Genomic DNA, 144179 nt, shown 5'->3' on the forward strand with positions numbered 1-144179 from the left:
CCCAATGGAGATTTCCCCATTTTCTACTACAACTAAAGGGAATACAACATAGCAAAAGAAAGCGAGGTCGCTCTCAAAGAAAGGTGAGGCTGGTTTACAATAACCCTCAAGCCATGTTTACATCCATACGAGACATTATAAGTAAAGAGTTTGCCTCTTTGAATTCATGAACAAAGTCCTGCATACATGATGTCATCTCCTACAAGCTGACCTAATCCTCTTATCATCACCTCCAACAGCTCCGACAACAGCTGCTTCTTTCAGGCTAAAATAAGGGATATCTCATATTTCTCAGGATATGGAAGAAGCACATTAAGCCCTTTGAGCCTTTTTTTGCCACTGACTACACTTGGGTACCTTATTGTAGCCAATTAGCCTACCAACCAGCAAACCTTTGGCATGTGGAAAGAAACTGGAGCATGTGAGAGAAACTCACACATTCACAGGGAGAATATTCAAACTCACACAGATGGAGAGGATCAACTCTGGATCACCAGATCTGACACAGCAGCACTAAGTAACTGCTGAGCCACCATACCATCCCATGCGTGCTGACATGACGCCCCTATCTTCTCCTCAGAAACATTATTCAGAGTGCCCAGTAGTTCTAAATGCAGCATTAGTGTTCTGGGCCTCTTCAGCGTCAGTGTCAGTGTAGCCTTTTCTTCAGTGTTAAAATTGTCTGACACTAGTTCCATGAGACCTACATTTCAAGGCTATATTCTGAGGGAGGTATCATTGAAGGACATCACAGTGGCTGAAGGACACAGGAAGAAACCAACAAGTTGATTGAGAGAATGAAGATCTCTTATAGATTGAGTGTGTTATCACTGAAAAAGGAAAGGTTGAGAGTTAATTATATTTGCTGTACTTAGACTTTGAAGGGACTCATTCAGATAACCATTGGAAAGCTATTTCATCTTCTTCTGGAACAATGTAACCAGAGGATATAAATGTACTTGAAGCAGAATAAAAGTACAACATGAATCTGACAAAGTAATATTTCAATCGAAGGCACTGTATACTTGTTTAGTCGATGAAAATAATCAATGATGAATCACTTAAAGGATAATTGATGAATTTCTTTGAGAAATTCATCAATTTTGAATTACAGCATTACAGATTGGAAATGTGGTATGTAAAAGACCGTTCCAGTCCATTTGAGCTGACCGGAATTGCACTGAGAGCGGTAAGCGTAAAGGAGGGGGGCTTGCGGTTCTGGTAAACAATAGATGGTGCAATCCTGGGCATAATACGATCAAGAAACTTGTTTGTAGCCTGAATATTGAACTTTTTGCTGTTGGACTCCAGCCATATTATTTGCCAAGGGAAATCTCGCATGCAATTGTGGTTGTTGTGTACATCCCTCCCTCTGCCAACCCAACGTCGGCGTGTAACATCATTTACACCGTCATAGCCAAATTACAAACCCAGCACCCAAGTGCCTTCATTACCATCTCGGGTGACTTCAACCATGTTACCATGGCTAGAACACTGCCCAGCTTCACGCAGTATGTGAGCTGTACACCAGAGGGGAGAGAACTCTGGATTTGATGTACGCTAACGTTAAGGATGCATACAGCTCCTCTCCCCTCCCCCCAGTGGGAAGGTCAGATCACAACCTGGTGCATCTAAAACCCTGCCACGTGCCTCTGGTGAAGAGTAAACCTGCAACCTCGAGGACAGTGAGAAAATGGTCGGAGGAGGCTTATGAGGTGCTCCAGGGTTGTTTTGGGGTGACAGACTGGCAGGCACTCTCTGAGCCACATGGAGAGGATACTGATGAGCTCACAGAGTGCATCACTGATTACATCAACTTCTGTGTGGACTGCAATGTTCCGACAAGAACTGTCCTTTGTTATTCAAATAACAAGCCATGGGTGACAAAGGACATTAAGGACATTCTGAATGCTAAAAAGAGGGCGTTTAGAGATGGAAATAGGGAGGAGCTGAGGGCAGTACAGAGGGACCTGAAAGCCAGGATCAGGGAGGCTAAAGACAGGTACAGGAGGAAGCTTGAGTGGAAACTCCAGCAGAACAACATGAGAGAGGTCTGGAGGGGGATGAGGACCATCACTGGGTTCCGGCAAACTAGCAACAGAGGAGCTGAAGGCAGTGTGGACAGGGCCAATGAACTTAACCTGTTCTTTAACAGACTTGACATTTTGGCCCCTGCCCATCCCCCACATGAGCCATCTGTTGTCAGCCCCCAACCAACACATATTCCACTCTCCCCTCCTACCCCTCCTCACAGTCTCCCACCCTGCTCTCATGACCATACCACTCCCCCCACACGAAACCACCACAGTCTCTATGGAGCATATTCTAAGTGTCTTTAGTCACCCCAAGTCAATTACACGCTTCTAAAGGATGATGCTCAGAAATAGTTACAGTTTCAAAGCTCCATGAATGTTTAACGCTGATTTTCTATGACCCTGAACACCTTTGAAAAATGTTATGATTCAGTATGTTTGAAGATACAATATCAAGTCTTAGCTTTTAGTGGAACTATCAATAAACATTCCAAAGTATGTATTTGTTTTGGCCACCATTGTTTACGACTTAATCTTTTACCACACTGTGTATCAATTAACAGGAAGGTGGAAATTTTGTTGCCTTTGCTAGTTGTCTCAATAATGCTTATACCCTTAATGCAACAATATGAAACTGATTGGCCAGAAAATACAAACTACATTATTTAGACTACTTCAGACAACTGTGACAAAGGTGGTGAAGTCTTTAAGTTCACCAGAATATACCTGTCTGCTGTCAGTTATACAGTATATCCTTTCATGGAAAGGATAAAAGTAGCAGACCAAAGGACAATCAGGGAAAATTGTAGGAAATGCCAATCTGACCTTGATCAAAACTACTCCATTGGTCACAGCATCTGATAGATCAAAAGTCATGTGTTTTTCCCCATCAGGAGACAATCCTGTCCTCAACCAGAAAGATAATTTGTTTCAAGAGGCCACATTAAGTGCTTGATAATCTGAGTGAGGGATTCAACACGTAAGCAACACACATAAAAGTTGCTGGTGGAATGCAGCAGGCCAGGCAGCATCTATAGGAAGAGGTACAGTCTACGTTTCGGGACTGTACCTCTTCCTGTGGATGCTGCCTGGCCTGCTGCGTTCACCAGCAACTTTTATGTGTGTTGCTTGAAATTCCAGCATCTGCAGGTTTCCTTGTGTTTGCATTTTTATATTCAACACGTAAAGCTGTTTTGCAAACTACCAGTACAATGGAATTTTCTTTACTCATTTGGATGGCTGCGGATCCAAAAGGACACACAGAGCCTGAAGTCAACTAGAGCTGACAGTCCATTTACCATCATAATCACACCCTCCCTCCAGTACTGGCACAATCTAACTGCAAAATGTACTGTCCACAAAATGCACTGTTTCAACTCACCAAGGATTCTACAATAGAAAACAGAAAACTCTATGACCTAAAGGGACAAAGGCAGCTACTGCATGGATACACCCCAATTTGCAAGAATGCCTCAGAATCACACTCCATTCTGATTTGAATTCCAATTCTGTGTCTAACTGCACAGTTGGAGAATTGCACCATAAACAATGCAGCATGTTAAGAGGATCGATCCCCACCCTCTTGTTAACATCCGTCAGAAATCATCATTAAATAGTGACATACCTAGCAAATCAACATTCCATAGATGACTACAAAGTAATCATTCCACCATATTTTCCACATTAACTTCCTCTTTTGTTGAATATCCCCATTCACTTGACCACAATTCATGAACACAGCGAAAGCATCATTCCAATCCAGTTTTATAAAAACAATCAAGATAACTATTATCTATTATCTATTCATCACACACAAAGTTTCAGTGCCTATTCTTAGCATGGTTTTGTTGTTGTAATATCTGCACAGGTGCTGTCCCAGAGGTATAGTCAAGCTAGCAGAAGGAGCCTCATTGGTATATATAACAGGTTGTCCTAAGCTTTGCACTCACGTCAACTAGAGTTACATGGGCTACCTTTCAATTCCCTATTTTTTGACACCAACATCAGTTCATTCCATTTGAAAGCAATCTTGGTTCATTTTATTCTTTTTTTTTTACAGTTTGTGCTACAACTGTGGCAAATGTGAGTTGAATTTCAACTTTTAGGAGAAGTTTGGTTAAGTACATGGAAGGGAGGGTACAGAGGGTTGATAGGACCAGGCAGAATAATAGTTTGGCATAGACTAAGTGAGCGAAAGAGCCTGTTGCTGTGCTCTATGACTGTATGATCCTTTCTTTACACAGAGGTGGTAAATCTTTGGTATTCTCTAATCTGGAGGACTGTGGGGACTCATTCTTTGATTATATTTAAAACAAAAGGTGATTTTTTTTATGTTAAAGCAAACAAAGGAAATGGCTTTTAATAGGTAAATTGTGATGAGGTAGATCAGTTAAGATCTTGATGAGCACCAAAGCAGCCGTGCTGAGTGGTCCACCCCTGCTCCTAGTTCATAAATTCCTGAGATTTGAGGTGTCAGGCTATGAACAGTCCAAGCTTATAACACTAACTGTGTTTAGAGTCTGGTCACAATTTTTCAGTCTTCCAGATCTCCTTACAGGTTTTAGGTTGAGTCGACTTTTGGATTGATTTGTTCTAGATGTGAACTCATAGAAAACTTTAGCTCATCCTCAGAAATGCTTGAATTTGGCACTTCAACTCTAAAGTCTGTACTGGATCAAACTTCATGATCAACTGGTTCAAAATCCAGATTTGGTTCATCCCTGGATATACATGAGCATTTTTGATTTTGTCACCAAATTCAAACAACATACAACAGTAAACAGTAGAGGAACAGACTCTTCAGCTCGCATGTCATCACTGATCATGATGCCAATTTTAGCTGCACAACTGCTGAACATAGTCCATTCATTGCCTGTTCATGTGACTGTCTAAATGCCTCCTAAACATCAAATCCCCTAGCAGTGTGCTCCATGTACCTACCATTCTTAGTGTAAAATCTCCTTTAAATTTTCACCCTTTCAGGTTAACCTTTGCCCTCTCATATTTGACATTTCATCCCAGGCAAAAGATTCTGTTTAACTACCCTGTCTATGTTTCTCATAATTTATATACCTCAATTAGGTCACTCTTCAGCCTTGGCATTCCAGAGAAAGCAATCCAAGGGTGTGCAACCTGTGCTTATAGTTATTACTCTCTGATTTAGACAACATCCCTTTAAACCTCTTCTGAATTCTCTCCAAAGCCTCCATATCTCTCCTGTAATGCAGGAACTAGGGCTGTTCATAATACTCCAAATGTGACCTAACCAAAGTTTTATAAATCTATAACATGACTTCCCAACTTTTATACTCAACAGATGAAGCTGGGTATACCACCTGCCTTTCTTACCACCCTATCTACTTGTGTTGCCACTTTTATAGAGTGATAGACTTGCACTTCAAGATCCCTCTGTATGTCAATACTCCTGCATTTACTGCATATTTTCCTCTTAAATATGATCCCTCACCACAAAATGCAACACCGCTCATTCATGTACCATTTCTCTGCCATGTTCCTAACTTATTTTTTTCCTGCTGAATCCTTTGATAATCATTCTCACCATCCATCCATAAATTCACCAAACCTTGTGTGATTTGCAACCCTACTAATCAACCCACCTTTATTTTCATCCAAGTCATTTGTAAATGCCATTTCAAGAAGGCATGGCAACACCTCTACTTTCTTAGAAGTTTGCTGCAGTTCGGCATGACACCTAAAACTTTGACTGACTTCTACAGTTGCGCAGTGAAGAGTATCCTGACTGGTTGCATCATGATCTAGTATGGAAGCACCAATGTCCAAAAATGGAAAGGCCAACAAAAAGTGTTGGATACAGCCCAGTCCATTACAGGAAAAGCCCTCCCAACATTGAGCAGACCTACAAGGAGCACTGCCACGAGAAAGCAACATCCATCATGCCAACCAGGCCATGCTCTCTACTCACGCCTGCCATCAGGAAGAAGATACCTAGGTCCAACAGCACCAGGTTCAGGAAAGTTTTTTAAAAAAATGCCTTTAAGCAGAACATCCTACAAAAGGTAGTGGATTTGGCCCAATATATCATGGGTAAAGCCCTTCCAATCATTGAGCACATCTACATGAAATGTCATCATTAAAAAGCATGCATCAAACATTAAAGATCTCCACAACCTAGGCCAAGCTCTTTTTCTCACTGCTGCCATCGGGTAGAAGGTACAGGTGCCTCAGGACTCACACCACCAAGTTCAAGAACAATTACTACCCCTCAACCATTAGGCTCTTGATCAAAAGGGGATAACTACATTCATTCTATCTTTGGTTTTCCCACAACTGATGGTCTCACTTTAAGGACACTTAGCTTTTTATTTCATGCTATTATTGTTTATGGCTATTTATTTATATTTGCATTGCACAGTTTAATGTGGGGATGTTATAAGGGAGGCAGGGTTTGAGGGTCGGCATGACAATGTGGGCTGTGTTGCACTATTCTATGTTCTATGTTGTTCATTGATCCTCTTTACAGTTACTGTTCTATAGATTTGCTAAGTATGCCCACAGGAAAAAGAATCTCAGGGTTGTATGTGGTAACATGTATGTATTCTGCTAATAAATTTTGCTTTTGAACCTTTTTATTACTTTTTTTTAATTTTGCACATTGGCTGTATGTAGTTTTTCACTCATTCTATTGTATTTCTTAGTTTTACTGTGAATGGCTGTAAGAAAATGAATCTTATGGTAGTATATAGCGACAAATATGTACTTTGAGAATAAATTGACTTTGAACATTGAATAACACCTCCCCACCACTGCTCTCTTATCTTTTTATGGCTCAGCCAGTTTTGAGTCCTTTCTGCCAAGTTCCCATGCAACTCATGTGTCTACATTTTCTGGAAGCGCCCACCATGAGGAATCTTGTATACAGTATAGACATTCACCTCTGTCCTGTTGCCCCTGCTCTTTAGTACAGTTCCACTTGGCTAACCTTTACTTGCTCCTTGGGCTGAAAGCACAAATGTACACATTTAGCTTGAAGCTGCATTCCTTCTGATTAATGTCATAGGAACATGTTTTATTCAACTGTTCAATTCTAGAAAGAACTTTGTTTGAACAAGGCTCAAGCATGTTCTAAATATTCTTTCCATCAAAAATTCTTCAGGTGATGTGCAAAGTTATTCTGACTATTTTTGTGTGCTGAATTTTGAATATGCCTGTATCCTTCTTGAGAGCTCTGACCGATCCCTTGGCAGATGTATTTGAAGACAGATGATATGAAGGAGTGTGTTTAATAATGTTACATTTCATAACATTTGTGAACAGAGCAGATTAATGTTGTGGTCCATGTCAGAAATTAGCCCTTTAGGGAAGGAATGATATGCACATCTATAAGTAGTTCAGAGTACATGAACCCACATATTTCACTTCAATCAAATTTGAGTGATATTTATCTCATTCCAGAAAATTATCATTCTTTTTTATAATAGTCTGTATGAACTATGCTTTGCAATGCATGGCTATAGTGCAATTTTTGGTAGTTTGTTTTGGCAAACACTGCATTTGCCTACCAAGGATTTAAGGTCACAGTTAAAGCAACACTTCTAACAATTACACTTTCAATGGCTATTCAGTATGAAGTGTGAAAGACTCTTCTGTCCTAGAGTGTCAGGTATTGCGTCTGTTATCTCAGTGTTCAGAAATCCCAGTGGCTCACATTTGGCTCAAAGGAGGCCCATTCCCACTCTCCCTTTATAAAAGCCTTGTTCCCATACTCCTTTCAGACTCACCAAGGCCCAATCCTGCACTCCCTTTAAACATCATGGACCCAATTCCCACACTCTCTAAAATCCCATTCCTACCCTCCCTTTGAAATTCAATATCCTTAGGATATGCTACCAGGATGCAGTATCTGTCTGCCAAGTAAAAACTGAACAAATTTCTAGATTCCAAATATGATTCCAAAATTACACTCAGTCCTCTTCAATGTCAGTATCAAAAGCAATACATTTTCCTTGACTGTCATCGATTACAAGATGATCTTTTTAAAAGCTTTATTTACTTAAAATATCTTGCCTTTTAAGATCTAGCGTAAAAGGCTTAATTATAATGTGTTTGGCTGATAGATTAATGTACAGGAGAAATTAATGATTCATTAATGTTTCAACCATCATTCCAAATAAACTGAATCCTAAGCTCTGGAACCTGGGCCTTAGCACTCAGATCTGCAGCTGGATCTTCAACTTCCTCCCAGGCTGTAAAAATAGGGGACAAGCTCTCCTCTACAATCACTCTGAGCACCAGTGCCCCACAAGGCCGTACCCTCCAAATATCCAGACCTGCCTCTCGGTTTTTTTGCACTACCTTACTTTCCATTTTTCTATTTTCTATTTGTAATTTATAATTTAAGTTTTTAATATTTACTAATTTTTACTATTTTTAATATTTAATATTTGTAATCCAGGGAGCGGAAAGCGCAGAATCAAATATCACTGTGATGATTGTACGTTCTAGTATCAATTGTTTGGTGACAATAAAGTATAACGTATAAAGTATGTTGATTATGATTGCCTTTGCAAAAATCCTATATAATGTTTAGGCTGTGATTGAAGGGCACAAAGTATTAAATATGTGAACATCTCATGAAGGAATTCACATGCATAAATGATTCCCAGATAAAGCATAAAAATATGATAATTATATAGTATTGATGTAAATGGACATTTAGTTGTCAGCATGGACTCAGGTGGGCTGAAAGACCCACCTCTGTGTATCTCTCTACAATTCAATGACTCTAATAGGTTTACAATGGAAATTTCAGATAAAAAGCTGACATTGCATTTTACTATTTTACAAGATAGTAATCGCACATCATAGTGCTCCAAACCATATAAATTCAGATTTTCTTATCAGGGATAAATTGACCTGTGGGATTTTAAAGGACTAAATTGATACCAATTAGTTTTAAAATTTTGAGATATGAGAGGTAGCGGAATAAGATCAGAAGCTGCTGGGACTACAGCACCTGGAAAGGGAAAAGGCAATTCAAACCAAGATCCTTTTGGCATGGTCCGGTCCATGAACTCCGTATTCCGGTTCACCATCCGGTCCATCAATCCTTGCTCCAGGTTTTCCTATCTACCCTGTTCCTGTTCTTGTTGAGCTAATTGAGGCAGCTGATTCTGGATGGCTGCATAAATACCTTCAGAGACCAGGGCGTGGCTGCTGGATTGTTCTTGTCCTTAACTCCTTGTATCCCTTGCTCTGCCTTCTGTTTCCTCGCCTAAAGCCCTGCCTTGTCTTGCAGGTAACTCTCTCCTCGCCTCGCTTTGCCAGAAGCCTTGCCTTGTCTTGCCAGTACTCTTGCCTTGTCTCGCCTGCAGTCTTGTCCTGGTGCCACCCTGTACCTAGCTCCCCTCCTGTCCCTTGCCTCCACCCAGGTAAGCCAGGCTGAATTACCGTTACCTGGGGTTGATTCTGTCCCTTCCTGTCCCTTGCCTCTGCCCAGGTAAGCCAGGCTGTCTTGCCGTTACCTGGGGCTGGTTCTGTCCCTTGCTTCTGTCGGGTGGTGTACCACGCCCTGCCCAGGTGAACTGCGCCCTGCCCAGGAGGGGCTTGCCAAGCCAAGCCAAGTCTCTAGCCTCTAGCCTCTAGCCTCTTGCCTCTTGCCAAGCCAAGTCTCTAGCCTCTAGTGTCAAGCCTGAAGACTCCAGCCTCCTACCAAGCCTCGCCTCTAGCCTCAAGCCTGAGGATTCCAGCCTCATCCTGCCTGTCTGCCAAGCCTCGTCCTTGCCTAGTTCTGGGGTCTGAGCCAGAGGAAAGACCCAGGTACTGGGTCCTTGTCCAGTCTCTGGCTCGGAGTCCAAGCCTGGGCTCCTAGCTCTCTTGTCCAGTCCTTTTCCGGGTTCCTGGTTTTCCTGTCCATGTCCTTGCTGTCGCCTTGTATCCTAGTTCTGTCACTAGTCCTTCAGTGTCTATGTCTTGCACTTGGGTCTGTTCCCAGCCACCACTGCCTTATGACACCTTTGACAAATCTGACTAGTAGTGTGAAAGACAGCCAGAAAAATAGAAAACAAATATGCTAAAAATTAATGTCAAACTCAAAGTTGATGTAAATTTATAACCAAAATACTTGTACGATACCATATGCTACATTGAGATTTATTTTCTTGCAGGTTTTTACAGAAAAGTAAAGAAATACAATAGAATTTATGAAAACATACATTCAGATTTTCTGACCAGAATTACTTTGATATGACTTTGACTTTTCCCTTTTCAAGTGTTGTACGACAAATATTGTACATTTCAAAGCAAAAATCACCTTGGTTAACAAAGTAAAGAATCTTTAAAAATTACAGTGATGAGGACAAAAGTGCCATTTAACATATTGTTGTCAACTTAGCTGAGATATTTTGGAAAGCATAAAGTTAAACATAGACTCAACACACCCAAAATGCTGGAGGAACTCAGCAGGCCAGACAGCATCTATGGAAAAGAGTAAACAGTTGGCATTTTGGGCTAAAACCCTTCATCAAGACTGGAGAAAAAAGATGAGAAATCAGACTGACAGGAACAGTAACTCAGATATCCATGCATTACAACAGTGGTTTGCAGAACAGCAACTCTGAATGCACAATACGTTGAATCTTGAAGTGGGTGGGCTACAGCAGAAGACCATGAACATACACTCAGTGGCCAATTTATTAGATATAAAATGTATCTCATCTAAACCTATTGCTCCTGTAATCCCATTGCCCCAAAGCATCAAGAACAAGTCAAAATGTGAATAGAGATGTTGACAGTAATGAGAGAAGACACTTAAGGCCTGGGATCATTAATATTAAAGTTCAGACAAGACAGCTGAAACAAAGTGCAGACTTTAAAATACACATTTAGATGAATTAAGGGAGGATTATCATTTTCTGTTGAACATAATGTGATATATAACTTTGGATGAAAGTCAAGATTTAATATTAATAACTGCCAAACCTTGCAAATCACTTTTGGGAATTTGGTGCTTATAGTTTTATCGATGAGAATGTATCAGTTCAGTTTTTAAATTCTGACGCTGACTCCTATTTCTGACATTTTTTCACCCTAACCTAAGTGACATCCAAAAAAATAAATGCACTGTTCTGTAGCTGCTAGAAATCTGAAATGAAACAAGGAATTAGTTAGGTGGTTATTGAGTTAGGGATACAGCACGGTCACAGGCTCATCCAGCCCAATGAGACTGCACTACCCAAATACACACATGTGACCAATTAACCTGGTAACCCATATGGTTTTGGAGTGAGGGAGGAGACTGGAGCGCCCAGAGGAAACCCACACAATCGGGAGTAGAGCAGACAAACTCCTCACGAACTGCAGCAGGAATTGAACCACAATAGTGTTGCCCTAACCGCCATGTTACTGTACCGCCCAGCCAGAAACTAACTGCTAAGGCAGCAGCTGTGGTGGCCGAAGCTGTTGCCAGCTTAATTTAGATCAAGAACCAACTTCAGGAAGAAGAGCAATAGCAAGCTGAGAAGCTGCAGCAACCAACACCAGCAGCAGCAGAGCCTTTAGGAAGACAGCAGGTGAGGGAAAACCATATCCTTCACACAGGGGTACATGTCTAGTATCACGTTCGCGGATCGATTTCATAGAGTAATATAGCACGGAAACAGGGCCTTTGGCCTAATTCATCCATGTCAACTGCAGCATCCTCCCTGCTAGTCCTAGTTCCCCAACTTTCACCTGTAAGTATCTCCAAGTATCTACCCAAATATCTCCCTAAACTAAAATTGTACCCAACTTAACCACTTCCCCTGCAGCTCCTTTAAGACAGTCAGCATCCTCTGTGCAAAGTGGATGGCCAGAGACTTTTCTCCAAGGACGAAAACGGCAAATTTTCAAGACAGTATGTGCTGAATATTTTCTTTGCCTCTCAGAGTAAATGGTGCAGATACATAGTTTTGGAGACCACCTATCTGCATAGGTGTCAGTAGCAATAACTAGAATTAACAGATGACCATAAGACCATAAGACATGGGAGCAGAATTAGGCCATTTGGCCCATTGTGTTTGCTACACCATTCCATCATGGCTGATTTATTATCCTTCTCAACCCCATTCTCTTGTCTTCTTCTTGTTACCTTTGACACCCTTGCTAATCAAGAACTTATCAACCTCCACCTTAAGTATACACAATGACTTGGCCTCCACTGCCATCTGTGGCAATGAATTCCACAGACTCTGGTTAAATAAACATCTGCTCATTTCTGTTCTAATCGAACATTCTTCTATTCTGAGGCTATGCTGTCCAGTCCAAGACTCAACCACTTTAGGAAACATCCTCTCCACATCCACCCTATCAAGGACTTTCAATATTTGATAGATTTCAGTGAGATCTCCCCTCATTCTTCTAAGCTGCAGCGAGTACAGGCCCAGATTCATCAAACACTCCTTATACAATATCCCTTTAATTCCCGGGATCATTCTCATGAACCTCCTCTGGATCCTCCCAAATCCTAGTGTATCTTTTCCTAGATGAGGGGCCCAAAACTGCTCACAATATTCCATATATGGTCTGACCAGTGCCCTATATAGCCTCAGTATGACATCCTTGCTTTTGCATTGTAATCATCTCAAAATGAACACTAACAGTGCATTTGCCTTCCTTATCACAGACTCAAACTGCAAGTTAACCTTTGGAGAACCCTGAATGAAACATATGAAACAGCAACTTCTCCTGCAGTAGCGGTGGGGAAGAGTTAATGTGTGGCTTGTGCATGTTTGGGGGTATGGAAAAGGGGAGAGGGATGTTGAAAAGTATAAAGTTCAGAGATGGGAAGTGTGAAGTCCAGAAGTCCTGGGTAGGTTAGTCTTAGTTCTTGGAGGTGGGTAGTAAAAGATACTGTGTTTAGAAAAGGAAGTTATAACTGTACCAGCTGTGTTCCCAATGACATCAGGAGCTGCGACTTCGTGATCTGATTCGAAGATATGACGCTGAGGACATTGTTCAGAATGGTGTATATTGAGATGAAAGATGTCTTGTTGGGTGTTACTGAGCAAGGCAAACAGATGAAAGGCTATACTCATCCGATATACTGTTTTATGAAGTTATTTAACTTCCTCCTTCACTCACCTTGTGGATAGCCTCTGTGTGGGAATAGAACTCATCAAGAAGTTTCAGTTCAGCCCTGATTCATACTGATCTAATGATCTTACTTCCAGAAGTGTAACGATAAAATCAAGTATCAGGAATGCTATCTACAATAAAGGTATAATCTTACTTCTAAATTAGGAATTAAGCTCTTCAGCAGAGCGGGCCACCTTTGTTTTCAATGTGCGATTGTTTGTCAGCTCACTACTCTTATCAAAATGATACCCGGAAGTTAAAATCATAGAGGCAACATTGGAGGGCTTATTATTGTGCTAATGGCACCTCCCATTCTGAGTTTAGCCTTTTCTAATAAAATTACATGAATTATAAACTCTGACAATATTATCAGAATACAAAAACCTCCCTTCAGTGTAATTAAGTTCAGTAAAATAAGTCTTTACTGTAGTAGAGGAATGCAAAAACACCAAATGGACAATCACTCCCTTATGGCAATTAAATCTGCCAACCCCTGAACTCAGAGGACATTTAAGCTGTGAAGTCAGAGGTTCACATTAGCCTAGTATAAACAGCTTTATTTGAATCCCTCACTAGATTTAGCCTAGGAAAACTGTCAGCACATGTGTCAGACAAGTATTTTATTACCTTCTGGTGTATGAACTGACTAGGGAGCAGAGTTAATAAAAACCATCAGGTTTCCTGACCCAACTGAAAGCTGGTAATATAAACAGGGGGCAGGTAAAGATGTTGATACAGCACAGCAAATAACACAGTTTCTTTGAAACACTCAGCCTGCCTATTCTTTTAACCACCATTTAATATTTGCTTCATAAAGTATGCTTGTGCTTTTTATTAACTTTACTTTTCCTGAGTAATGAGATACATATATTATAAATAACCAAATATCCATAAAGCACTACAACACAGCCTGTGCTAGCTGATTTTTAGAGTAATTCAAAATTAATTCCATTGTGCTAGTTCCTCCCCATAGCCCTGTTACATTCTTCCATTTCAAAATGTTAATTCATCCTGAGATTAAAAAGATGCAAACATTCCTACTTTAACTTAATAAGTTATCAAAAACTTATAGAACCACATAATATAACAGGAGAGGTACAGACCCTTCAGCCCATCTAGTTTATGCCAACCTATTTATCTGCCAAGTCCCATTGACCTGCATACCCCCTTCCATCCATGTACCTATCAAAATTTCTCGGGAATACCGAACCTTTTCCTGCAACTCAGAACCTCAAGTCTTGTCAATACCTTGTAAATTTTCTCTGCACTCTTTCAATATTATTGACAACTTTCCAGTAGGTAGGTGATCAAAGCTGCATACAATACTCCAAATTAGGCCTCACCAATGTCCTATACAATTTCAACATATCATCCCAACTCCTGTTTTCAATACTTTGATTAATGAAGGACACTGTGGCAAAAGCTTTCTTTATGACCTTATCTACCTGTAATACAGCTTTCAAAGGATTATGGATCTATATTCCCAGATCCCTCTGTTCTACCACACTCCTCAGTGCCCCACCATTCTCCATGTAAGTCCTACCCCAGTTTGCCCTCTTAAAGTGCAATCACCCACACTTGTCTGTATTAAATTCCATCTGCCATTTCTCAGCCCATTTTTCCAACTGGCCCAGATCCCGCTACAAGCTTTATTTGTCTTCCTCGCTGTCCACTGCACCTCCAATCTTAATGTCATCCACTAACTTGCTGATCCACATTATCATCCAGATCATTGATACAGATTGCAAACAGCAACGGACCCAGCACCAGTACAAACCACTAGTCACAAGTCTCCAGTCAGAGAGGCAGCCATCTACTACCACTCTCCAGCTTCTCCCACAAATGCCAAGTGACTGATCCTTCTTGACCAATCTTCCATGCAGGACCTTGTCAAAGGCTTTGCTAAAGTCCATGTAGACTACATCACAGCCATGCCTTCATCAGCTTTCCCAGTTGTAAGTTTAGTCGGCTCCATCTTGGGTACTAGCCTACAAAGTACCCAGGACATCTTCAAGGAGCGGTGTCTCAGAAAGGCAGAGTCCACTATTAAGGACCTCCAGCACCCAGGGCATGCTCCTTTCTCACTGTTACCATCAGGTAGGAGGTACAGAAGGCCTGAAGGCACATACACAGCGATTCAGGAACAGCTTCTTCCCCTCTGCCATCCGATTCCTGAATGGACATTGAACCCTTGAACACTACCTCACTTTTTTAATATATAGTATTTCTGTTTTTTGCACGATTTTTAATCTATTCAATATATGTATACTGTATAAAGTATACTGAATAAGATATACTTATTTATTTTTTCCCCCTTCTATATTATGCATTGCATTGAACTGCTGCTACTAAGTTAACAAATTTTATGTCACATGCCGGTGATAATAAACTTGATTCTGATTCTGAAATTCCTCACAAAATTCTGTAAGATTGGTTAACACAGCTTACCATGCACAAAGCCATGTTGTCTATGTCTAATAAGACCCTGTCTATACAAATACTTATACATCTAATCCCTTAGAATATCTTCCAACAATTTACACACTAATAATATCAAGTCACTGGCCTATAATTTCCTAGATTTTTCTTAGAGCCTTTCTTAATCAACAAAACAACATTAGCTCTGTTCCAATGCTCCAGCATCTCACCTGTGGCTAAAAGTGTTTTAATTATCTCTGCTAGGGCCCTGCAGTTTCTGCACTGGCCTCCCACAGGGTCCGAAAGAACCCTGCAGGCTGTAGGGATTTATCCCGCCTAGTTTGGAGGAGGCAGCAATCACCTCCTCCACTGTAATCTGTATATGGTCCATGACATCACTGTTGCTTTGCCTCACTTCTATAAACTCTATCCTATCCAGCTTTTTTTACAGTACGGGAGTCCCAGTCAATGCATGGAAAGCTAAAATCACCTACTATCACAACTTTGTATTTCTTGCACCAACCTGCGACCTCTCTACTAATTTGCTCCTCTAAATCCCATGGACTAGTGGGTGGTCTATAACATGATACTTATTCCTCAGTTCCACCCATATAGCCTCAGTAGATGAGCTCTCCAGCCTATCCTGTCTGAGCACTGCCATAATATTTTCCCTGACTAGTAATGCCATCCTTCGCCTTTTAATCCCTCCCGCACTATCAAGTCTAATACAATGGAACCCATGCACATTCAGCTGCCAGTCCTGCCCCTCCTGCAACCAAGTCTCACTAATAGCTACAACGTCATAATTCTATGTGCTGATCCATGCCCTCAGCTCATCTGCCTTTCTTACAAATCTCCTTGCATTGAAATATACACAACTCAGAACGTTAGTCCCGCCTTGTTCAATCTTTCGATTCCTGACTTTTCATGTAGGCTTAACTCCATCTTTCCCCACAATCATTCCACTATCGGCTCTGGCATTTTGGTTTCCATTCCCCTGTATCTCTACGTTAACACTCCCCTCCCACCCCCTGTGCAGCCCTTGCAAATCTTCCCGCAAGGATATTAGTTCCCTCTCCAGTTCAGGGTCTAACCACCCCACCTCTACAGGTCCTACCTTCCCTGGAAGAGAACCCAGGGATCCAAAAATCTGAAGCCCTCCCTTAGCCGCTTGTTAAATTCTGTGATCTTCCTATTTCTGGGCTCTCTGGTACATGACACAGGTAGCAATCCTGGAATCACACACCCTGGAGGTCCTGTCCTTTACTTTAGCCCCTACTCCATGAACTCAACTTACAGGATCTCATTCCCCTTCCTACCGATGTCATTGGTACTAACCCAAGAGGGAGGAACATGGAACACCTAGGGGAGACCTACATGGTCACAGGAGCACAAGTTTAGATGGCATCAGAGGTCAGGAAAAAATCCCAGGTCACTGGAGCTGAGCAGAGAGCTCTTCTCACTGCATCGCTGTGAAGGGATCAGAGGTAGCACCAGCATCTCAGCTGTCAAAATGAATATGTAACGCTGTTATTTTAGATGCTACCTGTAGTGCTTTGGAAGGGTATACAATAACACTAACACCATCTGAAGACCTATGTTTACATCCTCTTCCTCATCCTCTTGCAAAAACTTGGAGGATTCCAATTTTCATGCTCAACAGCATCAAGAACGAAAGCTGAGGGCAAAGTGGAAAAGTAAACAGTTCATTAAACTTTAAGTTTCGGCAGAAGCAATAACAATCAAGTAACTAAATGAAAAGTTCTCAATCGGCTTTAAAGTATTTAGGTTTTAACTCCTCTGCCTTTGTAATAATTTCCAATTTCCAATTTCCATCGTAGCGTGGACTCCAGATAATAAATGAAGCAGTAAAGATAAAAAGATAAGAACAGAAGAAATAGGAGCAGGAGTAGGCCATCTAGCCCATCGAGCCTGCTCTGCCATTCAATAAGATCATGGCTGATCTGGCCATGGACTCATCTCCACCTACCTGCCTTTTCTCCATAACCCTTAATTCCCTTACTATGCAAAATCTATCCAACCTTGTCATAAATATATTTACTGAGGTAGCCTCCACTGCTTCATTGGGCAGAGAATTCCATAGATTCACCACTCTCTGGGAAAAACAGTTCCTCCTTATCTCTATCCTAAATCTACTCCCCCGAATCTTGAGGTTATGTCCCCTGGTTCTAGTCTCACCTATCAGTGTAAACAACTTACCTGCCTCTTTCATTATCCCTTTCATTATTTATGTTTCTATAAGATCTCTTCTCATCCTTCTGAATTCTAGCGAGTAAAGTCCCAGCTGACTCAATCTCTCCTCATAGTCTAACCCGCTTATCTCTGGAATCAACCTGGTGAACCTCCTCTGCACTGCTTCCAAAGCCAGTATATCCTTCCTTAAGTAAGGAGACCAGAACAGCGCGCACTACTCCAGGTGCAGCCTCACCAGTATCCTGTACATTTGTAGCATAACCTCCCTGCCCTTAAATTCAATCCCTCTAGCAATGAACGCCAACTTACCATTTGCCTTCTTGATAGCTTGCTGCACCTGCAAAGCAACCTTTTACAATTCAGTAGTATTAAACCTACCTCACTTGATGTGTAAAATGAGCTCCTTTCTACTGTAAAGAGAAAATTCACTCCAGGTTCAACCAAAGTATCCATTCAGACTAACGATCATACATTTAAAAATCAGAGACATTTTCTTATTTTACTGTTGTCACAAATGAATGGAACACTAACTCTAAAAATCATGAAGAGGATTTGAGAACCAACATGGGACGCGCATGCTTTGATGTTTAAGCTGGAAGAGGTAAGTATGCTGCTCTTTAATATGAGCCAATATAAAATTTCATTGAGCTGATCTGAGCTCTTAGTGAACCAGCCATGATGTTCAAACACAGTTCTGCACTGCAGCTTGCTCATTGTTGACAAAAAAATTGGACAGTACCCTAAGACTTCGAAACACTCTGAATTGTTTTCATGAACATATTGCTTCTTCAAACAAAGTCAGAGACACCTTGACAAAAGGTTTTTTTCTAAATTGGGCGCTTTTTTGATCAACTGAAGAATAAAGCAATTTTCATTTAGATTCCACCTTCCAAATGTGGTTTCAGCATTCCAGTATGTACCAAGCTACATTACAGATTTGAAATATTTTTGGCACGTGGTCAGTTTGGCACGTGGTCAGTTATGTAATTAAAGGACATTTGTCAGCTGATTTATGCGTAGTAAGCTCATAGAAACAGCGAAGTGATAACCTGTTTTAGTGATGTTGATTGACAACATTGACATGTACACTGAAATAATGTCATAGATTTTTTAAAAATATATATCCAAAGTAGAAGACTGTGCCCCATTTTAACTGTTTATTTAGGAGGGAGCTGCACTGTGATAACAGAATTCATAGCCCCTGGAGTCTGACTTGAAGACACGGCCTTCTGACTCAGGCTTTCATGGATGACAGCATAAAATTATACTCTAAATGGGTACTATTTATAACAAAAGCATTACTTTACTATTTAGGTTAGTAAAAATATTGAATACTATGTCTAGCCATTCCACATCATAATTACACAGTAATTTGATAATGAAATTGTGCATGCTTCATTATGTCACCTGATAACTTTAGCACATGCTGCAAATGATCTACCAGTAAAGACACAGCAAAAGGTTAAGCTCTGTTCTGAGGTGTGAATATACTCACAGAGATGAGGATTTGATTCTGTGAGTGTGTTAATGCAACTATTGTACTTTACAATCAAACACATATTTTGCAGAAATATCTCAGACAGAGATCCTTTAATTTCAATATTTCATTCAAACCCACCAAATATAGAGAGCTAAAAATATGTGCAGAAACCATAATATTTTACACTTATACTTACACATATATTTTGGTGAAATTGTACATCATGCATATAATGATGCATATTAATTTCTTACTGAGTCATCAGCTCTGAGTCATTTTATTAATTTACTGATTTATTTGTTCAAAATACAGACTGATTAATATAAACTATAATCTACAGTCACAAAACCCAGTAAAACTGTATTTGGAATTCTACAGTACAATAGAAAGCACTGTTTATTTTGAAAAACAAATTTATAAATATGTAATCTGGAATGACATTTAAAACAGTGGCATATCATTACTATTAAATTATATTGATAAGAATTTTTTTTCTATCAGAATACCTATCCTAATTTCCAAAATCCATGGAGGAACTGAGCAGACCAGGCAGCAGCTAAGGAAAAAAAGTACAGTCAAAATTTTGGGCCAAAACCTTTCGATTTCCAGCATCTGCAGATTTTCTTTTGTTTGTGACTTGATTCCACAATCCATTACAACCTCACAACACACCTCACCTAGAAGCCATTAGTTATGAAGCAAAGTGCATCCACCTAAGTATTTTTCAAAAGGTCATTCATGGAAAGGATGGAAGATCATGTAAGTAAAGTCAAATATTTAAACGTATTCACCTGTTCTGGGTAACGTTCATAATTTTTTCCTTCTCTGACGGCTCTAAGAAAATGATCATTGAACTTCAAGTGCTCCGCTATAAAATCTACATGGTGTTAGCATACCAGAGCTTTCAGCCTGCATTGATACTTGCCCAAGATACTGTGTAACAGGGAAGAGAACTGAAAGGTCAGTTAACCTTATTGCTCAAGTTTGTGGATGCTGAAGGTTGTAGGACCATGTGTCAAAGGAAGGTTTGAACAATAAACCTTATTCACTGAAAACATGTATTCCAGTGGCTCCTGGGCTTATTATCAAGTCTTGGCAATACTAAAACAGAAACTGATTTATTCTGGATATAATTTCTTAGCTGTTGTAATTGTTGTGCATTTAATAAATATTCTGCCAAACTCCTGTTCTGACGATTATAACAGTGGACAGGATTTGAGGGGGCAAAGAGCAAGCAACCTCTATTACTGAAGTGTGAGTTCCAACTACTCAATTCATCTCAACTCTCCATGAGGTTTTATTTCTTGTGCAATTTTTGGTTACAAATTTGAGCTATGCATCTCCAATATTTTGTGCCTCAGCTTCCAAATTTCATTGCTGTGCACTTTCCAGCATGACTCGCACACTGGATACCACAATAGGACGACATGCACTTTGTAACACATACCCTCAGAACGCAGGGTACGCAGTGGAGTTTGGAAATCTGACCACCTGACAAAATAGCTCTGTGACAGCGAAAGTTGCATTAATACAGAGCAATGAAGTCTTACTGCATGTTTTTGATTTTCCAGCACCAGACTCACCCAAATGACATCAACAGCAGGGCTATGCCCAACATTCATCACCATGGTGATCTAAATAATGACAGCTGCTGTCAGCTCAGCAAAGAAACAATGAAAACAAGTGAGGACAAGCATGACAAGTAAGGGAACCGTGGATGACCTGAGAGGTTCTAAATTTAGGCAGGAAGGAATAGGAAGCATACATAAGTTATAGGAAGCTAAAATTTGTCTGAATTCTTGTCCAGGCAACAGGAAAGTGCTCAGACAGGTGATTAGGAAGGCCAGGAGAGGTGGTGAAATGTCCTCATGAAGGGTCTTGGCCTGAAGCTTGGAATGTCCTCATGAAGGCTCTTTATAACTCTCCATTGATACTGCCTGACCTGTTGAGTTCCTCCAGCATTTTGAATGTGTGGGAAGGTAGACCCACTCAACAATAAAGGAGGGAATTTGTGCTTCAGGCCAGAACAAGTGGTTGAGGTTCTAAATGACTATTTTTACTTTATTCTATTTTATTGAGATAGGCTCTTCTGGTCCTTCGAGCCACGCCATCCAGCAATCCCTCGATTTAATCCTAGCCTAATCATGGGACAATGTTCAATGACAAATTAACCTACCAAAAGGTACCTCTTTGGACTGTGGGAGGAAACCAGAGCACCTGGAAGAAACCGAAACGGTTACGGAGAGAACGTACAAACTCCTTACAGGCAGCAGCAGGAACTGAACCCGGGTCACCTGTACTGTAACATGTTGCGCTAACCACTCTGCTACCGTATTTGTGTCAGTATTTACTGAGGTGAAGGATTTAGGAGTTAAAGAAAACAGAGTTACGCATGCTAATACACTGGGACATTTTGACATAAAGGACGGTATAGTCCTAAGAAACAATAAGGTAGATAAATCCCCAATGCCCAGAGCAGATTGATGAGGCTTTGACAAAGGTCCTCAAAACCTTACCAACAACAGGCAAAGTCCCAGAGGACTGGAGTGTAGCAAATGTTGTGCCTTTGTTCAAGAAGGGAAATATTGGAGATAATCTAGGTAATTATACAACTGTCAGCCTCACATCAGTGGTAGGGATGCTACTGGAGAGATTACTCAGGGATAGGATTTATGTGAGCTAGAAAAAGCATGGCCTGCTTAGAGCCAGTCAGTGTGGCTTTTGACAGGCAGGTCATGCTTCACATACTTGGGTGAGTCTTGTAAGAGGACAACAAAGATGCTGGATGAGGGTAAGGCAGTAGATGTATCTATATGGAATTTAATATGGTATTTGATAACGCCCATCATAGTAGATTGATTCAGAAAAGAAAGATGCATTGGATCTAGGGTGGATTACAAGATTCTGTGCAGAACTGACTTCCCCATAGAGGACAGGGAATAAGGATGGGAGGCTGCTATTCTGGTTGGAGGTCTGTGACTGGTGGTGTTCCACAAGGATCAGTGCTGGGACTCCTGTTGCTTGTGATTTAAAATTTGGCTGAAAATGTAGATTGGTGGATTATCAAGTTTGTGGATGACCCAAAGATTGGTGGAGTTGTGGAGAGTGCAAAGGGCTATCAAAGAATTCAACAGGATATACTGTAGATCCGTTGCATATATGGGCAGGGAAGTGACAGATAAAGTTTAACCCAGACAAATGTGAGGTGTTGCACTTTGGGAGGTAAATACAAAGAGGAAAATTTACAGTTAATGGTAGTCCATTTAATAGCATTGCTGTACAGAGGAGCCTTGAGGTCCAGGTGCATTTTTCCCTGAATCTGTCCACGTAAGTGTATAAGGTGGAGGAGAAGGCATGTGGCATGCTTGCCTTCATTGTTGAGTGTAAGTGTAAAGAAGTCATGCTGCAGTTATATAAACTTTAATCTAGTTGCACTTGGAGTATTGCATTCTGGTCATCTTGTTTTAAGTAGGACGTGGAGGCAATGGAAAGGGTGAAAAAGAGATTTACCAGAATGCTGCCTGGGTTAGAGAGAGTGAGCTATTGGATAGCTCTGGCAAAAGCATCAGAGGCTGATGGGAGACCTGATAGAGGTTTATAAAATTATGAAGGGTATAGATAGGGGGTACAGTCACAATCTTTCCCCAGGGTAGAAATATCAAACACCAGGGAACATGTTTTTAAGGTTAGAATGGGAAAGTTTAAAGCCACGTGAGGGACGATTTTTTTAAATATAGACAAGTAGATGCTCGGAAAGGGTTACTGAGGTAGTAGTGGAAGCAGCAGTTGGTGGAGTTTAAGAGGCTTTCAGACAGACCCATGAACATGAAGGTCATGGAGGGATATGGATCATACACAGGAGGAGGGCATTTAGTATAGGGGAGGGGGAGCGTCGACTCAGACCATGAGGCGCCTGCATCGGGCATTTTCATGCCTTACAAGGCGCAGATTGGAAGTCTGTGTGGGGCGCCACTCCTCGCACAGACTAGAGCAATGTGTAATTAAGTGCCTTGCTCAAGGGCACAAACACGCTGCCGCAGCTGAGGCTCGAACTAGTGACCTTGAGAGAACTAGACGAATGCCTTAACCACTTGGCCACGTGCCCGACACAAACATTTAGTATAAATTGGCATCAACATCAGCACAAACAGCCTTTGCAGTGTTGTTCTGTTCTATGCTCCATGTAATTGCGAATCATTACTAATTTTGGAGGTGCTAAAGTATTACTTGAGAAGGCAATCTCAAAAACCTGCATTCATGCACACCCTTCTCCACACTCACCAGCGACTCTACACACTGCTCACGGTGAAGACTGACTCGCCCTTGCAACTTCAGTCATTTTACTGCAACCGGACTAGCAACTCCCATTTGTTTTACTCAAACATTCATTGTCATGGTTGGCATGGGCATGAAAAACATCTCCCTGACTCCACACAAAGGACATTGAGCCAAAGAAACCTTCAAAGTACAGGAATGGTGAGAGGATTATGAGATGTGATTTATATTATTCAAGGCAGCATTGAATGTACAAATGCCATATATATTAAGCAGTGCTGGGGACTTGACTGGAATTGCTACTGAAGTCCGGACTGTGTTACACCATTCTTCATTCCATAGGTCTAGCAAATAATCCCAAAATTAAATGAAGTATCCTTAAGTTATATATAAGTGGATTCATGTCATAGAACATGAGTATTGTTGGTATTTTATTGACCATTTCCAGTTGTTGTTGAGTACAGTAACATGTCACTTCAGAATACATTTTGTCAATAACATTGCCATGAGTTTGGAAGCACATGTAGAGTAAATGGCAATGACAGGAGAATTCCTTCTCTCCAGGATATTAATGAACAACATCAGTTTTTATGACAACCCAGTCACTGTTGCATATATCTTAATTTCAAATTATTTAATTAATTATTATTTAAATGAGTTCATATGCCATCTTACTGGACCATTAGCTTACAGCTTCGGCCTATCTGTCTAGTAACAGAATTACAGTGTTACTAAACTGCTGTATGATTGCCTTGGCTGGATATGGTCTCCCGCTGAAAGCTCATCTCAACCTCCTGCTCTTGTTTCCTCCAGCAAATTTTTCTATTCTGCCTAACTTCACATCCTCCTCCAACCTGACGTGCAAGACCATAAGACATAATGCAGGAGCAGAATTAAACCATTCAGCCCATTGAGTCTCCTTCGCCATTCCATCATGGCAGATTGGTTGATTATTTTCCCTGACAACCCCATTCTCCTGCTTCCTCCCCATAACCTTTGATGCCCTTACAAATCAAGGACGTATCAATTTCCATTGTAAATAGACCCAATGATTTGGCCTGTACAGCTGTCTGTGTCAATGAATTGCACAGATTCATCACCCTCTGGCTAACTGAGGAGAGAATGGTAGAAAGGTGCAAATTTCCAATCATCCCCTTTCTCTTGACGACTCCTGTAAGATGTAGTAGCAAAATGCTCACATGTTTTATGTGAAGCAATGAGATAATTCCCAGGAAATTATTGATAAGAAATAATACCCAGAAAAATATTAATAAGATGTTGATGAAACTTTGATAAAGTACCAGGAAATCTCAAAAAGTCTTTTTCAGATGTAGTGTAACCTATTGATTATAATCATCAGTTGAACATTGGAACCTGCAAGTAACACTTACAATGCTCAAAAACAACATTGTTTACTGCTGCACTCACAAAATACTGGGGGATCGCAGCAGGCCAGGTAGCATCTATAGAAAAGAGTACAGTTGGCATTTCGGGCCGAGACCCTTCAGCAGGACTTGTCTCAAAACATTGACTGTTTCCTTTTTCCCATAGATGCTGCCTGGCCTGCTGAGTTCATCCAGCATTTTGTGTGTGTTGCTTGGATTTCCAGCATCTGCAGATTTTCTGATGTTTGTTGATTACTTTTGCTCAGCCAGTCTCCATTAGGAGAGATCATTACATGAACTGGTACCCAACACTGCTACACCATGCACAAGTGAAGAAAGCATTATTAAGACATAATCCAAAACCAACACAGAGATGGATACGATACAAGAACTGTAGATGGCAACAAAATAATCATAATATCTACCCAACTACCATTCTAGGTGTCAGGAATAAATTAGTCTCCATGCATTTTGCGGTTTTTCAATCTGGAGAAAATTAATGGGTCAGATAATAGAAGACAATGTAAGAAAGTGATGCCTCAAACACAGTTCTCCAATGAGACCGTTATTGCTCTTAGGTAACTAATAATACATAGACTTGACTTTAGTCACAAGGTTTACAAGTCTCCTTCTCCCAGCCCTCACTTGCCTCTGTTTCCCAGAGTAGTGGACATTTCTTTCCTCACACCTCACTTACAGGGATCACTAATAAAAACATGATATGAGGCTTAGGATGCCTCTGGAATTGGCCGCAGTTCAATAAATTAAAGATTTCCAATAACCCCTTAAAGGAAAATGTAACTCACACCCATTCTCTTCAGCTACTGTGCTGTGCTCAGTTTGAGGCAAGGTAATGCAATCTTCTCCTTTACAGAAAGCTCCTACCTGAAGATAGGCTTCCTCCCAAAACTGTACATGAAGACATTGTAACCCCAGATATGGGAAGCTAAGTCCTGATAGAATCAATAAAACCCAAGCCTTCTCCCTACCATTTCAGATCTCATAAGTTTAAGCTCATACCTTGAGTTCAATGTAATTTTGATGCAAAGTTGATTTAGGAGGAGTGCATTGTACCACACAGTTATTAGTACTGTTCATAAAAGGATCCCAATGACATGCGAACAAATGCTCTATCCTCCCAGAGCATACATTTAGCTGTTTGAAAATCACACATGACCCATAAAGTTATTTGACAATCAAAAATGGCAAATACTGGAAATCTGAAATGAAAATAAAAAGCAGGAGATACTCAGTATATCAGACCATTTCTATGCAGAGAGAAACAGAAATAATGTTTTGCTTTAAGGAATTGTTCAGCTGCTTATTTCTGATCTGTATGTCTAGCTTTGCGTGTCATGATAGTATGTGGAAAAACGTTCATATTGTTACTGAATTTTAACTGCATGCTCCTTTCTGCAGTTCGACAAGTGTCAGTAGATTCCACAATGACTGAGCAAAATGATTGTTTATTTTTCTCTCTCCTTCATCTCTGCTCTTTTCTCAGCAGCAAAAGAGCAACGCATGGTCTTTAATTTGCTCTGCCACTCACAGACCTTCCTATCTAATCCATCATATTTTCCACCAAAAGAAACACGTTGCCTGTTAGTTGTGAAACATGCTGTCATCCAGCCTTAACAGTATAACATTTCCTTTCTCCATTAATACGCAGACACACTTGCCTGATTTTGATATGATTTTTATGTCACAGAACTGGCTGAAAGTACCCTTGGAATTTCTGCCCATTATAACTATTTCCATAAGATATAGGACCAGAATTAGGCTACTCAGACCATCGAGTCTTCCCCTTCTAACATTAATTTGTAAAGAGTGAAAATGATACCATTTTCATTTCTCAAGTAAAATTAATAACAGTAATAACAAGAAGCTTAGAAAAATAGAGGGCTATGGGTAACCTTAGGTAATTTCTAAAGTAAGTACATGTTCGGCACAGCACTGTGGGCCGAAGGGTCTGTATTGTGCTGTACGTTTTCTGTTTATCGAACATAGAACATAGAATAGTACAGCACATTACAGGCCCTTCGGCCCACAATGTTGTGCCGACCCTCAAACCCTGCCTCCCATATAACCCCCCACCTTAAATTCCTCCATATACCTGTCTAGTGGTCTCTTAAACTTCACTAGTGTATCTGCCTCCACCACTGACTCAGGCAGTGCATACCACGCACCAACCACTCTCTGAGTAAAAAACCTTCCTCTAATATCCCCCTTGAACTTCCCACCCCTTACCTTAAAGCCACGTCCTCTTGTATTGAGCAGTGGTGCCCTGGTAAGAGGCGCTGGCTATCCACTCTATCTATTCCTCTTATTATCTTGTACACCTCTATCATGTCTCCTCTCATCCTCCTTCTCTCCAAAGAGTAAAGCCCTAGCTCCCTTAATCTCTGATCATAATCCATACTCTCTAAACCAGGCAGCATCCTGGTAAATCTCCCCTGTACCCTTTCCAATGCTTCCACATCCTTCCTATAGTGAGGTGACCAGAACTGGACACAGTACTCCAAGTGTGGCCTAATCAGGGTTTTATAGAGCTGCATCATTACATCGTGACTCTTAAACTCTACCACTTGACTTATGAAAGCTAACACCCCATAAGATTTCTTAACTACCCTATCTACCTGTGAGGCAACTTTCAGGGATCTGTGGACATGTACCCCCAGATCCCTCTGTTCCTCCACACTATCAAGTATCCTGCCATTTACTTTGTACTCTGCCTTGGAGTTTGTCCTTCCAAAGTGTATCACCTCACGCTTCTCAGGGTTGAAATCCATCTGCCACTTCTCAGCCCACTTCTGCATCCTATCAATGTCTCTCTGCAATCTTTGACAATCGTCTACACTATCTACAACACCACCAACCTTTGTGTTGTCTGCAAACTTGCCAACCCACCCTTCTACCTCCACATCCAGGTCGTTAGTAAAAATCACGAAAAGTAGAGGTCCCAGAACAGATCCTTGTGGGACACCACTAGTCACAATCCTCCAATCTGAATGTACTCCCTCCTCCACCACCCTCTGCCTTCTGCAGCCAAGCCAATTCTGAATCCACCTGGACAAACTTCTCAGGATCCCATGCCTTCTGACTTTCTGAATAAGCCTACCGTGTGGAACCTTGTCAAATTGTCAAATCCATATAGATCACATCCACTGCACTACCCTCATCTATATGCCTGGTCACCTCCTCAAAGAACTCTATCAGGCTTGTTAGACACGATCTGCTCTTCACAAAGCCATGCTGACTGTCCCTGATCAGACCATGATTCTCTAAATGCCCATTGATCCTATCTCTAAGAGTCTTTTCCAACAGCTTTCCCACCACAGACGTAAGGCTCACTGGTCTATAATTGCCCAGGCTATCCCTACTACCCTTTTTGAACAAGGGGACAACATTCACCTCCCTCCAATCCTCCGGTATCATTCCCGTGGACAACGAGGACATAAAGATCCTAGCCAGAGGCTCAGCAATCTCTTCCCTCGCCTCATGGAGCAGCCTGGGGAATATTCCGTCAGACCCTGGGGACTTATCCGTCCTAATGTATTTTAACAACTCCAACACCTCCTCTCCCCTAATATCAACATGCTCCAGAACATCAACCTCACTCATATTGTCCTCATCATCATCAAGTTCCCTCTCATTGGTGAGTACCGAGGAGAAGTATTCATTGAGGACCTCGCTCACTTCCACAGCCTCCAGGCACATCTTCCCACCCTTATCTCTAATCGGTCCTACCTTCACTTCTGTCATCCTTTTGTTCTTCACATAATTGAAGAATGCCTTGGGGTTTTCCTTTACCCTACTTGCCAAGACCTTCTCATGCCCCCTTCTTGCTCTTCTCAGCCCCTTCTTAAGCTCCTTTCTTGCTTCCCTATATTCCTCAATAGACCCATCTGATCCTTGCTTCCTAAACCTCATGTATGCTGTCTTCTTCCACTTGACTAGATTTTCCACCTCACTTGTCACCCATGGTTCCTTCACCCTACCATTCTTTATCTTCCTCACCGGAACAAATTTACCCCTAACATCCTGCAAGAGATCTCTAAACGTCGACCACATGCCCATAGTACATTTCCCTGCAAAACCATCATCCCAATTCGCACCCACAAGTTCTAGCCTTATATCCTCATAATTTGCCCTTCCCCAATTAAAAATTTTCCTATCTTCTCTGATTCTATCTCTGTTTCTATGTTTCTAATAAATAACAGTAAGCACTTTATTGTCCTCGAGTGAGGAATTCTTTCGTTACAGCAGCAACATTTAAAAACACACCTAGCAGTGTGCAGACTCAACTAATAAAGAATGGAATAATAATATACACAATAATAATTCCTTACATCTGTATCATATGAACTTTATTAGAGTAATAGAGAAGTATCTGAACTCATGATTACAGTAAGAAGTGTTTATAATACTTGATACACAGTTATATTCATGTTAGATCACCCTTTTATCTGTCTTCTAGAAAACATATTCATCTTTTTAAGTATCTGACATCAATATTAGCATAATGTATGTATTCTTCAAGCTCCACAAAAGACATCACACAAGTCAGGAAATGGCATATCTAATTGACAGATTCTTATTTTTAAAGATTCTACTATCAAGTTGGTAAAGTTATTTGCTGTATTTTTCCTAGCAATTCACAGACTTTTGTAAAATACAAACAGCAGATCTATAATTTCTCTCACCAGAATGCTGAGATATCTCCTAGGGTGCAGTGGGACACATTATCAGTGATGTAACCTGGGGTCATCAGGTGTTTTTGGTCTTTCAACATCAGACACTCTCGCCCAGGCAACCCAGCCAGGGTTGATCAGGCCCTGGCTTCCGTCTCAGCAGTATTGGTCTACAGGTCACCCCTCTTAATCCATAACTCTCTGGAGACTCACTCAGCAGCATCTGCAACGGTCCTGATGGGTCTTTTCTTTGCAGCTCCCATAGTGCCCAGGAGAGAGTAGGTTCTGCACAGCGAGCAGCCAGGAAAACCTCCACACCCCACCTCTGTAGGCTCACATCATGCTCACTCTCCGCCGTCTCTCGCACTGCTCTACCAGCTCCTGGTATTTGGCTTTCTTAAGCTCAAACATTTCCTCAATCCGATCCTCCCAAAGAATGGCCAGTGACCACCTGCTTCAATGTTTCAGACAGAATGACCATGTCAGGCCTTGGGGGTGATGATACAATGAAGTCAGGAAATTTTAGTTGCTTGCCAAGGTCAACTTTCAGTTGCCAGTCAAGCTAATCAGTACAGATAATATACCTTAATTATGGTTGTCAGTTAAACTAGATCTTTCACATTTCTAGATTTTACTGACCTTATATTATGGTGAATAAAAGGAATAAAAAGCTTTACATTTTTACAAAATCGTGAAGCAAATTTATTTATTTATGGATTGATTGGTTTATTTATTTATTGAGATACATCCCAGAATAGGCCTTTCTGGGCCTTCAAACCACACTGCCCAGCAGCCCCCGATTTAACCCTTACCTAATCACGGGACGATTTACAATGACCAATTAACCTACTAATCGGTACATCTTTGGACTGTGGGAGGAAACCAGAGCATCCGGAGAAAATCCACACATTTCACGGGGAGAGCGTACAGACTCATTACAGATGACATTAGAATTGAACTCCAAACTCCGACCCCCCTGAGCTATAATAGTGTCACGCTATCTGCTCTGCTGTTGTGGCACACAACTTCAGAAGGAAGTTGATTTCTGTTGCAATGTTACACGGGCCCCAACAATTGCTGCAATTATATAAGCCACAAGTGAGATCACACCTGACATGTCATATAGAGGTCTGATCTTCTAACCTGTGGGAGGATGTAGTTATGAAAGAGAAAATGCAAAGAAAATCCACCAAGTTGTTTCCTTGGTCTGGGCTTATACTTTCTACAAGAAAGAACGGGAGATGATTTCATCAAAGCATACTAAATTTACAGCGACTTCACAGGACAGACGGTTCTCCTTGCTGGAGTGCACAGAATTAGAGGTCATAATCTGTGTAAGTGTTCAGCCATTTAGAACTGAAACAAGAAGAAATTTCTTCACCTAAAGTGCCATGAATCTTTGGTACAACCTACCCAAGAGAGCTCTAAAAACAGCAAAATGGTGAATTTGTAAAAGATCATCTGTGAATTTAGTGAATGGCAGAGCAAGGCACAAAGGATCAAATTGCTTCATCCTTTCTTTTGTAAAATGAACATATAAAAAAAAAGACATAAGATTCAAAATGACAAGACATAAGATTCTAAAGACATACAACAGAGAACAAACATTATGTTCAGAATTAATGTACTGGGGAAGTGCTTATAGTGATTTTTATAGATATTTTCCAAGAAATTTTTGTACATTTCCTTTGTTTTAATTAGCTCTACGTACTCTTCAAGTTTCCATCATTTTAAAGCTTTGTGTCTAAACTCTTCAGAAATTTTGATTCTATTTTCTGATTGTGGACAGATCTATTAATAGTAAATTACAGGAACATGCATATTTATCTACCGCATTATAGGTTGCTTTAACGTTGCTGATCTGTAGCAGATTCTTCAGAAATTTGAAGGTGAGCTGTGATTTGAGCTGTAACTATTGTGAATTACTCTTGATGAACTTAATGCTTATCCTGGTGCGAAAGTTTGGTCTGGAGAAGCAGTCTTTGTTATGGTGCCAACGTTGTACACTCCCACATCAAGTATTGTCCTATACAGTAAAGTGAATTTTCCACAATGTGATCTAGCCCCAAACACCAAAGAGAATTTCAGTTTTTTTCATAATACCATCAATCTGGTTTCTTTGATTTTGTGCTAAATTGCTATATGCTGTTTGAGCATACAAAATTCACTCTCCAGGGGTCTTTATGAGACAAACGATAGATTCAAAACTCAACCTGGATTTTGACCATAAGCCTATGGCAAGTTCAAGGCAATCTTCATCAGATATCTTTGTGACAAAAGTGATGAGTTAATGCTGCCATTGAGGATTGTAAAGGCATAACAACATGAGATAGAGCAGCAGGAGCAAGTCATCATTTGATCACACTCATCAAAATCATGGATTACAAAATCCTTTTGTAATCCATTTACCTATGTTTAAATCATTCACTTAATTTCCAGAAATCTATGAATCACAGTTTGAATGAATTCAAAAACTACACCTCTTGGACTTCCAGAGTGAAGAATTCTTAAGATTTACCACCATTCAACTGAAGAAACCGTTCCCCATCCATGTCCGAAACAACCTATCCCTTATTCTGTGTCTGTGATCCCTGCTCCTACACTTCTCCTTAGACATCCTTTTTGCATCCAACCCGTCAAGCCTTGTAAGAATTTTGTAAATTCCATTGAGATCTCCTTTTAATTTTCTAAACTCTAGAGATTACAGGTTTAGTCACCCAGCAAAACTGTAATCTCTGATCTCTGGAAGTATTTTTACTACATTTCCTCTATCTTTTCATAACGGAGATGAAAACTGCACAAAACTGTACGGTCTCATCACGGCCCTCTAAAAATGCATTAAGACTTCCTTATACATTTGTACATCTCATAATAAATGCTAACATAATACATATATTCCTGTTGTTTCAGTAAAAATCTGGGGAGGATTTGGAAAATCATGTATCTGATTAAACCATTAGAACCAATTCCCTGCCCCTCAGTAACTGGTAGAGACACTGTTTAATGCTGAAAAGTAAAGGTCCCTTGTTCATTGTTTTAATCTACCTCAGATCACGTTACTCGAAATGGAATTTTCTGCCAACACTCTTTAAACTTATAAATTTTAACTACTGATTCAGAAACTCTGCAAGTAAACAATAAGGTACAAGAAACAGAGCAAGAGCCATTTCCTCATGCCTGCTTTGTTGTGCAATAAGGCCACTGCTGACCTCTTCTGCATTAATTCCATATTCTTAAATTTTAGATTATGAGAACACTCACTCCTCTTTTATTGTCATTTAGAAATGCATACATGCATTAAGAAATGATACAATGTTTCTCCGGAGTGATATCACAGAAAACAGGACAAACCAAAGACTAACACTGACAGAACCACATAATTATAACATATAGTTACAGCAGTGCAAAGCAATACCATAATTTGATGAAGAACAAACCATGGGCACGGTAAAAAAAGTCTCAAAAGTCCCTGAGTTGATCGACTCCCGAATCCCCGATAGCAGGCGGCAAAAGGGAGAAACTCCCTGCCGTAAATCTCCAGGTACCATCAACCTGCCGATGCCTTGGAAGCAGCCGACCACAGCCGACACTGAGTCCATCCATCCGAAAACTTCGAGCCTCCGACCATCCCCTCTGATACAGCCTCCCGAGCACCATCCTCTGCCGAGCGCCTTCGATCTCTCCCCAGCCGCTGAAACAAGCAAAGCCGAGGATTTTGGGGCCTTCTGCTCCGGAGATTCCGGTTACCACACAGTAGCAGTGACAACGAAGCGGACATTTCAGAAGTTTTCCAGATGTTCCTCTGTGCTCTCATGTCTGTCTCCATCAAATCAGGATTGTGCACGGTCCCCTACTTGACAGATAACAGATATTCCTTAATTCCGTAACAGAGATTTCCTTAAAATCCAAACTCCAACAATTACCGACCTGGATATATTGAACAACTGGGTATCTGTAGCCACTTGAGGAAACAGCATCCTTGCTGTCAAGCTCTGTGAAATTTCTGTATTTTGTACTAAGACCACCGATCTCTCTTAAGTCAAAAATGTTTTGGCCCCCAGTCTGCTTAATTCTCCCATGCAGCAAAGCTGCCGTTCCAACAATCAACCCACTCTTTAACTAAGTATATCCTCCCTTAAACAGGGGCTCCATGTCTATAAGCAATACTTCAGATCCATTTAATTACAATGTGATGATTTTACATATGCTCAAATCCTCGTTCGATAAACGTACCATTTAACTTCCTAATTCCTTGGTGTCACTTTGAGTGGTGCATGTACAAGCACGCTCAAGTCCCCCTGAGCACCAGCACCTCACCACTCCTGACATTAGAAAAATGCTCCACCTTTCTGGTTTTTCTACTCGTATTTTGCCATTTTATATTCCAACTGCCAGGTCTGGTCACTGAGCATGAAGTCACTCTGCGTTCTCCTTAATTACACTTCCAATGCACTAGAGTTCAACTACAATGGCATCTGTTTGCAATAATCTATGTTATGATAATACAAACTGAAATATTGCTGTAGCTTCAGCATATCTCTATTACAATGCTTGGATATTTTGTTTTGAAAAAAGTTAATCATCCAAGCTTAATTATGATTTTAATGTCTTTGAACTAAGAACCTGAGGATTACAAAATGGAAATACATATATTTTTCTGCTTGCCCACCTTGTATTCTTTAATTTTTGCTTTTTTTTCAGTCAACTGCTGAGATCAAGAAACCCAGAAACAGTGTCATCTGCACACTTCTCACAACATACTAGAATCTCTTGACATTGCTCCTTCATAAGAAACATTCAATAAAAAACAAACTTTGATATGGAAATTGTTCAGAAGATTCATTGGCTCCAAAAAAAAAAGCTAAATTGAGTTCTTCAGTTTTCTTTCCAAAATTTATACTGTAATAGAAGCACTCAGCGTGTTTGACTTCCTGATAATTGATGTTAGCATCACAAAACAGATCTAGATATAGAGAGAATAAAAGATACAGGCACAATTCTGGAAAGATAGACAAGTGTTCAAGTGATGTATCACGAGGAAAGAATTGACGGAAACATCTCTTTACAATAATACAAAGACATTGAGAAGGTGTTAAGTAAATGCATATTCTTTAAAATGTATGTCTACAATAATTCATGTTTAATCCAGGTGTGATAATTACGTAAGGTTTTGGATGATTTACAGATAAGCACTTGCTGATGGGAAATTATGCTCACTTTGGCATCAGGGCAATACTGTCAAGGCCAGCATTTGCTGTTAGTTCCTAACAGTCCTGAGAAATAATTTTACTGAATTGTTGTAGTCCTTCTGGTGAGGGGGTTCCCATAATATTGCTTGATTGGAAGTTTCAGCATATTACACCCAGAGACAATGAAAGAACTGACACTGATATATTCATAAATAAAGATGATATCTGACTTCATTTTTGGTCCTGGGAATTTGTAATTTCTGTCATAGGAGTTCCCCTCAGCTATCCTGATGGCAGTCTACATCCCTCCCAGGTGGACTTGAAGCCTGCTCTCGATTTTGTGATAACAGCCTTGACATGGGATACTCTGAGAACCTGTTCATTACTACCAGTGACTTCAACCAGACCAATTTCAAGAGTGTATTACCAAAATGTAGCATGTCTCTTGTCCTTTAAGGGAGCCAAACACAGTTCACCATTGCTACACCACCATCAAAGATGTTTACAGAGCCATCCCCTGCCTGTACTTCAGTAAATCCAAACACTAACCTGCATACAAATAGAAACTGAAACAGGAGAATCCAGTACTGAAACTTGTAAAGTACTGCTCTAAGGAAATAGATCAGCTTCTGCGTGTCTGCTTTGAGTAGGCAGACTGATCCATGTTCAAAGAGTCAGCAGCCAGTCTAGATACACATGTCACAACCGTCACAGACTTGATCAGCAGCTATGCTGGGGACTGTGCCAAATGAGGACAATATAAATGGTAAACAGACGTGAGAGCGCAGAGGAACATCTGGAGAAATTTCTGAAATGCCCACTTCGCTGCCACTGGTACTGTGTGGTCCGGAATCTCTGGAGGAGTAGGCCTCTGAGTGTCCAGCTTTGCTTGTTTTGGCGGCTGGGACGAGGTCAAAGGCGCTCCGCAGAGGATGGTGCTCAGGAGGCTGTATCGGAGGGGCTGGTCGAAGGCTCGAAGTTTTCAGATGGACTCAGTCCGCTGTGGTCGGGCGCTTCCAATGCATCGGCAGATTTCTGTTGTCAGTGCCTGGAGGTTTATGGCAGGGGAGTTTCTCCCTTTTTGCCACCTGCTGTCGGGGACTATAGGAGTCGATCGAGACTTGACTTTCTTTTACCGTGCCCATGGTCTGTTCGTTATCAAATTATGGTATTGTTTTGCACTGTTGTAACTATATGTTATAATTATGTGGTTTTGTCAGTGTTAGTCTTTGGTTTGTCCTGTTTTTGTGTGATATCACTCTGGAGGAACATTGTATCATTTCTTAATGCATGTATGCATTTCTAAATGACAATAAACGAGGACTGAGTGTCCTCATAATCTAATCTAATCTAATCTAAAAATAATGGATAAACTGGGAGATCCACTCCCTACTGAGGTCTAGGACTGCAACATTCAGATCAGGTCATGTCACCACCCACCCTGACAGACTCCAAAACACCTGAACCAACAGTCACTATTGTGGATGTAAAATCAGTCTTTAGGAGGGTGAACTAGCCCAGATGGTTTCCTGGGCCATGTCCATAGATCCTGCACAGTTCACCTGGTAGGTGTATTTGCAAACATTTTTAACTTCTCATTGCTTCAGTCTGAAGTTCTCATCTGCTTTAGGAAAACTACCTAAAAAAACAAGGTAATATGCCTCAATGACTACTGTCTGCTGATTCTGATATCAATCCCAGACTCCCAGACAAGCTTGACCCACTGCAATTTGCTTACCTGTGGCAGACACCCTCTCTCTAGTCCTACACTCATCTCTGGGGCATTTGGTCAGTAAAGACACCTATATTTGGTTATTGTTTATTGGTCAGAGCTCTGCCTCCAGTACTGTAATCGCAAACAAAGTCATCTCCAAACTCGTAGACCTGGGAGGAGGTGTTAGCCCCCATTGCAAATGGATCCTTGACTTCCTGACTACAGATCACAGTCAGCAAGGGTAAGCAGCCACACCTTAGCCATGATTGTTCTCACTAATCTTTTTTTAAGTATATAAAGTGTAAATGAGAGTCAAAGGTAGATATAGGACCAATAGGAAATGACGCTGGAAATACTGTAATGATAGATGCAGAGATGGCAGAGGAACTGAATGAATATTTTGCATCAGTCTTCACAGTGGAAGACATCTGCAGTATACCAGACATTCAGGGGTGTCAGGGAAGTGAAGTATGTGCTGTGAAAATTATGACTGAGAAGGTGCTCAGGAAGCTTAAAGGTCTGAGGGTGGATAAATCTCCTGGACCTGATGGAATGCACTCTTGGGTTCTGAAGGAAGTAGCTGGAGAGATTACGGAGGCATTAACAATGATCTTTCAAAAATCGATAGATTCTGGCATTGTACCGGATGACTGGAAAATTGCAAATATTACTCCACTATTTAAGAAGGGTGGGAGGCAGCAGAAAGGAAACTATAGATCTTTTAGCCTGACATCAGTGGTTGGGAAGTTGTTGGAATTGATTGTTAGGGATGAGATTACAAAGTACCTGGAGGCACATGACAAGATAGGCCAAAGCCAGCACAGTTTCCTGAAAGGAAAATCCTGTATGACAAATCTACTGCAATTTTTTGAGGAAATTGCAAGCAGGGTAGACAAAAAAGATGCAGTAGATGTGGTGTATTTGGATTTTCAGAAGACCTTTGACAAGGTGCCGCACATGAGGCTGCTTAGCAAGATAAGAGCCCATGGAATTACAGGGAAGTTATTAGCATGGGTGGAGCATTGGCTGATCAGCAGAAAACAGGGAATGGGAATAAAGGGATCCTATCCTGGCTGGCTGCTGGTTACCAGTGGAGTTCCAAGCAGTGTTGGAACCACTGCTTTTTACGATGTATGTCAATGATTTGGACTATGGGATTAATGGATTTGTGGCTAAGTTTGCCGATTATACAAAGATAGGTGGAGGAGCAGGTAGTGTTGAGGAAACAGAGAGCCTGCAGAGAGATTTAGATAGTTTAGGCAAATGGGCAAAGAAGTGGCAAATGAAATACAGTGTTGGAAAGTGTATGGTCATGCACTTTGGTGGAAGAAATAAATGGGCAGACTATGACTTAAATAGGGAAAGAATTCAAAATGCAGAGATGCAAAGGGACTTGGGAGTCCTTGTGCAGGATAAAGGTTAACCTCCAGGTTGGGTCAGTGGTGAAGAAGGCGAATGCAATGTTGGTATAGAATATAAGAGCAGGGATGTGATGTTGAGGCTCTATAAGGCACTCTTGAGACCACACATGCAGGATTGTGTGCAGTTTTGGGCTCTTTATTTTATTAAGGATATACTGACATTGGAGATGGTTCAGAGAAGATTCACAAGAATGATTCCAGGAATGAAAGGGTTACCGTATGAGGAACATCTAGCAGCTCGCGGATGTATTCCATGGAGTTCAGGAGAATGAGGGGGGGAAGTCATAGAAACATTTCAAATGTTAAAAAGGCTTGAACATATTCGATATGGCAAAGTTATTTCCCATGGTAAGGGAGACTAGGACAAGAGAGCATGACTTCAAGATTGAAGGATGTCCATTTAGAACAGAGATGCGGAGAAATTACTTTAGTCGGAGGGTGGTAAATCTGTGGAATTTGTTGCCACGAGCAGCTGTGGAGGCCACATCGTTGGGTGTATTTAAGGCAGAGATAGATGGGTTCTTCATTAGTCAGGGCATCAATGGGTATGGGGAGAAGGCAAGAGAGTGGTGATGACTGGAAGAATTGGATCAGCCCATGATTGAATGGCGGAGCAGACTTGATGGGCCAAATAGCCTACTTCTGCTCCTATATTTTATGGTCTTATGGTCTATGGTCTTATTTTTGATTCAAGATTGTTGCTGTGGCAAAAATCTGTCAGAAAATGGCATTGTGACCGGATTAATTTGTTTCAATGCTGTTGATTGGCAGATAAATAAAAGACAGCACCTCTAACCTAGCAGCATTCCTTTACTTTAAAAAAAACACCAGTGCCCCACTAGGCTGTGTCCTCAGCTGCTGCTCTCCTCCCTGTACACTCACAACTGTGTCACCAGACTCTGCCCTGACTCCACCTACAAGTGTGCAGATGTGGGCTGTTCCCCAAATAAGGAAAGGAGATAGTACGCATAGCAACATGGGGTGGTGACAGCGACCTTTCCCTCAATGTCAGCAAAACAAAAGAGCCGGTCACTGACTTCAGGAAACTGAGGGGTGGGGGTGCTGGTGATGCACACGTTCCTGTTTACATTAGTGGTGCTGAGGTCAAGGGGATTGAGAGCTTCAATTCCCAGGACTGAGCATGACGAGTAGCCTGTCCTTGTCCAACCATGTAGATACCACAGCCAAGAAAGATCACCAGATTCTCTACTTCCCCAAGGTGCTCAAAGAAAATTGGCATGTCCACTCTGCCCAGCACCAGTTTTTATCAATGCAGCATAAAGCCTATCCTATCAGGATGCACCGCTGCTTGGTAGGACAACCTCCCTTACTGTGACTGCAGGAAATGCAGTGTTGTGGCTAAAACTCAGCACATCACAAAAGTCAGCCTCCCTTCCATGGACCCCGTCTACATTTATCGCTGCTTCAGGAAGCAGCCAAAATTTCAAGGTGCCACCCACCATAGACGCTCTCTCTTCTCTCTCCTCCTATTGGGCAGACGATACAAAAGCCTGAGAGCACACATCACCGGCCTCAAAGACAGCATTTATCCCGCTGCCAAAAGACTATGAATGGTCCCCTAGGAAACTGAATAGACTCTTGACGTCACAATCTACCTTGTTATGGCCTTGAATCTTATTGTCTACCTGCACAGCAATTTCTCTGTAATCATAACACATTCTGTTATTGTTTTACCTGTTGTAATGATTTGATCTGTATGTACAGGATGCAAGGCAAGTTTTTCACTGTACCTCAGTCCATGAGACAATAATAAATCTATTTAACAATTTATGTGCACATAATGTACGTTCTAGACTCTCCATTAACCAAAAAGGCTCAGCAGCATCTACACTTTCTGAGCAGATTGGGGTGCACAAGGCTCCATGACCCCATTCTAATAACTTTCTATAGGAGCATCATTGAGAGTGTCCTGTCTGGCTTCATCATTGTGTGATATGGAAGTTACAAGGCATTGGACCACAAGACCCTGCAGAGGACAGTAAAAGTTACTGAAAGGATCACCGGGGTCTCCAGCGCCCTATGTGTAACATTTGCTGGGAGCGTTGTATACGAAGGGCCCGAAGTATTGTTAGAGATCTCTGCCACCCATCCCGCAATCTCACTGGCCCACTACCATCAGGAAGGAGGTACAGGAGCGTCAGGACTAAGACTGCCTGACTGGATAACAGCTTCTTCCCTCAGGCTGTGAAAACAGTGACTACCATGCCACCACTGAGGTCTTGTCTCCAGGACAGTGAGCTGTTTACTGTTGCTGCACTGTTTTTCGTTCACCTGTGCTACGCATTTCTCAAGCATTTTGAATTATATTTTATTAACTTCATTGTGGTAATATTTTTGTTTTATGTGCTGTGTGTGATATATGTATTGTTGGTGCATCGTGGTCCGGAGGAACGTTGTTTCATTTGGTTGCGTATACATACAGTCAAATGACAATAAACTTTAACTTGAAGTTAAGATGATACAGAGCAGCTACCGTGCCCCAGCAGTGGATGACGTGAATGTTTAGGGTAATGAATGGGTTGTTATCATTGCAAACTGTTTTGTCCCAAAGACAGTGTTGAGCTTACAAACTATAATTTAATAAATTTGTTTAAAGTAGGTTAATGTAGTTGCATCAGCAATAACACATACCGAAGAATTTGTATTGGTTGGGCAGCACAGCAGTCCACATATTGCTGGAATTATTGTCCATTGGAAATGCAACAGGAATCTGCTGACCTCCTTCAAAAAGAAAGCCCCACCTTCACGCACCACCATTCCCCTTGTGTTTTTCTGTTGCTCAGAAGAGAGCCTTGCTGCTCTCCATACCAAGATGGTGCCGTCAGTGCCCAGAACCTCCAGGCCACGAGCTGCTCAAGTCATCCTCAGAAACCACCTGCAATTTCCTCAACTGAGTCAGAAACCTCCCAGCGGTCTTGCTGATGCCACACGGAGAGCACTTGCTAGCTCACTAGCAACATACAAAGAAAAAAGCTCAAGGTTAATTAGTTGGCTCTTGCCAGGAATTTAGCACAAATCAGTTTATAAATTTATTTTGGAATGGTCACAGTAAGTTTGATTTTTGGATTGTAGGAAATCTAAACGTAAAACAACTGACAAGGAATCATCTTCCTTTGAATTCCTCCTCGACCTTCCCCACATCTGGGTATCACTGAAAACTGAAATAGAAGACTGAGGTCAAAGCGTTGTATATTCATTGATATCATAATCTCCCGACTCTGCTTTCTTCAGAGCCACATTCACATCAAAACAGTGTCTGTGTTGTCATGGATTTTGTTTTGCAGGTACACGTTCGCCAACCATTCAAAAAGGGCACTCCCTACAAATACTTCACATCAACAAAATCTTCAAATGTAATGAAAACCCACGTATCTGCAAAGCGTTCTCCAGTGTGACTAAGCTACCCTAAAGCATTCATCATTTCGAAGCTTCTATTGACTGGAGCAATACAGAGGTGATTCAACTTTGAGCAATATGGGAGTGCCCAGCTCAACCTCCGCAAAACTTAGCTTTGATTGAAATACCTTTCACCTGAATCTAACACATCTCCCTCCTTTCCCTTTCACAAAGATGAACTTGTGCATCTGACAATAAATAAACTTTTCAAAAGATAGTTTTTTTTCTTAAATTTCTGAGCACATTATTTGATTTGGAAGTTTAATACTTTTCTTCATCATGATTGGTTCAAAATCTGGGAAGTCACAACCAAACACCTTCACACTGAAACTGCGGTAACTCGTGAATGCAGCTTCTCAACTACAATGAGGATTGGGCAATATATGCTAGCAATTCTAAGAAAACCTATGACCTGTGAATCAGTAAAACAATCAAGAATGGTGATTGCACTTTCCAGCCTCATAACGTAAGAGTACATTTCAAATGATCCCTGAAATTCCTGGACTTCAAACCTAATTGATGTTGATTCCCATTTTGCATGCTTTTGCTTTTTCCCATGAGGTATTCCAATGTTGAAGACATAGTTTATACAAGTGAGGATACTTGCTTCTTACTCAGAAGTTTCCCCAGATAATGTGCACTTGTAAAGGAATGTATTTTCTGGATGATATGCTGTTTGGACGATTTAAACAATATACTGGAATGACAGGGTGTCGGGATGGGAGGCAAGAGCCGATTTCAAGTCAAGTCACTTTTTATTGTCATTTTGACCATAACTGCTGGTACAGGACACAGTAAAAACAAGACAATGTTTTTCAGGACCATGGTGCTACATGAAACAATACAAAAACTACACTGAACTACGTAAAACAACACAAAAACTACACTAGACTACAGACCTACCCAGGACTGCATAAAGTGCACAAAACAGTGCAGGCATTACAATAAATAATAAACAAGACAATAGGCACAGTAGAGGGCAGTAGGTTGGTGTCAGTCCAGGCTCTGGGTATTGAGGAGTCTGATGACTTGGGGGAAGAAACTGTTACATAGTCCGGTTGTGAGAGCCTGAATGCTCCGGTGCCTTTTGCCAGGTGGCAGGAGGGAGAAGAGTTTGTATGAGGGGTGCGTGAGGTCCTTGATAATGCTGTTTGCTTTATAGATGCAGCGTGTGGTGTAAATGTCTGTAATGGCGGGAAGAGAGACCCCGATGATCTTCTCAGCTGACCTCACTATCTGCTGCAGGGTCTTGCGATCCGCAATGGTGCAATTTCCGAACCAGGCAGTGATGCAACTGCTCAGGATGCTCTCAATACAACCTCTGTAGAATGTGGTGAGGATGGGGGGTGGGAGATGGACTTTTCTTGGCCTTAGCAGAAAGATGCTGCTGGGCTTTCTTTGCTATGGAGCTGGTGTTGAGGGACCAGGTGAGATTCTCCACCAGGTGAACACCAAGAAATTTGGTGCTGTTAACGATCTCTACGGAGGAGTCATCGATGTTCAGCGGAGAGTGGTCGCTCCGTGTCCTCCTGAAGTCAACAACCATCTCTCTTGTTTTGTTCACATTCAGAGACAGGTTGTTGGCTCTGCACCAGTCCGTTAGCCGCTGCACCTCCCCTCTGTATGCTGACTCATCATTCTTGCTGATGAGACCCACCACGGTCGCTCTCCCACGACGTTCACTCCTCTCTCCATGGGCTCAGGTTATGAAGCCTACCTCTGGTTCCTGTGCTCCGTACCTGCTAATATGATGGGCCTACTTCAGGCTGCTCCAGGATTCGGATCCAAGGACTCATTTTGGTTCAAAATGTTGTTGCTGGCTTCTACTGTTTGCATGATTTGTGTTTTTTTTCTCCCCCTTTCTCCGCACATCGGGTCTTGGTCTTTGTTTTCTTTTATTATTGGGTCCTTTTGGGTTTCTTGCTTGCTGGCTGCCTGTAAGCAAACAAATCTTAAGATTGTGTAATTTATACATTCTTCGATAATAAGTTACTTTGAAATCCTTTGAAGTAGTGGGTTGCATAAAAAGAAATGATTTTAAAGCCTGAACAATTCTGCTAAGGTCCCTCTATTTGTAATCAACTGGGGAGATCCAGTAAACTGGCTGAGGTAGATAAAGTTAGGGGAAGAATCACTGTAGTTGCCGCATTATCGCTAGACAGTCAAGAAGAGAATCAGCCTGGTTTCTCCCTTCCACAAAGGAGTAGTGATGAGGACTGCGCATTTGCAACTTGGATAACGTGGATGGAAATACATGGTCTGGACATGTACCAAAGGCAAGCAAGGTTATCGACGATCACGCTGAAATTGGGCACCTGATTAGCTTAGGCAGCTCACTATTCTGTATCATACTGTGCTAAGTAGCACATCACTGAGAAGTGAACATGGAAGAAAATAATCACAGGAAGTGAAATATCTACACAATCTACTTCCAGATTCGAGATTGTTTAGTGTCATCTCCTGTGCAAAAGTGCACCAGGGAACAAAGTAATTGTTACTCCGGGTGCAATGCAGCACAAAAAAAAACACAATAAGATAAAGAACTCAATAATAATAAAACACAATAAATATAAATACCTAGGATAGCTTATTTACGTAGATTGACTGTATGTCCATCAGTGACTCTAGGCACAGGAGGGTCTGTACATAAGGTGAATGACAGGAAAAAACAAAGTTGAAGTGGTTGGGGCGTGGAGGGGTGGGTTAGTAGGTGGAGGCTTACGCTGGGGGGTAGTAACTGTTTTTGAGTCCAGTTGTCCTAGCGTGGGTGCTACATCACCTCTTCCCTGATGGGAGTGGGACAAACAGACCATGAATAGGGTGGGTGAGATCCTTCAAGATTTTTTTGGCCAGAGAGTAGTTCATCTGTGGAATGTTCTGCCACAGACTGTGGTGGAGACCAAGTCTGTGGGTATATTTAAGACAGAAGTTAATAGTTCTCTAATCAGTCAGGGTTTCCAAGGATATGGCGAGAAGGCAGGCGTATGGGCTTGAGTAGAATCCAGAAACAGCCATAATGGAATGGCTGAGCGGACTCAATGGGCTGAATTGCCTAATTCTGCTATGCCTTATGGTCTTATGGAGAAGGAAACACCTCCTTCTTTCATTTCACATATAGACATTAGTAATATTTAGTAAATGACAAGCTGATAAGTACAATAGAAAATAAAAAATGTTGAACTGAAGGTGCTTGTTATGTCCTTGATATTTCAGGGTGACTATAATCAGTTTAAATCAGGGGTTCCCAACCTGTGATCCATGTACCCCTTGCTTAATGGTGTAAAAAAGATTGTGAACCCCTGGTCTAAATACTAATCAATATTTGAAGTATTGAGAGGCATTGATCGTGTGGATAGTCAAAGGCTTTTTCCCCGGGCTGAAATGGTTGCCACAACAGGGCACAGGTTTAAGGTGCTGGGGAGTGGGTACAGAGGAGATGTCAGGGGTAAGTTTTTTTATGCAGAGAGTGGTGAATGCGTGGAATGGGCTGCCGGCAATGGTGGTGGAGGTAGATACAACAGGGTCTTTTAAGAGACTTTTGGATAGGTACATGGGGTTAGAAAATTAAAGGGCTTATGGGTAACCCTAGTAATTTCGAAGGTAGGGACATGTTCAGCACAATGTTGTGGGCCGAAGGGCCTGTATTGTGCTGGAGGTTTTCTATGTTTCTACGTTTTGGATCCCTTATCTAAGAAAGGAAGTTCTGGCATTGGAGAGGTCTAGAGGAGGTTCATGAGAATGACCCCAAGAATGAAAGGGTTAACAAACGAGAAGCATTTGATAGCTCTGAGCCTCTAATCACTGGAGATTAAGAGAAATGGGGGAGGGGGCGGAATCTCATTGAAACCTATAAAATATTCAAAAGCTTAGAAAGAGTGGATGTTGAGTGGATGTTGAGAGGATGTTTCCAATAGTGGGGGAGTTTAGGACCAGAGCACACAACCTCAGAATACAAAAATGTCCTTTAGAGATGAGAAGGGATTTCTTTAGCCAGAAGGTGGTGAATCTGTCGAATTCATTGCCACAGGCAGCTGTGGAGGCCAAGTCATCGGATATAATTAAACCGGAGGTTGATAGGTTCTTGATTAGTAAGGGCCACAAAGGTTATGGGGAGAAGGCTGGAGAAGGAGGTTGAGAAGGTTAATAAATCAGCCATGATCAAGTGGTGGAGTAGACTTAATGGGCAAATGGCATAATTCTACTCCTATGTCTTATCGTCAATACATTTAGCAAAGTTTTCCAGAGAGAAAATGGGGGAATAGGTAGCCTTGCTCCATACAAAGTAATTAAGAACTCCAAAAAGAACTGGGATAATATCAAAAAACAGATGTATTTAATATTTCACTCAAAATTACCTTGGATATTTTGAGCTATTTAGACAGCCATGGGGAGCAATAAATAATTACAGATTGCATTGCGATGCATTACCTATATATCTGAGTCAAAGGAAATATGATCCATCAGGACTATTCTGTATTTATGAACAGATGATTGCAGTTTACTCAGTTAATATAAGCAGCTGTGAGCATTGCTGCAAATGCTACGTAAAGGCACCTAACAAAATAGTTCTAACGCAGAGAGCTGAGGGATCAGAGTATTAGTGAAGAGAAGAGTCACCCAATAACGGGGAGAAAAATTATACGAGGACACCAACAGAGCTATAGTGAGGCAGCAGGATTCCCCAGATACTGCTCAGAATCTGCGCAAGTGATCTCGGTAAGCTCGGCGGCAGAATTACAATGTTTGTCTTTGCCACAAGTATGCATGGGAGGGAGAAACATGTAGCAGAAGCAGATATTCGTCCAGCAGTATCTGGAGAGCCTCAACAGTTGTACTAATAAATGGCAACTGGCATTTAAAGAGGGAGCCTAACCATTCAGATTGCTTTTAAAAAATAGGGTTACAATGGACTAAAAGATCATATTAACATGCTTTATTTTGCTTCTATCTATTTCTGTCTGATCCTAAACAAATCTGTTTAATTTGTCTATGTGGCATTATTGTTGAGGGAACCAACTAGAAACAATTATTCAGTCCACCAGTGTATGAAATTGCATTAACACACATTAAATGGAACAGTAAGTGTAATACTTGGAGTTAATGATTGTATCCCTGCTGATATTAATTCTTTTCCCCCAAATGCTGATAATTCCTCCAAGCCATGTACAACAGGAATGTCAGAGCATAAACAGAAATATTTAACAGAGGCAGACAGAAAGGAGCAAAAAAAAAGGACATAAAATTAATTAGAATTCTCTGTAAATATTGCTAGTTAAAAGGAGTGCTGACGGTATGTATGCCTCTTTTAAAGGGGTGTCAACTTGATGGAAGAGTGTCTGGCAAGCATTCAATTGTTTAGATCTGTACAATGCACTAGTTTAAACCTTCGGTAAAAATGTCTCACCATGTAACTCATGTCGTGTCATTAAGATGGAGATGACAGAGAGTAGTTCACCCTTTGAAATAAAAGGTTAGCACAGTCAACCAGTCAACAGCACAACATATTTATTTAAATGTTCATCATCTTCTTAGGCTCTAAAAAAAAACTTTGTATGCAACAAAGTACTCCATAATTGTTCTTTAATAGACTGAGTATAATTTGTGAGAGTCACTGACCTCAGGCAAATAGAGCAAAGCATCCTTATTCTTAAACTAAAACATGGTACAATGTAGGAACCAATGAGGCAGATGAAGGAATTTAAGACATTTGATGCTTACAAACCAAACTTCATCAAAATGTTAACACCATTAATTGCAATGACAGCACAACACAAATTTGATGTTCCATAAGAAATTTTTACGTAACCAATATTTCCACTTAAATGATGAAAAGAGCATCTCAGCAAAATCATTCATGGAAAAGGAGAAAATCCTGATTTATTCATGACATACTGGCTTCCCTGAAATAGTCTGGCCAAGGCACAGAAAATCTCCATTGAAAATGAATAGCAGCAGAGATGATTTCCAAGAAACCTATTAATTGATTCATTTAAATGGTACAGTTCCCACATTAATATATTTGAAAAATAATTATGGATATCTTCAGAAGTATGCAAATCCATAGATGTATAATAGCTGTGTTAATTGTTCTAATTCTTAACTTTCATAAAATTAACCATGTCTGAAAATGCAAAAAACACAAAATTAATCAGTCATGCCAAACAAATGCAAATTTGTAACTTACACCAGTGCATGTATTTCCATGAATTTATTATCTGAAAATCAAATTATACAATTATTAATTATTTTGATGTAGGCAATATTGCAGTTTCACTTCCTACTTTGCAATTAGAAATTGTGCGTTGGCTAGAGGACGGAGATCACCTTCAAGTACTGTCACCTTCTCTACTGCAGCTCTCACAGGAAGACCACTGGCTGGTTAGCTTTGAAAGGATTTGCATTGCCCATATTTCTTCTTCATATCATTGTGAATAAATAGTCCACTTTTCCGTCACTATTAATGGTGTGCTACTGTCTTGTAAGAGATAATCCCTCAATGGATTTTCTAATCTATTAGCCAGTTACCTAACTAAAGCTGAAGGAACCACTCACATTTCAAGGTGCAATGCAGCCTGTCCCCTGAACTGTTACAGATGTACCTACACTGTGAAGCAAAAATTCAAGGCCAATTATGTATTCACTGTGCTGATACAGCTAAATGTGTCTTTACTTGCAAGCAGTAAACGGTACCTCTGTGAATGTTTTAAATATCTCTATTTGATGGATTTTGATGAATGTGAAATTTGAACTAGCCAACGTATGTACCACACACACACACACACACACACACACACACACACACACACACACACACACACACACACACACACACACACACACACACACACACACACACACTACAGATATTTTATCAAACTCTGCTATTAGTTTGAACATATGCCAGCCACAATATATCAACTATATAGCTAGGAAAGTGAAAGTTATTTTATTTACAAGTAATTTGTTGATGGATTTTCAGTACTAATATATTAATGATTATTAATATAATTATATTGCTGTAAGATTAGATCTCAAATTTTGTTCGTGTGAAATGAAAGAATTGCATTGTTCATGTGGTTAACTTGTCACACACGACTCTTGGTGCCATTCTTATCTCTTGGTCTGAAATTTGCATTTTCATGTCCTACTCCAATAGAGTTGGGCATCAAACTGCAAAATAGTAAGACAACCTATCAGTGCAATAGCAAGTGAGAATCACAAACTTGAGGCGATGCTTTTCAGATGAGATAGTAAATCGTTGTTTTATATGCTTTTTGTGTGGGCATGTGCCAAGTGGTTAAGGCATTGGACTAGCTAACTGAAGGTCGTGAGTTCGAGCCCCAGCCGAGGGAACATGTTGTGTCCTTGAGCAAGGCACTTAATCACACATTACTCTGCAACGACACCAGTGCCAAGCTGTATGGGTCCTAATGTCCTTCCCTTGGACAACATTGGTGTCGTGGAGAGGGGAGACTTGCAGCATGGGCAACTGCTGGTCTTCCATACAACCTTGCCCAGGCCTGCACCCTGGAGAGTGAAGACTTTCCGGGCACAGATCCATGGTCTCGCAAGACTAATGGATGCCTTTACTTACTTTATATGCTTTTTAGTGGAAGGAGGTGCTGTTACTGAACCCCATGGACCAAATTTCAAAGAAAATTAAGAGAGTTATTCCAAGACCAATGAATGTTATCTATCCCTCACTCAGCATTACTTAAAAATAGTTTATGTGGTCGTGGTCACAATGCTCTTTGTGCAGAGGTGGGGGTTTCTTTAAGTACAACAATAACTACAACTCAGAGAGTATGTCATTGGCTATAAGCTACCCTGAAGTATCCTGAAAGGGACTGGAGTATGAAAGGGATAAATACAAGTCTTTATGAAATATTGTAGGACAATAGATGAATCATGTCAATAAATTGACTTGTCATTTTGATTACTTTTGTTATATTGTGATCAGTTTAATTACATGCTGCATAGTTTAAGTTTATATATTTTTCAAGGTAAGCTGTTAGCATTAAAGTGTTTGATTCTCTTTCTCTTAAATTAATGTACCAAGCAGGAATATGTTTAGCATGTTATATTTATTTGTGGTTTTTTAAATTATTTATTTATTTAGAGATACAGCACAGTAACAGACCCAGTGAGCTCATGCTGCCCAATTATACCCATGTGACTAATTCACAGACTAATCTGTACGTCTTTTAGAATGTGGGAGGAAACCGGAGCACCTGGAGGAAACCTATGCCGTCACATGGAGAATGTACAGACTCCTTACAGACAGCAGTGGGAATTGAACCCAGGTCATTGGCACTGTACAGCAAAGTACTACCCACTAAGCTACATTGCTGTCCATTACAGGCTTTTGATTAACTTTATCTTTAATTATAATGCTATAGTGTATTTATCATGTATTCAACTCAGAATGTGTTTAATCAGGGAGCATCTTATAAAATGGTTTAGGGAAATGTTGCTCTTCGTCTAACTGAATCAAAACTGTATCACTCTTAATCTGAAGGACTTGATTGGCATCACTTGTCAAAACTGTAATGCTTTCTTTGAGCCTCTGTGGGGTGCCAGAGAGCACTGGACGCCTAAGTTTTTAGGGCACTTGAATTGGTTAATTGTTGTTTAACAATAGTTATTAATCGCTTAGATTTCCTTGTCTTTTTCTCAAGTGACTTGCTCTTTATAATGTGGTCACCTGGTTTCTTCTGTTTAAGTTTGTTAAGCTTATTTTGACTGGCTTAGGAATTCCACCTTACATGTATTATTTAAGCGGATGCCCAATTACTGCTAATCGCAGGGTCCTAGTTTTGAGAATATTACTTCTCACGGTGTTACTCACCTGAGCCACTGATGTTCTTTTGGAATAATTATGAATAAACTCTCATTGCTGTCTCAACATCAGAGTCTGTCGTTCCTCCGCACTTGGATTCCAATATTGCCAGTGCCGATTGTGACAAAAAACAAGGAAAGAAGTTTGAATTTTCCAGATTAAGCTAATTTCTTGCACATATAACTTTTGCAAATGTTGTAAGTTCCTAATATAGATTTCAGTTTGATTCAGTTTGAATCAGTTAAGTCACTTCCACCCTTAACAAAACATCCTATGTATATAATTGTGACAATGAAGCCCTCTTTAGCCATCTTAACCTGCTAGTATGTTTTGAATACTTTCCACCGATCCTACTCCCCTATTGTCCATCTGGGTGAGACTGCCAAAATCGTTCCATTCACATCAATCTAGATATAGCACCATCTGTGATTCTTCACCTTCCTGGTCTTGCACAAATGACCACTGGGGTCACCCAAGATTTGTGCGGACCACCAGTCCTACACCACCTTTTTATTTATTGTGATCTTTGCAAATCCATCCAAAGAATCTATGGGTTCCACATTTACAGATCTATCTCCACATCACACCTGGACCTTTCATGGTCTCTGATTTGTTGTGCTCTTTATATAACTTCTAACAGCAAAGTCAGCTAAGTACTGGAAAAATAACATCCTTTGTCTTTGGTTCCTGCAACAATTTCCCTTCACTTTCATTGAACCCATTCCTCTCAAAACCAGCTCCTCCAAATCCGTGCTGTCCAAATCTCAAAGCAAGTCTTATTCACTGGCTCTAAATGTAGTACGCTGCCACTGCAGTTAGCATGGCGCTAGTACAGCTCGGGGCTTCAGAGTTCAGAGTTCAATTCTGATGTCATCCTGGAAGGAGCTTGTACTTTCTCTCCATGATCGCATGAGTTTCCTCCAGGAGCTCTGGTTTCCTCCCACGTTCCAAAGATGTACCAGTTAGTGGGTTAATTGGCCATTGTAAATTGTCCTGTGATTAGTCTAGGGTTAAATAGGTGGGTTGCTGGGTGCTGCATTTGGGTGGGAAAGGCCTGTTCTGTGCTGTATTTATAAATAAAACTGCTTAAAAAAATAACCTGTCAGTTTTGCAATGCGCTCTGTGTTGACTATTTCAATTCCTTCTCAGAAGCATGCCAATACTGGCTTCTTGCACATTTTGAGAGGACTAGGAGTACAAGTAAATAGTTCCCTGAATGTAGCAACACAGGCAGGCAAGGTGATGAAAAAAAGACATAAGGCATACTTGTCTTCATGATGGTTAAGTACAGAGAACAAGAGCTGGATGTCATGTTACAGCTGTACAAGATAACCTGAAATACCTGCAGTTCTGGTCACTATATGATAGAAAAGATGTGATTAGAAGTACGGAAAAGAATTCACAGGGATGTCACCAGGACTGGTGAGCTTGAGTTATAAAGCGAGACTGGGATTTTTTTTACTTAGAGCAAAGGAGATTGCGAGGTGAAATAGAGATCTTAACAAAATCAGGGGGAACATAGATAAGGCGGATGGTCACAGACTTCTTTCAAGTGTATAAGTCTTAACAAATTCCTATAAACATCAGATGTAAGTTTTTTTGCAAGGTATTCTACTTCAGAGATTGTCTATACCAAGACATCTATCCCACTCTTCTTTGAACGCACAATTCAACCTTTTTCATTCTCTTATTAAAGCTGAATTATTTGAAAAGTAACACCTCTTCTCAATACAGCGCTCTCTGCGATCATGAGTTCTCACTTCCGGCTCAAAGAGCTATAATTGACGGCTATCTCTTTCCAAGCACCACATGTATTATCTATTTTTCATATATTAATTTCCGTTTGAGGATATTTGTGCGTATAAAGTTCAGTAGGCAGTGTAGGTTAGGAAGCGTGTAAAAAGTCACTCCCCGACCATCTGGAGATTGTGAAGAAGTTCTGTGTAATTGTTCTGATGGGTACAAAGCTCTGTTCTCTACTCGTGCGATTTTTAAGAACCCAAGCAAAAGCGTTAATGTCATAAAAAGGAAAGTTTAAGTTTGGTAAGAACACAGAAGGTCTAGGGAAATAATTGGAGAGATTTGAAACATACGAGACAGAGCTGCTGGAATTTTGCTTCATACAGCGTTGAGCCCTGAGCTTGCTGCTGGTATCTCAAACTACCTGGCTTCTCTATGTTTACAGTGGAATTAATATCTGAAGCTGAAGTTAAGCAGTCACTTTCGCAAGTTCAAACACCCTGTGTCCAGGAGTGGCAACTGAACACGTGCGAAATCTGTTCAATGGTCAATGAGATAAATTAATGAAATAGGGTTTATCATTAACCAAATGTATTCAGCAAACACAAGAGGACTTAAAGCAATAAGATAGTGATTGTGGCTTGTGTTTGTTATATAAATACAACTCCGTTCGGTCTTCATCATATATCAATCTCCACGATGTTCTTCAAGAGAACCGACGGTGAATCATTGCAGAATCCGAACATTGTCCCAGGATTTGAGGGATGAACGTTGCATTTATAATTTGTCTCCTTCGCCCGAATTTTCACTCCAGCGGTAATGCCCTGTCTCGGGTGGAAGGGAAAGGTCATCTCGCTCGCTGCCTTTTACCTCTCGACGACTCAATAGAATCCATTTAAAAATAAGTTTCCCATATCCAGCCGGTCACAACTTGTGTGCGCCATTTCTAGGAAAGGGACTCGCGATACCTGAAATGCGGGAAGGAAGCGTTTCCTTCCTGAAACGTTATAAAATAAAACGCTCTTCAGACTTACCATGCAGTGACTGAAGTACATCATCTGGATACATATGAACGCATGCAATAAAAATAGGTTTGACCTTTTCACGAAGGTGCCTTATTCGTTTGTGCAGCCCTAGTTTTCTAAGAGGTTATCAAGGTAACAGTTCAATATAGCTTTAAACAAGGCGATCAAAAACAGATAAAAGACGTTCGCGATTCCCACGGGATTAAAATAGTTAAGGATATAACTGCAATAACTCTCATTAACGATGTGGGAGGAGTGTGGAAGTTTTCATTAAACCTGGTTTGTATCCAGCCCACTGATGGTGGTCGGTTATGAAGAAGTGTTTACCAAACGCTTGGATTGTACTGATACTGTCGTTTATAACCGTGCAATCCTGCCCCTTACAAAAAAAAATGGCATCCAGCTTTCTTGCAAAACCTGTGCTAACTGGGAACCGAGCCATGTCCCATGGGTGGGGAGGGCTGACGTCATATGTCAGACAGAGAGACAGCTGCCGACCTAGAGCAGTCAGCCGTACGAACCTCCGATTGAATCCCGATTCAGCACTAAATCCAAAGTGGAGCAATAACAAAGGTTATGTTTTTTGATGTTGTTTTCACTAATGTGGAACAGTGCGCTTCAAGGATACCAACGCTTCAACAGACTCAGATGAATGGTGAGTCCAGAACTTACTCCCGAATATATAAAGGAGGAAATGAAACACGTGCGTTTGTACTGGTGTTGCAATTTCGTGGATTTAAAATGAATCAATGCGTAATCACTGAAGGGAAACAAAAATAACCACACTTCAAAATAATGTCATACAAGGATTTGCTTTTCCGATGTCGTGTTTAGTGGTGTAAAGAGAGCAAGAATATCAAGCTCAGATCTATTCAGCCTTTACTTCTCTTCCGTCCCTTTATGTGTTTTTTTAAGATGTTGTGCTTCGCAGATTGTACTTCGTCAATGAAAATGGTTATTTTGAAAGTATAAAATTTTAGGCTATAGCTCTGCCACTAGACTGGCGATTGCCCTGTGAGATTCCGACTCGTTCCGCACCGTGCGTGTATAAATCACACAGAAACTCGCTACTTTGCGCTGCCGCGGACAAAAAGTTCGAAAATACTATCCCAGAGGCTTAACATCATAGAGAAGCGAACAAGACTCTGATTAGCAAACAAGGGGAGTAAATAATTTCTTACATTGCTTTAACCTTTTTTTTAAAAGTTAAACTTTGTTACTTCCTGTTTTACATTATTTGTTACAGACTAAATCTGACCACGATAAAATCAGATTTGTAGGGCCGATATCATTATGTAAGAGGTAGACAGATTTCTCCAAAGATCCGCATCCACATGACAGACATTCAGTGCGCGGATGGAGTTGGAGTCAACCTGCGAAGCTTGGCAAGGCTCGCCATGCGTTTATATTGATAGAATACAAAACGCAAACACACAAGTTAACATCCTTAGAGTAAGAATATAGAAAGCCTATACAGATGACAGAGCAGATCGGAAGCAAAGAGAGATTCTTATACAAAAACGAAAAAAAAGGAATGTAGTTATAAACCGAGACAGATCCAACTAAACAGGGGTTATTTTTAGGCCAGTGGAATTATTCAATTCTAGAGCTCTACACTGCTCGGAGAGAGGAATGCTGGTTCTATCTACACAGGAGGCAGGTCCGGCGTATTTCTTAAAACAATCAAGACAACTCCTCGGTATTGAGATGCAGGGAACTTTATTTGGTTATAAATTGCTATATAGAGGTAGGCCGGGTAAATGTGGCTATCAGAGAAAAGCTCTCTATTTGATCTCACGTTGATGCAATTTATTTTGCAAATTTACTCTGAACTACGCGTTCAGTTATTTTCAGTTCCCCACGGCCAAAGCTTCTGAAATCGAGTGTTCTGGAACTGACACAGGAAAATTGGTTATTTCAATTTCAAAACACTTAATGGAAAGCATAATTTACCTGTGTAAGACGTGGTATACGCTGCGAATTGTAACTTGCCAAGTCCCAACTCTGAAGCAGGAAAGTTGATAATGGGCGACTTTGCTCATAAAGTTATTCAAAATTTGCCTTTTGAAAATACGTGACATACAATTAATGGGTTGATCTTATTAAAGTTTTGCCTGTAAGGCTCGTTTAATGATTTTGATTTAATTTATATTTTACAATATTAACCCATGTGTTTCAGGTACTTTAAATATTACTGCTTAAAAGAAGTAAGAGTCTTTATTTTCTGCCTCTAGTTAAAAGAAGGCTGGTCACAGCACTTTTTTTAAAAAAACTGTTTGTTTTGGAAGAGTAGATAAGACCCTGAGTATGTATAAATTTAAACCTACCACAAATTATAAGTGGCAACTTTCATAATTTTTTAAAATCTTTGCCGCATTTTAACATAACAAAATAATTTTATACATTGAAGGTATGAATCCTTAAAACCCAGCATTAAACGACGGGGCAATTTGATGAAAGTGCCTGCAAAATGTGCAGCACTGGTGAAGCACCAAAAGCAAGGCACACAAGTAATGATCAGATATTTTTGTGCTTAAACGACTGCAGTTTTACGCCACAAGACAAAATATACGACATAAAAATATCATTTAAGCTTATTTTAAGCGATAACACAACCGACTGGTACAATATATGAATTATTTAAATTTGGTTAGTAGCACGTGAATTTGAAATTTTAAAGCACTTGGAAAATTGAGCATATTTCGATTACGTACAGTTTCAAAAACTTCAGTGTTGTTTTAAATTGTATTTGAAAATATTGAATGTAGTCACAAAACCCGTAACTTCGTTTTTTTTAGATTTTATATTTTAAAAAAAGAGGTGTCCTTAGTACATTTTAAACGATCGAACTTGTTATGTAAGTTCTTTGGTATCAAATATTGAATACATGATTATGTAATGCAAATTTCCATGGAATTCTTTTCAAAAGTATTTGTGCACTGCATCGTAATATACAATGCCATGACAACTGAAAGTGATATGGTGGTGTTTGTCAGCATTTAAATATCGTTTCTGTCTTGACAACAATTCTGTAATAAAAAAGGGTGCAAGAAGATTGGTTATTAGAAAACTATTTAAATCAGGTAGCCAGTTTCTTTCTTGCAGGGTGTGTGGTTAGATCAATTTATATTTAAAGTTCATGACTGGGTGAGTGCGTTCTTAACTTCCTCGTGTGGTGTCACCAAAACAGATAAAATATGTCGGTGCTCTTTCTACCGTTTCTACTTAGTACATAGACGATTTGTGCAACATATTAATGTGTATAATCGGCTGAAGAAAATAATCTGGTATGGTAAAATTCGTTTAGATTATTACTGAGTCTTCGTTATCATTCATATGCTCCTCCTTACTTGGGAACACGGGGTAAACAGCTTTCCAATCTAACGATATGACTGCACGATTATTGAACCGTCATTCTTAAATTTAGGAGAGAACGGCTGTGACTTTGTGTTAGTTGCTCGGGAAGAAGAGTTTGTACCGTCTCAGCTGAGAGGCAACCAATGAACAAAAATATATTTAAGAAATAGTCATAGACATAGTCATAGTCATACTTTATTGATCCCGGGGGAAATTGGTTAAATCGCGACGGAATGAATAAAAATCAGGATCCATGGACAATATTCGGTGTTGGAGGCTTAAAATCCGACCAAATACCCCCAGGCCCTTTTCCCGATAAGGTTAAAAACTAATCTAGTCCTCCAGGTTGTCGGCCCTCAAAGTCGACTGTTTATTCCTCTCTATGGATGCTGCCTGATCTGCTTGAGTTCCTCCAGCATTGTGTGTGTGTTGCTCTGTTTAAAAAAAAATCATTACACTTCTCTAAACTAAAAGAGATTTACTTCCACCTAAAAATCGTTTGCTTGTAGATATTAGTCTTCTCCGTCCGGGCACCTCTGTCTCCACCCGTTTCACAGAAAAATGATTGTAGCAATTTACTGAATAAACACGGACATCGAAGCCTCGATCGAACAAGGAATTAGTTAATTTGCCGTTTCTATCTGTGAATTAACCAGACTGAAAACATGAATTGATGCTACAGAATATTTAATAGTATTTCACGTTTATGTTTGAACCAAATGATGATCATTTTTATTGTTTTAGCAGAGATCCAAATCCCAGGCGAGAGCGAGACATCACTGGAAACTTCAGGCCCGTGGCGCAGATTCAGGTAAGAAAAACGGTTTCAGAGGCGCTTAATATGTCGGGAGTAAGTTCATTATCGTGTGGCTTTGAGGGAAATTTTTAAAAACATCCCTGACTGGGCTTGATTTTAAAGGGAAAACGTAAAATATTATTCGGGAATTAAGTGAGGTGAATCGATTTCTTTGCAACTAGAATCCAAAAACGGATTTGTTTGCAGGTCACCTTTCCGATTCACGGCTTCAGGTTTAATTGCTTATTGTTAGTAATCAGTGGTATTTGTCGGTCTTATTTTGTTCAAGTCTGCACTTAGTATTCCTTTGGAATATTTTAAATCAGACCCACAAACAGGCAGATAAGTTATCCCGAATTCATTTGGCAAATCAGACATTAGTTTCCGCTGTGCTTGCACCATATCCAAAGTTAACTGGAAGTGAACATAATTTCCTTAAGCTTCTTTTACGTTTTCGATATGAAATGAAGATTTGGGATACACATAGGGGAGTCAATGATTAACTGGCATCTTCATGGAATAAAAAGTAACATCATATGTGTTGAGGCACTGCTGTATAATCTCTGTCGATCAAAGTATGAAAACCAAATCAGATAAGTCGCTTGTATAAATTGAATTGTAACTTCCGGATAATCACTCCTGAATAAATCCTGAAATTTGGTTCTGACAATATTATTTTACTGCTGCACAGATCGATCCATATTGTTAATTATTTTAAAAAAAATAAACGACTTCATTCTAATTTGAATAACAAACAGTTAATTCTATCTCTGGTTATGGTAACTACAGAATTACTGAGTTACACATATCTGCCTCTGTACAATGGAGGATGTAGCCAACGATTTTAAAAAAACAGCTTGAAAAGTGAAATATAGAGGAAAGTTTGCGACAGCAATTATATTTTAAAAAGAGAGAATCCAGTCTTTATGTTTTCAGTTATTGCAAGTAATGAAGTTCACTTCATATGTGTGGCCACTCATGTCTTATATGTTCTGAAGTTTTCAAATAATAAATTGTATTCTCGGGTTCAATATTAATCACTTTCACCATGCGCGTTGCCGTAATGGTCACAGCTGTAAAAGTGCTTGAGGATCAAAGAAGCCAAACCAAATCAAGTATCTGGACGAATATAGCTTCCAACTGAAAAACCAAGAATTTCAATAAACAAAATTAAATTTCTCACTACAGTTTACATTCTAACTAAAATGCCTGTCATAGTCAATTGGCTGGACTTTTTACCAGCGTTAAGCTAGAATGAATTAAAATTTACAAAAAGCTGGAATTGCGAAGTTCCACTGCACTTGCTGATACATGTGTTTTCCTCCTGTGTGTGTGTTTATCATACTTTAACCATAAATGACAGACATCTTTTTTACGCTGTACCAAAATTCTGCTTCTTGTTAAAGGACAAAATATTCAAGAAAATGTTCAGTTTGGAGCATAAAATGTTAGGTGTTGTAAATCGAAATGGTATTTGTGTAGATTCATATTTTAGTTTATCTTCATTTGCATTCAATGTTTCTAAGTTAATTAAATGAACAAAGATCGTATTAAAAGAGCTCAGAAGAAAAGATTATCCAATTCAACTGACAGTGCCTCTGAGTTTTGTGCTCCCCTTCTTCCTTTACAGGTAATGAAGTTTATGCATTGCAACTTTTGAAATGCAACTGACAACAGGTTGCATCCCATTATGTGCTGCAGATTTTTGTGAAACCTGTCTGTCATTTAAGCTTTTTGATGAAACTGGGAAAATAATACTTTTTCCAAATTCAACCTAGACATCCTGAAAGTGAGTTATGTCATCACTTCATCTTTCAAAAATACAACACCCATTTTGATTTTCAGGTCATAAACTTGTTTTCCTAACTTAAGATGGAAGGGAGACAAGGATGGGAGGAGTTACTGGGCTTAGCTGTGTAAGATAGTTGAATGATTATCAGGAGATACTCAAGAGTTCTTCAGTTATGACATCATTTGACATCTGTGCATTAATTTATCTCCTTCACACTGCCAGTTGCAGGATCTCTTCCAATGCAATGGACACATATAATCCTCCTTCTTAATTTTCAGTGAAAGTAAGATATCAGTGTGCTTATTGATATCTTTCAGTCACTCTTGCTAACCAGACTTGAATCTTTGAAACTGGTGGTTTTGAGCAGCCTAGAAACTGGCACCTGCAATAGAACACCAAAAATGTGATCTAACCCTGACAATAGGTGCAGGGACTTCTTATTTTCAAAACTGAAGAGTAAAAATTTCTAAACATGCCTAAGTAACACCTATACAAAATTACCACAGGTAATAATCAAAAGCATAAAATACAGAAAAAGGGATGCATTTTTACATCTTGATAGCTACTTTGACACAGTCTGATCTTGGGTGGGCATAGCAATATAAAAATAGTCTTACTCAGTGTTTAGAAGACTGCCAAGTCTCCTAAATCCCTAAGGTGTGAGAACCCCAACCAGCTATCTTAAACCTTTTGGAGCTCCCAGGGAACACAATATAAATTCAGTCTGAGAGGCACCATCCTGAGTGCATACATTTTATAGCATTTACAAGCATTTTAATGTTTTGGTTCTTCAGTTCAGTTTAGCTCAGTGTGACGTTTTATATAACTTTTCTTTCTTTGTTTTCTTTGGGTTTTTACCATAATACTATAGCATTGACAGAAATGAAATAAGGTACCTATTTAAAATTAAGCAGAGTTCGAGAAAGACTGCCATAGATGAAAGATATTGCATTTTCAATCCCCATTCCCACTGCATACTCTAAAATAATGAAAAAGAGCAAGTGAATGACTATGTAGGTCCATTGGCTACCTAACACCAAATATAGTTGTGGCACTTTAATTAATGTTATGATTGGCACAGTCTCAAGGTGCTCAGTTGGAAAATCTCCAGATGTAACAAGTTATAGTACTTTTGTGACTACTTGATAAAAGTAAGGGTCACGTTATCATTAATCAATGCAAAATGCAAACAAAATACAACCCAGAAGCTAGAACTAGAGGTGTGTAATTAGCATGTAGTCTGGATAACTGTTTTATTTCTATTTGAAACTGTCCGTACATTTTGAAACTCATAATAAAATGAGTTAGGGCATAATTCCGTCTAGTTCATAGTGAATATACACAACAATGACTACCCAAAATTTGGGCAAAATATCTGTTAAATTGGAAAGTTCAATCACAGAGCTGGTTAATGCAAGAAATAAGAATGTTATACAGGTTCTGCAAAGGACTACTCTCCTAAAAATTGGTATAAGGCTCACCAGAGTTATAATTGCTCTGGTTACTGTGTATGCTGATCTTGTAAAGGCTTTTCCCCTGCATTTGCACAGCCAGTACTTCTGGTAACCCCGCTCAGTGGCCACTTCAATAGGTACACCTGCACGTATGCTTGTTAATGCAATTATCTAATTAGACAATCATGAGGCAGCAACTCAATGCAAAAAAAAAATGTATATATGGCCAAAGGTTCAATTGTTGTTCAGAACAAACATCGGAAATGTGACCTAGGTGACTTTGACCATGGACTGATTGTTGGTGCCAGATGGGGTGGTTTGAGTATCTCAGAAACAACTGATCTGGGATTTTTACGCACAGCTATCACTGGAGTTTACAGAGAATGGTGCAAAAAAAATCCAGTGAACAACAATTCTGTGGGTGAAAACGTCTTGTTAATGAGTGAGGTCAGAGGAGAATGGACAGACTGGTTCAGGTTGACAGGAACAGGAAAATGATAGTGACTGGAATACCCACACATTACAAAAGTGGTGTGCAGAAGAGCATCTCTGAATGCACAACATATTGAACTTTGAAGTGGATGGACTACAGCAGCAGAAAATCACACTGAGTTCCACTTCTGTACCTAATAGAGTGACTACTGATTGTATTTCCGTGGTGATTATTGGAATTTTGTACATGACTGTAGAATACTTAATCTGAGCACACTTGGATCTCTATGTAAGTATATGTATTTTTAATTTGGTGGCCTACATGCCTTGTATAAGTATCTTTAGTGTTCTAACTTAAAGAACTTCAGTTTAGTTTCGTCTGTCACTCTATCAACAAAAACATTTTATTGTTCTCATTCCCTGCGGCATCTCCTGGCTAAAAGCATGGGTCAGCTGCTGAAGATCCAGTAATATCCACAGAATTCGTTCATTCTGCCGTGTGCTGACAATATCAGGGAAAAAGACATAGAAGGCATTCAGAGCAAATATTAGATTTTAAAACTGAAGCATTTGCAGGTCAGAAAATACAGAGGTGAAGGTGCATTAGCATCTGGTGCAGCAGAGGAATAAATATGATCAATTTAGGGAAAAGAAGATGGTTGGGCAGATATCAATATAGTACTGTATAATAATTACAAAGAAGCAGTGATATTCAAAGATTATAATTGATGAAGTTCTAAGCTGGCCCGGAAACTCCAAGTTGTTGAACTATTTCAGCATACAGTTGTTTGTTTGTTCCTATTCAGGAAAGAATATAAATACTTCTATGACCTATTCCAAAACTTCTGTAAATATTGTGATTAACAAAATTTATCCATGTTAATACAATTGATGCTTTACACGGAAATCTCCCATGGGGTGTCTTTCTTTTAACAAATAACATCCAAAAATATAAATATTTTTACATTCAAAATGTCAAAATATTTCATAATATTATAGCCAGCTTTGCTAATTTTTTGCAATATTCAATTAGAATGGAAATGCTTTAATATTATCTTTGAAATTGCTTTGTTGCAAATTAATTTCTAAAAATTAATCATTCTTACATAGAAACATAGAGAAATATAGAAAATAGGTGCAGGAGTAGGCCATTCGGCCTTCGAGCCTGCACCGCCATTTATTATGATCATGGCTGATCATCCAACTCAGAACCCCGCCCCAGCCTTCCCTCCATACCCCCTGATCCCCGTAGCCACAAGGGCCATATCTAACTCCCTCTTAAATATAGCCAATGAACTGGCTTCAACTGTTTCCTGTGGCAGAGAATTCCACAGATTCACCACTCTCTGTGTGAAGAAGTTTTTCCTAATCTCGGTCCTAAAAGGCTTCCCCTTTATCCTCAAACTGTGACCCCTTGTTTTGGACTTCCCCAACATCAGGAACAATCTTCCTGCATCTAGCCTGTCCAATCCCTTTAGGATTTTATACGTTTCAATCAGATCCCCCCTCAATCTTCTAAATTCCAACGAGTACAAGCCCAGTTCATCCAGTCTTTCTTCATATGAAAGTCCTGCCATCCCAGGAATCAATCTGGTGAACCTTCTTCGTACTCCCTCTATGGCAAGGATGTCTTTCCTCAGATTAGGAGACCAAAACTGCACACGATACTCCAGGTGTGGTCTCACCAAGGCCTTGTACAACTGCAGTAGTACCTCCCTGCTCCTGTACTCAAGTCCTCTCGCTATAAATGCCAGCATACCATTCGCCTTTTTCACCGCCTGCTGTACCTGCATGCTCACTTTCAATGACTGGTGTATAATGACACCCAGGTCTCGTTGCACCTCCCCTTTTCCTAATGGCCACCATTCAGATAATAATCTGTTTTCCTATTTTTGCCACCAAAGTGGATAACTTCACATTTATCCACATTAAATTGCATCTGCCATGAATTTGCCCACTCACCCAACCTATCCAAGTCACCCTGCATCCTCTTAGCATCCTCCTCACAGCTAACACTGCCACCCAGCTTCGTGTCATCCGCAAACTTGGAGATGCTGCATTTAATTCCCTCATCCAAGTCATTAATATATATTGTAAACAACTGGGGTCCCAGCACTGAGCCTTGCGGTACCCCACTAGTCACCGCCTGCCATTCTGAAAAGGTCCCGTTTATTCCCACTCTTTGCTTCCTGTCTGCTAACCAATTCTCCATCCACATCAATACCTTACCCCCAATACCGTGTGCTTTAAGTTTGCACACTAATCTCCTGTGTGGGACCTTGTCAAAAGCCTTTTGAAAATCCAAATATACCACATCCACTGGTTCTCCCCTATCCACTCTACTAGTTACATCCTCAAAAAATTCTATGAGATTCGTCAGACATGATTTTCCTTTCACAAATCCATGCTGACTTTGTCCGATCATTTCATCGCTTTCCAAATGTGCTGTTATCACATCTTTGATAACTGACTCCAGCAGCTTCCCCACCACCGACATTAGGCTAACCGGTCTATAATTCCCAGGTTTCTCTCTCCCTCCTTTTTTAAAAAGTGGGGTTACATTAGCCACCCTCCAATCCTCAGGAACTAGTCCAGAATCTAATGAGTTTTGAAAAATTATCACTAATGCATCCACTATTTCTTGGGCTACTTCCTTAAGCACTCTAGGATGCAGACCATCTGGCCCTGGGGATTTATCTGCCTTCAATCCCTTCAATTTACCTAACACCACTTCCCTACTAACATGTATTTCGCTCAGTTCCTCCATCTCACTGGACCCTCTGTCCCCTACTATTTCTGGAAGATTATTTATGTCCTCCTTAGTGAAGACAGAACCAAAGTAATTATTCAATTGGTCTGCCATGTCCTTGCTCCCCATAATCAATTCACCTGTTTCTGTCTGTAGGGGACCTACATTTGTCTTTACCAGTCTTTTCCTTTTTACATATCTATAAAAGCTTTTACAGTCAGTTTTTATGTTCCCTGCCAGTTTTCTCTCATAATCTTTTTTCCCCTTCCTAATTAAGCCCTTTGTCCTCCTCTGCTGAACTCTGAATTTCTCCCAGTCCTCAGGTGAGCCACTTTCTCTGGCTAATTTGTATGCTTCTTCTTTGGAATTGATACTATCCCTAATTTCTCTTGTCAGCCATGGGTGCACTACCTTCCTTGATTTATTCTTTTGCCAAACTGGGATGAGCAATTGTTGTAGTTCATCCATGCAACCTTTAAATGCTTGCCATTGCATATCCACCGTCAATCCTTTAAGTGTCATTTGCCAGTTCTTAAATTATGAAAATAATTTCATCCAGAGAGGATGATTACCTTGCTCCCATTTTATATGTGTAAAATCTAAGCAGGCTTTGTTATTCAAGTACTGTATTCATGGGCAACAATGCAGCCTGATTTTTGCATAATACATAATGATTCAACTGGATGAGCTCTTCTGCCTCATGTATTACTTAATAATGTTCAGTGTAGCTATGATTAAAGAAACTAGCACAGAATATCAAGCCAGCAGTAAGCCACTTGGCCTACTCAATAAGTGCATCTCCATTGTCAACTTGCTAGTAAGGGCCAGTCTGATTATTGGTTGTAGGATACTGTATATAAGCAGAGCCTTGTGCATAGCAAGCCCTGCTGATAAAACTTCGACAGTTGCCAGAGTTAGCTGACAAATCTTTATAAAATTATCTTTTCTCTTCTACTAGGTTCAAATTTCACTTCTCCCAGCTATACCTGTGTTATTCACCTGCCTCATCATTGCCTTTCAACCAGCCCCATGATCTCATGTCATTTGATTTTTCCTGGGCCTTCTATTTTCCTTTCTCTGCAACTTAAAGCTTCATGTATTTTTACCTCGTACAAAGTGTACAAGAACTGCCCCAAACTCCTGCTGCGTCTGTGGAAGATCCTGAGAATCTTCTGGAGAAGGGGGAAGATCCCAGAACAGTGGAGAGTAGCTGAAGGGGTGTGGATCCCAAAGGAGGAAAATGTCACCCAGATAGATCAGTTTTGCATCATTTCCCTGCTGTGTGTCAAGGCAAAGATCTTCTTCAGTGCCGTTTCTAACCGGGTGTGCACCTACCTAGCAAAGAACACCTATATTGATACATCAGTCCAGAAGGGTGGCTTTTCAGGGATGCCGGGCTGTCTGGAGCACATCAGTGTGGTGACACAGCTCATCAGGGAGGCCAGAGAGAACAAGGGCAACCTGTCAGTGTTGTGGCTCGACCTGGCAAATGCATATGGCTCCATTCCGCACAAACTGGTGCAGCTCACACTGACCAAATATCACGTCCCCAGCAGAATCAGATACCTTATCACTGATTATTACAGCAACTTCAGGATGAGGGTCTCTTCAGGAGCAATTACATCAACCTGGCACAAGGTGGAGATTGGCATCATCACAGGGTGCACTATCTCAGTGACACTGTTCTCCCTAGCCATGAACATGCTCACTAAGTCTGCTGAACCAGAGTGCAGAGGGCCCAGAATGAATTCCGCTCAATGGCAACCACCTATCAGGGCATTCATGGATGACCTCACAGTCACCACAGAATCAGTCCCAGGCTGCCGGAGGATTCTGCAAGGGCTTAAAAAGCTGGTGGAGTGGGCCCGGATGCGTTTCAAACCTGCCAAATCAAGATCGATGGTGCTGAGGAAAGGGAAGATGGAGAACAAGTTCCGGTTCAGCATCGCAGGCACAGCCATCCCAACCATCACAGAAAAGCCAGTCAAGAGCTTAGGCAAAGTTTTTGACAGCTCTTTAAGGAACACAACATCCATTCAGGCAACTTGCACCGAGTTGGATGGCTGGCTGAAATCTGTAGACAAGTCTGGCCTACCTGGGAAGTTTAAAGCCTGGGTGTATCAGCATGGCATTCTTCCCAGAATCTTGTGGCCCCTCCTCGTCTATGCAGTTCCGATCTCGATAGTCGAAACCTCAGAGAGGAGGGTTAGCAACCACCTCAGGAGATGGCTGGGGCTGCCAAAGAGCCTGAGCAGCATCGCACTCTATGGACACCACAACAAACTGCAACTGCCCTTCAAATCCTTGGAGGAAGAATTCAAAGTAACAAGAGCCAGAGAAGTGCTACAGTATAGGGACTCAAGTGACCCGAGGGTGGCTAGAGCAGGGATCCAAGTAAGTACTGGCAGGAAGTGGAGGGCAGAGGAAGCTGTTCAGGAGGCAGAGGCGAGGCTGCGTCACAGGAGGCTGGTGGGAGTGGTCACACAAGGCCGAGCTGGGCTAGGATCCTTTCCAACTCCCCAAATGGACACCAGAGGGAAGGAAAGGCGTTGTCTAGTTCGGGAGGGGGTGAGAGCAGTAGTGGAGGAGATGAGAGCCTGCAAGGTGGTGGGAATGAAGCAACAGGGAGCTTGGACAAGATGGGAGAATGCGGTTGAGAGGAAAGTGACCTGGGCTGATCTATGGAAAGCTGAACCACACCGCATCCAATTTCTCATCCAGTCAGTGTACGATGTGCTCCCAAGCCCATCAAACCTGCACACATGGGGCAAGGCAGAGTCATCTGCGTGCCCACTGTGCTCCAAACGAGGAACCCTGGAGCACATCCTCAGCGGTTGTGCAAGGGCACTTGGAGAAGGACGGTACAGGTGGAGGCATGATCAGGTCCTGAAGACCATCGCTGAAGCCGTCAGCGCAGGAGTTGAGTGGGCGAAGCGGTCCCGACCCTCCAAGCAGACCATTGCCTTTGTCAGAGCTGGGGAGCAGCCAATACCCGCCAGAAGAACATCTGCAGGCATTCTGACCTCTACAAGGGACTGGCAGCTGTTGGTGGACCTCGAAGGGCAGCTGAAGTTCCCCAACCATATCGCAGCCACCACCCTGCGACCAGACATTGTCCTAGTGTCTGAGTCTACTAGGCAAGTGGTGCTGCTGGAGCTGACAGTCCCATGAGAAGATAGCTTGGAAGAGGCCTTTGAAAGGAAGCTCTCCAAGTACGCAGGACTGGTCAGCAACTGGAGGTTGGTTGTAAGGGATTCATAGCCCATTCTTTAGTTAGAGCCTTCAGCATTTTGGGCATCGAGGGAGAGAGGAAGAGGAGAGCCATCCGCAGTACCACCGATGCAGCAGAGAGGGCCTCAAGATGGCTGTGGCTCAAAAGAGGGCAGCCATGGAGTCATAAGTAGTTAGCCATCTGGACACAAGCTGGGGTCTGATCAGCCCCGGCTGGGTCACCTGGAGGAGGTTGTATGATGTTGAAAGACCCGAAACACCCGATGATTCCAGGAACATCACTGAAGATGTGTCCAGAAGCATCAATAGATGTATGTACACAGTAACTTTTTCAAAGTCATCAATCGAAAACATTAACTTCATTTTTACCACCGCAGATGCTGCCTGGCCTATTGAACATTTTCTGTTCTTATTTGAGCTTGTCTTTTTCTGCAGTATTTTGCTTTTGGGAAAACCACCGATGTCATAGAGATACGGAGCACAGAAAACTTTTTTCAGCTGCCATATCTATGCTGACTATCGAGTGGCCACTGAATGTATGTTTCTAGTAGCCCATCCACTTAAAGGTTTGACATGTTCTGTGTTCAGAGATGCCCCTCTGCACATCACTGCTGTAATGCGTGATTATTTCAGGTACAGCTTGACCCAGTTTGGCCATTCTCCTCTGATCTCTCTCACTAGCAAAGCGTTTTTGCCCACAGAACTACTGCTCACTGGATGTTTCTTTTGTTTTTCATACCATTCTCTGTAAACTCTACAGACTGTTGTGCATGAAAATTCCAAGAGATGAGCAATTTCTGAGATGCTTAAATCACCCCATCTGGCACCAACAATCATTCCACAATCACTTAGTCACTTAATCACATTTCTTCCCCATTCTGATGTTTGGTCTGAACAACAACTGAACTTCTTGACCATGTCTGCAAGCTTTTATACATTGAGTTGCTACCACATGATTGGCTGATTAGATTAGATATTTACATTAATGAGCAGGTGTACAACAGGTACCTAATAAAGTGGCTACTAGGTGTATACAATCTCATTTACCTGAATGCTTCATAACCTTTGCCCTGTCAATTGACGTGCTTGCGTGAATATTTTTTGAATGTTGTGAAAATGTGTGCCTCTGCCATTTTCTCAGGCAACACCCACTGGGGTGCAAACAGTTTCCTTACATCTCTTTTGATCATCATATTCCTCACTTTAAAGCCTCTGGATTCGGGCTTCATCACTATGGTCACTTGCGTTCAAAAGCCATAGAAGTCACACCATCAAAAATGATGTATTATGTAAAATCAAATAAAAACTAACACATTTAGGAAAAGCTAATATCACTTGAAAGTATGGAATAAATTCAACAAATGTACATCAAGATAAATACATATAAATGACTTTGCACTTCTTCCATTTTATTGAAATGAATGATAATTTTGTTACATCAGATCCAACATGATACATAATCTTTTGGACAGATTTTCTGCTATACTTGCTTGTAGACGGTAGCAATTTTACTCTCCAGCCCTTGGCCTCCCCTCAGGAATTTGCTAACAAGAGTAGTGAGCAGGATTGGCTGTCAGTTGCAAACACAGAGGTCCAACTATAAAGCAGATAGTTAAGCAGGTGAGAGAGGATGAGTTGAGGGGGGGAAATAAGTGGGAGGATGGAGCTAGAGGACTGACATAGACTTGATGGGACAAATGATCTTGTTGTGAGAAATGCTAGAAATAAGTGAAAATCCAGAACATTGTGGCAACCGCATGGAGAAATGTTGACAATTCCATGCAGAATTGCAGCATTTCTCATCAAATTGTAGATTTTTAATCCAGAAATAGCATATTAAACTGTACCAAAAGATAATCTGGTTATATTTATAACAGTGAGAACTTATTAGTCTTGTTGACAATAATAAGGCATCGGAGAAATGAAAAAAAAACAGTATAAATTGCCCCAATTTCTTCTCTTGCATACTTTTGCACACAATGTAGAAGCCACTGCCAAATGGCTGGAAGCAACTAATCATCAGCCTAACTTCTCAAAGTATAACATTGTGAGGAATTCATAAACTAGGCTTCATAAATACACAATAGGTACTAATAAATCTGGCAGGCATGCAGGGAGAATTGTTCTTTGCGGAGAGTTGTTAGAACGTTAAACAGAGTACCTAAAGAATTGTTTCTGCTAAATAGCTAAGCTGTTTCTGAAAGGCAGCTAGAAAAGGCATGAGAGAAATAAAAGATGCACTATGAGGCAGAAGAAATGGGCAGAGAATCATTGAGTATAAGCATTAACATAAGAAATTTTTGAGTAGGATATTAAATGTATGTATATCTTGACAATATGTAACATGGGAAATAGGATTAAATATACTGAAAATGCTCAACATTATTTGACGTTTACGATTCCCCATTAGAGCATGAGATCATAAATCATAGAAGCAGAATTAGGCCATTTGGCCCATTGAGTCTGCATCAGCATTCTAGTTTGGCAGATTTAATATTCCTCTCAACTCCATTCTCCTGCCTTTTCTCCATAACCTTCCCCTCCCCCTTACTAATCAAGAATCTATCAGCTTCCACTTTAAATATACCCAATGATTTGACCTCAAAAGCCATCTGTGGCAATGAATTCCACCAATTCACCACCATCCGGCTAAAGAAATTCCACCTCACCTCTGTTCTAAAGGAACATCCTAAGAGTTTTTACAGGTATATTAAGAGCAAAAGGATTGTAAGGGATAAAAGTGGTCCTCTTGAAGATCAGAGTGGTCGGCTATGTGCGGAACCAAAGAATATGGGGGAGATCTTAAATAGGTTTTTTGCGTCTGTATTTACTAAGGAAACTGGCATGAAGTCTGTGGAATTAGGGGAAACAAGTAGTGAGATCATGGAAACTGTACAGATCGAAAAGGAAGAGGTCCTTGCTGTCTTGAGGAAAATTAAAGTGGATAAATCCCCAGGACCTGACAGGGTGTTCCCTCGGACCTTGAAGGAGACTAGTGTTTAAATTGCAGGGGCCCTGGCAGAATTATTTAAAATGTCGCTGTCTACAGGTGAGGTGCCGGAGGATTGGAGCGTGGCTCATGTTGTTCCATTGTTTAAAAAAGGATCGAAAAATAATCTGGGAAATTATAGGCCCGTAAGTTTAACGTTGGTAGTAGATAAGTTATTGGAGGGAGTACTAAGAGACAGAATCTACAAGCATTTGGATAGACAGGGACTTATTAGGGAGAGTCAACATGGCTTTGTGCGTGGTAGGTCATGTTTGACCAATCTATTGGAGTTCTTCGAGGAGGTTACCAGGAAAGTGGATGAAGGGAAGGCAGTGGATATTGTCTACATGGACTTCAGTAAAGCCTTTGACAAGGTCCCGCATGGGAGGTTAGTTAGGAAAATTCAGTCGCTATGTATACATGGAGAGGTGGTAAATTGGATCAGACATTGGCTCAATGGAAGAAGCCAAAGAGTGGTAGTAGAGAATTGCTTCTCCGAGTGGAGGCCTGTGACTAGTAGTGTGCCACAGGGATCAGTGCTGGGTCCATTGTTATTTGTCATCTATATCAATGATCTGGATGATAATGTGGTAAATTGGATCAGCAAATTTGCTGATAATACAAAGATTGGAGGTGTAGTAGACAGTGAGGAAGGTTTTCAGAGCCTGCAGAGGGACTTGGACCAGCTGGAAAAGTCGGCTGAAAAATGGCAGATGGAGTTTAATGCAGACAAGTGTGAGGTATTGCACGTTGGAAGGACAAACCAAGGTAGAACATACAGGGTTAATGGTACGGCACTGAGGAGTGCAGTGGAACAGAGGGATCTGGGAATACAGATACAAAATTCCCTAAAAGTGGCGTCACAGGTAGATAGGGTCGTAAGGAGAGCTTTTGGTACATTGGCCTGTATTAATCAAAGTATTGAGTATAAGAGCTGGAATGTTATGATGAGGTTGTATAAGGCATTGGTGAGGCCGAATCTGGAGAATTGTGTTCAGTTTTGGTCACCAAATTACAGGAAGGATATAAATAAGGTTGAAAGAGTGCAGAGAAGGTTTACAAGGATGTTGCCGGGACTTGAGAAACTCAGTTACAGAGAAAGGTTGAATAGGTTAGGACTTTATTCCCTGGAGCGTAGAAGAATGAGGGGAGATTTGATAGAGGTATATAAAATTATGATGGGTATAGACAAAGTGAATGCAAGCAGGCGTTTTCCACTGAGGCAAGGGGAGAAAAAAACTAGAGGACATGGGTTAAGGGTGGGGGGGGGGAGTTTAAAGGGAACATTAGGGGGGGCTTCTTCACACAGAGAGTGGTGGGAGTATGGAATGAGCAGCCAGACGAGGTGGTAAATGCGGGTTCTTTTTTAACACTTAAGAATAAATTGGACAGATACATGGATGGGAGGTGTATGGAGGGTTATGGTCCGTGTGCAGGTCAGTGGGACTAGGCAGAAAATGGTTCGGCACAGCCAAGAAGGGCCAAAAGGCCTGTTTCTGTGCTGTAGTTTTCTATGGTTTCTATGGTATTCTGAGGCTGTGCCTCTTGTCCTAGACTCTTCCACTATAGGAAACACCCTCTCCACGTCCACACTATCTAGCCCTTTCAATATTCAATAGGTTTCAATTATAATTACCCTCATTCTTCTAAACTCCAGTGTTACAGGCCCAGAGCCATCAAATGCTCCTCGTACGTTTACGAAGCGGGTAAGACACCATGCTTATTTAAACACCACACATTGCTAAGCAACAGTACAGCCAAGCCAAGGCACTAATAGTCAATGCATTCATTTTCAGTACATTCTCTTTGCTTTCAATCTGTTCCATATCACCAGTTACAACTGTTGGATCACCATCTAAGCCACTGGGGGGGACATTCACTCAACTGTTCAATCCAAACAGCACAGCAGGCAAAGTAAATGGTCACTGGCATTTACTGCAGCGACAGCTGACATCCAGCACTCAAGGGACAGCTACATGAAAGCAAGCTTTCAATTTCCTTACTGTATAATATTGCACAAGGACTCCACAGCTCGCATCCCAAGCCCTGCCAAACATTAGAAAGATCACCGAATAACAGTTGTGCTAAAATTAATTAATAATCAAAGGTTTTGCAATCTATTACATCTGAAAGACAGATAAGTTGATTTTCCTGATTGCAGCTTCAACAGATATGTTCTACTTTGCAATCAAGTGTTTTTGTATCTTAAAATCATGCACTAAAGTGAGCCTTGTGCATCTGCTGATCATTATACAGATTTTATTTAAGTATATCTTATAGAGTTGTGGCTTAAAATAAAATTTCCAAAATGTAAGTACTTTATAAAATTGAAAATCCATCAGGTGGAAACGTTCATTTGCCAGAGATACGTGCCTGTTAATAAAGTGTACAGATATATCCTGTAATTCTAAAGCTCAGCTTACTGAATGCACATTATTAAATGCATTTAAATTGGACATACTGAAATATACACTTTATGATCTTTAAATATTTCAAGGTAGCAGAGTGCACCAGCTGGTGAGATGTGTTATGAGCCAAGTTTTGTTTTCATATAGCAGCTAGCTTAAATTAGTCAGCATTTGTAAAATGTACCAAAGTCAGACAGGTGCAAACTGAGCAAAATTAAGGCCCCTGACAGAGTAATTGGCTGGAAGGTTCTTGGCTGAACACCCATTTGGGTGAAATCAATGGATTTGTGGCTTCAGTTCTGTTAGCATTTAGGAGGAAGTTCATCAAATTCTTGCAGTTCAATGGAATTGAGAAAGTTTCCACTTTGGCCACAACCAATTATCTGGGTGGAAATTGACCTATATTGCTCTAATTTTCAGAAGTTTTTTTTCTATATTTCTTCCACAATAATTTTAAAAAAGCAACTTTTGCCTTGAATAACTTCTATCTGCTACTGTTTCAGAACAGTGCTTAATACATTTAAGAATGGTATCCTGTTGCACTTTGATATAAGACTGAAAATAGAAGCATTTTAATTTGAGTGCATCTTGTGCTATCTATGATAAAATCAATTTTAAACAAAATTGAAATGGCTTTTAAGAATTCCAAACTTTTTCTGGAATGGATCCAATTATAGCAACCAGTTTACTAGCAGCATAATATTGTTCATTCATAAATTTAAAAGCATAGCTTTGTGTTTTCCATCAAAGAATCAGTTTAATTTTTAAGTTCTGTAAGTGAGTATAATTAGTTAAGGCTGCCAGTGATGACTAACTCTATCCAGCGACATGGTCAGAATTATCAAACATAACTACTTTTATCATAAAGGCTTTTGAAACAAATGTTGTTTATGCTGTTTCAATTGAACAGCTGCATAGATATCCCCCAAATGGCCTAGAAGACCACAGAAACCCAATTTTTGCTGGGTATTTTATTTCGTGCCAGCTTCATTGTTTCTAGATAAACTGCACAGAAAAAGAGATTCAAGACCATATTCTCACTCAGAAAAATCACACATCTTCACTTCAAATTTGCTTTTTCTCATTTGCCTTTGTCCCTGTTAAGATCTTCTTAAGGAAGTGTGGTTGAGGTGGAAATTCCCTAAGGACCTCTTTGCCAACAGTGCTTTGTTAACCCTTTAAGAAATCAATATAATCATCACCACTGTTTATCATAGGTGCAGACTTGTGGATGAGCTTGGTCTTTAAGAGTATTAGCAATTTTAGGTGGAAATATGGATGTTCGTTTTTTATGATTTAAAGATTTTTAGTATGATAATTCAAGCAGCATGAGAATATTAATCCCACTGTTGATGGGAAACTATATCAATGAACAAAGGAAATGGAAAAAAATAGAAAATGTTGCAAATATTTAACCAGGGTCCAAACTTCAAGAAAAGGCAAATTGTGTATCCCTCATGGTATTCACATTTGAAATACTGATCTACGTTTGAGTTTCTCCTTCATAATCAGATTGATGCGGTGGATTAGCTTTTCAGATTCTGGCTTTCAATGTATTAGTAACGATTTAGGGACCAAAATTATTGAAAGGAAGGGAACAAATTAATTTTTTTATTGAAGAGAAGCAAATTAGAGAAACACATTATCTGAGTTTCATGGTACTGAGAAACATCACTGCTTTAATTTCATTATATTACTGAACTTAATATGTTTGTGGTTTAGGAACCACAGATGTGAAATTAAATTTAAAGTGAAACAGGAAACTAAAGATTTTTCTCCTTATCTGTAGAATTATAACATAGAGAATTAAAATGTAGAACAGGCCTTTCAGCCCACGATGTTGTGACGCTATTTCAATCTATTGCAAGATCAATCTAACTCTCCCCACCCACATAACCCTCCATGTTTCATTCATCAATATGCCTGTCTAAGACTTTTTTAAGTGTCCTTAATTTATCTGCCTTCGATTACCATCCTTGGCAGCGCGTCCTTGCATCCACCACCCTTTGTGTTTTAAAAAGAAAACAACTTACCTCTGACATACCCTCTATACTTTCCTCCTATTATATTAAAATGATGCCTCCTCATATTAACTATTTCTGCCCTTGAGAAAAGTCTCTGCTGTTCACTCAGTCTATGCCTCTCATCTCATACACCTCTATCAAGTCACCTCTCATCCTTCTTTGCTCCAAGGAGAAATGCCCTAGTCCACTCAGCCCATCCTTATAAGGCTTCCTCTCCAATCCAGACAACATCCTGGTAAATCTCCTTTTCACCCTCTTTAAAGCTTCCACACCCTTCGTATAATGAGGTAACAAGAGCTGAGCACAATATTGCAAGTGTAGTCTAACTAGAGTTTTATAGAGCTGCAACAATACCTCACAGCTCTTGGTCTCAATCCCCCAACTAATGAAGGCCAACACACAATGCATCTTCTTGACCACCCTATTAAATTGTGTGACAACTTTGAGGGATCAATGGGCATGTACCTCAGGATCTCTCTGTTTCTCAACTCTTCTGAGAATCCTGGAATTAACTCTGTATGCTGCCCTCAACTTCAGCCTTCCAACATGTATCACTTCACATTTTTCCAGACTGAACTCCATTTGCCACTTTTCAGGCCAGCTCAGTACCTTATCAATGCCCTGTCATAAGCTATGACAACTTTCTACACTATCCACACCACCAAACTTCGTGACATCTGCACCCATACTAACCCACCTCTGCACTTCCTCATTCAAGTAATTTATAAACCTTTGTAGCATCTTCCCATATTAAATCTAACTATACCTAATGCTTTCTTTTAAAAAACATCTGGTTAAATATTTGATCAGAATAGCCTAGTAATAACAAATGCAATGAATAGTTGACAATTATTTATTGGAACACCATGATTATATATTGTTCTGAGAACAAAACTGCCACATGGGAAGTAAATTTGGTCCGGGTCACAAAATACAGACTCGAGGGTGGAAAAATTGTCCTGGAAGTTCCCTGAGAGTCTTCATAAATTCTTGCTCAGAGGTTTGTGGAATTTTGAAAATGGAACCCATTATTGATTCTCAATTACTTATTTTGATTAATTATATAGTTTTGTTTGATTTCTTTTAAGCATCAGAAATATATTACTGTAAGTAGGTCCTTCACATCCTAAGGATTAGTTGTGGCTGTTTGGGTATTTTTCTCATTCCATACTTTTTCAAATGTTATTGTAAGTTTGGGTCAATACTCCTTCCATGAACAGTTCCTTTTTGTGTTATTGAATTACATAATAATAGCAATAAGCAATAGAAATTAAACTTCAGACATTTTTGGTATCCCGGGGGGTGATGTATTGGTCATTGGTCGTGACCTTTTCATCCAATTCCTGTCATTAAATAATCAACACAAATTCACACATGTTGATGACCTCATCATATCTGGGTACGGGCAAATAAAACTTGTGTTAGAGTGGGTGTGCTTTGAATTGCCCTGTCCAATATCCAGATAAGTGGGCACAAACATATCAAAAGAACTGAATTTTACTTTAATGTGTCTTTAATCCACAAAAAGGAACACTTATGTCTAGGTTTTAGCCATATATTGAGACACAATGCTGATCAAGTTATTTTTGTGCATTAATTAAAGGGACAACAGCAAAGTTTCACAGTTAAGGGATTGGAATATGCTCACTTCCAGCAGAATTCCCATCCAGCAAGACACTGGACTGGGCATTTTGAAACACTTCCAACCCCTCTCTGGCATCATCAGAAAAATAGGCAACAATGAACTTAACCAATACTTTCCTGCTAATGTACAGATATACAATCAAAGCATATTTTCGCATACTGTATTTAGCATACTATGTTTTGTTCAGCTTGCCAGACAATAGTAATCTTGTGCCATGTTATCTGAAAATCTTCCAGATTAAGAAAGACTTGTTTAACATAATGGTTTATAATTTACTTAATCATTTTTAAAGTTCCTGCAATCACTGTCAAGGCCAGAGTCCACTACCTATTTCTCAATTTGCCCTATCACATTGGTGGGATTGAGTCACATACAGGACAGTGCTGATAAAAATGGCAGATTTCCGCCCAGGGAGGTATTAAAGCAACAAAAGGTTTTTACATCAATGGTAGTATTGTAGTCCTCTCCATGAATGACTAATATTTGCAGATTCTAGTTTATTAACTGTATTCGCATTCACAACTGCCATGATGAGATTTAAACTCTGATCTCTGGAGTACTAGGCCAGCAGATACCCACTGAATACCCCATATCTCTACACCTTAACTTACTGTCATGTATGCCTTATAAATGAAAATCCTTACTTTTTAAAATTAACATGTACATTTATAATTGCAGCAAAGGATATACATTATTTGATATAAAGTTATGATTTCAGAAATTGTTGTAGTATTCTTAGGATTTCAAGAACGTGGTATCATTATTACTGACCAGTTTTAACATTAATCTCTGATCTCTGCCATTATCTTCTTTCATATAATGGCTACATATTTAGAGAGAGGAATTCTGACCCCTGAAAATGCATTCATGTGCTATGCTGGGCATTCAATTTATCCAGACTTATTGCTTGGTTCGTGCAGAGCATTTTCTAAAATAAAGATTTTCCAATGCTCACAGACAAATGCAATCCTATTTATATGAAGTTAAAGCCTGATGTAACAATGCTAAATAACTTCCTATAAGGTACTGAAGCAGCATTGACCTGCTGTAGGTATTCTGCAAGCCTCCTCAAGTTATTCCTAAGCTGGCCAGATGGGTAGTTGAGTGTAGTTTCACTTTAGCATTTCTCCTTGCTCTACCTGTTATTGATTCATATTCCATATGTACACCTTCCACAATAGCTGCATAAAATTAACTTTCATCATCAAAGACCCCCACCATCCAGCCCATGTCCTCTTCTCACTATTACCATCAGGCAGAAGGTACAGAAGCCTTGGGTCACACCACCCAGTTCAGCAACAGTTATTACCCTACAACCGCCAGGATCCTGAATGGGCGTAGATAACTTCATACACCACGACTCAAAACCGGTTCTGCAACCTACAGAGTAATGCACTCAAAATGCTGGAGGAACTCAGCAGGTCACGGTGCATCTATGCAAAGGAATAAACAGTCAAAACTTTGAGCTGAGAACCTTCATCAGTCCTGCCTAGCCTGCTGAGTTCCTCCAGCATTTTGTGTATGTTACTCCGGATTTCCAGCATCTGCAGAACCTCTTATGTTTATCACTCATTTTCATGGACTCTTTGCAACTCATGTTCTCAGTGTTGTTTCTATTTCTATGGTTTCCCTTTTGCACATTGTCATTTGTCAGTCTGTGTTTAGGCATAGTTTTTCCATAAAATTCTATTCTATTTCTTATTTCCTGTAAATGCCTGCAAGAAAATGAACCTCAGGGTAATATGGTAATACCTGTATACACATTCTGTTAATAAATATACTTTGAACTTTCAGCTGTGTGTGCTGGAGAGAGCATCAATGGAATGTGTCTTCATCCAGTCAGGAATAGTTGTGAGCAAGAGAATAGTAAACAATGCTGTGTGATTTCAAAATTATAGAGAAATAATGCCATAAAAAGTAGTTATTTTGAAACAGCAATACAAAAAAAAATGTAATGCTGAAAGCCTCACTTTAAAAATAAAATTCTAGGCCCACTGTGCTGCCCAGACATTCTGCTTGTAATCCCTCCTTAACCACAATTGTATTTGTTGAATATGCGTGCCCAGTGAAATCAACGGGCTCGAGCAGCTAGTCGACCTCAGACATTGCATCCTCACTCTCTTCCAATGAAGGTCCTCAAAGGTTATAACAGGGTTTTGCCATTGTTTTCAAATGCATCAGTTAGTCAGAGACAGCAAAAAAAAACAAAGTAAATTTAAATAATTCAAACAATAAATGTCATTTTTAACAAAAAATCTAAAAATAACAATATGCGAATGTAATCAAAATACATTAGAATAATAAGTAATTAAATATATTGATGTATTTTAAATAAGATAAAATAAGTAAGCCACTTATCTTCCGTTAGCTATCTCTGTAGGGTCACCACCCCATTTAGATGAATGGGTAGCTGTTTCTACAAGAACCCTTCCTGGTACAAAACCATCGATCGTATCTGAATTACATCAGTGAGTCAGTGAGTCCACTGATGAAGCAGACAGCCAGCTATGCGAGCATTGGTCCTTCTCAGCAAGTCTCAGACCTCTACTTTCAGTCAGAGGTTCAAGGCTTCCTGAGACACGTGTGACTGATGCCTACAAGTGTCATTTGAAATAAAACTTGAATTGCTTCTTTTCCATTTGGCTGCCAGGAGGCCCACAGTAGAGCTCAGTGCTGACTCGTCCTGAGGCTTGGCTAGCCCTATGCTACACCTTGCAACAGACATGCAGCTAAAACAGTGACAACTAATCAGGAGCTGGATATTTACCCAGCTTCTTTCCAAGGCATAGTATATTAGTGCTTCCACATAATACACTACTTCCCACTATCTCATAAAAGTCTAGCATCTACAAAGAATCAAATAGCAATGTTTGTACTTCTTACAATCCAAAATTGTTACTTTTTTCATACATATTTTGTGTAAATATAATGCAGATAATATAATTAACATAATAAATTGAATGAACTGAACTCAAAAGCATGAGAGAAATAATTGGCCAGGTAGTGACATAGTGGTGCCTTAAGGTTGCTATAGCAGGGGTGGGGTAGGTGCGTAGTGGGGATAAGTTCCCACTGCCTATTGTAAATGTTCCCAGCGGTGTGCATCTCACAGAGGCTCTGACACTCAAGTCCAGCTCCTGGCATTCATATATGGCTTAGCTAGTTAGCCCTGCAGGACTGTTCCTATTGACAGGAGAAGGGGCCGTAAAACCAGTTGCTTCAAGCAGATGGGGTTCATCAGCCTTAGCTGGCAGCTCAGCTAGGAGAAGGAAAACTCTCATCTCAAACCTCCACCGCCTTATGACAATGCCCGCTCATGGGAAAGGCTTTGGGAGTAAACCCTAAGCTGCAGTCCCTAAGGCAACCCTATTCTACATTGAGTTCATTGCTGACTGGCAACTCTGGTGACAATCCGTGTCGGTCTCTGCCGTTCCTTTGGATTCATCAGCTGCCTGGAGAAGGGGAGCCTGCTGCACGGGTAACAGCTTGCTCGCCATATTGTACTGCCCTGGCAGCTCGATTGCAACATTCATGGTGGACTCCGACCAACGGAAGCCTTGGGGTGACATAGTTATAAAATCAGTACTGGCTTGTTAACTGGCCTTAATGTGAATTTAGTAACTTTTATGAGCCCATTCCCTTGAAAATATCATTGGTATGTTCTTTTAAACAAATGTATCTAACAACTTTTAAGCTTGTTTTTGTTCTCTCTGGTGCACTGTATTTAAGCTAATCTTCTAATGTTAATGACTGCTTTCATTATTACTGACATTCAATCCTTGGAAGCTTTTCTATAATCTAATCTAATAAAAATCATGCTGTGAAGTTGACTTGTAAATTTGTGTCGGTTATAAAATAAAAAGTCCAATTATCAAAAATGCATTGAATGTTTTCTGTTAATCACAGAATGCATCAAACTACAGGTAAGAGCTCAGATTGACTCATAAATCTATGCAGCAGGATGTTGGAGATTTTTTTACCAGTCTGTTGTAGCGAGTGCAGTCTTCTTTGCTGCTTTATATTGTTGGGAGGGGCGGGGGCAGCATCAGTGCTGGTGATGCAAAAGGACTAAATAAGCTCATCAAAAAGGCTGGATCTGTCCTTGGCTACAACCGGGACTCTTTTGAGTTAGTGGTGGAGAGGAGGTCACTAAACAAACTGTTATCCATTATGGACAATCTGACACATCCTCTCCATGACTTACTGGATAAGCAGCAGAGCACCCTTTCCAACAGACCCATTCAGCTCCGCTGTCGTAAGGATCGTTACAGAAAATCTTTCCTACGGAATGCAATAAGCAGATATAACAGTTCATCTCTGTGCGACAGGAGAACACACATCATAGTACAAAGGTCTCTGTTTTATTATTTCGTACGTTATTACTGCACATTGGTACATTATTGTGTATATTATTATTTTGTACGTTATTATTAGTTAAGTCCACACACTGCTAAGTGTGTTTTTAAATGTTGTCCCTGTAATGAAAGAACTTCCCACTCGGGATCAATAAAGTACTTATTATTATTACTGGCCACGTACCCACACGTGGTTAAGGCATTCGACTAGCGACCTGAAGATCGTGAGTTCGAGCCCCAGCCGAGGTAGCATGTTGTGTCCTTGAGCAAGGCACTTAACCACACAGTGCTCTGCGACGACACTGTTGCCAAGCTGTATCGGCTCTTGCCCTTCCCTTGGACAATATCGGTGTCGTGGAGAGGGGAGACTTGCAGCATGGGCAACTGCCAGTCTTCCATACAACCTTCCCCAGGCCTGCGCCCTGGAGAGTGAAGACTTTCCAGGCACAGATCCATGGTCTCGCAAGACTAACGGATGCCTTAAAACATAAAATATGGGAAAATAAACAGGCCTTGCCTTTTTAGAGTTGTGCCTGAACACTACCATTTCAACCACATTAGATTTCATGAAAAGTTTTGTCTTATTTCATTACAATTAGAGAAATAAATTCCTCAATATACTGTATTTAACCTCCATCTGCATGATTTTATGTAGAGATCCTGGTCACCTTCTGTATATCTCTATGCACTTCAATCAAAACCACTCACTTCAATCACATCATATCCACTTGCTACATGTTTATTTATGCATTTTGGGGAAGCAGATGGCTTAATCACAACTTGAGTACAATTATAAATATTGTGGTTTAATCCAGATGTCTTTTCAAAAAATATTGCAGCACTTCCATTGATTAACCAACATGAACAGAATTAATGACAACATGATTGTTAACGTCAGTAAAACTTTAGAAACAATGATTTGTGCATTAAAAGTATTCATAAACTTTTATTAGTTACTATTTACATTCTAAACTTCCCCAAAATGCCAGCTCTTTATTCCTTCCCATAGATGCTGACTGACCTGTTGAGTTCCTCCAAACATTTGTGTGTTGCTTTACTTCTGCTGTGTTATGCCAAACCTTGCCATCTTCTTTCATCCCCAAATTTCAATTAATATTAGGCCTTACAGCATTTTCCTTACCAAAATAGAAAATAGTTATCTCTTCCAACAATTGAAAACTCTGAAATTAAGATATTTTACATATTTCCAAGTTAACCACATTATTACCTGTATCAGCGACTGTGATGACAATGCTGCAAGACTATTTCTTCCTAAACTCTTGGACAGATCTAACTGATATTTGAACTTATTGTCATCAATTCTAAACTCAGCTGCTGACTATTAGCCATGCGCATCGCAAGCGGTCTCCAGTGTCTACCCACGAAGCATAATGTGAAGCTCAAGGTGTCTTAAAAGGTGAGATTCAGGTGCAACTGACTGACCTCTCCTTCACTGGTGTCAGAGTTAGCCCTGTAGTGGAAAAGTGACTCACAAAAAGAGAGAACTTGGATACACTTTGAATTTGGCTTCAAATCTGGGAGGACTGGCCAGTGAATGGTGATGCGTGAATGAGGTTAATGCCCTTGGGGGAAAGGTAAGGGTAAGTCAGCTCATTATTTGTCTCACTTTAGTTGACCTTTTAAAAATTAGTGTGCCATTTTAATTCTTTGTTTAAAAATGTTTAAATTTTAATACATATTTATTGCATTTGAATTACTAAAATTCTGTTTCAATTCTTTTATTTAAAGACCTTTAGAAATGTGTCAGAAAGACTTAGGCAGCCTGTGAACAGAGTGGGCAGTCCAGAGGCAGGGCCTTGAAGGGCACTGCCTGTGCATTCAAATTACAGTCAACCTATTATCCATTTCTTAGCGTTCTATGGTTTTATTTAAAATTCACCAGTGGCTTTCTTTCATGAATATAATGCTGCTGCAACTCATCTGAAGGAACATGGAATCTTAGACAGGAGAACAAGTTTACTTCATACATTGATATATTGTTGACACATGTATTGATGTACAGTGAAAAACTTTGATTTGCACGCTATCCATGCCGATTGTTTCATCACGTCAGTACAACGAGGGAAAAGCTATGACAGAATTGAGGGTCATAGTTACAGAGGAGGTGCAGTACAAGCTGGCAAAGTGCAAGGCCATGACAAGGTAGACTGTGAGGTCAAGAATACATCTTAACATATAAGAGATCTGTTCAGCAATTAGATAATTGCAGGATATAAGCTGTCCATGAGTCTGGTAGTATGTGCTTTCAGGATTTTGTATCTTCTGCCGATGTGAAGTGGAAGACAGAATGTCTGGGGTGGGTGGGATCTTTGATTATGCTGGCTGCTCTACGGAGACAGTGGGAAGTGTAGATGGAGTTCATTGAGCAAAGGCTGTTTTTTGTGATGGGCTGAGCTGAGTCCACAGCTCTCTGTAAATTCGGGGAGAGCAGTTGTCTTACCCAGCCATGGTGCATCTGGTTAGGACGCACTCTAAAAATTCTCTCAAACCCAGTTAAAAATCTAGGGTCTTAGAATAACTTTCCTGTAATGTTGTCAAGGCTTGGGACCTGAACAAGCAGGGCATTACAAATTTACTGAAGTTGGTCAATTTCTTCAATCACCCTAGTCTTTGTAGATGCCAACATTGTACCAAAACAATGAAGCAACATGAACTTGCAGACTTAGGGGAGAATCTCAATTATAGCTTTCGGGTGCCAGAATGATCAGTACCATTTGTTTTTTAATATAAATATTCTTAGCCAGAAGTGTGTCTGTGAGAATTAATCATTCAATTAACCTGTTCTTGCATATCTTGACCTAAAATGATGATATGGAAACATGGGAATCATGGCATCTCTTTTCGTTTAGAACTATGTTTTCTGTAAAGTTACTGAGTTCTAATAAAGAACACTTAGTGACTTATTTTCTTAGGTTGTTAATGTCCTATGTTGAGAATGTCTATTTAAGCAATTGTGTTGTTATTTATATTGACTCTTCCCCAAGTTTTAAAAATTAACAAGCTGGATTAGTTCCAAGAAGCAATAACATTATGTTCTTCAGGTCCCATAGCAACCCACTCTCTCACACTCTATCTCCCTGTCTGCCCCTCCCCCACTCTCTGTCCCTCCCCCCCCGCTCTCTGTCCCTCCCCCTAGTTCTCTGACCCTCCCCCCAGTTCTCTGTCCCTCCTCCTAGTTCTCTGACCCTCCCCCCAGTTCTCTGTCCCTCCCCCTTACTCTCTGACTTCATTCCATACATTATCAATTTCGTGTTAAGTTTATATTAACATAAATTTATAGTATAAGAACCCAATAACCAGTTGTTTATCAATTAAACATCCCTAAAAGTATTTTTCAAGAGCGACATCAAAAGTCAGAATTCTACTGAGGTGCTCCTGCCATCCTATACAAAGGTAGAAGGATTGAATAAATGTTGATAGCATGTTCATCGTAGATCAGGCTGTGCAAATAATCTTGGCCCTTTGAAAGCAGCCAACATCATCCCAGCCTGAACATGTGAAAAAAATACACAACATATGTTTTCAACACACTCAATTATATTAACTTTGGGGCAAGTGGAGACAAAATATTTCACCTACCCCTCTGCTCATGCCATACCAGTTTTGAGGAATACTTCCAAACATGTGAAAAAATGCACACCAGATATAAGATATGCTAATTTGCATGATTCTTTTACCAGCCTGTCTTTTAGCAAGTTATTCTGAGATACAGTACTTAGGAACAAGCTTTTACCTGGACAGTGAGAGCTTTGATAATATCACTGAACAATAGAACAATAGTTCTGTCACCAAGTATGAGCACTGGGTACACAACATCCAGTACAACATGTTCATCTTCAATTAAACACTCCAAATGTAGAATGTAAAGAATCTGTGGAAAGAACAAATCTACTCATGAATGAGGATGACAAGTAGAAACAGATTATGCATGGAAGAACGGCAACTTCCTTTCTCTCCTAGTTTGGATGTTAAACTGTCATCAGCTGACTTCAGTAGGATAATGGTCATTGTCAAAGTACAGTTGCAAAGTTTAAGATAAACTGTAATAATATGCAGGAATAAACACATGAGCAAAAATGTGAAAACAAAAAATATTTTAATCCCTAGATTGATACCGAAAGTTACATTACAAACTATTGTTATACTGAAAATATATAAATCTGTTTAACAGATCTCAAAAGGTTTGGTTCTTAGCTTGCTAAAACTAAAAAACATTAAGTAATTATTCCTAATTATAGGAATAATGACTTATTGCGTAAGATCATTTATTGTAGATAATGATTCTAAGAAATGAAAAATGACTAATACTGGCAAGGAACACATTTGAAACTGGCTGCATACTACTTTGTCAGTGCCACAAGCAGAAGATGTCAAGGGTATTTGTTTTTATAAAACCCATGTGTATTTCACTGAAAATAATTGAATATCCTTCCCCTACATCTCTTCAGTATCTATTACCTTGGAGTCTAAGAAATGCTGAACCATTTGGCAGTGTCTTTTTTCCAAATCTGATAGAAGAAACCATTGCAAAGTTTCTAACTACTGGGTCATGTTTCATTGAAAAACATTCACTAAGGGCTGGTCTGATTGTACACTGTGTTCCATGCATGGAATATGTGGTTGAGAGTCATGCATAGTATGTTATTACCCCAGGATATTACTTTTAAAAGTTAATTATCAGATCCTACTTTCTTATCTCTGCTGACAAGAGAAAGCAAGTGGTGTTATATTTAAATCATTGTGCAACTCTCACAGCACTGAGATCATTTGTACTCTCAAGAAAGTGAAAGATAGAATTAGACTCTAAAAGTAAACAGGAACTGGAAATATGTTTTCAAAGTCAATTTTCAAAGAAAGCATATTGCCACTTCATGAATTCATCATCCTTTATTGAGATACAGAATGGACCTGTTGTCTTGGTGATATTAAATAAAGTTATGCTACTTAATTTCTTATACCTGCCATTGACCTGCATCCCTCAATACCAATTATTAATAAGAATCCTTTAGTCTCAGAATTAAGGTTACACCAGATCCAATGCAGTCATCCTTCCAGACAAAAGTTTCCAAGTACAATGGCCACTTTAAAAAGATTCTGATTATATACTTTACAATATAATACCCAATCCCCGACACACAAATCAGCTGAAGTAGTTCCTGTCTGTTCTGCCAGTTTCTTTTAATTGCCTGCAAACTTCAATCAATTCTACTGTCCAACTCCCAGTGAATATGTCCCTCAATTGTGTAGTGTCTTCTTGTAACTAACATCTTGGACTTCAAGGGTCACTCTGATAAATCTAAACTCTGCAGCTCAATTCCATTTTATCCTTTCTAATGTGTTCACAGTTCTCTTAGTATGATCTAACCATTGCTTTATACCTGTAGTTACATCAGTTTATACTCTAGTCCTTTAGATAAAGAGTCTAGTATTCCATCAGCTTTTGTGATTTTTATACATATTTTTCATGATATTTCAATAGAACCCGAAATCGCTATGAAAATTCATTTTTACTAACTTTTCACTGTTGTTTGCTGTGTCTTTGATCACATTTGCCCACAGTGAGATCCACTTGCCACAATTTTGACCATTTTTTGCCATGTTATGCTTGCATTTTCACTAATAATGAAAGCTGTTTATGGGTGAATGGAAAACTTAAAATGCTACAATGAAATTCAGTGAACCATAGACTCCCCAAAAATATTCTTGCTGGAGACCTATCAGGTTCTACTAACAAGAGTACCTGCCCATTATCCCAATTCACTATATCTGAGCGCTCAATCTCTACACTTGCATTTAATTCCATCAGCTGAAAGAAATGGGCATTGGTTTAACTCCATGAAACCTGAAACTGTCACACATCTGAGGCAAATGTAACTTGCATACTATTTACCATGAAAACAGATTAAGTAGCCAAAATGGTTGCAACATAGGCAGTTACTAAATACCTCGGATTTGAATAGATTCCCCACTATGAGGGTAAAAATATCTGTTACAGATAACTATAGCATATGAATTTCCTATGAGGATCATAACAGTTTCCCTGGAATGTGCGGGGATAATATAATACAAGGTCTCCTTTTTCACTTGCACTTTCCCTGTTTCATAGATTTATTGATATGACTCCAAGCTAATCAATCATGTAAACGTTCAAACTGTGTAAGTGACACTCCAAAATGAATGTAAATGAAATTTTTACGCACTATACAACAGCAAGTTATATGTATTGTATATATTAGTTTCAAAACCTTGAAGACTAGGCGCACGACGGGAGGGCTGTCAATCAACATCTCAATGGGGCCGCAGAGGATTTTCCAGAGAAATAACCAAAATTTTCGATAAAGCGGCAGGTTTTAAGAAGTTTAAAGATGGAGAGAGAGAGAATGGGTGGGGGGGGAGTGGAGGTTGGGGGGCGGTAATTCAGAGTTTAGAGACTAACCAGCTGAATACACAAAGGTGTCAACGGGTTAAGTGGAGACCAGTCTCCAGGTTGCTAGTGAAGATGTCATTTGCAGTTGGTACCGAGTAACATCCAAACGGTGGTGCGTGGAGCGGAATTACTCTGAAGTACTGCCAAAGTCTTCCCGTCTATCAAATGCACGCCCCTTGAAAACTTATACAAAAATAACTGGTAAAGTTCTTTAAAAATGTTGATTCTAAGACAGCGATTGAAGCATCTCCGAAGGTTGGCTTCGTGCTTTCCGATATTGCACTGTCCCAGGTGAACCGACTCGAGAGCAGCGCAAAAATGCATATCGCGCGCCCGTGCAGATACCGCGCATAAAATGTAACTTTCACTTGATGGCTGGATTTAATCCTCATTGTAATAGTAATGCTGCGTCAATTTACTGAGCCGAAACTATTGTTACATAACGATTCAATGGGGAATAAGAAGCCCTTCATCGGGATTTCGTTCAGTAAAGTGAGCATCAAATTTCCCCAACAGTCAGGTAGGTGGCAATGCCTTCGCTCCCGCCGCCTAATACCCTTGTAACGATAGCTAACAGTTATAATTAAAGTGCAGTAAATGGGAGCCGCGAGCTTACAGCCCTGTTTATCGCGATCGCCGCAAGATTTGAAAATAACAGGAAAACAATCTCTCCGCAACTCTGACAAGAAAATTACGACATAATTTACTCATTTGCTTATTTCGCTGTTTGAGACCCAATTTAGGGATTTAGACTAATTTGACTCCCCACTTTTCCAAGCCGAAGGGTCAAATATCATCGTAAACCTATCGGATTGCAAAACGTCAATTGTGTTATTCTGGGTATAGCCTAACAAACATGCTAACTATTAATTAAACAGCTTTGATGTCTTATTAAAAAGAAGCAAACACATATCTATTCTCCTTTTCAACCCAGATTATCCGTAAAATTCGCCCTCGGTAGTATCTCTCCGCCCTTTTCTCCGGCAGACTACCGCCGCGCCCTGTAGGTTAGAAGTTGGCATTCACTATCAACCGGTCAGCAGTCAGAAAGGCATCAACTTTATTTTTGTAAGGCGTGTTAGTGAATTAGTGAATTCGAGATAATTAGATCCATCTTTCACAACGTAAATCAGAGGAAACGACAATGCAACAGAAAAATACCCGAGGAAGCTACATTTTCTAACTAGGTAGACAAATTAAATGATCACCACCGCCCCCCCCCCCAGACTCTTAAGGCTTTGTTAATATTTTCCAATATGATCTGAACGGCCGATTATAATGTGATGCAAGAATATTGCTACCTCAAATTCACACGTATCTTTATTCCAACGTAATCCCCATTTCTGTACAACTTTCACAGCTAAATAAATACTTCCAGCATTTAGAAACTTTAAATACAAAAACCTAGAAAAAGAAATATGTTTATTTCCTTGAAGTTCATTGCTAAGATTGCCCAGCATAGAAAACGAGCGCTACTATTGATGTCTTTTAAGAGGCAATTTCTTTGATATTATTTAAGTACTTACATTAGAAAACTACCAAGAGGTTACAGAACATTTTGTAAGTTCGGCACGGGCTAGAAGGGCCGAGATGGCCCGTTTCCGTGCTGTAAATGTTATATGGTTATATGGTTAAAACGCAATTTTAGTAGAGTTCACTGTTTTGCATTTAATATTTCTACAAATGTTTCAAACAAGCTTTCCACTTCAATAGAGAAAACCTGTCACCTTGTGCCTTGAAACTTGTATGATTTAGATGCTAAACTTTGTACGCGATTGTCCTTCCAAATTCAAACCCCATATATTTTTAATAATGCAATTGTGTTTTCTTGATCTACATTGCTTTATGTAACGAGTTTAAATTTTCATGCTTTTTAGCAACCCACTGCAGTTCTTCACCTCCAACCTAAAGCCCCGGTTTTCAAGAAATTTTATTTAATTTTTTTAAAAGTCCTGCCGCTTGCTTGCAGCGTGGGAGAGTGGGACGTGCACAGTAAGGTTTCGGAGCACAGTCACGTGACCACAGGCAGGCACCTGGAATCAACAGCTATAGATTAAAAACCATCTGGGTCTGAAGCTCTTTTATGACATACCAAAATATATCTAAAAGTCAGAACCCTAAATTGATAAAAAAAAGTGCAATAACGAGAAAGCAACTATTATTTTTCAACTCTATTTAGCTCAACATAACGATTCACTGTGCTTGTTTATAACTTTCATTAGCTGAGATACTTTTGCATAAAATTTAATTACTTTGAAACAACTTTACATGTCCAATCAGACTCCCTAGAGCATACATAAATAATAGTAATGAAACATACATGGTAGGACACGGAGACAAGAAGATCCAAGATTCTGATGATCTCAGCTAGGATGATGCTGTATCATGATCTTGGTGTCCTGGAACGGGGAAGCCGGCGTACCCAATGTCCTGTCTTCCAGTGTAAGTTAAGAGTAAGTTTGGTTTATGACTCGGTGGTATGTATCAATCATTTTCTTTTCATTTACGTGTTTGTTCCCAATATATAGGTAACAATATAGGTATTCAGAAATCACATTTATAAACCTGAGTAGATCATTGTGAGGAATCTCAGGCAGTTACTCAGAACTGTAAATGTAATTCCTTTACGCAGTTTGAACGAGGAATGTTTTGCTACCGAGGAGCTGGGACAAAATCATTGTATCTTTGAAGGGAAAGTTGCATCAGTGTCTGTTGCAAATCATAGCAAACTACGGGAAGAAATCAGTTTAGATTCAATCAGCTATGCAGACAAATAGCTTCGCCTATACACTAAACAGTATAGTTTTATAAGCATTATTTATTGATCTCTGACCGAGCGTTAATTAAATCATTAGTTAAATCTTTATTACTGTTTAAGCTCACTTTTGCTGAGATACTGGAACAACGTTTTTGGCTTTGAGGCTGGACCTTAGCATAAGCTGATACCATGTAGATACGAAGTGGAAAATTTGTGGGAAGGGAGTAAACCCATTTCAAATATGTTTCACTTCCTTGATGATATACTGAATGTAACGATCCTTTTAATGGCCAAGTGTTCAATACGTCCTGTTTCCTGAAAAACTAAACTCTCAGGCATTTAAAGATAAATGCAACAGTTGGATTATTGATAATCATACAGCACGTTATTTTGCATTTTCTTCATTATATGAAGTATTAAATACTGTAGTTTATGAAGAATAATGTAATTATACATTAAGGAGAAGGAACAAAGCTAAGTTAAGGAGACATTATCAAAATTGGATTCATTATAAGTTTTTGAACAATATTGATTTACTTCCCAAATCTAAGTTTCTCTCGAGTGGTGAAAGAATTTCTTGGTCATTTATAGGCTGTTGTACATAAAGAATGGCTCATTGTCTTTTAATGCTGCAAAGAATTTGATCTAATGAAATTTAAACAGCACAATTCATATCCTTGTGATAACTAATGGCACAAGATTATGTATAATTTTGTAATAACTGTAAGGAACTGTAAGGACAATATACATGGGAAAAATAATATTGCAGCTCAGAATAGTATGGGAAAAGATGATTAAAGGAGGTTCAGGGATTATGGTTATTTGCAAGACTATAAATAGAATTTGACAAGGAACCACATCAAGCAAAATTACTATAGTTCAACAAAACCTTGGTCAAAAATATGGGTTCAAGAGGAATCTTCAAGGAGGAAAGAAAAATAAGTAAAGTACTTCTGAGTTTAGAGTTTTGGGAACTGGACGTGTAGCCATTGATGGTGTGATGATTAAATTCGGATTGAACAAGATGTTACACATTGTTAATGCTATAACTTGTTTTAAATAATTGTCCTTATTGTATGTAAATACAAAAAATGTATGAAGAGCCTTTCATATTCATAATAGTAAGATCATTTTTAAACTCTCATACCATTGTAAACATGAAGACGTCAGTTCTGGTGCTTTATTATCTTTCTCATTGATGAATTAAGTTCTTTCTAAACAGTTTTAATCTTGTCTCTGCTTAATTTGCCATAGTTTTCATTTTGTTAAATACCGTCTGTGTATCAGTTTTATTCATATGATTTCCATGGGTTACTGATAGAATAAAATATCATCTGGCAGTATTGAGGTTATTAGTGATGATATTTCTATGCAAACCCTTAAATATTTCATGCTACAGAATATAAATTTGCAAAACATAAAATATATTCACTTTTCTCTACTATCAACTTTTTTGTTATTTTATGTACATTGGATAAATGAACTTAAAATGGTTATGAATATCTGCTTGTATTGTATCAAAAAAGATTATAGAAGGGAGAAAATTATGGTATAGTAATTTTGTTAAATTGTACAAGTGGACTGTTAAATGTATATCATGGTTAGTGAATGTAACTTTAAAAGTGATTGATTACAGTATCAAAATCCTACCCTTCTGTCTATTTTTTTTTCTAAAGAACTCTATCAGTTATTCATGGTGTTATGTTAATAGCCCTTTCTTACATCAATTTGTCTTAAGTACAATTTATGTAATCCCTATGGGTCAAGTGTTGTGACATTTGCAAAAATCCATTAACTAATACATTAACTGATGTTTGTCATGTCCTTCATGCCAATTTATTGAAGAAAGAATTGTTATAGATTTGTGAAAGATTTTGCAACTGGTATGATTTACTTGAAAAATTACAGCTCCAACTGATATGCAAATGAAAACCAATTTGAATATTTAGCAATAAATTTCTAAATCATTTACATTATAGTGTATTTTATTAAGCTCAATAACTCTTATCTATGACATAAAGTAAATGCTGGACTCTGTATAAAGTCAATTAATTTCACGTCAAATTTAATGCCTCATTAATATTATAATTGGTGTGATTTTAAAAATAACAATGTCCAATTTAGGTTTTGAAGTAATAGAGTCACTATATGCCGTGACTACAATTTGTTGACTGTCATGCAATCACTACCATAGGTTCAAGTGTTGTTCAGAATTAACTTTTGAAAATCATTATTTAATCTGAAAGCCCTGACCATTCTGATTCCATTTTACATTTGTGTCTTCACTGTCAATCAATTATTCTCATTCTGTGCCATGCCAGATAAGGGTACAAGACGATCCATCTAGCTAGACTAATTTTCCCTATGTGTTTTGATATTTGTTAGATTTGCTTGTACAATTTACAGCACTCTTGTGTAACCTTCTTCTTGAGTTATATTTCGACTGCCAATAAAAATTCATTTGAGGATTGTACACAGAACACTTTCATTGTTGATCCCAGCAGAAGGCTGATAGAATTCCAATTTCTTATGCAGATCTCTTCCTTTGCAGGGCACATTTCCATTTCCTCACGAAAGTTTCTATTTGATTCTGAACTTACCCAAAGCTAATTTTTTCTGTAGTTAATAATAAAATTATTTCCAGCTGCAAAAATCGACGTGCACTTTACCTGTAAATAGAACCTCAAGTGATAGTACTTCACAGATACGGTATCAAATAGAATTTAAGGCCAAAACACATTGAGAGTTTTAGTGCAGTTGAATTGTTCAAAGAGATCAGGTAATGCTGAAAGGATGATTTTTTTTAAAAATCAGTGTTTGTGTATTTGACCGCGGAAAAACACAGCAGCTCGTGTTACAGCAACTACATTCAAGATAAATCAAGATGGCAGAATTTGAAGAATGCAGATAGTTCAGAATAGGTGTTAATGAGAGGCAAGCCCATGAAGTGATTCTTAACTATGAGGATGGAGTATAAAAACAAGGACATGTTTAATTAGACGTCGCTGGAAGTCAGCAAATACTTGGGTGATGGATATTCAGGATGGTTCATGTTATGGTACAAGAAGCAAAATTTATAATTATCTGACAGCCACCTTCTTTACTCAACCTACATTAAAATATAACTGCTCAGGAACAAAGAACTTGTGTGTATCAACTTTCATTGTCTGCAGATTCTTCGAATTATTTTATAAATGATGGAGTACAAAAAAAAGTAAATTGTTGGCCAATTTTACCTCAGAAGTTGTTTGTGAAGAGATAAAATTTGCTCTAGAAATCATGAGAAATTCCCTAATATTTTTAAAAAGAAGTTTGGGACATTTTGTACTCAAATGGGAAGACATAAAATCTTTGGTTCAACATCTCATCTCAAAGGTATTATCTCTAGCAAACCATTGCCTATTTTGAATTACTTATTTGAATTCTAGAGTGAGGTTTAACACAGAGTTGAGAATGCCACAGTTGAAACATGATACAAGCATACCTGAGAAGCATTTGTTCCCAAACACATACTTGTTCAAATTTTAAATTTGTATTCAGCATTAATATATCAACAGAAATATTGTTATGTACACTGTGATGTACTTATGAAAGTACATCACAGCCTATGAACAACTTTAGAAGTTTCATCGTTCTTCTACTGAACTTTCATAAAGGCATTGGAAGTCTAGTGTGCACCCAGATTAAATCACAAAATATTCTCTGAACCAATTGTCCAGCAATTGAATCTGACTTATTAGTGTTACTAATTCTGCCACAAATCTGTTCCATCTGTATAATATAAACCTTAAAAATACAGTAATGCTGCAGAGCTCTGAAAGGGCAATGAACCCATCTACCCTGCCTCATCATTGTTTTTGTTCTTTTGTTTTGCTCTCTTTTTGCTCTGCATATATACATATAGTTGTAATTTATAGTTTTTTTATTATTATGTATTGCTGCTGTAAATAATCAAATTTCACAGCAAATGCCAGTGATATTAAACCTGATTCTGATTCTGATTCTCAATATTGTGTAATTTTAGAAGCCAGTTACGAAGGTTGCTCAGTGATTCATGCTCTTGGATTCAACTTAATGACATCCTAACTGTAATTATTCAGAAAAGAACCATGGTAATATAAAGTCTTGCAAAACTAAATTTAATACAGTGGTATTAATAATCAAAACTCCAGAATTAAATGTACTTCTGATGGGGTTATATTTATGAAACTTGAATTGGCCTGCTCTTTGAAGAAACACTCACTGAATCCAAACTATGATTCCAAAAATCCAACTCCATGACAGATCCTCATTAGTTTGTTCCTGAGTTACTCAGAAATTGGTATTCCAAGCATTGGCAGTGATATTGATCATGTACAGCCAGGTAGCTAAGTGAAATAAAGTGTCTACCCACTCAATCAAACTGTCAATTCAGAAAAATCTTTAGAAACGCTGAGCACATGAAAATTAAATATTCAATTTAAAATTGTGTTGGAAATGCCCAGTAAGTTATTTGCACTGGGATTAGTGATTAGTTGGTCAGTCAGATATTATTTATGGCAACCACGAATTGTTCTGACAGGTTCCCTTTAACATAGCACTGCAGCGATAGAATTTGTGAACGGAATGGAAACAAACATAGATTTCAGCGCTGTTGCAAAACAAAACACGAAACTTAAATAGTCCCAAGGCTACAAATGGCTCACCTCACTCAATAGATATAGAAAAACGCAATGTTTTTGATTGCAATGTAATACGAAGTTCAAATTACTTGACGGACCGTTCTCCTGCTTTGTTCGTGCGGTTCCAAGTGCCATTTGAACCATTTATAAGATACGTTCAGGTATCAGATATTAATTTCAGGATTCCAATTAGTTTCCCATACTTTGCTTGACTTCTCCTAAATCCCTGTTCACTGGGTTCTCTCTCAAAGGAATTAACTTGAACTACCCAAAATACTTTTAAGCAGTGAGAAACCATCCTTTCTCACTGGAATAAATTGTACCCGTATAGCTGCCTATTTAAATCGCGTTGATCCGGTACAGTGCACTGTAGCTAAACCACTTTTTGTCATACAAGATGCAATAATTTAGCTATTTCTAAGTAAAATAAAAGCCTACAATGGATGTACTTTGAATATATTTCTTTTACAGGTACGGGGGGGGGGGGATTGATAATAAATACAGTATGTCTTGCCTGGCTTTTCTATGTGCCTATATTACACATGAGGTCCCGCAGTCTGTGGGAATATAAATCATATTTTCACACGTATGAAGTCATAAGTATATTCAGCTGCAGAGCATGATTACTTTTTGGTTAATTCCTCTGTCTCGGTAACTAGAACTTAGTCCACACCGCCAACTCCCTTTCGCGGCAGATGCTACTGTGTGTCCCGTCCTTGTCCAGTCTCACCCTGCAAATACTCCTTGATTTACTCTGTGGCCGCGCACTGAGATTTGTCCTAGATGTCTGAGTTCATTAGCGGTCATAAAGGAGAAATCAATCGAATTTAACAATACAAAGATTGCAAGATTGAATAATTCTATTGAACTGTACATAGTTGTTTCGTTATATTAAGCCAGAAATCGGTTACTGAAAGAAAAGCAGAGTGAATTATTACATTTCAGCGATCTTGATGAATTGTTTCAGAAGGGCAGCATAGGAGATGCTGTATAATGACGGTGAGCGATGAAGTCTACTAAATGCTTAAAATAATCCCCGCCCAATTCCTATCAGGTCTATGTTGATTTTGGTTTTGCAAACAGATTAGGTGATCATTGACTGCCCAAATCCAGGATTATTCCTAATTGGATTTCTAGTGTGATTATTGTATTATTATTCACGGTACATTAATTTTGAGCAGAGAATATAATTGCAGAAATACAGAGATAATAGATGTCATGCTCTTGAGTATATATCACATCGTTTCTAAAATTGACTTGCAATTAATGGCAACCCAACGTCCTACTGAGTTTCAAAATCGAATTATTAATCACTGCTTTACAATCGGATTTTACTTAACGGGTCCTGTTGAGTTGAATCTTGTGCTTCGGCGAAGCCTAAAATTTTGTTTCTCCGGATTAGCTCAGTGCTGGTCTGATGTTTTGTGGGTGGTGACTCATCGGCAAAAGCAAGGAGGAATCTTCTGGCAGTGGGAGGAGTTCTATAACAGCTCCACCACTTTATCCAGGCGAGTCATTGCTGCTCTCGGCAGTTTACAAATCCAGCTGCTGCCTCTCCAACTATCCAGCAAGCTTGAAATGTTAGGCTGGAACACCCAGCCTGACTGTTAGAAAGAGCATCATGTTTCAGTGAAGGAACCATATATATTTCTTAGAACTGAACTTTCGGGCCTTATCCTGGCGGATTTAAATGATCAATGAATTGAATCAAGCTTAAAGAACGGTGAACTATTTTTAAAGGTGCGATGAATGTGGAGCGTCTCGCTGAAAGCGGAAGACCACAAGCGAATTGTGACATGGCTGCTTCCAGTTTCTCGTTGCTGAGGGCGGCGGAAAGCAGAGAACGACTGGAAAACACGGCGAGCGACTCCTCTGACACCGAGGCTGCAGGTAATGGATGAATCGAGTTGCTTCTGCTGATACAATAAGTGCTCCGAAGGGAGGAACTAACCTATGAGCTATTTCTGGTATCAACTTTTCCGAATAATGTCTGTTGATAACTAGTGCACGAGTAAATGTAAAAGTAAAACTCACATTGAACTGAAGCTGCTTTCCCCTGCCTCGTATTCTTCATTGCATAATGAAGCAAGATAAAGGCATCATCGAAGGATAAAGGCTGTCATTATTAAACCCCAAATTGTTCTCTTAAATGTTAATATTTAACTCAAGTTGTTGGTAGACTGAGGGAATAAAAAACGTTTACGTGATTCCCATCAGACTACCTTACCGGCCAGGCAGCGTCTATAGAAAGAGATTCAAATCTCTTACTATCTCTTCTTTCAGTTAGTCCTGACGAAGGGTCTCGGCCCGAAACGTCGACTCTACCTCTTCCTATAGATGCTGCCTGTCCTGCTGCGTTCCACCAGCATTTTGTGTGTGTGTGTGTGTGTGTGTGTGTGTGTGTGTGTGTGTGTGTGTGTGTGTGTGTGTGTGTGTGTGTTGCTTGAATTTCCAGCATCTGCAGATTTCCTCGAGACTGCCTTTCCGGCCTGTTTATGAATGGATTCTTGATCAAGGTATTGGCCAGTAGCAATTGTATGACAAATTGACACGGTTTTGTGCTATAAGCACTCAGCATACAAATTGATGTTAACTATTTATAAACTAGCGTTAACTTTACGTGACATGTTTTCCCCTCGACTATAATGCACGCCTGTCGCAAGCGTAAAATCAATATTAATAATATTGGCATTTAGTCAATGAAAAACAATACTGTTCACTCATTGCTATTACCCGCCTGGCGCATGTGTCATTCTTCTACTCCTGGTGCGATTTGTTTACCATAATAAATTGTTCTTAAAAATGCAATATTGAACGATTTTGTCCTTATTATGAGTAAAGACATGTTGCCTGTTGGTTTAGTGTGCTGTGAAAAAGTTACATACTCTGATCGTGTTTAACAGATAAAGATAAATTGATGCAAAACAAATCGGAAGATTGTAGTACCGATGACCCATCGAAGAAGAAAAGGCAGCGGCGTCAAAGAACGCATTTCACCAGTCAGCAACTGCAGGAGCTGGAAGCGACCTTCCAACGGAACCGCTATCCCGACATGTCAATGAGGGAGGAAATCGCCGTCTGGACGAACCTTACCGAGGCCAGGGTCAGAGTGAGTACTCTTAATTTCTTCATCAGTCCTATTTATGTCTATTTTTAAAACTACCGAATAAACTGCATGTACTACAGATTCACTTCCATGACTGACGCTACACTTCACTGTAAACATCTCACACGTTTACTTGTCATCCCGCATTTATAGTGCAGTTAAACGGTCATGATATGTGAAACTACGAACTTTAGAACTGGCGAAATTCGTGCTTGATGAAATTGATGTCACTAAGATATAAGGAAGACTAATTGAGTATTCAGACCTCTTGGGAATGAAGATCGATGAGCACCAACATTATAATCCACGTAGAATAATTACACCCTGCACCTCTCCTTTTAAATAACCCGTGTGTTTGCCGCTGGAACTCTGTTGACTGGTAACCAGACAAGTTGTAATATGTCGCAGAAGATTGCCAAGTCAGCTGTACAGATGGAAGAACTGGCTGTCAGAGAATGTGTGTGTATTCCTACCGAGCTCACGGCGGTTACAGCGATCGCCAGGGAAACAACCCCGTGTGTTGCAAGCGAGTAATGAGTACCTTTTGCATTTCACGGTGTTTTCACGTGCAAGACTGACAATAACCTTCATTGTCTGGCATTTTACAGACTGTGAAATTAGACACTAGTGCTTTGTAAATTTTGCCAACCTTGCAATTACGAAACTTTATAGAATTCCCTAAAACAAATATTTACCAGTGAATCTGAATGTCGAATTATATTAATTTTACAAGAACTGTATAACTGCCGTAGTTTTAAAATGCCATGCCTGATTATGCAGTAATTGAATTCTTTTGCATAAAAGCAACTTTCCAGAACGATGAGAAACGATAGTACTAAACAATATTACAAGAATAGTATAATTGCTGTAGTTTTAAAAATCGTTCCTAATTGCGCAATTGAACCATTTTCTTTATTTATACAGCTTATTAGAAGAACCATGGGAAACACTAGTACTGATCAATAGATATTCATGACAATGACTGCCTTGCCCACCTTTCATGCATACTGAGAAATTATGACCATAATTGAATATCGGGTGGGTGATCCTAACAACTACGTTTCCTCCTAGCAAGCAATCATTAATAAAATTCATGATTTTTTCTTTGGAGAATATTGATTCTCGACCAACTTTGCCATTTCTTCCCGGAAATAAAACGCGTCCAATCAACTTGCCGATGGATTTGAACAATTGTTGCTGGAAGGGAGTTATTAACGATAAACATTTTCAATGTCTTTTTCAGAGAAATCACGGTATTTTTGCAGTATATTCCAGGCAGATTTCACAGCAGGACATTGGGCTGTTCCTGAAACGGCCGAATTCATTGCCGCGTTACTTCTTTCCCTCACTCTCCCCACCCCCGTCATTCCCAGCGCGCCCACACTTCGGTGAAATTCTGAATTGATCATTTTGAATCTTCTCACATTGAATACTCACTATAAACTGATAAAGATAAAATATCTTTTAAAAGAAAGCCTTCAGGATTGACGGAAAAGTGACACGAGCTGATGGCTTCGATTTTTTTCGTCGCATGGACAGTTGAACTGCGTAAAATTAAACTGCAATTATTCGACCTACTTACACCTGAAATTTTGAGATTGATTAATTTCTCATGGATAATTATTTTACGTGCATATGTAGTATGTGTGACGGTCTGTTCTGAATCCTGAAGCATTGAACGTCAAAGGGGAGCAGTATGATGTTCAATTTTTTTTCTTAACGAGCCAACTCGTTGTTTCTGCCAACACACATCAAAGTTGCTGGTGAACGCAGCAGGCCAAGCAGCATCTGTAGGAAGAGGTGCAGTCGACGTTTCAGGCCGAGACCCTTCGTCCTTCGTGACTGCACCTCTTCCTACAGATGCTGCTTGGCCTGCTGCGTTCACCAGCAACTTTGATGTGTGTTACTTGAATTTCCAGCATCTGCAGAATTCCTGTTGTTTTCGTTGTTTCTGCCATTTAGATTGTTTAAATAGAAGAAGCAGTTTCCCGCTTCTTGTCTGCGTGAAGCATGTATGAATGCAAACATACTCGTACTATTTGTTTTTAATCTTACCACTGTCTTCCATTACAGGTTTGGTTCAAGAACCGCAGAGCAAAGTGGAGAAAAAGGGAACGGAACCAGCAGGTGGATTTGTGCAAAAATGGATTTATGCCACAGTTCAACGGCCTGATGCAGCCCTACGACGATATGTACACCAGTTATAGCTATAACAACTGGGCGGCGAAGAGCTTGGCTCCGGGCCCGTTGTCCTCCAAAAGCTTCCCCTTTCTCAGTTCCATGAACCCATTGTCTTCTCAGTCTATGTTCTCTGCTCCAAGCACGATCTCCTCCATGACAATGCAATCTACAATGGTGCATTCGGCTGTACCAGGGATGCCCGGCTCCAGCCTTAGTAACATTAATAATCTCAACAGTTCCTCTCTCAATTCGGCCATGTCCTCGGCTGCCTGCCCTTACGCGCCACCGACTCCTCCTTACGTTTACCGGGACACTTGTAACCCAGGCCTTGCTAGTCTCAGACTGAAACCGAAACAGCACAGCGGCTTCGGATACAGCAGCTTGCAAAATCCAGGGTCAAGTCTTAATGCATGCCAATATGCAGTTGATAGGCCCGTGTAACACGCAAAATAACTGGATATTTGATGTAGACTCACGGCAGATGAAACAAAAGGCTTCAGTAAAATGTTATTTCAATCTCTTGATGGCGCACGCCGGTTGCCAGTTGCCGCTCTCTTGGATTTCAATCATCATTCTGTTCAATTCCCAGCGAAAGAAAAATATTTAATTGCAAGATATTGAGGAGTTTCTAAATCAATTGGGTACTGCAACCTGGTATCCGTGAAAGATTTTTTAAGCTTGAGTTTACTATTAATATTGAACATTTGAAAGTGGATTTGTGTATATATAGAAATTGATTCTATTATTGTTACATGTTGCAATACGTTGATAAATATAATTTTTAAAAATGTTTAAACAAAAATTTGCATGTTTATTGCTGTAATGCAGATGAAGGAATGTTTTAAATTACGTCCATTCCTAACTCCACAGCAAAGTACACCTACCTCTAGTCTGGGATTATTTCACCCCAAAAGAAAGTAGCTCCATTTTTAAGCATGCCATAAAAATGACTGTGCTTTGCATAGATTTGCTTCATCTGAATAGATTTTTAAACAACAGAACCCAAACGGAGAGTATAAATATTATCTACATAAGTTTTTAAAACTGAACTATGTTTGCTAATTCTCCACTTTTGGTCAATATCAGAAACAGCGACCGATTTATCTTCCATCCGGCATGTCGGAAGCAGGGTTGTACAGTGTAGATTGCCATAATAAAATCTGAAAATATACAACAGGAAATTATCTGGATTAATTGATTTCTCTTCACCCCCATCCCTTAGAAACAATGTTGAAGGTGCAGTTAATCATAATCGTGGCTGCACTCCACTTGGCTCTGGTTCAGTACGGCCGCCTTTGATGGCATCACAGTATCACGCTGTTTCTACTCTAACTGTGGTGAACAGTTTGCTCTAGTATGATTAAATTCCATTTATGTATTTCACAGACAGATGTAACTTTCTACCGCATTTTACCAGCAGAAAGCTTTGAAATATTTATTTCACCTCACGCCTTGGAAAGTGATATTAATTTGCAAATGTGTAAAGATATAGCCGTGACTGAGTAATAGCGAGTCCAATCTCAAAAATATGCAATGCTTTGAAAAGTCCACTAGTCCTTTAACAACAGTCAAAACTCCTCCCTCCCCCAGCCCAAATCAAAAAATAGCCTGAGAAAAATAATGGGAATTACAACAACTTACTTTATTAGCATGTAAATTAGAATTGTAGTGAGGTGGATGAAATGTACCCAAGTTCCTTGGGGTTTTATGGTTGAAAATGGTGCTGAATTATTAAGTGAAGTTCCGACTACAATATGTAAAGCGCAGATCGTGCTTTGACCTTGTAAGTAATAAAGAGAGGCCGTGTACAATCTAGTTTTAACGGCGATATCTGACCAAAAGAAAATATGGTTTATGAGTAGTGCTGGTGCAGAGAAATGATATGTTCCACCTCATATATCCATGTCAAATTTTACCGTGTGTAAAGTCTACATTTAAACAATTCACACCAACCACTCCCTACCCCCTACCCCTCGGTACCCACCATCCTCCTCCCAGCCCCCGCCTACCACCATTTTCCCTATTGAATTCGGTTCATTAGTTTGGGGCCATGCAGACTAATATAATCACGTTCTTCTTATTGCCGTTATTATTAAACCACGCGGTTTGTTGGGTTGCTTGCTGTTTTCTAATCCATCTTATTACCACTATTCAATACAGAAAAAAGTACTGGCGAATCTGCTCCATTCCCTAATCACGGACAAAACTGGCCTGAATATTATTATTTACAAAATTGCATTTGTAATTATTTATGAAAGGAAATTTGCAGCAAGTGTGTGCTGAAAACCTTGAGCTTTAAGTATAATATATTGTGATGCGTTATTTATAAATTTGCCGTGGAGTCGTATGTATATTAGACGTTTTTTTTAACATCCAGGTCTGGACAAAGGTTCGTAGGTGCACAGTTCTTGACTCATAACCAGTCTGGAAAAGCAACCCAAGGTTTGTTAAGGTTGTTGCTTGGACTAGTTACAGGCTGCCACAGAACCCAGTAACAATTAACATGGCTAGGAGGTGAAGGGACATCGGGCTCATTGTTAAGAGGTTAAAGCTTTAAAATGGCCAAACCAAATGAAAAGTGTGGGGGTGGGGGGAGAGGAGAGGCGAGATGTGTGACATAAATCCCAGGCTCCCCAGAGAAAGACACCTGATTGTTTTTCCGAGATTGGATTTCAGTTTGCAGTATAGAGGGAAACGTTTAGGAAATTAAGTTTAAGGTTGTGGTGAAGTAGCGGCTGTGGGGAAAGGCTGGGGGTGGGGTAGGGGACAGCGGGTTAGTCGGGAAAGAGTTTACAAACCAGCTGTAAAGGATTACTGGCTGTCGGCGCCAGTTCGAAATGTTTCTGTTAAAATAGTGTCCGAGAGGCGTCGGCCTTCAGAAGAAGCGGGCGAAGGAGCGTTACCTCAACGTGCACACCGGGTGAGTGAACAACTTTACCGTGCACTCTATCTCTCCCCACTCCTCCAAAAAAAGTGTGGCATCAAGCTGAGTTTTAAATTCTTTATTTTCTTTTCCATTTACTTTACATTTTAATTATTTGCGTACAGCTTTACAAAAGTTATCCGAGTTTCCTCCTTGCTTCGTTTTCAATTCAGCGAGCAGCGACACCACCGCGTTTTCAATTTCAAATCGCTAACACAGGCTTCTTATTCAAATCCCGACTCCCTATAAAGTTAGATTGACACAGAGATGTGTTAAATCTTGATTACAGCGAAGGGGGGTGGGGTGGAGAATATTTTTCAAAGCGTTAAACTGGCTGCAATGAAAGTTGGAACTGAATCGTTCAGAACCAAACTGCTCAGATCGGTGTCTACGTTAGTTTCAAGGGGGAAAATGTTTCAAAAATAACGCCTGGCATTTTAGTGAAATTCTTCGAATTGCTCACAATGACAGATTGTCTGAAGGACAAAACAACCAGGCTTCCAATACGAGCCGAAACTTCCTTTAGCCTGACAAGGCCGTGTGGCTTTCCCAAGTACCCTATAAATTATGGATTTATAACAGCATCATAGTTTGATCCTTTCGATTGAGGTTATTGTTGTAAAACTTGGTGGCAATATTTGCTGGATGTAACTGTACCTTAACACGAATCAGAACCCGCTGTTTATGTATTATTTGTGCCTCATTTCGACTGGCTCTTGAAAGGAGAGGTTTACAGCACGACTATTTTAATTTGTTTTATAAGCGTTGACTGATACTGGCATGCAGACATTGGTAAGGAAACGGATTCGGAAGCCAATTTTTAAAAAATAAATTCGTAATTTGATTTATTTCTGATTGTTAAATACTTTGTACCATTTCGCTGTTGATTACATGCTGTACCTGAATGCTTCCTTCTGGAAAACGGTATCATGATTGCGTTGAACGTTTGGCAATACAAGATTCAAGTTTAGTATTGTCACTGCGCATGACTGCTTGTTTCCATATTTCTATATTTGCAATATTTTCTAACATAACAATCAAAATCAAACAATGCATAACGTTTTGGGGCCCGCTGGTGTTAGTTCCAAATAAAAATAACACGAATGGTGCTGTTTATAAATACAGGTAAACTTCAATAAATCTGAAATGAAACAGTGTTGACAATATGAGGCAATCTTTCACTTTCACCCGTTGATCGTAACCACGTTCCATCTACGCAGTACATTTAGACTGTGTTAAAAGTGAGGACCTCATTAAATCAATTATTGGTAAAAGCAAAATGCTATTGGTAGTTACAGGAAATAGAGACAATTGAAAAGTTGTAGTGCAAAGATGTGTCTTCCGCTGGGTTCACGGTTTTTAAAGTGGACCGGGGACATGAACGTCACATGTTTGATAAGTCATTAGTAATATTTTTCAAGGCGCTTCCAAATTTGGCCAGTGCCAAAGACAAAGCAAAATCCGGGCAAAATTAACGGCGTGGGTAAGTTAAAGGGTGCAAGTAAATTTAAAGCGACCCAAATCAAAGTGCTCCCCCGAGGAATATATACTTGTTTTCAAATTATGGTTATTTATTTTGCTTGCTTTAAAATCCTTTAAGCTGTATTCAGTTACGAACCCAAACGTACCAGATGTTGCAGATACTGGAAATATTTTTGAAATCGCCTTATTCATCAGCTGGTGCGTGAAAGTTGAGTCCACAAATGTTTCTTGATATTTCTGGACCGTTTATTCCCCCTGGTTTTTTCATAATCTGTTGTATCGCAACAGCACTTTTAAAATTATTTGAATTGGAAGAACCGAATCACAACCGGCTGGGTTTGAATTTTTAATCTAATTTATTCAAAATTTGCGCATTAAAGGCGGGCGGGAGAAATAGTAATGCCCAGGAACTTCCCGGCAGTTACACATTGCTGTCGAAATAAGAGAATTTCTCGTGATACTAAATGAGCATCCCAGCGAGATCCTGAGGATGGGTCATTTTCCAGACTCTCTTCAATCTTTAACATGCTGATTGGTTAGAAAATGACGCTCTGAATTTTTACTTGGAGCAATTTATCTTTGCGGTACTCCAATCCCACCGTGATATTTATCGTTGATATGGTTACCACTCAAAACAGAGTCATGTGTTTGCGCATATTTCTGAAGAAGCCGGTACTGAAATATTAGGTAATATATAAATATTTAACTTTTCCTCCCCAATGCGCCGGAAATAATCACAATAACAAATTAGACTGCTATGATTATACTTGCTTTTTATCGAGATAATTTCATTCATAATATTAAGGGCTCAATAATTTTAAAAGTCTAAAAGAATCACGATTGTTGAAATTACAAGATATGTTGTATGCACTCCGTAACGTCTTTTGCATTGAATGCAAGAGCTGCATCCGCACCTGTCAACACCATTTTAGTTCTTGGCAACGCACACAAAATGCTGGAGGAACCCAGCAGGCCAGGCAGCGTCTATGGGAGAAAAAAAATGTACAGTCGACGTTTCGGGCCTGCTGGATTCCTCCAGCATTTTGTGTGTTGCTTGGATTTCCAGCATCTGCAGATTTTCTCTTGTTTGTCATTTTATTTCTTAGCGCGATTTAATTTATTAAATCCGCTACCAGATATTCAAAAATTATAATACATTCCCGACAACAAGCAACCCACAATCGATTTGATAGTGCAATTAAAGTTGGATCTATTAAATATCTCTTGTAATCCCCTAAAATTCTGTGGCGGGGGGGGGGGTGAACTAAAGGATCTATTGTAATTGTTTTAAGATTGCGGTGTCGTTCCTCAAACACAAACATTTTCTTGCTTACCTTTGACAAAGCATCTTGAATGCACTGACCACGCGGCCATATGCAGCTGTTAATACTTTTCTCATTGGCGCGTAATAAGGAAACGTGGTCAGAGTGGAAACTGGTGGCGCTTATGATCGATCCTGATGCTGGGTTTCGACACGAAACGTCGCTAACTCCCTTCTCGCCCTCCACCTTGGCCCAGTGAGTTCCGCCAGCAGATGTGTTATCAGCAGCACCGTTCGTTGCGTCCTCAGCTCTAAATTGTAAGGATATGACTTGGTATTTCAAGTGTACAGGATGCTATCTAGTTTCAACATTGTAATACACGAATCCAAGTAATATAGTTAGAATTGGTGAAATCTAACATTTTCTGTCCCCTGCCTTTGTTATATAATGTAGCGACTCTGCTTCCTTCCAAACCGAACATTAACGACAACTTGGATTTGTCTATTATTATTAACGAAGTCAAACGCCCCAAGCCATTTCACAGAAATGAAATCTGGCAAAATTAACTGTAAGTAACCGGTCGAGCACGATTACTGCTTAAAAACTATTTTCTCTTCTAAAACAATACCGCGTTTGAATTCCCGAAGTTTGCAGGTGTGCATTTCTACTGCCGGTGGGTTTTCACTTTTTCCCCAAGCAGCTCCTCTTGAAGTAATTGACTATAACTAATCCTAATGTTTCGTTCCCTTCACGCGGACGATGGCAGCTAATCTGTGTACATATTTATCTTTATTAAAGAATCCATGATGTAATCATTTGGTACCTCACGCATGGAACGGCATTTCCAAAATATACCAAAGGAACCAATCACTGCGTTCTACTTAATATTCAGCCTTCAAGTAGTTAATTGTGGCTGCAAAGAAAATAAATAACTAATAATTAAGCATTGTGTGGGAATATAATAACAAGATCCTACTGCTCAAATACAATTATGTTTAATTATGGAACTTTTAAATTAATTAATTAATATGCTTTAATACGGCTGACATTGCCTTTCAAAAGAATGGAATAATAACTTTCGGAACATAAAAGGGAAATAATTATGGCTGATAAACTTGCACAATTAACTGAGGCCAGGAAGAAAGATGGCGTAGCAATAAAGATGAAAGCGTACGATGTTGCAACTGATTGAAGTAGATCAATTACCGGTGTATCTGGAGCTCAAGCAGTAAAGACATCAGAGCGCTGCATTATTCAGTCCTGCAATACTCGCACACATCTTCTTTGATAGGTGCATTTGAACCTCGGAAAGCTTGGTAAATAGGTTTTTACTGATGTATAAAATATACGCATAATTAGAGATGCAACGTAACACAAAACCAACACGCACGGCGCAAAATGCATCAGCAATGCGCCTCATAATCAGTAAATTTCGTGTTTTGTGTACACCCATTTCATCCCAAAATGATACATTTACATTCTGATTAATTTCTGGTCTAAAATAATGCATTTCCGAACTTCAGCGTAGTTTTCGTGTATAAAACCTTTCCAGATTTGTAAAGCAGCTTTGATTGTGGAATCCAGCGAATAACTTGGTTAAGTTTACTCGAGGCTTCCCGTTATACGCGCAATTTTGCGATGCAAACCAATTCGTCTTATGCAAGGACACGCGAGCGTCTGTGTAACTTGGGAGTCTGCGCCCAGTGCGATTCCCAAGTGCTGTAAAGCCAGATGGCGTGAGATCATGTTCAGTAGGTAGTCTAAAGAGCTTGGGCTTTGTTCAAGAAATGGATCAACTTCAGCCATCTTTTAAATCAGTTTCTTTGCTGTCGGTTGAATCTTCTGGGAACTTTAAAAAAATAGCACGAACTATTACTACTAACTTTTATTGCACATGGACGTAAGGAGTATGAGCGGGAGTAGGCTGTCAGTTCCCTTCAATATAATCATGGTAAAATATACTAAACGAACCAATCACTGCTTTTACGGCTTCTCTTCTGCGACAGTTCTTCGTGATTCCTCCGCCTTTCATATACTTACTCATCACCACCTGAAGTATTCCTAATGATCTTGCGTCCACCGCCCCAGAGGGCAGAGATTCACTACCCCGGGGAACGAAGTTCCTACGTACCTCGGCTGAATGATGGGTTCCTTTTTTTAATTTTGTTCCCTTGACCGGGAGTCTCCTGCAAATGGAAACACCTCAACATTTACTCTGACGAGCTCCTTTAGCATCATACGTTTGAATCAGGTCACCCTACATTTTCGTAAAATCCCAGGAATTGTAGAATCAAAATGTCTTGGCTTTCTTGATCAGATACCCTTTCATGGAATTAGCCCGATTAATCTCCTTTGGACTGGCTCCAAACTTACTTTATCCCGTATTAGTAAGGAAATCAACCATGCAAAGTAATTCAGGTGTGAATTAACACCTTGCACAACTGCAACAAGAACAAGACCTCTCCATCTTAACATCTAACCCAGTCACAATAAATGCTTGGGGAAAATTTCTCCACCCGGAGAGCTTAGTTTGCTCGGAGGAGTCGAGACTATGGTTACTGGATATGTAAACGTAACATAGTGTGCGTCTCCCTGTGGCGTTAAAAGCCAATCATACAGGGAAAAATATGTATGCATCCAAAAATGAAAGTCCTGATCTCAATGGCAGTATAATTGGCAGTCGCCAATTAAGAAATGTTGGTGGCAAAAATATCTGTAGTATATTAATATAGAAAGTTCCATTAATAATGCTATTCCATCTCTGTATCCAATACTACACTGCACTTAATGGCCTGTGCCTAGCAACGGGATACTGTACTTATAGTGCAGAGTTTATGCTCCGCCATTATTGTTTGATTATATACTTAGCACCATCCTCATCACCGTCTTTTTAAAAAGCTATACATCTTCTGTGCCGCTCAGAAAAGGAACTCCGAGGCTGCAGCGACGGTAACCGATTACCAGATTCCATGAGGATGTGTTAACTCAAGAGCCACGGTTGCCGAGTCTCACGATGTCGGAGCAAGTATGGGAACCCCACAGTACTCGTTCCGAAGATATCGAACAATAGTTTTGGGAACCCAAAGGTGCCCCCATTCTTAACGTTTCAACCACGGCAAAGGTAGACCGCTGTATGCCGCGTGTTAAGGGTGAAAGATGCAACGATGTCGGATTTTGCGACGAATGAACTTAGTTTCTTATCTTCTGGAAATTTCAGTTCTGGTGATCCGACAGCTGCTAACATGGAAAGGAAGTAGTGAAGTAGATCCGATCAAAAGGCTATTCAGTTGTGTAGTGAGAATATAGAGTATCTACATATTAAAGAGTGAACAAGTGATAAACAAATTCACCTTTCAATCTGTATGATATGTAATATAATGTGTTTTAGTAAGAGTAAGGCGGTGCAGGTCACAAATAATTATATGTGTGCGCCACAATCTTGTGTGTCGACAGTATTAGGATTCGCGACGGACGCCGTTTCTTCTTGTTCCATTTGTTTCCAAAATAAACATCCTCTAAATGTTTTTCATTCATGTTGTGACAAATTTTGTTTTTGGCGATTACTTCTAATTCACATAAACATACTCAAGGTACCGCAAATTGACTTTATTGTATTCGTTCGCGCGCGATGTGATTGTATTGCTTCATCCCTATCTACCCTTTAAAGGGCCGAGGAACTGCAGGGTAGGAAGCGCACTTCTATCACGCCTTAAACAGTGAGTTTAAAAACGCAAACACGAGGAAACCTGCAGATGCCAGAATTCAAGCAACACACACAAAACGCTGGTGAACGCAGCAGACCAAGCAGCATCTAGAGGAAGAGGTACAGTCGATGTTTCGGGCCGAGACCCTTTGTCAGAACTATCTCTTCCTTCAGTTAGTCCTGACGAAGGGTCTCGGCCCGAAACGTCGAATCTACCTCTTCCTATAGGTGCTGCCTGGCCTGCTGCGTTCACCAGCGTTTTGTGTGTGTTGTTTAAACAGTGAGTTGCAGGATTTTGCCACAGCTATCAGGAAAGAAAGACAATTTGCACGATCTGTGTTGAGGAGAACTGGCTGCTGATTATGTTCTAGCAACTCCAGTCCTTGTCTTTTTAGTAGCAGCACTGAATGTTATGGAAGAACCCTCGCTGATTTGCGTCAATGAATCTCTTGAGCAACCGGCACTGCACAGTTGTGCCGCTGGTTGCCTGATAGAGGTGGTGCAGATCAAGTGGATTGCTTTGTTTGGGTTTGAGCTTTTTCGGGTTGTTGGATCTGCACTAATCCAGACAACCTCGAAAAGCTTGTGCAATGAACTTCTCTCCACCTGCCAAGAGAGTCGGGATGCAGAAGTGAGTGTGGTCACCAACACTAAGGAGAAGATGCTTGGGAAGCTGAAAGGTCTGACGGTGGACAAGTCAGCTGAGGACTACACGCCACGGTTCTGAAAGAGGTAGCTGAAGAGATTGTGCAGGCATTTCAAGAATCACTAGAGCCAGCAGTAATTCCACAGGACCGGAAAATCGCAAAGGTCACTCCATCTTTTAAGAGGGTGGGGCCAGTGTGGCCAATGGCAAGAAATTATAGACTGATTATCCCGACTTCAGTGGTTAGCAAGATTTTAGAGTCCATTATTAAAGATGTGGCTGGGAAGCACATGGAAAAAAGACCGGCTGAAGTCAGCACGTTTGCTTTAATGGGAAGAGCTTGGCTCAAAAAATCTGTTGCAATTCTTTGAGGAAGTAACAGGCGGGATAGACAAAAGAGAGTCAGTTGATATTACTTACTTGGATTTTCAGATGGTCTTTGACAAGATGCCAAACATGAGTTTGCTAAACAAGATAAGAGTTTAAAGTAATAAAGGCAAGGAACTGACATGGATAGAAGATAGGTTGATTAGCAGATAGCAGAGCAGGAATAAAGGGGGCAGTTTTTGGTGGGATGCCAGGGATTGTGGAGAGGACGTTTCTAGTAGTGGAAGAGTATAGGACTAGAGTGCACAGCTCAGAATAAAAGGTTGTCTCTTTAGAACAGGGACGAGGAGTGTTTCTTTAGCCAGAGGGTGATGAAGTGCTTTGAGAGATTGGTCATGGTTAGAATCAACTCCAGTGATAGTGTGTGGCCAAGTGGTTAAGACATTCATCTAGTGATTTGAAGGTCGCTAGTTTGAGCCTTGGCTGAGGCAGCATATTGTGTCCTTGAGCAAGGCACTTAACCACACATTGCTCTGCGACCACACTGGTGCCAAGCTGTATGGGTCCTAATGCCCTTCCCTAGGACAATATCGGTGGCATGGAGAGGGGAGACTTGCAGCATGGGCAACTGCCGGTCTTCCATACGACCTTGCCCAGGCCTGTGCCCTGGAAACCTTCCAAGGCACAATCCATGGTCTCATGAGACTAACAGATATACATGTATATACTTACTGTAATTCACAGATTTCTTTCTATATTATCATGTATTGCATTGTACCTCTGCCGCAAAGTTAACAAACCCAATTGCCCACCATGGAGAACATCTACCATAAACACTGCCTGGGCAGGGCGAAAAGCATTATCAGGGATGCATCTCACCCTAACCATGGACTTTTTACCCTCCTCGCATCCGGTAGGTGCTACAGGAGCCTCCGCTCCCGCACCAGCAGGCACAGGAAGAGCTTCTTCCCTGAGGCTGTATCACTGCTGAACCTCTCATCACAGCGCTAAGCTGTATTGCATCCATATTGTACTGTCTCAGTACTTTTATATTTGTGTGGTGTAGCACTTTTTTATTCACAGTTATTTTGTAAGTAACACTATTCTTTGCATTTCTGATCAGATGCTAAATGCATTTCATTGACTTTTTATCTGTACTCGGCACAATGACAATAAAGTTGAATCTAATCTAAATTTCACGACATATGCAGGCGATAATAAACCTGATTCTGATTCTGAGTTCATTGCCATATTCAGCTGTGGAGGCCAACTCATTAGTATATTTAAAGCAGAGGTTGATAGGTTCTTGATGACTAAGAGTGCCAAAGATTATGTGGAGAAGGCAGTAGAATGGGAATGAGATGGAACAATAAATCTATGATTAATGGTGGTGTAGTCCTGATGGACAGAATGGCCTAATTCTGCTCTTGTATCTTATGGTCTTATGTGAAGACTTCAAGAATGAGGAAGTGAGACGCTCTCCATGGAATGCTCAGCTTCTGGCATGATCTTGTAGTCATTTATGGTTATTTTAGTTACGTTTCAGGTCAATAACATCTCTCCCAGTACGGTGATGGTGCGAGATTTGGTGAAGTGTCAAGTGGATGTAGGTAGATGGTAGCTGAAGAAGATCACTCTCTGGTGCTTGTGAAACACAACTTATGTATGTTTTTCATCAGCCCGAGCATGTCTACAGTGCAGATTTTGTAATGGTCTGAGGAGCTGTGCATGAAACTTCAGACCTTATCTAGTAAAAGAAGTTCAAAGATTAATCTATTATCAAAGTATACAACTCTGAAATTCTTCTTCTTCAGATAGCCATGAAACCAAGAAAGAAATGAACAACAGCATGATCATCAACGCCCAAATCCATCCTCCCTGCACAAAAAAATTAACAAAAACAGAACAGGCACATCGACCTCCAATTCCCCTCCAGCGCACACACAAAAAAACGAGAAAGATCGGGTGAAAAACTCGGAATATAAAAAACTATAAGACTGACAAAAAAAGTCTATGGTCCAAGTACATATCTTAAATGCAGAAGACCTGGGTAGCATTCTCCAGGAATAGCAGTAGGCCTTTTCATCTCCGGCAGCAGACCGATCTTACCAGTGATTGAAAGGCAGTCTCCCTCTCCGGCAACAGAACGATCTTACCAGTGATCGAAAGACAGTCTCCCCTCTCCGGCAACAGAACGGTCTCACCAGTGATCGAAACGCAGTCTGCCCTCTCCAGGAACAGACTGATCTTACCAGCGATCGAATGGCAGTCTCCCCTCTCCGGCAGCAGAATGATCTTACCAGTGATCGAAGCGCAGTCTCCCCTGTCCGGCAACAGACCGATCTTACCAGCGATCAGACTGCAGTCTCCCCTCTCTGGCAGCAGACCGATCTTACCAGTGATCGAAACGCAGTCTCCCCTGTCCGGCAGCAGAGTGTTCCCACCAACGATCGAAAGGCATGCAACAAGTGCTCACCTTCCGCATTCGCCTCAATATTTCAATCTCCCTCGTCGCTTTAACCGACAGGCAATGGAAGCTCTAATTGGCGAAATGGAGTTGAATGTCAGCTCACAGTCCTTTTGCCTTGAGGTTCGTGCATGCCGGCTCTGCCTACTGAAATCCTCTCAGAGACTGCAGACCGCTGGAATGATCAGCGATCTCCAAACAGACAAATCAAAGGAGTATCTTTTATGGTGAAGCCTCGTATGATTGAACCCAGTAACTGTTCGAAGGAACTCCTGTTAAAAATGCTTTGAAAGTGAGATAAATGGTTGCTGCTCACCATGACCATCTTTCTTTGGCTGAATATCACTCCAGGCAGTGAAACATCTTGCTGCAGGTTACTGTGAGTTCAGCTGCTCTCAGGATCCTTGACGTAACAAGCAGATAAGTGCTGTCTTGGTGTCAAAGCCAATAATTTTTACTTACTTCTGGAAATAAGGTCCTTTGTTGACAGTTGAGCAAAAGCTCCAATGACATCCGGAGAGGAAGCCACGCTAAATTTCTGTGAGTAGGTCACTGGTGATATTCTTCAGCTGGATAGCATTGCATTCAACCTTCCTATCTGACTCTTTTGCTGATGGTTAAGAGTAGAATGCTAGGCAAGGCATCAACAGGTCAGGCAAATCCATGTGGTTTTCCATTTTGTCAGGCAGTGGTCAATGTTATTTATTTATTTATTTATTTTATTTGGAGATACAGCTCAGTAACAGCCCCTTGTGGCTCAACGAGCCCACATCGGCCAATTACACACACGTGATCAATTAACCTACTAACCTGTACATCTTTGGAGTGTGGAAGGAAACCCACAGGGTTCTAGGGAGAATATACAAATTCCTTACAGGCAGCGACGGAAAATTGACCTGAGTCTCTGGTGCCATTATAGCATCAAACCACAAACTATAGCTTTTGGTGGAAAACAATTCAGTTTTTGCTAATAGTCCACAGAACATCAGCTTTTGTATTCATTCTGAATCTCTGCCATGTGTCTTCCTAGTGTGCAGATTTATTATGTCCACATGGAATCTTCGATAGGTGCAGTGTAGCACAGATGCAGACCCTTCAGGACTCTGAGTCTGCACAGATCATCAGATTAGGTGGTCAGGTTTATTTCATGTTGATTACTTCACCAGCCACTACTCGCCCGTCTAGTGGATACCACCTTCTTCAGAACTAGCCATCTGTAGACAATGGTAGCGCTACGCCAAGCCACTCTTGTTGATAAAGTTTTGTCCCCAACCCAGAGAAAGTTCACTGCCCTTGCTAATTTCAAAGCATTTCATGAATGGCATTCAAAAATTGATTTTTTTAGATTAAAGTGGATAGTGGGAACAGGTAATTAGCAAAAAGTTTGATCTGGCGCCATAAAGTTTTGTGGTGTCTCTAGACAAATAATGCCATGAGCATCCACTCCCAGCTGAAGATAATTGTGCCAGTACCTCTGATCTATTAAAATTAAGACCTGCTGCGATAATGTGATGGTAAGCACATGTTACAGGTGGCTTTTTACAGGTTTTTATTTTTCATAATAATTAATTAATTTTATTTTTATGTCTTTTGGAGTTAGAGTTATGAACATAATTTACATGGTTACATTTATGTTAATAGCAATAATGATTCTGCTCCATTCCTTTTCAACAGTCTCTGCTGACAGCATATTGATTCCATAACAATAATCTGACAGCTCTATTAATTAAACAGTGGAAGGTCAAACAAGAGAAAAATGTTTGCTGTAAATCAACGAACTCAAAAAAAAAGCGGTTGAATCCATAAACTAAGGCACACAGACAGAGAGTATTGCTGAGGCATTGAAGTTTGCTTGGTTACCATAAATGACGGACAGCTCTTGTTGCTTCCTGTGAGTTCTGTGTGGTCTGCCTCAAATCTATGCCTTACAGCACGATTTATTCAAGGCTGTTAACAAAGTCAAATGGAAAAGGGATGAAAAAATACATGGAGGGCAAATTTCTTGTCTGACTGAAGCCCCCAGAGATTGTATTGATCATGGACGCTAACTCATAACAAGTACTTCATGAAATTCAGAAAGAACCATTTTCATTCGAAAATATGAAATCTGATCTGAGGACATAACAGCTCCAATTAAACTAATAGTTATGATCTTATTAATATAGGCAGGTGAGTCATCTTTAATTTATAGATCATATCATAAGTGTTATAGTATAAACTTGTCAGATCTTTCAACTACTTTTAATTACAATCTTTTAGATCCAAATGAGTGAATACATTAATTCCAGGAGTGATTCATTTTCTCTGGTAGTTTCTGATACCTTTTATTGCCCTTTTCTCTCACTGATGAGTTGTTTAAATGATTATAAACATTCCACAAGTAATTTCCTTTCCTTCACTACCTTTCTGCCACCTTAATTCTCTTCCTTTCATTCACTAACAGCTTACTTTGACTGCAGTTCCAGGAATGCCTAAGTTGTTAACCTTTAAAGGAACCAGTATACATCACGTCAGAGGGCTCCAGCAATTTAGCTTGGACACACTTACAACAATTTCCAAAGTTATTTTCACCCTTGTACCCATAAATTCATCTCTAGCAACTCTTGCTGTATATAATGCAGAACTAAATGCCTTAAGAAGTTGATTGGTAATTTTCATATTTACTTACCTTCAACCCTGTATGAAGAGACCAGCAGAACAAACATAATCTGCCCAGTTTCTCATTTGGCTATTTCTGATACTAGTATGCACAAAATAAAGTAAGACATTTTCTAAAACAAGACCCATAAATTTCAACTTCAAAACATGTTTTGAGAAAGTAGTCAAGCAAGCTTGCTTGAACAGAATTTGCTCTTTGTTCACATAGAATACAGTCCTGATTTTAAAAACAGTAACTATAAAACAGCAAACTTGCATTTATTTAATGCCTTTGATGTATAAAATAGCCCAAGGTGCTTCACAATAACATTATTAAAAATTGGCAGCAATGCTCATGAGAAAATATCAGAGCAGATACTAAAACCTGGCCTCAGAGGTAGGTTTCAAAGAACATCTTTAATAAGGAAAGAAAGGTATGGATTTGGAGCGGTTCAGGTGAAGATTTCAGATTTTGCTGCTTTGGCAACCCAAAAAAACATGGTCACCCATAATGGAAACACTAAATTCCAAGATTATTCTGCTATACCACATATCTAAGCTGGAGGTAGTTTCCAGAAGCACCTTAGCCTGCCAGCACATCCACGGAATGCGAGAGAAAAGCAAAGAACTTGGGAAAGCCCACCTGATTGTCGAGAGAAGATGCAAGCTCTGCACAGGCAGCAAAAGAAGTTTGGGATCTAAACTACCCCAATGAATCTTTGAGGCAGCAACACTAATTACTGCATCAGCATGCTGCCTCGAGGTAAGGGCCCAAATTTGTACACAATACTCCAGACTTGGAAATATTATACTTGTTCCCATCAAACCAATTGACAATGTACATTGTGAAATCTTAGGATGCATGCACCAATCTCCTCAACTTTACTAGTTATTGTAATACAGAGAGATCTAAGGGATACAGGTATATATCAGTCCTGACGAAAGGTCTCAGCCTGAAATGTTGACTATAATCTTTTACATAAATGCTGCCTGTCCTCAGTTCCTCCAGCACTTTGTGTATGATACAGGTATACAGTTCCCTGAAAGTGGCCACACAGTTAGGGCTGTGAAGAAGGCATATGCTATGCTTGCCTTCATGGTTCAGGGCACTGCTTACAAGAGTTGGGCATCACCTTACAACTGGACAACTGTTGGTGAGATTGTACCTGGGTTATTGTCTCCAGTTCTGATTGCCATTCTACAAGAAGAATGTGATTAAGCTAGAGAGGATGGAGTAAAGACTCTCAAAAACGCTACCAGGACTGGAGAGATTGAGTTATAAGGAGAGACCAGATAGGCTGGGACTGTTTCCCCTTGGATGAAGGACACTAAGGGGTGACTTTACAGAAGTTCCATTGGGGGCATTCATCAACTGGATGGTCACATTTGCTTTCCCAGGGTAGAGGAGTCTATAACTACAGTAAATGTTTTTGGTTCATGGTGGGGCAGGGGAATTAAAAAGCACCTAAGGGGAATCTTTTTCATACAGGGGGAAGCAGGGATATGGAATGAGTTCCTAGAGGAAGTGGTAGAAACGGGTACAGTTACAACGTTTAAAAGACAATTGGACAGATGCATGAGTTGGGAAGGGTAGAAGGATTTGGGTAAATGTAAACAAATGGGTCTTTCTCTGGGTAGAACCCTTGCTCTTCATCGATGAGTAAGGGCAAAATGTCAGTTTCCATGCTGAAATAATAACAAATATGTACAGTGTGTGTTTATTTTAAACCTTACAATATTTCTTCAAATGTTAGCCTTTGCCTGTGCACCACAATAAGTGTAGTTGGGTCTGTAACTATCCTAATGTTTTCATTATTTCCTTTGTTCAGGTTAAAAATATGAACTTCAAATTTTGAATGTAACATAAAATTCCATTACATTATGGTTACTCTTTCCTAAATGCCACTTTACAACAACGTTATTCATCAATTAACTCTTTCTCAGTGTGCAGTACCAAATCTAAAATAGCCTTCTCACGAGATAGTTTCTTAACCAGAAATCCATCTCCTATATATTCCAGTTCATCCCCAATATTAGTATTAACTTGACACATCCAGACTGTACACAGAGTCCCCCATAATTACTGTTCTGTCCCTGATACATGGACCCATAATTTCCTGTTTAATAAGACGGCTTATAAATAACTCCCTCTAATATTTTCTGCCCCTATTGCTTCAAAGCTCAAGCAAAGGGGTTCTGTGTCTATATCACAGTCCACCAAGTGAAGATCCTTTTTAACCTGTTGCCACATTGTTGTAATGACGATTGGATATCTACTGATTGCTTTCTGGCATTACTTCCTCCATTCTGTTATCGATGCAGCATGCACTTAGAAATTGTGTCTTTAAACTTGGCTGTTTAGCATTTTGCTCTACCTACCATTGATTTTACTTTCACTGTGGTATTTTCCTTCCTTAACCCCGTAGCCATATTTACACGTAGATATACTCTGGTATCTTGATCATTGTCAAATTCAACCATTCCACCATTGGGGTCTATACAGTCAATTGCCAAGGCCATTAGCTCTTCAATAGAACATAGAACAGTACAACAGAGCAGACACGAGAAAATCTGCAGATGCCGGAATTTCAAGCAACACACATGAAAGTTGCTGGTGAACGCAGCAGGCCAGGCAGCATCTCTAGGAAGAGGTACAGTCGACGTTTCGGGCTAAGACCCTTCGCCAGGACTAACTGAAAGAAGAACTGGTAAGAGATTTGAAAGTGGGAGGGAGAGGGGGAGATCCGAAATGATAGGAGAAGACAGGAGGGGGAGGGATGGAGCCAAGAGCTGGACAGGTGATTGGCAAAAGGGATATGAGAGGATCATGGGACAGGAGTCCTAGGGAGAAAGAAAAGGGGGAGGGGGGGAAAGCCCAGAGGATGTGCAAGGGGTATAGTGTCCCGATGCAGACTGGGAGATCATTTTGCTGAACATCTACGCTCTGTCCACCAGAGAAAGCAGGATCTCCCAGTGGCCACACATTTTAATTCCACGTCCCATTCCCATTCTGATATGTCTATCCACGGCCTCCTTTACTGTAAAGATGAAGCCACATTCAGGTTGGAGGAACAACACCTTATATTCCGTCTGGGTAGCCTCCAACCTGATAGCATGAACATTGACTTCTCTAACTTCCGCTAATGCCCCATCTCCCCCTCATACCCCATCTGTTATTTATTTATTTATATACACACATTCTTTTTCTCTCCCTCCTTTTTCTCCCTCTGTCCCTCTCACTATACCCCTTGCCCATCCTCTGGGCTTTTCCCCCTCCCCCTTTTCTTTCTCCCTAGGCCTCCTGTACCATGATCCTCTCATATCCCTTTTGCCAATCAACTGTCCAGCTCTTGGCTCCATCCCTCCCCCTCCTGTCTTCTCCTATCATTTTGGATCTCCCCCTCCCCCTCCCACTTTCAAATCTCTTACTAGCTCTTCCTTCAGTTAGTCCTGAGGTCTCGGCCCGAAACGTCGACTGTACCTCTTCCTAGAGATGCTGCCTGGCCTGCTGCGTTCACCAGCAACTTTTATGTGTGTTACAACACAGCTGAGTCCCTTTGGCCCATGGTGTTGCGCTGACCATTTAACCTACTGCAAGGTCAATCTAACCCTTCCCTCCCAGATTCTTCAATAGGTTTGACAATTGCCCAATGCTTCCTTAGCACCAGTACCTCCCCTCTTCCCTCCCTCCAATTCAACACATGGATGAACAACACAGGCTACCACTGTCTGCACCCCTTCCTTGCCCTGCACCTGCCATCCATACCTTCACGTATCAATTGCAATCATCCCAATCTTCACCTCCCACAGTCCCCACCTTCCACCAACTCCCCAGTCATCATGGACTCACCTTCACTACCGAGCAGGTGAGAAGGGCTCTGGGGAAACACAGACACGGCAAAGTATTAGGACCAGATGACCCCGCCAAGGTCCTGAAGGAGTGTGCTGAGCAGTTGCGTGGAATTCTTCAGCACATTTTCATTCTGAGTCTCAGCCTGGAAAGGAACCTGAGTGTGTGGAAAACATCACAGGTCATCCCAGTACCCAAGGGCCAGCTGAAAGTCTTGAATGACTACCGTCCAGTGGCCCTGTCTTCTTACATCATGAAGACCCTAGAGAGGCTGGTCCTGGCTCACCTCTGACCCCCTGGTCAGATCAGCCCTCGATCCCCTGCAGTTTGCCTACCAGGAGCACACTGGAGTTTACGATGCTGTCATCTACCTGCTGAACAGAGGGTAGCACTGTGAGGATCATGTTTTTTGATTTCTTAAGTGTGTTCAATGCCATACAGCCCTCATTGCTGGGGGAGAAGCTCCATTCAATGCAGATTGGCACTTCCATTGTATCCCGAATAATGGACTATCTGACTAGCTTCAGAGCTGTGTGTCAGACATGGCTATAAGCAGCACTGGGCCCCATAGGGTCTGTATTGGGGTCCTTCCTGTTTACCCTGTCTACCTCGGACTTTATATACAACACTGAGTCATCATCTGCAGACATTCTCTGATGACAGCAATAGTTGGGTGTATAATGGGAGGACAGGAGAATGAATACAGGGCTATAGTGGATGACTTTGTCAAACGGTTCAAGCTGAATCATCTGCAGCTCAACATTAGTAAGCCAAGGAGATGGTGAGACCAGCAACTTTGATGTGTGTTGCTTGAATTTCCAGCATCTGCAGAATTCCTCGTGTTTGCATTAATTCTTGACAATGTTTCCCACCCTCTACATGCCACCTTGCTGAACAGAGGAGCAATTTTAATAATAGACTAAGACAACTGTGCTGCTCCAAAGAGCGCTAAATGAGATCATTCTTACCCTCAGCCATTAGGTTCTATAATGAGTCAACCTATAGCCAGGAAGTGATGACCCTCTCCTGTTAGACTGGTTGTGGTAACTTACTTTTTATTCTTTCTACTTCTCTTCTAATATTTACATCTGTACACTTGTAATGCTACTGTGACATTGTAATTTCCTTAAGGATCAATAAAGTATCTACCTATCTATCTATCTATCTATCTATCAGATAGACCTCCATTTTTCTTTCATCCATGTGCCTATCTAAAAGTCCCCTAAATGTCCTTAATGTATCTTACTTGACCACTACCCCTTGTAGTGCATTCCATAAAATTACTGCTCTCTATATATAAAAGAACTACCTTTGACAGCCCCCCCATACAGTCTTTGTCCCCCATTACTACCTCTCCAGTATCATTTTCCAGTGGTCCAATATCAACTCTCATCTCATTTTTATTCTTTATATAACTGAAAAAACTTATAGTATCCTGCATAATATTACTGGCTAGTTTGCCCTCATATTTCATCTTTTCCCTTCTTATACCTTTTCTAGTTGTGTTTTGTTGGATTTTTAAAGTTTCCTAATCATCCAACCTCCACTCACTTTTGCTACCTTGTATGCCCTTTCTTTGGCATTAATGCAGTCCTTAACTTCCCTTGTCAGCTATAATTTCCTAGCCCTGCCATTTGAGAACTTCTTTTTCTGTGAGGCATATCTATCGTATACCTTGTAATCTATTCCCAGAAACTTCAGCCACCTCTGTATCAGTATCCCCCTCCAATTCACCCGGGCAAACTCGTCTCTCATGCCTCTGTAACTCCCTTTATTTCACTGTGATACTGATACATGTGATTTATGCTTCATCCTCTCAGATTGCAGTATGAATTCGATTATATTATGATCACAGACCCCTAAGGGTTCCTTTATATTAAGTTGACTAATAAAACCTAGGTTATTACACAACACCCAATTTAAGATTGACTTTCCCCTAGTAGGCTTGAGCACAGGCTGTTCACAAAAACCATTTCATACACATTCAACAAATTCCCTCTCCTTCAATTTGAATTATGAAAATAAAAATCTTGTTAGTGTGTAGGAAGGGAATTTTGGTCACACGTTGTGTACTTTAGTGGAGTATACAGTATATCATAGAAATATAGAAAACCTACAGCACAATACAAGCCCTTTGGCCCACAGTGCTGTGCTGAACATGAACTTACTTTAGCAATTACCTCAGGCTACCCATAGCCCTCTATTTTTCTAAGCTCCATGTACCTATCCAGAAGCCTCTTACAAGACCCTATTATATCCGCCTCCACCACTGTCGCCAGCAGCCCATTCCACATACTCATCTTTCTCTGCATAAAAAACTTACCCCTGACAACTCCTCTGTACCTACTTCCAAGTACCTTAAAACTATGTCTTCCATGTTAGCTATTTCAGCCCTGGGAAAAAGCCTCTGACTATCCACATGATCAAGGCCTCTCATCATCTTATACACCTCTATCAGATCACCTCTCATCCTCCGTCACTCTAAGGAGAAAAGGCCAAGTTTCCTCAACCTATTCTCATAGGGCATGCTCCCCAACCCAGGCAACATCCTTGTAAATCTCCTCTGCACCCCTTCTATATTTTCCACATCCTTCCTGTAGTGAGGTGACCAGAACTGAGCACAGTACTCCAGGTGGGGTCTGACCAGGGTCCTATATAGCTGCAACATTACCTCTCTGCTCTTAAACTCAATCCCACTGTTGATGAAGGCCAATGCACCGTATCCCTTCTTAACCACGTAGTCAACCTGTGCAGCAGCTTTGAGTGTCCTATGGACTTGGACCCCAAGATCCCTCTGATCCTCCACACTGCCAAGAGTCTTACCATTAATGCTATATTCTGCCATCATATTTGACCTACCAAAATGAACCACCTCACACTTATCTGGGTTGAACTCCATCTGCCACTTCTCAGCCCAGTTTTGCATCCTATCAATGTCCCACCGTAACCTCTGGCAGCCCTCCACACTATCCACAACACCGCCAACCTTTGTGTCATCAGCAAATTTACTAACCCATCCCTCCACTTCCTCATCCAGGTCATTTATAAAAATCACAAAGAGAAGAGGTCCCAGAACAGATCCCTGAGGCACACCACTGGTCACCGACCTCCATGCAGAATGTGACCCATCTGTAACCACTCTTTGCCTTCTGTGGGCAAGCCAGTTCTGGATCCACAAAGCAATGTCCCCTTGGATCCCATGCCTCCTTACTTTCTTAATAAGCCTTACATGGGGTACCTTATCAAATGCCTTGCTGAAATCCATACACACTGTATCTACTGCACTACCTTCATCAATGTGTTTCATCACATCCTCAAAAAATTCAATCAGGCTCGTAAGGCATGACTTGCCTTTGACAAAGCCATGCTGACTATTCCTAATCATATTATACCTCTCCAAATGTTCATAAATCCTGCCTCTCAGGATCTTCTCCATCAACTTACCAACCACTGAGTAAGACTCACTGGTCTATAATTTCAAGGGCCATCTCTACCCCCTTTCTTGAACAAGGGAACAACATCCGCAACCCTCCAATCCTCTGGAACCTCTCCTGTCCCCATTGATGATGCAAAGATCATTGCCAGAGGCTCAGCAATCTCCTCCCACAGTAGCCTGGGATATATCTCGTCCGTCCCAGTGACTTATCCAACTTGATGCTTTCCAAAAGCTCCAGCACATCCTCTTTCTTAACGTCTATATGCTCAAGCTTTTTCGTCCACTTTAAGTCATCCCTACAATTGCCAAGATCCTTTTCCACAGTGAATACTGAAGCAAAGTATTCATTAAGTACCTCTGCTATCTCCTCCGGTTCCATACAGGCTTTTCCACTGTCACATTTGATTGGTCCTATTCTCTCATATCTTATCCTCTCGCTCTTCACATACTTGTAGAATGCCTTGGGGTTTTCCTTAATGCTGTCCACCAAGGCCTTCTCATGGCCCCTTCTGGCTCCCCTAATTTCATTCTTGAACTCCTTTCTGCTAGCCTTATAATCTTCTAGATCTCTGTCATTACCTAGTTTTTTGAACCTTCATAATCTTTTCTTTCCTTCTTGACTAGATTTTCAACAGCCTTTGTGCACCACGGTTCCTGTACCCTACCATCCTTTCCCTGTCTCATTGGAATGTACCCATGCAGAACACCACGCCGATATCTCCTGAACATTTGCCACATTTCTGCCATACATTTCCCTGAGAACATCTGTTCCCAATTTATGCTTCCAAGTTCCTGCCTAATAGCTTCATATTTACCCTTACTCCAATTAAATGCTTTCCTAGCTTGTTTGTTCTTATCCTTCTCCAATGCTCTGGTAAAGGAGATAGAATTATGGTCACTATCTCAAAAATGTTCTCCCACTTAGAGACCTGAAACCTGACCAGGTTCATTTCCCAATACCAGGTCAAGTACAGCCTCTCCTCTTGTAGGCTTATCTACATACTGTGTCAGGAAACCTTCCTGAACACACCTAACAAACTCCACCCCATCTAAATGCCTCACTCTAGGGAGATGCCAATCAACATTTGGAAAATAAAAATTTCCCATCACGACAACCCTGTTATTACTGCACCGCTCCAGAATCTGTCTCCCTATCTGCTCCTTGATATCCCTATTACTATTGGGTGGTCTAGAAAAAACACCCCATAGAGTTATTGATCCCTTCCTGTTTCCAACTTCCACCCACAGAGACTCAGTAGACAATCATTCCATGACTTCCTCCTTTTCTGCAGCCGTGACAATATCTCTGATCAATAGTGCCACACCCCCACCTCTTTTGCCCCCCTCCCTGTCCACGCCTCCACCTCTTTTGTTCCCCCCCCCCATTCTTTCTGAAACATCTAAAGCCTGGCACTCTAAGTAGCCATTCCTGCCTCTAAGCTATCCAAGTCTCTGTAATGGCCACAACATCATAGCTCCAAGTACTGATCCACGCTCTAAGCTCATCCACTTTGTTCATGATGCTTCTTCCATTAAAATAGACACATCTCAAACCATCGGTCTGAGCTCATCCCTTCTCTATCAGCTGCCTATTCTCCCTCTCACACTGCCTACAAGCTTTCTCTATTTGTGAGCTAACTGCCCGTTCCTCCATCTCTTCAGTTCGGTTCCCACCGCCCAGCAATTCTAGTTTAAACTTTCCCCAATAGCCTTAGCAAACCTCCCTGCCAGGATATTTGTCCCCCTTGGATTCAAGTGTAACCTATCCTTTTTGTACAGGTCACTCCTGCCCCAAAAGTGGTTCCAATGATCCAGAAATCTGAATCCCTGCCCCCGCTCCAATCCCTCAGCCACGCAATTATTCTCCACCTCACTCTATTCCTATACTCAATGTCATGTGGCATAGGCAGTAATCCCAAGATTACTACCCTTGTGGTCCTCTTCTCAATTGCTTTCCTAGCTCCCTGTAGTATGCTTTCAGGACCTCTTCCCTTTTCCTAACTATGTCATTGGTACCAATACCTACCATGACCTCTGTCTGTTTTTCTTCCCACCTCAGGATATTGTGGACGCGATCAGAAACATCACAGATCCTGGCACCTGGGAGGCAAACTACCATCTGAGTTTCTTTCCTGTGTCCACAGAATTGCCTGTCTGACCCCCTAACTATAGAGTCCCCTATCACTGCTGCCATCCTCTTCCTTTCCCTACCCTTCTGAGCCACAGGGCCAGACTCTGTGCCAGAGGCGCGGCCACAGTTACTTCCCCTAGGTAGGCTCCCCCCACCCCCGAACAGTACTTAAACAGGAATTTTATTATCATTACATATTCACTTCTTTAATAAGGATTTAATATTTGCTTGTGCCAGTTTTGCTTTGCCAAACTTGCCCAGCATTTCATTGCCCCAAATTGTTATCAGCAAGATTATTCACCATATTCCCACTGTAGAAATGTCAAATAGTGGAGGGAACTTCTTTAAGTTGAGAGCGGGGGAGCTTGAAGAGGACGTGTGGGAAGTTCTCTTTCCACAGAGCGTGGTAGTTGCCCTGAAAAGGCTGCTATGAAAGCAGATACGATAGAAATATTTAAGAGGCATTTATATAGGCATGTGAACAGGCAGGGAATGGATCAATATGGGCTACATGTGGGCAAGTAGGGTTAATTTAAATAGGCATCCCGTCCTATTCTGGTGTTGCACTCTTCTGTGTTCTGCGTTCTTTTTAACACAGCAAATACAAGACTAAATGTTAAACTTAAAATTCATCATGAAATCCTCAACATGTGTTTTACAGTCTTGATATTTACACAACTTTTTCCCCATTACTACCTGACCATTATCACCTTCCAGTGCCAACTCGTACCTCCCTTTTATTCTTTATATAACTGAAAAAACTTTAGTATCCTGCTTTATATTATACATAGTTTGTGCTCAATGAAGTTTTGGTTTTGTTTTTCCTAATATCATCCAGATTAAATTTATATTGTGTAGAATTTTACACATAAGACCCAATTCATTAATTTAGATTTATTTGAGTAATTGAGGGAGATCCTGATAACTTTTGTGTAATACGCTGCGACTAATGTTAAATAACAAGTTTTAGTGCAGATGCTGTGAAGTGTAGGAGTCTGTGACTTACTGACACACTTATCAGTTTACTTTCCCTCAAGGCCATGCACAAAGCTAATTCTGTTTTGGATTCCCTGGCTTAATGTGAGGGAGTTGTAGGCAGATCCGGAACGAGGCAGATAAAGTGCAAGATCTGAGGTCCCCTTTTACTTTCTGACTTCACTCACTCCTGAATCATTACTGAACTGGAACCTGGTGCCATCATTTGAAAGTGCTTAAAAAGCCAGGAATGGGACATAAACAGATTCTGCAGGTGCTGGAAATCCGGAGTAACACAAAATACTGGAGGAGCTCAGCAGCTCAGACAGCATCCATGGAGGGGAATACAGTAGAGTTGACATTTCAGGCTGAGATCCTTCATCAAAACTCAGGGAGAACTTTGCATTTTATCCTTTATCTATCTGACTGCTTTATTTACTCCTCCTTTCCATCATTGGCCTTTTTACACATTTAGTACATTGAATTACAGGAGATCCACAGGACCTGATAACTTGATATGATTTGCTTTTCAAATGATTTTGTTTCCATAAGACATTCAGCAGCTTAGAAACCACCCAACAGCAGATGCTGAAGGAAAATGTTGAATGACTGAATCAGCTGCACTTTCATGTCTGGCAAACTCCTTAAACAGGTGTTTCAGTGTGTTCTGTGATTCTAAAGTGATTGAGTAGCAATGAGACCTTTGACACAATGTATGCATTGCACTGTAAATACTGAGGTGACATGCTTGCTCCTTATTTGGCAGAAATTCTATACATGCGTATTTGTTTTTTTGCCAATTGCCTCCTCTCCCTTCCTGAAGGCTATTACCTGGATTCAAATGCAAGTCTTGACATCAATTGCTGGCAGGCCATTTCATCAATGAAGTTTCAATGCTCAGCCCAAGCTTGTTCTTGTTTAAAAAGCAGACACATCCACACTCAGTGTATGGAATTGGAAAACAATCAGAAGTGGAAATGCTGCCAACTCTCTCCTCCCTAACCCAGGGGTGCTACAGAAATTTGTACTTCAGAAACCTCCCCAGCCACGATCAACCAACTCAGCACAGACTGTCAATTCACCTTCCTAATGCCCGTAACTCTGTTCTTCACCAGGTTGATCAATTGAATAACAAAGAAGATTGTTTTAAATGAAAACAAGACAAAGCATTTCAGTTTGGAAAGTGCATAGGCAGGTTGCATGTTTGCATTTGAATCTTCATCAAATTCTATTTTTTTTTAATTGCAAAGAGGCTTGCAAGAACCGGGAGATGCTGAGGCACAAACCTTTGAAGATGGTAGAACAGGTTAATAAAGCAGTTATAAGCACAGGAGACACAGCAGATGCTGGAAATCCAGAGCAACACATACAAAATGCTGGAGGGACTCAGCAGGCCATCTCTAAGGAGAGGAATAAACAGTCAACGTATTGAGCTGTGACCCTTCATCAGCAGTTAGTATGGCAAATGGGGTCATCAACTCTCAAATCTGAGACATTGAGTAAAGGCCAGAAAGCAATGCCAAACCTTCTAATGGCATAAGATAAAGTGTTTAAATTTGGGTGGCACGTCTTGGGGAGAAGAATAAGCTTTTTGAGGCAGCAGTGAAGCATTGCCATGATTTGTATAAGCTGAGGGGCTCTGGTATTTCACAGAATGGAGAGCTGGAGGAGTTCTGATGGAGGTGTTCTGCTGATAGAGCAGTTAATGAACCAGAAGTGTCGGCCAGCTGAAGAAAGGATTTACACAGTGGGGTGATTCCAAGAATATGAATTACGTCAGATTCACAGACTCCTGACATCGGGCCTCCAACTTCAGACCTCAGCCCAGGATGCCAATCAATGGGAGAGTATTGTAGTAACAATTCCCAGAATTCACTAGCATCCTGCAAAGCTAGGGAAGCAGTCACAACTAAACCAAGAGTACAACTTCACAACGAGAATAAGATTGACGTTCCTAGGTTGCAAAAAAATTTAGCACAGGTGGACCGAAAGCTCTAAGGTAAACAGTGTTTGAGGAAAGGGATTATCCAAAGAAGAGACTGTAGTCAGGTAAGTCCCACTGAGGGTAAAAGGTGGGACATCTAAATCTGTTCTCCCATTGCAGTGGGCATGTGGCCAAGTGGCCAAGTGGTTAAGGCATTCGACTAGTGACCTGAAGGTCGTGAGTTCGAGCCCCAGCCGAGGCAGCGTGTTGTGTCCTTGAGCAAGGCACTTAACCACAGAGTGCTCTGCAACGACACCGGTGCCAAGCTGTATCGGCCCCAGTGCCCTTCCCTTGAACAACATCGGTGTCATGGAGAGGGGAGACTTGCAGCATGGGCAACTGCTGGTCTTCCATACAACCTTGCCCAGGCCTGCGCCCTGGTGAGTGAAGACTTTCCAGGTACAGATCCATGGTCTCGCAAGACTAAAGGATGCCTTATATATTGCAGACAACAAAAACTCAATTCTGCAGAAAACCTACAGGATTGCAGAAAACACATTAGTGAAATCAAAAAAGATAGCAGGAAGGTAAAGAGAATGCAAGTGAACAAGTGGCAAGTAAATTCTAGAAAAATGGATGAGGATAAATAAGACCAATTGGAAACAAAGATATGAACCTGAATATGGAAAAGAGGTCATGAGATTAGAAGAATATTCGAACACTAAAGCTCTGAATGAATGGGGCTTTTATTAACAGATGATGCAGTGATAGGGCATAATAGACTTGGGGGAAGAATGGGAAATAGTAATGATCTTTGAAAGTTGATAGGCTGAAATAAAATGTGTTCAGATGGCTGAAACAGTGGAGGAAATAACAGATATTCTAGCCATTTTTCAGGAGGGTGAGATTTCAGGAGGGTGAATGGAGGGTGAGATTTTGGAGAGTTACTTTAAACTGATGCATTTTATACATAAACATGCACGCATGCATGCCACAATGGGCTTAGCGATAATCACAGGGGCCTGCAACCCTGCAGCTCACCTCACCACCATGTCCCCTATCCCTTGAATGTATGTGGCCTTGATCTCTGCCACAGGCATGATGCTGAAAGATTGAAACTTCGCAAATGTAATCCTATTTGTCTCAAGAAAGAGAGACTCGGTAATTATTGTAATAAATCCAACATCACAAGAGGCAAATTACTGGAAATAATTATGAGAAAAGCTTAAACCGTAATTCAGAAAGACACAGATTAATCTGCATGCAATTGAGGCAAGAATGTATCTGACTAATTGATTAATATTTTAGAAGAGATAATTTAGAAGTTTGAAAAAGGTAACAATCTTGTTCCCACAATTCTCCGTTTATGAAAAACATAGGTAAAAGAATAATCAACAGTTACTTTGCATACATATCAAATGCACATAAAGACTTTCTCACATCACAGAAGTAAATTCCTAGCCTGCCATGTATTACTATAAGACTATTTATAGCATTATTCAGGTGTGACAACATTAAACTCTAACGCAGCCAAAATATAAAACATTTATGTAAATCATTAACTAATTTTAATTTTAAATATTAATAAGTCAAAAGCCGTATTTATTTAGTATTTCTCACAAACATACCATAATTTAAAATGTGTTATTATCAATAAAGTTTTGTTTGCTGTGCCCACTATTATGATGTGTAAGCTGCTGACTTCACACAACACTGGGTGAATAGTCCACAGGTGGGGTGTGGGGGGGCAGGGGACATGGAGTTTGCCACTGCTTGGCTCCAGGCATCGGGTGGCATGGATGCTGGGGCCGAGGAAGGGTAACGAGTGTTCTGCAGCTTGGGAGGGTAGCACTGGACTGGGCAATGTGGTGGAAACTCACTTTGTGAGAGAGCAAGTAATTGGCAGCTGAAGTCTCAGGTATTGAGTGAAGAGGGCTAGGTGCAATAGGGACAGAAAACTAGACTGTAAAACCATAAGATATAGGAGCGGAATTAGGCTATTCGGCCCATCGAATCTGCTCCGCCATTTCATCAGTTTTCCTCTCCGCCCCAATCTCCTGGCTTCTCCCCACATCCCTTCATGCCCTGACCAATCAAGAATCTATCAACCTCTGCCTTACATATACATAAAGGCTTGGCCTCTGCAGCTGCCTGTGGTGAAGAATTCCACAGATTCACCACAAAGAGTCTTGAAAAGAAACGAAGGCTAGAAGGCAACAGAAAAGGGAGAGCACAGGAACATAAGAACCAGGGGAAGGAGAAGGCTACTCAGCCCCTGTGTAAGCTCCACCACTCAAAAGATCATTTATTTTAGCAGCATCGTCCTGCTCTAACCTCATATCCCTTTATATCCAAAAATCTATCAATCTCTATCTTGGCAACTGACTCTCTTGGGTAAAGCATTTTCTCCTCATTTCTGTCCTCAGTGGCTGACCCCACATTCTGAGACTGCAAGTAGTTCTAGAGACATCAGTTCTAGAGACATGGGAAACATCAGCTCCCCCAGACACTGCAACTCTGACGTCTCTGTCAGTAGCCTCCTGCATTGTATCAATGATGCCCTGTAAAAGAATACAAAACATAGAAGCTCACAGCACAAGAACAGGCATTTGGGCCCATGGTACCTGTGCCAAGTATGATGCCAATTTAAACTAATCCCTCTAACATCTGGCAGCTCTTGGGCTGTATTCCCTGGAGTTCAGGAGAATGAAGGGGGATCTCATCGAAACATTTTGAATGTTAAAAGTCCTGAACAGATTAGATATGGCAAAGTTATTTCCCATGGTAGGGGATCCCAGGACAAGAGAGCACGACTTCAGGATTAAAGGACGTCCTTTTAGAACTGAGATGCGGAGAAATTATTTTAGGCACAGGGTAGTAAATCTGTGGAATTTGTTGCCATGAGCAGCAGTGGAGGTCAAGTCATTGGGTGTATTTAAGGCAGAGATTGATAGATTGAATGGCGGAGCAGATTCGATGGGCTGAATGGCCTACTTCTGCTTCTATATCTTCTACCTGCACTCAATCCATATTGCTCCATTCCCTGCATATTGATGTGTCTACCTAAAAACATCAGTAACATATCTGCTTCCACAACTAACCCTGGCAGCACGTTCCATTCATCTACCATTCACGGTGTAAAAGGCTTGCCCTCTGCATCCTCTTTAAACTTTTCCCTTCTTGAATGCATTTGACAATTCTGCCTGGGGAAAAGACTGTGACTGTATATGCTATCTATTCCTCTCATAATTATAGACATTTCTAATAGGTCTCTCCTCAGCCTCTGACACTCCAGAGAGAACAACTAAAGTTTGTCTCACAGATTCTCATATCTGATACTCTCTAATCCAGGCAGCATGTTGGTAAACCTCCTTTGTACCTTTCCCAAAGCCTCAACATCGTTCCTGTAATCGATTGACCAGAATTAGAGTATTAAAGTAACCCTGGGTTAAAGAATGAAAGTAATAGTGGCTTTATTACTAGATGTGATCCTTACAGAAGGATACAGTTTGCAACTACAGGCCATCCCTGGTTTATGAACACCCAATTTGCAGACACCCCCACATATGAATGAGCTTCTTAAATATTATTAAATTCAGAAGTTTGACTGTGTAGGTATGTTTGTACCTATAAATGGCAAAACCAGCCTCCCCTCTCCCTCCACTTTTAGTAATTATTGTTTCTTATCTGTGCGCTTGATGCCTTTCACATCACAGAAGAGTGAAGATATGGAGACCATGATTTTGTGTACTTTCGAACTGAATTGGTGACATTGTGTGAAGACCATTGTGTGAAGGCTTTGGGGAACCCTGCAGGCAGTGGTAGAAATCCCGTGCCTGAAGCTGAAGGGGGGGTGGTGAGTGAAGGGAGGGGGTCGAGAGTGAAAGCAGAAGGAGGGAAGAAATTCAAGTGAGAGTTGCAAAGGGGGTCAAAGGAGATATGCATATTAGAGTGTGTGTATGTATGTGAGGAAGAGGGAGAAGGATGTGAGAGAGATTGAGAGAGAGAGAGAGGTGTGAGCTAGAGTGACAGAGACTGCATGTGTGTGAGATAGAGAGCAAGCTAACTAGCCATCTAAAAGGACGTTTGCACAGGCATCCTCCATTCCTCAGAACTGATCATAGGGAGTGCCTGAGACATAAAGAATTGTACTTTCACTAGTTTAAATCACTTACTATCTATTGAACTCATCAGGTTTGAGAGCTTGCCAACTGGGTTTCACCAAGTTATGAATACACATTTAATACCACCACCCTTTCATTACCACCATGTCTGATGCAGTGAGCTAGTGACCAGAAAAAGAACGTCATTATCAAGGTGCCCATTAATATTATCTTTTGGAAAATGTTTTGTAGTTAGAAGGGTTTTGCTGCTAGTTATTTTGTAGGTATGACTCGAGACTGATTTTAATGTGCAGACTACAGATAGGTGTGGAGCCGGCCATTAGGTTGTCAGTTTGGAGAGCTTGCAGTAAGGTTTGTAACCTGCTGGCATTTGTGCTCTACCTTGTGCCCATTATCCATGACTCCTTGCCTAAACTCCATCATAATTTGATTTTGTTGTTAACGCCCAGTGTTTATGTGCAGTCCTTAAAGCTATATTCTTTAGTTAAGCTAGCACGATGGACCAGATGAACAGGTTCTTCCAAAAAGGTGCAGTCTTTGTGAATTAGAGAAATGCCTGTGACTGTAATAGACTCTTCAGAAAACGTGCCTAAAGCTTTACTGTATCATTTTATTGTTGAATTATGTCCCAAGAGCTCCCTTTATGTTCCAGCCATTAATGTACCACCCTGGAGACAAATGTTAAGCATTCAAATAGATTGTTCTTGAATCTGAATCATGTTGAGTTCAATCCCTGCTGGTTTCTTGGCAAAATTCACTTTTTGTATTAATTGCAACAAAGGAAAGATTTTCTACCTCATTGGCCAGAGAGTTTGATCTTAATGCAGTTAATAGATTAGACCCAAATTCAAAATAACATGTAAAATTATCAGTATAAGGTAAAATTCACTGTGGTAGATAAAAATGTTGTGTAGTTATAGCATCTGAAATGAATTCACCATATAGGATAGGAAGTTTCACTACTCATATCAGTATATGTGAGAAAAGAAATTCAGTACTAAATTTCAACAAGCCATTCTGAAATCTTCAAAGAACAAGGGAGGTGCTTTACTGAATTGGCATCTTAGATCAATATTTATTGAGTTTAGAAATAGAAGTGGGCTATACAGCCCACTAGAGCCTAACATTGAATTAAATCCTGGCTGAAGACAACCTTAGCATCAATTAACATGTCTGGTTTAGGTGCTCCCAAGTTGTAATTCATGAAAGATCCTGAAGATCCACTCCCTGCTGAAGTCTATGATGGCAGCCTTCAAATCAGATGATGCTTAACTTTACAAAATAATTGAGATATAACTTCGCTAAAGCTGTCACAGATGCCAAGAGACAATACCAGTTCAAAATCCAAGTCCCAGACCAGCCGTCAGCTGTGGTAGGGCTCACGTGCTCTAACAGGCTACAAAACCAAGTCAGACCGCATCCGCAGCAACAGCACTTCCATTCCCAAATGAGCTTAATGCATTATAGGCATGTTTTGAACAGAAGGGGATTGAATATCACCTCCCACCCTGACAACTTCCAATACACCTGAACCCATAATCATTGTTGCGGGCAGTCTTCTCCAGAAAGTGAACTCACGGAAAGCATTTGGTCTGCATGGTATCTCTGGCTGTGACCTTAAATCCTTTTCCAAATCGCTGGTGAGGGTATTTGCAGGCATTTTTACCCCTCCCTGTTCCCAGCTGCTTTAAGAAGACCACTATCAGCTGGCATCGATCAGTGAGGATAGGTAGAAACACCACCACCACAATTATCCTCAACAATACTGCCACCTTAGCCCTGACTCTACTTCATGCACACTCACGACTGTGCGGCTCGATTCTGCTCTAACTACAACCATAGTGGGCTATATCTCAAATAACGATGAGTTGGAGACAGAAAGGAGATACAGTGACATGGTGCCATGACAATAACCTTCCCCCCCGTGTCAGCAAAATAAAAGAGCTGGTTGTTGACTTCAGGTAGGAAAGGGCAGTACACAAGCTCCTGTTTACATTAACGGTGCTGAAGCCAAGAGGTTTACGTATTACAAGTTCCAACATTACCAAAAGCCTGTCCTGGTCCAATCATAGTCGTAGTCATACTTTATAGATCCTGGGGGAAATTGGTTTTCGTTACAGTTGCACCATAAATAATTAAATAGTAATAAAACCAGAAATAGTTAAATAGTAATATGTAAATTATGCCAGGAAATAAGTCCAGGACCAGCCTATTGGCTCAGGGTGTCTGACCCTCCAAGGAAGGAGTTGTAAAGTTTGATGGGCACAGGCAGGAATGACTTCCTATGATGCTCTGTGCTGCATCTTGGAGGAATGAGTCTCTGGCTGAATGTACTCCTGTGCCCACCCAGTACATTATGTAGTGGATGGGAGACATTGTCCAAGATGGCATGCAACGTAGACAGCATCCTCTTTTCAGACACCACCGTCAGAGGGTTCAGTTCCATCCCCACAACATCACTGGCCTTACGAATGAGTTTGTTGATTCTGTTGGTGTCTGCCACCCTCAGCCTGCTGGCCCAGCACACAACAGCAAACATGATCGCACTGGCCACCACAGACTCGTAGAACATCCTCAGCATCGTCCGGCAGATGTTAAAGGACCTCAGTCTCCTCAGGAAATAGAGATGGCTCTGACCCTTCTTGTAGACAGCCTCAGTGTTCTTTGTTCTTTAATAATGTTGATACCACAGCCAGGAAAGCTCTCCAGTGCCTCTACTTCATCAGGGGGCTAGAGGAATTTTTATTGAAGCACCATAGAAGGCATCCTAGGCAAAGCATCACAAATTTGTATGGAACTGCTCTGTTTGTGACTCCAAGAAACTGCAGAATATTGAGGACACAGCTCAGCACATCAGAGAAACCAGCCTTCCTTGCTGCAGTAAAGAAGTCAGCAGATTCAAAGTCCTCACCCTCTCTTCTCGCCCTCCCATGGGGCAGAAGATACAAAAGTCGGAAAGCTACAAGGCTCAAGGACAACTTCTATCCTCCGTTTACATGATAACTGGGAATTTACATCTATGTCATGTTACTTACTTTGTAACGATTTAGTCTGCATTCTGTGACTGTTTAACCTTGTACATACCACAGTGCACTGATGTAATGAATTGATCTGTATGAATAGTATCCAGACAAGTTTTTGCACTGTACTTTGGTACTGTGCCTTGAAAAAGGATTTAGCCCCCACAACTATTTTCACATATTACTGTCTTACTTTCTAAATTTTAAATATATTGAATTAGGATTTTTTTTGAGCTACTCTACAAAATAATGTGCAAAAGAAAAGCCCCAAAACCTATAGGGTATTCGCTCGCTTTAGGTCGCACCTGGGAATTCCAGTTGGCGGATGATTTCCCCTCACGCCGCTCCGACATATTGGGAAATCGTGTACTTGGCAGGTTACAGCAATGGTTTGCCTTTGCCTTCTGCTGGGTGAGATCACCACCTCTTGCAGTGGATGACCAGGACGTCTTAGTGCCTTGTCGTGCTCTTAGCGCTCCACCAACACCTGCTGGCCTGCCTTCTTGACCGTTGGACCATTAATTGGTCTCCTCCACTCCATCTGCCAGGGCCAGACTTCACACGCTGGGATAGGCAGATCCCCTACCTCACCGAGGGTCGAAGACCCATCAGCTACCCTCACCTGGTTTGGCCCGTCTGCTGATATGGTTAACCAGGGTGTGGCCGCTGCGTATGCTACAGTTACTTGGAGCCACAGGTGAGAGCTGAGTGCCAGGTGGGGACCAAAGGTGGGCGAGCTGTTCTGAAAAGGGCACGGCAGGCCCCCCCACCAGAGGTGCTACCCCTCCCTCGACACCCCATACACCCCTACAGGGTATTAACAGATGTAAAACCAAGATTGGTAAATTGGTTTATTATTGTCACATATACAGTGCCTTATAAGGGTTTTCAGCCCCCAACCCCTTGTTCACATAAATCAGTATTACCAGCGATTTTGATCAATTTAACTGAGAATTTTTATTTGTGGATCACATCCTCTATTGTCACAATAGAGCCCAAAAAAACATGGAAAATTAAGAAAACATTTTTTAAAAATCCCCATAGCATGTAGGGATGGTGTTACCTGGCTAGTGCACAGTATTAGGCTTACACCACACGTACTACTTAGAATTGAGACCGAGAAGCTTTTCTTTAGTCTCATCTGACCACAGGACCTTCTTCCACATCTTTACAGTATTTTCTAAGTGATGCTTTGCAAAGTCTTTATAGGCAAGGATATGCTTATGGTTTTTTTCTTTACCCAGGGCTTATTCCTTGCTACTCTTCCCGTAATACCTTTTTGGGCAAGGCATTAGAGATTGTGGAGCCATGAACTTCATCTCCAGTTGCAGCCACTGACTTTTGCAGCTCATTGGAGTGACTGTGGGCATCACAGTAGCCTCTCCTACAAGTCTCATTCTTCCCCAGTGACTAAGTTTAGAGGGGCAGCTTGACCTAGGCAGTATTGCTGTGGTTTCATATCTTTTCCACTTTTTCATGATTGAGCTCTGAAGTACGTTCAGTGCCTTTGAGATGATCTTGTACCCATCCCCAGATTTGTGCTTCTCCAGTAAAATTTTCCTGACTTGCCTTGAATGCTCTTTTGTCTTAATTTTGGTTTGGTCTGCTGAAAACCTACCATACTGTTGGACCTTACGGAGAGAGGGTCTTTATTTCTGTTTTTACTCCAATTTTCTACATCAGCAAATTGGTTGAGTTGGTACAGTATTGCATCTGAGAAAATCAGCATAATAATTACTAAGGGGATGAATACTACTTCAGCCTCACAATTTTGGTTTTTAATTTTTAGTAAATATATCAAGAGGAGCGTCTTCTTTTGTAAATTTTTCAGGTATTTCCTTTTCCAAGGGTAAGTGGGACAATCCATTGCATTTCCTTGATTTGTTATCCTCCTGAATTCAATCTTATAATTCTGTCTTCCAAGATCAAGAGCCCTTCTCTGCATTCACGCTGCCTCTGTTAGTGGAACACCTTTCTGTGGATAGAAAATGGATGCTAGTGGTTGATTATCAGTGACGAGGGTAAACTCTCTCAATGCAAGTAATGATTGAAATGTTTTACACCACAAACCAGACTCAAGGCCTCTCTGAATCTGTGCATATTTTTTTCTCTGCAGCAGTTAGGGAGCGTGATACAAAGGCCACGGATCATTCACTTCCGTCAGTGACGTGACATGACTGCACCTAAACCATAAGGCAAGGCGTCACAGGCAAGCTACACTTTTCGTAGCGTGTGAGTGCAGTGTCTGATGTCACCATTTCCTTTGTCCTTTGAAAAGCAACCTCACACTGCTAAGTCTATTGTGATTGCTTTCTGATCTGTAGTAATGATTTCAATGGGTGGAGCACAGTAGCCAGGTTTGACAGGAACCTGTTGTAGTAATTGACAAATCCTAAAAAAGACCGCAACTGTGACACATCTCTTGGCCTTGGGGTATCCACCGCTGCTTGAATTTTCTCAGCACGCTTGTGTAATCCTTGTGAGTCAAAGTTTAAAGTAAATTTTATTCTCAAAGTACGTTTGTACATATATGTCACCATCTTCAACCAGGAAATTCATTTTCTTGTGGGCATACTCAACAAATCTACAATAGTAACTATAACAGGATTAGAGAGCAGAAGACAACTGTGCAAATGCAAATATAAATAAGTAGCAATAAATAATGAGAACATGAGATGAAGAATCCCTGAAAGTAAGTTCATTTGTTGTGGGAAAATTTCAATGATGGTACAAGTGAAATTGAGTATAGATCTCCCCTTTTGTTCACGAGCCTGATGGTTGAGGGGTAGTAGCTGTTCTTGAACCTGGTGGTGTGAGTCCTGAGGCTCTTGGAACTTCTAAGTGATGGCAGCAGCGAGAAAAGAGCATGGTCTGGGTGGTGGGGATCCCAAATGATGGATGCTGTTTTCCTGTAGAGTAGGGAGAGCCCAGGAAATTATAGACGAGCAAGTCTTACTTCAGTGGTTGGTAAGTTGATGGAGAAGATCCTGAGAGGCACGATTTATGAACATTTGGAGAGGTATAATATGATTAGGAATAGTCAGCATAGCTTTGTCAAGGGCAGGTCGTGCCTTACGAGCCTGATTAAATTTCTTGAGGATGTGACTAAACACATTGATGAAGGAAGAGCAGTGGATGTAGTGTATATGGATTGCAGCAAGGCTTATTGAGAAAGTAAGGAGGCATGGGATCCAAGGGGACATTGCTTTGTGGATCCAGAACTGGCTTGCCCACAGAAGGCAAAGAATAGTTGTAGATGGGTCATATTCTGCATGGAGGTCAGTCACCAGTGTTGTGCCTCAGGGATCTGTTCTGGGACCCTTACTCTTCGTGATTTTTATAAATGACGTGGATGAGGAAGTGGAGGGATGGATTAGTAAATTTGCTGATGACACAGAGGTTGGGGGTGTTGTGGATAGTGTGGAGGGCTGTCAGAGGTTACAACAGGACATTGATAGGATGCAAAACTGGACTGAGAAGTGACAGATGGAGTTCAACCCAGATAAGTGTGAGGTGGTTCATTTTGGTAGGTCAAATATGATGGCAGAATATAGTATTAATGGTAAGACTCTTGGCAGTGTGGAGGATCAGAGGGATCTTGGGGTCCGAGTCCATAGGACACTCAAAGCTGCTACGCAGGTTGACTCTGTGGTTAAGAAGGCATACGGTGCATTAGCCTTCATCAATCATGGGATTGAGTTTAAGAGCTGAGAGGTAATGTTGCAGCTATATAGGACCCTGGTCAGACCCCACTTGGAGTACTGTGCTCAGTTCTGGTCGCCTCACTATAGGAAAGACATGGAAACCATAGAAAGAGTGCAGAGGAGATTTACAAGGATGTAGCCTGGATTGGGGAGCATGCCTTATGAGAATAGGATGAGTGAACTCGGCCTTTTCTCCTTGGAGTGACAAGAGGATGAGAGGTGACTTGACAGAGGTGTACAAGATAATGAGAGGCATTGATCGCATGGATAGTCAGAGGCTTTTCCGCAGGGCTAAAATGGCTAGCACTGGAGGGCATAGTTTTAAGGTGCTTGGAAGTAGGTACAGAGGAGATGTCGGGTAAGTTTTTTACGCAGAGAGTGGTGAGTGCATGGAATGGGCTGCCGGTGGCGGTAGTGAAGGCGGAAATGACAGGGTTTTTTAAGAGGCTCCTGGATGGGTACGTGGAGCTTAGAAAAATAGAGAGCTATGGGTAAAGCCTAGGTAGTTCTAAGGTAGGGACATGTTCAGCACAGCTTTGTGGGCCATAGGGCCTGTATTGTGCTGTATGTTTTCTATGTTTCTATGGCTTGTTGGTTGTTGTACTTCACTGTAACAAATGTCATTCCCACAGGAGTTATCTTTTCTCCAGTATAAGTTCTTAGTTGGATATCTGCAGTATCTTTGAAATGCCTTTCAAACTCATTTTGTGGAATAACTGAAACAGCTGAACCAGTGTCCAATTCCATTTTAATTAATTTGCCATTCACTTCTGATGTAAGCCACATTGCTTGTCTATTGTTAGTGTTCATGTTGTAAATCTCATAGCTACTCAGTTTTGTGTCAGTCCCATCATTATCAGATTTTTCATTAACAGTATGCAAATAAGTGCTATTTTTGAAACTGCAACTTGATTTTTTTATCTTTTTCTCTTCCCCCTGCAGTCCATTTATTTTATCTGTCCAATATGTTCTTTGTATCTGTCCTACTTTGTTGCATTTTCTGCAAATTTCACCTTTCAACCTGCATTGGTCTGGTGTGGGTGAGCACCTGCCACAATGGTAATACAATATGTTTGGCCAAGCAGGTTTCCAATTAGATGATACATTCATACTCACTTTCATTCCTGACTGCAACTCAATCGTGTGTCTGGCTGCAGTTTCCATTGATATAGTGATTTCAACTGCTCTTTTAAATGTGAGTTCTGCTTCAGTTAGGAACCATTTTTGAATGTTTTCTTTTAAGATTCCACAAACTAAACAATCTCTCAGAGCATCAATAAGCCCATCACTGAACTGCCAATGCTCAGACAATTTCTTCAATTCAACTGCATAAGCTGTAATGGACTCCCCTTCCTTCTGAGCATTTGCTTTTCCTTGGATATTTCACTTGCTTCTAAATACTGCTCAATTCATTTAGTATAGACCAATCAGTTATCTCTTATGCAATCAAAGGTGGATACTTTCAGATGTAACCAGACTTTTCTTTTTTTTTAAAATTTATTATGATCACCCAGTACTCACTGCTTATGTACCCATGAATTTTGTCCATTTTCTTCCTTATTTTTAACTCGAACATCTCATTGCGCTACTGAAGAAAAAAAATGTCCTTTTTTTTAACTCGAACATTTCTCCCTCCCCCTTGCTAAAAAAAAGGAACCTGCTGTGCTTCAACGGGTAGTAGTCATCATGGTTCATTTAAAACTTACTCGTTACTACTGTTATGATTTGTAACTCCAGAAACTAATCAAAAGAAAAACACAGGAGGTCAGAAGAATATTTTTGCTTCGTTTTTTTTTACTTTAGTGAGATGCACACTTATGTTGTGGTGGCGTAATGAGGTATGGCATTCACGTACTTTTACATATAACCCATAATGAATTATGTAAACAACAAAGAATGTTTAATCAAACAATATATTTACAATATTACTCAAATATTACTGGAATACACAACACTCTCAGAGAAGCAAGCCCAGTCCAAGCTGGAAGAACGGGTGTCAGACCTCACAACAACTGTTCAGCAACTCACTACAGCCAGCCAGAATCAGGTGGTGGCCATTACAGCTCTCACTGGCGCTATTTAGCAGCTCTCTGCCAGGTCAGCCTGTCTTCCAGCACCGGCATCAACCTCAACCTTCTCAATTGCACTGTCATCAGCCTCAGCCTCTAAAGCCTCGATTCCCTTGGCTGCTTCTGGACCTGAACCAAGCCTTCCTCCACCAGGTGAATGCTCCAGTGACTCCAAAGGCTGCAGGAACCTTATTATCCAGTGTGAGCTGACCTTCCAAGCTCAGCCAGGTTGGTTCAGTGATGTCACACGTAAAATGGCTTACATGGTGAATCTCTTAGATGGACCCCTACTCAGCCTGTTCCACACCCTTTGAGAACAAGGTTCCCCTACAGCCCCATCTTTCCAGCAATTTATAATTGAGTTCAAAAGTGCATTTGACCTTTCAATAGGGGGTTAGGAAGCTGCCCACCAACCCCCGACCTTTAACAGAAGAGAAGATCACTGAGAGACTACACATCAAAGTTCCGCACTCTTGCAGTCAAGGTGAGATGGGACAAGAGATCTCTCATCACTACTGTCCAGCGTGGGCTGAGCACAGATGTCCTGCATGAGACTGTGGTGCATGATGAATAGAACAGCCTGCGTGGCCTGATAAATCAGCCTGTTCAAATCGACAACCAGGCAGCAGAGTGGCACAGAGAGAGAATGCCCAGAGCATCCTACTCATTAGATCATCGCCCATCTTCACCCAGTACACGGTACACAGTCCACAGAGGAGCCCTTCAATTTGAGGCCCTGCACCTATCTCAGGAGGAATGAGATTGGTGCAGAAGAACAGATTGCTGCCTCTACTGTGGCTCCCCAGGGTATTTTTGGGCAGCATGTCCGAAGCACCCAGTAAAAGAGGATACCTGGCAATAAGAAAGGGAATTCTGGTGGGTCAATTCTCCCTGCAAGCATCTTCCCTAATTGACTAATGCTCCCAGCTTCCTTATCTTGGGGGTTCTAGATGCATGAGCTTCTGGCATTTATTGACTATGGTGCAACTGAGAACCCCATAGGTATCTCTCTGGCTCAAAGATGGGGAGTACCCACTCAACAATTGAGAGAGAATATTGATATCAATATTCTGGATGTCCAATCTCTGGGCACAGCAAGATCCACCTTTCCACAGTACCCCTCCACCTTGAGCTAGAAGGCACCCATAGAGAACAGCTCTCCGTCTATCTTGTTGATTCACCTGAACTGCTGATGGTGCTTGGCCTTCCTTGGCTTTCTTGACACAACCGGCAGATTGATTGGTCCCTAAGTGCACTCCAAGAGTGGGGACCGGCGTGCCTGTCTGCCTGTCTGGGTCCAGCTCAAGCCACTGTCAGTGTATCCCCCTTCTGTGCCAACTGCTAGCGTGGACTTGTCTGGTGTTCCTGCTGAAAATGTTGATTTTCTTGCAGTTTTTAATAAGGAGGAGGCAACCTCCCTACCTCCTCACTGGCCATACAACTGAGCCATTGGCCACTTAACTGGTTCTAATCCTCCTTTGAGCTGGCTCCTTTTCCATCTTTCAGCATGGTGGCTTTATCAGGTGTCATTGCCCGGGTTTATCTGTCAATCTACCTCGACAGCAGGGGCTTCTTGTGAGCAAGACGGAAGGCAAGTTGTGTCTCTGCATTGATTATCACGGTGAAGAACCGTCACCCTCTTCCCCTGCTTGCCTCTTCATCTGAATATCTCCAGGGAGCAACTATATCCCCTAAGGTAGGTCCACACAATACTTCCAACCTGGTTCACATCTGAGAAGGGGACGAATGGAAGACAGTATTTAATACCCTCACTGGCCACTATGAGTACTTCTTGATGCCTTTTGGTCTGGCCAACAACCCTGCTGTTTTCCACGCCCTAGTCAATGGTGTGCTCAGGGACATGTTGAATCAGTTTGTTTTTGTGTATTTTATCTATTCCCACTCTCACCAGGAACATGTCCAGCACGTCAGCAAGGTTCTCAGTTAGCTTTTTTGTGATCAGTATTTATGCCAAACCAGAGAAGTGTGAGTTCCACAAAGAGCAGGTGTCATTTTTCAATTCTATTCAATTCAAGTTTAATTGTCATTTAACCATACATGAATACTCATGAATACAGCCAAGCGAGTCAGCGTTACTACAGGATCAAGGTGCAAAGACACATTACCCACAGTTGTACACAGTAGGCACACACAAGATCACAATATATATAGATATCGATAGAGTCCAAACTCTCCCCCCAGCCCACCGATATCATCTGTTGACCAGCCCCGACCCCCACTAAGCGACACCGTGGGTTTCAGGCCCAGTCCTCACCCTGTCTTGGGCTATGTCCTCACTCCTTCCAGTGTTCAAATGGACCCGTTTAAAGTTAAGGCAGTCACAGAGTGGCCCAAGCCACTTACAGTCAAACAGGTGAGGAGCTTCATGGGGTTTGCAAACTTCTAACGCAGCTTCATCAGAAACTTCAGTTCCATTGTGACTCCCATAAATGCTCTCAGCAAGAAGCCTTCTGCAGATTCCAAAGCAGACCAGGCTTTCTCAGAAATAAAGCTATGCTTCACCACTGCCCCAGTGCTGCAACATCCAGCCTCATCTCAATCATTCATCATTAAGGTTGATGCAGCTGATATCAGCATAGGAGCTGCCCTCTCCCAGCGCTCTTCTACAGACACTTGGTTGCACCCCTGTACTTTTCTTTCCCGTCACTTGACTCCTGCAGAGTGTAACTATGACATCTGGGAACCAAGAACTGCTGGCTGTCAATGGGGCCTAGAGTCATGGTGACATGGGCTGGTGGGAGCAAAGCTGATGGACCAATCACAAAACCTTTCCTACTTTTGTGAGGCAAAGAGACTCAACTCCCGTAAAGCCCATTGGGCTTCCATCTTCATCCACTCTAATTCACCTTCACCTACCTTTCTGGCAGCAAGAGTACCAAGTACAATGCTCTCTTCCACCAGTGTGACATCACTGAGGACAATGGCGATCCAGATCACACTCTTCCCCGCACGTGCACAGCTGCCCAGTGTTTTGGGGAATAGAAACAGAGTTGAAGGCTGCCCAACGGGCAGATCCTGGCCCAGTTGGGGGGACCTCCCCAACCAGCTGTTTGTCCTTGCCACCATGCATCCGAGAGTGTTAGAGTGAGGTTAAAATGAAGTGAGGCATTTTATGTTTAATGAAATCTGAACACATTTTATTGAACTCCAAAACCTAAACACCAGAGCACACTATAAAATCTTTTATGTAATAACATCATCAAGTCAGACATCAAGTGAAATCCCAACTCATTGTCGGTGGTTGTGAATTATGTACATTTCTCCCAATTATGTTACCCTAAAGGATCACTTTTCCTGTCTGGTTGGCCATCCAGGGATTCAATGGACCCTCAAATTTATAAGGAGATGAATTTGGTGGCCGTCTGAGTCTCAGGATGTCCACACCTTCATCTCTCCCTGTTTCACTTGTGCCCAAGAACAAGTTATCATGGCAGCACCATGCTCGTCTGCTCTAACTGTTGCCTGTCTCTCAATGCTCTTGGTCCCATTTCTCAGTTGTTTTCATCACTGGTCTGCCTCCATCAGATGGGAACACCACCATTCTGGTAGTTGTGGAGCAGTTCTCTAAAGCAGCCCACTTTATTGCTCTCCCCAAGCTCCTATCAGCTCATCAGACTGCCACCTTTATGGTTCAGCGCATGTTCAGGCTTCATGGCTTCCCTCAGGACATAATAACTGATTGAGGGCCGCAGTTCACATCTCATTTTTGGAAGGCTTTCTGTTCTCCTTTAGAAGCCAAAACCAGCCTCTCATCAGGTGTCCACCCACAATTTGAGAGAGTGAGGGAAGAACTGGAGACAACCCTGCTCTTCCTTGCCTCTACCAACCTGGAGCTCCCAACTGGTTTGGACAGAGATTGCCCAGAATAAATTCTACTGGCATGACCCCCTTGAATGTCAAAATGGATTCCAGCCACCGCTCTTTCTGACCAAGAGATTGACGTGGGAATTCCTCCTGCTGGACAATTGGTCCAACGCTACAAGCACAAATAGAGACGGGCCAGGGTTTCTCTACCGCACACCTAGAAACAATATGCCCAGCAGGCTGACTGGCTCCGCCAACAGGTGAGGCCTCTCAAACCAGAAGAAAGATTCTGGCTGACATCTAGAGATCTTCCATTGAGAGCAGAGAGCCACAAGTTGGCCCCACGCTCATTAGCG

At 40.7% G+C, this 144179-nt stretch overlaps 1 protein-coding gene across 1 annotated transcript; it reads left to right on the top strand.

The window, feature by feature from the left end:
• The first annotated feature begins 57094 nt into the window (after positions 1-57094).
• Positions 57095-99820, top strand: pitx1 (paired-like homeodomain 1). Its single transcript, XM_072264483.1, has 4 exons — positions 57095-57100; positions 95772-95921; positions 96935-97140; positions 99211-99820. Exons 2-4 carry the CDS (start codon positions 95777-95779, stop codon positions 99757-99759), a joined length of 900 nt encoding a protein of 299 aa, XP_072120584.1. The 5' UTR covers positions 57095-57100; positions 95772-95776; the 3' UTR covers positions 99760-99820.
• The last annotated feature ends 44359 nt before the right edge of the window (positions 99821-144179 follow it).

This window comes from Mobula birostris, chromosome 7 (assembly GCF_030028105.1).
Source record: "Mobula birostris isolate sMobBir1 chromosome 7, sMobBir1.hap1, whole genome shotgun sequence".
Classification (NCBI taxonomy): domain Eukaryota; kingdom Metazoa; phylum Chordata; class Chondrichthyes; order Myliobatiformes; family Myliobatidae; genus Mobula; species Mobula birostris.

Excerpts from the sequence above, each read along its gene's own strand:
- pitx1 (XM_072264483.1), top strand. The coding sequence starts at position 95,777 with ATGAATGTGGAGCGTCTCGCTGAAAGCGGAAGACCACAAGCGAATTGT. Across the intron at positions 95,922-96,934 it reads CTCTGACACCGAGGCTGCAG|ATAAAGATAAATTGATGCAA; the intron begins GTAATGGATGAA and ends CGTGTTTAACAG. Across the intron at positions 97,141-99,210 it reads TTACCGAGGCCAGGGTCAGA|GTTTGGTTCAAGAACCGCAG; the intron begins GTGAGTACTCTT and ends CTTCCATTACAG.